At 40.8% G+C, this 116673-nt stretch overlaps 3 protein-coding genes across 4 annotated transcripts in view; 2 read left to right on the top strand and 1 right to left on the bottom strand.

The window, feature by feature from the left end:
* Positions 1-12263: 12263 nt before the first annotated feature.
* TRMT2B (tRNA methyltransferase 2 homolog B) lies at positions 12264-100219 on the top strand. 2 transcript variants are annotated; one of them, XM_061177814.1, is made up of 14 exons: positions 12264-12530; positions 13995-14157; positions 16931-17077; positions 17778-17832; positions 19163-19297; positions 20110-20209; positions 21804-21874; positions 36494-36588; positions 36853-37067; positions 37238-37339; positions 38692-38811; positions 39038-39137; positions 97290-97395; positions 99744-100219. In XM_061177814.1, exons 2-13 carry the CDS (start codon positions 14075-14077, stop codon positions 97387-97389), a joined length of 1323 nt encoding a protein of 440 aa, XP_061033797.1. In that variant the 5' UTR covers positions 12264-12530; positions 13995-14074; the 3' UTR covers positions 97390-97395; positions 99744-100219. The 2 variants fall into 2 exon arrangements, with proteins under 2 accessions (XP_061033797.1, XP_061033798.1); XM_061177815.1 differs by lacking the exon at positions 97290-97395.
* ARL13A (ADP ribosylation factor like GTPase 13A) lies at positions 63471-73555 on the bottom strand. The gene is made up of 7 exons (XM_061179201.1): positions 73497-73555; positions 73051-73121; positions 67695-67944; positions 66698-66803; positions 65990-66180; positions 65283-65373; positions 63471-63497 (listed from the first exon to the last, which is right to left on the bottom strand). Exons 1-7 carry the CDS (start codon positions 73553-73555, stop codon positions 63471-63473), a joined length of 795 nt encoding a protein of 264 aa, XP_061035184.1.
* Positions 100220-107141: 6922 nt separating the features above from the next.
* XKRX (XK related X-linked) overlaps positions 107142-116673 on the top strand; it is a 12259-nt gene continuing 2727 nt past the window's right edge. The window contains exons 1-2 of the mRNA XM_061177813.1: positions 107142-107577; positions 111863-112131. Of these exons, the coding sequence (XP_061033796.1) occupies positions 107243-107577; positions 111863-112131 (604 nt within the window). The 5' untranslated portion in view covers positions 107142-107242. The remainder of the gene's footprint in view (positions 107578-111862; positions 112132-116673) is intronic.

Below are 116673 nucleotides of genomic sequence, written 5' to 3'. Positions count from 1 at the left end.
AGATTTAGCAATCATTTATATCTTATAGTGGAAGCATTTCAGACTCTTATTATGATTCGACCTATAAATTAGTGAGTGACTACAACGTGCACACAAGTGAATTAGGCACTGTAGGAATACACAGATAAATGAGGCATAGACCCTGCTCCCAATGGGCTTGTTGCATAGTAGAGAGTAGGATTTGTTAGAGAGGAGAAAATTTCTTCATACATAAAAGAAAGACTGGAAAGAATAAACCAAAATGAAATGTTTGTCTTTATAATTTGTTTTCCAAATGTCCTACATTGAATATGTCAGCAAAATGAGTACTTAGGGAAGCGCATTCACATACTTAAGCAAATGATCAGAATATATATATGCTATTTTCCTTTCAAATTACATGATAATGGGAATAACACTATTAATTATAAAAATGTATAAAATACTGAATAATAAATATTACAAGGAAAAAATAACTCATGATCCCAGTGTGCAGAGATAAACATTCTTAATATTTTGATGGGTCAATATTTTAATTGACCTTTTTCTTAAATACCTATGTACAAAATATATATAAATTATTTTTCGAAATTTAATCCTACTATAGAGTCAGTTTTATGCCCTGCTTTTTTTTCAGTTGTTAGCAATTTTTCTGTATCATTAGACTGTCTTCAAAAACACAATCTTTTAAAAATGATTGTGTAATGCTCCAGCATCATTTGAATATACTATAATTCATTTAACTATTCTCCTATTGCTAGATATTGATGTTGTTTCCATGGTTTTTCCTTCTGCATATCCTTGTATATCAGTCTTTTCTGAATTCCTGAATTTTTCCTTAAGATAAATTCCTAGAAGGTGAATAGGTCAAAATTATGAATTTTTCATATATACATATGCATATGTATACAAATTTAATAACAGCTAACATTTACTCATCACTTAGAGGATGCCAGATACTATGCTAAGTGACTTGCATGTATTGTGAGATTAGTACTACTAATTCTCTCCATTTCGTGAATGAGGAAACTGAGCCAGCAGGGAAGCAGCTCCCCAAGTCCAGAGCAGGGCTGCCGCCTGTTGGGGTACTCAACTTAAACCTGCGTTGTTCCTCAGTTTCCTGCTGCTGCTCCTTTAATTCATTTAGAAGATATGAATATTTAAAAGACTCGATACGTATTACTAAAGGGCTTTCCAGGAAAAAGTTTACCCTCTGATCAGCAGCAGAGAAATATATATGCATCACCACATCAGATCTGCATTGAGAGTATCAGTGCGTTTTTCATCTTCACTAATTTCATTATTTAGAATTTTGTATTTTGTGGATTATTTGTGTGTTAGTACATTTTTTCATATATTTATTAGTCGTATGTATATCTTCTGTTTATGTCCTTTGCCATTTCTATTTTGAGTGTTAGTGGTTTTTGATTGATCCGTAAGAGATCTGTATGACATCGATCATGTTTTAAATATTTTTCCAGTTTGTGTTTGTCAATAAATTTGATGGAGTCAAATCTAACAATACTTTTATGATTTTTTTCATTGCTTTTATGCTTAGAAAATTCTTCCCAACCTGAAGATTAAACATTTGCCTATATTTTCTTAAAGCAGTTCTATTCTTTCATCTTTTCTTACATTTAATATTGTTGACTAACTCTATCCTCATTGGTCTGTGATGCTTCTTTTATTGTATATCAGGTCCTTGTCTTTTTCTAGGTGAGTCTCAAGGCTTTCTGTTCAGTCCTACTGATTTGTTTGTTGATTCTTGTGACAGTACTACGTTTTAAATATTATAACTTATGTATACATGTTAATATCTTATAAGCCAAGTCTCCCATCACTATTATTCTTTTTCTAAAATTTCTTTGCCATTCTCCCCTATTTATTGTTTTAGGTGAACTTTAGAATCACTTTATCAAGGTAAAATAACTTCGAATTTTGACTGGATTGAATTAAACATGTAATTAATTTTAAAAGTTGATATCTTACAAAATTTAGCCTTCCCATCCAGAAATATGGCATCAGTTTCCATTTATTCAAATCCCAGTTGCTGAGAGATGTACAAATATCCTTGTTTTCTTTGTGTGGAGCCTATACATTTTTTTAAAGTTATTCCTATGGATTTTATGCTATTTTTTTGTCATCATGAATGGATTTTTTTTCTCCATTATATCTTCTAACTGGTTGTTGCTGACTTACAGGAAAACTATTGATTGGTATTCAACCACTCTGCTGAACTCTTTTCTGAACTCTCTTGTTAAATCTATGAGTGTTTCAATTGATTCCCTTGGGTGTTCTCTGGATAGACAACTGGATCAGCTGCAAATAATGATGATTGTTGTCTCCCTTCCAATACTTATGCCTCCTTTCTTTTTCACATCTTACTGTGTTAGATACAGGCCAGCTTCTAACATTTGCCTGGCCCGGGGCAAGAGTACAAATGGAGGCCCACTTACCACATGTCAAGGAACCATAATTTGGAGCACAAAAAGAAACATGAAAGCCAATGCTTGTTACTACTGGGAAACAATCATTGTTATGAAAGAATCTATTGCTATTGAGAGAGGAAGGACTTGACAAGTTAATTTGTCTTTTCTCTTACTAAGCACTTCTGCTGCTCAAATTTTCCCTGTACACCAAAGCAGTATCTGACATCAGCGGCAGCGTAACTCACATCATGGCATTTGGTTGTATTTGCCTTTTGTTTCAAGTTAGTAAAGAGCTATCATTTACTGAGGGCTTACCACGTGTCAAATGACATTCTAGGTGTTTTACATACATAATCTCATTCATTCCTTATAGCAACCCTAAAAAGTAGGAACTATCATCGTTAGGCTTGGATTAAGTAACTTACTCAAAGTCACATGCCTGTATGTCCCTGGGCTGGCATTTAAAACCCAGGTAGGAGGACTTCCCTGGTGGTCCAGTGGTTAAGACTTTGCTTTCCTAATGCAGGGGGTGCAGGTTCGATCTCTGGTTGTGAGCTAAGATCCCACATGCCTCGCGGCCAAAATATCAAAACATAAAACAGAAGCGGTACTGTAACAAATTCAATAAAGACTTTAAATATGGTCCACATCAAAAAAAAATCTTTAAAAGAATAAAATAAAACCCAGGTAGGTCTGAAACCAAAAGTTCATTTTGTTAACAACTACATTATGCTAACTTCTATTTTATCATTTATCATGATGTTGGCTATTGGTTGAGATGGATATTCTTTATCTGGCTCTGGAGGCGAAATAGAATACTGGATTTTTCAACTTGAACTTGAAACTGAGCTGAGACCCTATACCTGGTTCCTACAAAGAGGTGGCCCTCTTTGTTGTCTCTTAGGGCCTGAGAAATTCTGTTCTTGATCCATCTCATTCCTTACATCCTACCACTTAAATATCTGTAGGTTTTTGCTTCAACTGTAGAGGTCTCTGGATGGTGACTGCCCAAGGGTTCACAAACTCACATGCCTGCAGAGAGTGAAGAGTTAACATAAATGTGTAAATTAGTGAGACACTAGGCAACAGAACTGGGTTTTTTTTTTGTACTGTGACCCCTGAATGCTCTGGAAATTCTGGGGTAACTGCTAATGAGGCGACCAGTTATAGCACAGATCATCCCGCATTCTTTTGGTGGTTCTCGAAGTATGGTCTGAGAACCCCAAGTGGTCTATTATTCCCTTGAGGTATTTTGTGGGCTGCTCTGGAAATTCTGGGGTAACTGCTAATGAGGCGACCAGTTATAGCACAGATCATCCCGCATTCTTTTGGTGGTTCTCGAAGTATGGTCTGAGAACCCCAAGTGGTCTATTATTCCCTTGAGGTATTTTGTGGGCTGCTCTCTTAGACTATTAATGTTACTTTGTTTCTGGTTTGCATTTACTTGTGTCTTATTCAAATAAGCATCATTTCCTCAGTTTGTTATGGGAGAGGTTTGCTGTAATGTACAGTAGATGTTCTGCAGAGTCATTTGCCTTGTAATAGCAGTCCTGATTGAAAGACTGTGAGATCCACCCAGGAGTGGGTACAACACCCACATCTCCCATAGCGTCACAATCTGAGGACTTGCTCTGTAGACTGAAGTGGGATGTCTTAATTTTATTACTGGCTACCATCTAGAGAGAGATCGCTCTGTGCTAGGCACTGTATCATTATAGTGCATTACATACACCAGCCCATTTAATCCTCCAGACAGCCCTATGAAACAAGTCCAATGGGTTCAATTATTATGCGAGTTTTTACAGACGGAAGAAATCGAGGCTCAGAGAGGTTAGGCCATATTTTCCTAAGTGGCAGAGCTAGAAATGGAGCCTGCCCCATAGCAGAGCCTATATTTTTGGATCATTATTGGTCCTTAAACTTGGCTAGCATTAGAATCACCTGGAAATGTGTTTTTAATGCATATTAGTGGGGCCCATCTGCAGAGACTCTGATTTAATTGGTCTGGGGTGGGGTCCCCAGCACTGGTATTTTTACAAAGCTGTCCAAGCGATGCTAGTGTGCAGCTACACTAATGAACACCTCAGTCTGCTGCCTTGAAACTCAGCGGCCTCAGCTGTATCTCAGGAAACTACAAGGCACACAGTGGAAAAAGTGAAAAGAGAAATAACGTTATGGTGGGGTAAGTGTTATGTTCAACATGTGCCTCTCTCTGTCTACTGTAGGCAACATGTGTTCTTTATAAGGTAGGTGTGAACAACCAGCTCTGAGGAGAGCTTGCAAGGTAATGGCTCTTTCCTCAGCTTCACAAGTGGTGCTAATCGAGCCCCTCCGCAGCCTCAGACTGAATGTGTGAGTTATATCCAAATCCCAACTGACAGGTAGCTATACTCAGCAAATACCGAGCTTCAATTTTAACTCTTCAGGTTACTTCCAAAGGAGAACCAAGATCACATGGTACATGCAGCAGGTTTTTATAGCTGTCAGGACTAAGTTAGAAACTGAGCCTAACTCAGGATATGTCCAGCTCTTTCCAGAAATATTGTATTCTATGAAGGCAGCCTATGCACTGTGTACTCCCCCAGGGTGGAGTCTCTAGTCAGTTGTCTGGTCTTCCTGGAGAGGCAGAGGTAGTGACTGAAACCTGCAGATCAGAACATCCCCAGGATCCCTGAGCACTGAGCCATGAGGAGAGCACAAGCCCCCTGTGCTTCATTTCAGAAGGTCAAGGCTCTTCTGCTCTTGACTGGAGGCAGTAGAGTACAGAGTGCAGGTCCTATGCTCCAACAGCATCAGCATCAGCATCACTTGGGCACTTGTTAGAAATGCAAATTATCAGGCCCTGCCCCAGACCTACTGAATCAGAATCTCTGGAGATGGGACCCAGCAATCTGTGTTTTAAGGAGCCCTCCAGGGAATTTTGATGCATGCTGGCATCAAAATTTGAGAACCGCTGGCCAAAAGTTAAAAGATTAAGAGTGGAGATGTGGTACCAGATAGCTGAATTCAAGTTCTGGTTCCATCACTTACTGTGTGGCCTAGGTCAAGTTATTGATCCTTCTCTAAGTCTCAGTTATCGCATCTATAAAATACAGCCGCCAATTTTCTTATCTGTAAAATAGGTACTTACATGGAATAATGCACATAGAACACAGAGCACAGTGGGAGGCACAAAGTAAGGATTCAATAAATGTTGGATACTCATTATCTTTTTAAATTAATTAATTAATTAATTTTTGGTTGCGTTGGGTCTTCGTTGCTGCGAGTGGGCTTTCTCTAGTTGTGGCGAGTGGGGGCTGCTCTTCGTTGCGGTGCGCGGGCTTCTCATTGCGGTGGCTTCTCTTATTGCGGAGCATGGGCTCTAGGCGCATGGACTTCAGTAGTTGTGACACGTGGGCTCAGTAGTTGTGGCTCACAGGCGCTAGAGCGCAGGCTCAGTAGTTGTGGCGCGCGGGCTTAGTTGCTCTGCGGCATGTGGGATCTCCCCGGACCAGGGCTCGAACCCGTGTTCCCTGCATTGGCAGGCGGATTCTTAACCACTGCACCACCAGGGAAGCCCTGGATACTCATTATTATTATTATATTGGCTGTTCTGGATAATCAACTTTCATTTCCAATGTGATTGGGTTCCTCTGGAAAAGATCCTAATTATAAGATCAGAAACCAAATAGTGTATCTTAAACAACTCAATGGGAATGGGGCAGAAAGTATTTCATCTACCAGTTTCTTCACAGAATCATGGAACATAAAAGTGGGGGCATGCCTAAAAGCAGTCTAGTTCTACCATTCCATTCAGCCTAATAATGGCTCTTAAAAGAAATCCAGGTGCATAGCATCAGGAAAGAAAGTAGAGATGAGTCTCTTTATTATTGAGCATTTGCTGAGGATGGTGATTTGGAAAGGACTGACATTTTAGCCTCTAAGTAATTTGTAGAATTTGTGCCCTCGGTGCTGAGTCCCAAGCATGAAGCCAAGGTTCATGTACTGATGGCATTCCAGTGTAGAGCAGGACATGGGATAGATGTCCCCATGTTATTTCTCTACATCTAGATCTAAGGGATGACTGTCAGTGCTGGGATGCTACTGACATTGAATTGCAAATTTCAACACTATGAAAAGCAAAGGGTTGAGACCTTATTAAGTCAGAAAATGAACATTAGCACCAGCCATGTAAATGTGAGGTAGTAAATATCTGCGTTACCCTAGAAACCAGAACATAAAGGTAGCTAGGTAGTTTGGTGACAGTTTCCAAGGTAATTCCTCCCACCTCCAACATAAGAGCTTTCCTATTATGTTAACTCTTTCTCTACATGGCCACTGGACCTTCACTCGATGTTGCACTATCATCTCCCTCTCCCAAAAGATTCCCTGATTTCCCTAAGTAAGTGCCAGTGCCATTCTCCTAAGTACTATTGTCAAAAACCCTTAACGTTTATCAGGGAACTGAAGGGCCCCAAAAGTAATGTGTATCTCCAAACCTAAGAGGTAGAGTTTAGAAAAAATTAGACACATAAATCAGAAAATGATAGACTCTTCAACTGAAAATTAAAAAAAAAAAAAAAGCTCACAGTGGATGAACCTAGCCATCTGTGACTCTTCCCCGAAGTGGCTTCTTGTAAATATAATTTGTAGATATACTGCAGATGAGATTAAGATGCTTCCCAATATCTCACCTGGGAGCTACCAACCTGGAATGTAATTCATGTAAGATGAGCTGTTACCTTGGCAACTGTGACATGTAATGAGGCTAGGAGGCAGTTAATATTGTAATGACAGAAGATTCTGGCAACTAGTTAGAGCTGGTGGAAAAAGAACATTGGAGCGTCAGTGTTTATCCAGCATTGTTCAAGTAACAGGAACACTGATCTGGTAAAATGTGTTACAAATAACCCAGCCAAAGAGCTCCCTCAAAACCATTCAGCTCCATATATTCAAATTACAAATGATCGTTAGTTTGGTTTCTCAGGTACATTAATAGTTGGTAGGTATAACCTTGTACAGGAGATAAGAATATGTCAGTCACTAGATACTGTATTCCTCACTGGCATTTGGCTTGTAAGCCAGTCTCCTATTAATCTGCTTAGTGTAAGTTAGTCCCTCAGAGTCTAAATCACTTCCACAGGAACTGATGAAATCTAGTTCTCAGTTCCACATACTGGACTATGGGAGCTTCACCAAGATTCATCAAGTCACTTTTTTTCTCTGATATTTTAGGTGTTTTTCTCTCCCCGCTAATTTTCAATGTAATGACTGTCTATTGTATAAAAAATTAGAAAGTACAGAAATGGAAAAAAAATTTTGCAAATGATCACCCCAAGCCCACTCTCTAGAAGCAACCACTGTAAACAGCTGGCATATTGCCTTCCAATGCATTTTTTTCTTTACAAATTTAAAATCATACTGAATGCACAATTCTTTATCCTGCCCTTTTCACTTAAGGTTGCCTTCTACACATATTTCTATGTCATTATAAACTTTTCAAAGACACAATTTTAAGTTAAAAATTTTTTTAAATTAATTAATTATTTTTTAAATTTTTGGCTGCATTGTGTCTTTGTTGCCGCACGGGCTTTTCTCTAGTTGCAGCGAGCGGGGGGTACTCAGTTGCGGTGCGTGGGCTTCTCATTGGGTGGTTTCTCTTGTTGCAGAGCACGGGCTCTAGGTGCGTGGGCTTCAGTGGTTGTGGCACTCAGGCTCAGTAGTTGTGGCTCGCGGGCTCTAGAGTGCAGGCTCAGTAGTTGCGGAGCACGGGCTTAGTTGCTCCGCTGCATGTGGGAGCAGGGCTTGAACTCGTGTCCCCTGCATTGGCAGGCGGATTCTTAACCACTGCGCCACCAGGGAAGCCCTAAGTTAAATTTTTTATTGAAGTATAACACATACAGAAAAGCACACATATGAAGAGTATAACAGTGAATTTTCACAAAGTGAATACATCTTTATAACCAGCACCCAGATGAAGAAATAGAATACTACCAGCACCTCAGAAGCCTCCTCATACCCCCTGCCAGCCACTCCCTGCACCAGAAAGGTAATGCCATCCTGACTTCTAACACCATACTACGAGCATAATTTTTAGTGTCTCTCTAATAGTCTATGGACAGACCATATTTTACGTAACCATTCCCTATTTTTCTAATGTTGGACCTTGAAGATGGTTTCTTATTTTTAACTTTGAGAGCCTCTGGGCATATATCTTTGTTCACATCTCTATTTCTTTAGAATAGATGCCTAGAGGTGGAATTTCTGGGGCAAATAGTATAAAATTTTTAAAGGCTCTGGATTCTAATTGCTTTCCAGGAAGTTTGTATCAATTTACAATCCCACCAGCAATGCATTAGAGCATCTGCCTCACTGTCCATGGTCTACGTTGAGGAATATCAGTTCTTTTTTAAATCTTCATCAATTTTATAGATAAAATAGTATTATCTACTTGATATATAGTTTGCATGTTCTGTCATTATTAGTGAGGTAGAACAAAGCATTTTTTGACCAGTTATATTTCTTTTCCTGCGAATTACCTCTCCATGCCTTTGCCAAGGTCTCTATTGTGGTCATCGGGTTTTTCTTATCAGTTTATATAGCTCTTTATACAATAAAGAAAATGACCTTTTGCCATAGTCGTACATATTTTTCTGTTTATGATTGAATTTAATTATATTTTTATCATATAGAAGTTTTTCAGATTTATGTAGTAAAATCTACGTATGTGGTGGTTTTTTCCCACTGCTAAAGTTCTCCTGCCTCCAAATTTCAGATGTATAATCATCTATATTTTATTTTAGGGCTTTTATGATTTGATTTTTTTTTGACCTTCAACTAATTCATCTGGAATTTGAGTTGATGCCTGGTAGTAGGGCTCAAATTTTCACAGGCATCACTGGGGTGCTTGTTAAAAACCCAGATATTCTTGGGCCCTACCCACCTCGGATTTTGATTCTGTAAGTGTGGGGTGGGGCTCAGGAACCTGCATGTGTTACAATCACCCCAGATGATTACGTTGCACACGGGCCCCTGTGCACATTTTGAGAAACTCTTGCAAAGTGCAGTGTAGCCTGCCTTAGTACAGAGACTCAGCACCTCCCATCTGGATGACTATAGCAGTCTCCCTCAGCTTCCAAGTCACTACACCCTAAAATCCATCCTACACACAGCTGCTAAAGTTCACTTCCAGAAACATTTCATGAAAAACTCTTCACTAGCTGCCTGTTGTTAAGGGAACTAGATCAAACCCCTCATCCCAGCACTACAACTCCAGGCCCTTCTTTTTTTTTTTTTCTATTTAATAAAAATGTTTAATGCTGCCAAAAAGTATAAAAATACAGCAGGAATGGCTCCAGGCCCTTTATCTTCCTGGACCTATTGATCTCCACTGACTTCGGCACCACAGTCCCTTCCAGCCGGACCTGCCTCCTCCTGGGCCTCGGACATATATTTTGCTCATTCCTCTTTTCATGCTGCAGCCCCCACCTCCTCTCAGGTGATTAAAATTCTATGCATTAATTCAATTCTCATTCTCTTCCTTCCTTGACTACCAAGAAGATCCTCTGCTTTTCTAGAATTACCAAAGCCCATGGTTATGTATTCTGACTTTGTGAGCCTTGTCTTTCCATCAGGTCACATACTCTCGAGGGCGCGGGCTATGTCTATCCCTCATGGCCTCTAACACAGGCCTAGAGGCCTGGGAAGCACACCTGAAGAACATGGCTAATGGAACCAAATCAGCCCTAACTGCCAAGTGATTTTATTTGTTTATTTATTTTTCCAAGTTATTTTAATACATGTTATTTCTGAGAGCTAATGCTGTAGCCTCTCAGAAATCCTTTCTTTGGTCCGAAATGAGAATATTTGACAAATTTCTAGAGATTTCACTTTGTGGTGATTTGGTTTGCTGGTAACAAAGTTAAGCAAAGGTTATCTTGGTTTCGGCTCTTATTTAATTCAACAATATTTCTTATCACCTATGACATGTTCATTTATTGACTTTCCTGTTGAAGAGTCTAACCTTTTCTATAATATGGGATATTTTTCCCCTGTTACAAATGTAATGATTTCACTTGTAGAGAAGGACATGGTTTATCAGATTAAACATATACAGAAGTGTTAAGGTTAAATAATTACATTATAGCTTCCTTAATCTCTTTTCTCTCGTCACCCCTCAGGGTCTGCCTTCTCAAATGACAGACCTGCTTTAAATGAGTTCGCTTGGATGCTCAGAGCAGGTGAGGGTGGGGGTGAGAGAAGATATGCCCTTTTCCTTTCAGTAGACAAGGTGGGATTCAATTCAATTCATCAAATATTTATCGAGCTCCTGTTAGGCACCTGGCTCTGGGCTAGGCACAACAAAAGATGCCAAGATGAGAAATGATAAAGGAGCAGAAGGGCATGGGAAGGAGAAGAAAGGGGAAGAAGAGGTGAGGAAAGGAGTAGAGCTGGCTTTCTGAATAAGAGGGGATTAAGAGGAGAGAAAGGGAGAAGAGACCCAAAAGCACACTCTCTGGCCTGGTTTCACTTGCTAGCCCAGTGCAGGCCTAGAAACCTGAAGCAGTGGTTTGCACTCCAATTTTGCTCAAGAGCCATTAGAGCAGTTAGGAAGGCCACAATTTGAGTCAAGCACTTACCTGCTCAAGTCTTTAGAATGGGAAGCAAAGATCTCTCTTCTTTTCTTTTTTTTAGTGGATTAAAACATTTTTTTTTCATTAGGGTATAGTTGATGTATAATACTCTATTAGTTTCAGGTGTACAACATAGTGATTCAAAACGCTTATAGATTATACTCCATTTAAAGTTATTATAAAATATTGGGTGTATTCCCTGTGTTGTACAATATATCCTTGTAGCTTATTTATTTTACACATCGTATAAAGATCTCTTTTTTAAAAAAAAGGTATATATGCACATGTGTGTGTATATACACACACAGTATATACAATTATTTTTGAATGATAATAGCTAACATTTATTGAGTGTGTGCTTACTCTGTTCTAAGCACTTTGCATGCATTAACTTCTTTAATCTTTATCAAAACGCAGTGAGGTAGGTACAATTGTTACGGACATTTTTTCAGATGAGAAAAATGAGGCACTGAGCAATTAAGTAACTGGCCCAAATTCACACAGCTTATAAGTGGCAGATCTGTGCTTTGAACCTTGGTCAGGCTGACAATGTTTGCTGTTATGTGAGTTACTGGTCCTTGTTTAACTTACTGCTGTACTCACTAGGGTTAATGCATTGCCTTGCACATAATAGGCATATTATGCTTTGAATAAATAACTGAAATGTTGACTGTAAAGTGCTTTCCATTTAAGCCCAATTACTATTAAGCATACAAATCGAGCGTCATAAAATGTAGATTCACTTTGCTGTAAATTTTATTCTGTTAAAGTAAGTTTTTTACAGCACATACGTGTGCATCTTTCAACACTGCGATTTGAGGAAGCCACCCCGCTCTTCATCTCCCAATCTTCCAATCCATTATGGATCTGATGCCTGCAATTCTACCATTAGAAAACTATTGGTTTTTTTTTAACATCTTTATTGGAGTATAATTGCTTTATAATGGTGTGTTAGTTTCTGCTTTATAACAAAGTAAATCAGTTATACATATACATATGTTCCCATATCTCTTCCCTCTTGCATCTCCCTCCCTCCCACCCTCCCTATCCCACCCCTCTAGGGTGACCACCCAGAAAACTATTCTTTTGGTTGTAGGCTACCCCTCTAGAGGTAGCGCTGTTTACGATACAGTATTGCGAATTTCTAAGTGATTTAGGAGATTTATCCAGATCCACCAATGGGAGGGTGAGGAGAGCAGGCAGGGGGCGGGGTCGCGCGGAGGGGTCGCGGGGGTGGGGAAGACGCCGGGCCTTAGCGCAACGAGTGCTTTGGCTGAAGATTTCTAGAGAAGCGCCCGGACAAAGTCGGGGGAAGGGCTCCCGAGACCAGCTGCCCGGTGTCAGGCCAGCCAGCGCCCGGGGGGAGCGCAGCGTCCCGCCACGTCTGTCCCGGGAGTAGAGGCGCTGGACGCACCAGGAAGTGACTCTCCCCAGCGGCTGCGATGAGGACCCTTAGCTGATTTTTTCGTTAACCGCCTCCGGTTTGTAAGAAGATTTATAGGTTACGAAGGTAAGAGGGGTACGTGGAGTGTCCGAAAACCCGATTTATCCTCTGCAGTAGAGAAAACTGCTTACTGCGCCAAGCTGCTCCCTGGGCGGGGAGTTGGGAAGGCAGGCGAGGTGGGGGAGGGGACGACCGGACGCTGGCTGCACGTGGTCGCATCCAGCTCTGCGTCCGCCTGTGTTCTGACCTCCCCCTGCTTCCCCTTGCCGGCTCTTCTGGCCCTGCAGTCCGCCCAAGTTCAGTGGTAGCCTTTCCTAATGTCTCTTCCTCGTTACCCTTCTTACAGACACGGTGGGCAGAACTTGCCCAAAGAAGAGAGGGATGGAAGGGCTGGTGAAGGGGGTCTGGTGGGGGAAGGAAGGACCTGACTGCACGTGGGCTGCAGTCAGGACGCAGCAGTACCCATCTGTCCGTCTGGTTTAGCCAGGAACCATATCTGGGGCCAGGCCAGCTGCAAGAAGGGTAAACGGAGAGTGTAAGCAGGATCCTTTTCCGTAGGTGAACATTTGCTCCAAGGAGATCCTTGGCTCTGTGAGGATTAAACCTACTACATAGTCTCTGCTTTGAACCTCTCTGAGCATTTCAGGCTGGTTAGCTATTCAGCCCTAGAGAGTTAGTATACCTTCCTCTCTGGCAGCTCTGGACCTTGGGTCTGTTTCTGATCAATTCCTGAGGCAGAAATAGAGCAGTTGTCACATTCTTTTTTTTTTTTTAAAACCCAAGCATTTATTTAAAACAGGAAACACTATAAAAACAAAATATAACTCACTTTGACTGGTATTACTGTACTGCCTTGAAAACTATATTTCACTTGAGAAATTACTAAGTATGATGAGAGGCTCTTTACCAGGAGAGATGTCTGGTTGGCACCCTGAAATAGTAGAGTCCTATTGTAGACTATATCTGACCATTTGGAGAAACGTAGAAGGACAAGGGGTACAGGGCAAGTGGAGCACAGTCATGGTGGCAGTCACCAGGGAGAGGGCCCACACTCACAAAAAGTCTAAATGTCATGGGATAGAGATAGCTGTCCTCAAATTCCTCAGCTCCCCTGTCCCTCTGCCAACCCCGAGTGGGCCTGCAGTTTCCTTCTTCCTTCCCTGCCAGCTGGAGGGACAGGGCCCCTTTCCTGGAAGAGTACCACTCTCTCCCCCTGTAGTGTGGGCCTCCTCAGTGCCCAGTCTCCATACCATTCTTTATTCTTTGTCTCCTGCCCCTTCGCTCACTTCCTTTCTCTGGTTTTGCTTTTCCTTATATCAAATATACACATTTGTCTCACCTTGGAAAAAGGTCTACCACAGGTCACATGTTTGGTAGTATTAACAGGTGGTCCTGAGTGGGCCTTAAGTTCACCACACTCCAGCAGGCACTGAGGTTAGGAGAGTTTGCATGTGTGTGTTGTTTGTTTTAAGTTTCCACATAATTGTTCTTACCCTCACAGCACTCGCATGCATTATTATATCTCACCAGGTTTACAGGTTGGACACATTGAGGCGCAAAGAAGTCAAGTGACACACTTCAAATCAGAGCCTGAGGCAGGGCAGTGACACATGTTGAACAGCTGCTGTGTTAGGCACAGACCTGAGTGCTTCCTGTATATGAGCTCATTTAATTCTTACCACAACCCTGAAAGGTAGGTGTTACCAGTCCTATTTTTATAGATGGTGACACTGAGATTCATAACACTTAGGTAACTTGCCCAGAGTCACAGAGCTAGTGAGAAGAAGAGCTGGGATTAGAACGTGGCCCCAGAGCCCACATTCTTAATGACTTGTCCCTTCCTGGGAGCTGGGTGGACTGTGTTATTGTTAACACCTGAACTCTGGGCCAGCTTAAATTTATTCTGTTAGAAATTTGAAATCCTCAAAACGCTTCCAAGCTATGACAGTTACTTTCTTTAGTACTTTGTAAACATACAAAATACTGTATGGGCTAAATATTACAGCACCCATGTCAGCATCCTCTAAATTAGGTAGTGATCACGCATACTAATTTCACAGTAATAGAGGGAGCCATGGAAGAATCTTTTTAATTTTTAAATTTTTTAAATTTTTAAAATAAATTTATTTATTTTTGGTTGCATTGAGTCTGTGGAAGAATCTTTTTTTTTTTTTTTAATAAATTTATTTATTTATTTTTATTTTTGGCTGTGTTGGGTCTTCGTTTCTGTGCTAGGGCTTTCTCTAGTTGCGGCGAGCGGGGGCCACTCTTCATTGCGATGCACGGGCCTCTCACTGTCGTGGCCTCTCTTGTGGAGCACAGGCTCCAGACGCGCAGGCTCAGTAGTTGTGGCTCACGGGCTCAGTTGCTCCGCGGCATGTGGGATCTTCCCAGACCAGGGCTCGAACCAGTGTCCCCTGCACTGGCAGGCAGATTCTCAACCACTGCGCCACCAGGGAAGCCCCCATGGAAGAATCTTTGTTAATAAACGTATTCCATACATTGGACTTGAAATGTATTTCATTCTGAATTAAGGTATGACTTAACATTGGGGTGAAATCCAAGGTAGAGGGCAAGGGCAAAAAGGTGATTTCATGGCAGATCGGTGAGGTGTCTGGCCAAGTCCATTCATGTGTCCTTGGTACTCAAAATAGTTAAACATCAATGATCAGGCACCATTAGGTAAATAGGCGACAACAGAGAGTCCTGTGTTGGAGGAAGAGGGGTTCCTTCCTCTTTCCAAAGTGAGGCCCTTCACCTGTTCTAACTCTTCCAGCTTTTGACTCATAGTTACTCCCACTATTCCCTCCCCCTGCTCCCTTCCTTTAATATTGCCACCCCCACTCAGTCCCATACTGTCTTTAAACATCATGACAGTTGTAATTAACACGTACTGAGTTTTTCCCAGGCATTGGACACTGCTCAGAGCTTTACAAACATCATGTCTATTTAATCTTCTGCTAAGTGCTTTTTTTTTTTTAACATCTTTATTGGAGTATAATTGCTTCACAATGTTGTGTTAGTTTCTGCTTTATAACAAAGTGAATCAGCTATACATATACATATATCCCCATTTCTCCTCCCTCTTTCGTCTCCCTCCCACCCTCCCTATCCCACCCCTCTAGGTGGTCACAAAGCACGGAGCTGATCTCCCTGTGCTATGCGGCTGCTTCCCACTAGCTATCTATTTTACGTTTGGTAGTGTATATATGTCCATGCCACTCTCTCACTTTGTCACAGCTTACCCTTCCCCCTCCCCATATCCTCAAGTCGATTCTCTAGTAGGTCTGCATCTTTATTCCCATCTTGCCCCTAGGTTTTTCTGACCATTTTTTTTCTTTTTCTTTTTTTTTAGATTCCATATATATGTGTTAGCATACGGTATTTGTTTTTCTCTTTCTGACTTACTTCACTCTGTATGACAGTCTCTAGGTCCATCCACCTCACTACAAATAACTCAGTTTCGTTCCTTTTTATGGCTGAGTAATATTCCATTGTGTATATGTGCCAGATCTTCTTTATCCATTCATCTGTTGATGGACACTTAGGTGGCTTCCATGTCCTGGCTATTGTAAACAGAGCTGCAATGAACATTTTGGTACATGACTCTTTTTGAATTATGGTTTTCTCAGGGTATATGCCCAGTAGTGGGATTGCTGGGTCATATGGTAGTTCTATTTTTAGTTTTTTAAGGAACCTCCATACTGTTCTCCATAGTGGCTGTATCAATTTACATTCCCACCAACAGTGCAAGAGTGTTCCCTTTTCTCCACACCCTCTCCAGCATTTATTGTTTCTAGATTTTTTGATGATGGCCATTCTGACCGGTGTGAGGTGATACCTCATTGTAGTTTTGATTTGCGTTTCTCTAAGGATTAGTGCTGTTGAGCATTCTTTCATGTGTCTGTTGGCAATCTGTATATCTTCTTTGGAGAAATGTCTATTTAGGTCTTCTGCCCATTTTTGGATTGGGTTGTTTGTTTTTTTGGTATTGAGCTGCATGAGCTGCTTGTATATTTTGGAGATTAATCCTCTGTCAGTTGCTTCGTTTGCAAATATTTTCTCCCATTCTGAGGGTTGTCTTTTCATCTTGTTTATGGTTTCCTTTGCTATGCAAAAGCTTTTAAGTTTCATTAGGTAGCATTTGTTTATTTTTGTTTTTTGTTTTTTATTTCCATTTCTCTAGGAGGTGGGTCAAAAGGGATCTTGCTGTGATTTATGTCATAGAGTGTTCTGCCTATGTTTTCCTCTAAGAGTTTTAGTGTCTGGCCTTACATTTAAGTCTTTAATCCATTTTGAGTTTATTTTTGTGTATGGTGTTAGGGAGTGTTCTAATTTCATTCTTTCACATGTAGCTGTCCAGTTTTCCCAGCACCATGCTAAGTGCTTTTTATTATCCTTTATTTAACTCTTGCAACCACTCTATAAGGTAGATGCTATTATTATTTGCTCTCCTGGTGTGCCAGAAAACCTCCAGGTTGGTCACAACTCTTTTTGGGCTCAGCATGTAAGGGAAACTTCACCCACATGATAGCCAAGAAGTGTCAAAGAAGACAGAAAAGTCAGAAGAAACCAAGACATCTTGGACCACTAGATGATTCCTGGCAGGAAAGGTAAGGCCCTGGGTGATATCCCTTCCCCTTAACAAATCTGAATCTCTGGGCCTACTGAAATTCTGTATGCCTGACGTACAATGTGGCATATGCAGGGATTCAGGGGGGCCCCTCAGGTAGGATACCCAGGGCAAACTTAAGACATCTAAGGAATGTTGGTGGAAATGCTTTGTGATTGCAGAAAATGTTCTCCTTGCCTTTATGTGTGTTTTTGGCAGAAAGAGAATATTAAACTGGGACCTTGTGTCTCAGAAGGTCCAGGACAGGTATACTGAAAGCCAGGGACTTAGAGATGAGATGAATTAGAAATGAATAGTCCCACAGCAACCATGCAAACACAAATATACCTCATTTTATGCAACAACTGTATTTTCTAAATCAAATTATATTTTAAAAGTGTTAGGGAGGTGAGCTATTTAAAGGAACCCAACAGTGAAGCCTTTTTGTAATATGATTAATTACCTCCTGATAAATCTGGATTTTTCTTATATTAGGTTTGCCCATCTGTTCGGCTTTGTTAAGTAGACAGCACCAGAATGGGCTCTTCTCCCAGACTCCATCTCCTCAGGGGCCTGAGAGTTAGGTCTTCTGAATGATAAGTAAAATGCCAGAGCAAATGGTGGCAGGAAGTACTTATGCATAGTAGGTGCTCAGTACATATTTAGATAATGAATGAGGTGCCTGGATGATTTTATTCAAGGCTGGCTGATGTTGTGACGCCACTCTGGAGGCTGAGCTATGAAGAACAGCTCAAGGTAGGTACCCAGCTTAAGTCTTCACTCCTCCATTCTATCAGGTGGTAGACTTGTAGGAAGCTTGGCTGGACAGGTTTACCCAGATGCCCCAACGTGTCCTTAAAGTCAATATGCTAATGACTCTGAAATTTTCACTTTAGGCCAGTTGTGTCTTCCAAACTCTAGAGCCTTATATCCGAATGCCTGTTTCCTTTCTTCCTTGCTTTTTTTTTGGGTTATTCTTATAGCTCTGTGTGTGTGAGTAGCAAGTGCTCTTGCTGCTTCATATATAGCTGCACTTTCCAACATGGTAGCCACTAGCTACATGTGGCTATTTAAATTTAAATACAGTCAATTCTGCTCTAATGCTTGTTTTGAAAATGAAAATTTGTTCCAACAGATTGATGTATTAGGGAACAATCTGAACAAAATGCAGATTTCATGTTTGCTTAGGAGTGATTTTGTCCACAAGAAACATGAGATGAAAGGGGATCTGTACCCGGCCGAACTGAGCTGGGTAAGAATTTGTAAAATGAACACCCACACACACCTCACACATCTCCCAGCTCCCTCAGATCACTGAGTGTGGTATGAGCCACACCCATTCACATCTGCTGTGAGAACTTTCTGTTCCACCCCCATAACCCTCCTTTCACCACCTCACGATAACTCATAAGTGGACAGCCACTTCCACAAGCAAGTTTCAGGTCTTTGTCAGGGTAATGAGCCATCCTTATTGTAGTGTTTATACATTGCTTAACCATTTAACATGTGCAAAACTTTGCTATTTTTATTAATTTCCTACCTTTTTTTGTGTGTGTTACTGATAAATTTTTGGAATGTGTGTGCCCAACCCCATTTTCCTATGAGCCCTGTGATTTCTTTTGAGTAATTTTGCATAGTATGGTGTAGGAATGCTTGTGTCACGTGATAGCAGACCCAACTGTTAATTAAAATGAAATAAAATTAAAAATTCGTTTCCTCAGTCACAAGTCACATTTCAAGTGCTCAGTAGCCACCTGTAGCTAGTGTAGGCTGCCTTATTACACAGAACATAACACCAATAGAGAACATTTCCATTATCACAGCAAGTTCTACTGGACAGCACTAACATATAGCTGGAATGTTCAGTCTGAAAGGTCAGATGAAATGGTGAGCTTACACAAGAGCTCACTTGACCTTTTCCAGGTACCTCATTAGGTCTGTTGCTGTTCCATCATTCTGAGTTCCTTATCTGCTGAGACCGTGACCCAAGAATCCGTGGGACAACCTTCTCTTATCCTGTTTGTTTTCTATACTTTGAGGTGATACTGCAGAAGTCTTTTGTTTCACTGCTTGTATTCTTTTGCAGGTGAAATTTGAAGCTCAGAAGAAAATTTTACAGAGACTAGGATCTTACCTACAGATGCTCAATGGAGTCAATGTGACAACAGCTGCACCCAGATCTGAGGGGCTCTGTTGTTTTCTCCATCCTATTATACCTTCTGTAAGCCCCTACTTCCCTATCCTTTATCTGCCAAGTCTCCTTAATAGCTAATACTATCAGCCAATACTTAACCAGGCACTTGCTGGGGACCAGGCCCTATGCCAAGTGAGTAACATGTGTCATTGTCTTGTTTACTATTTACAGTCACACTGAGGGATAGACAGTGTCATTTTACAGATGAATACTTGAGGCTCAGTGAGATTAAATGATTCGACCAAGGACACACATCTAGAAAGTGCCAGAGCTAAGGTTTACACTCAAGTTGATCTGATGCAGAGCCCACTTTCTCAACCAGTACGCTACTGCCTCCTTAGAAAGATTCCAGACTTTGGAAAACTTCTAATGAGGCCTCAGAAAGGCAGAATTTAATCTGTGGCAGAGGTTGGCAAACTATGGCCCTGAGGCCACATCTGCTCTGCTGCTCGACTTTGTAAATAAAGTTTTATTGGAACACAGCTGAGCTCACTTGTTTATGGATTGTCTATGGCTACTTTTGCACTACAGTGGCAGAGTTGAATAGTTGTGACAGGGACCGTATGGCCTGCAAAGCCTAAAATGATTTACTGTCTGGCCCTTTATTGAAAAAGTTTTCTGACTCCTGCTTTATGGCAAGATTGGAACTCCTTTCTCCTATGGAGTGTCTATGGAGTGTCTTGATCTTCTCAGTCATGGAATTTCACCTATGCCATACCTTCCAAGCAAGCATCATTTATTTTTTCTCATCCAGAGAACATTCTTTCATTCTTTGTATTGTTGTCCTCCTTGGTTTTATTTGACCTGTTGTCCCTCTCCTGTCCTTCTGCCTTCTCCAGCCTGTCATCAATGGCTACCGAAATAAGTCCACCTTCTCTGTGAACCGAGGTCCAGATGGCAATCCAAAGACTGTGGGGTACTACCTGGGAACTTGGGGAGGTCAGTCGAAGGCTGTGACTAGTAGAAATAACAAAGCAAAAACTGAGAGGAAAGGGGAGGGTGCAGAGAACAGTGTCTGTGGGAGTGGAGAGGAGTGGGAAATATGGTGGCTTTAAAGGAGAAAGTTGAATTGGAAGCCTTTGATGCAGAGCATGATCACAAGGTTAATTGGAGATGTGGTATATATATGCACAATGGAATATTACTCAGCTACAAAAAATGAAATAATGCCATTTGCAGCAATGTGGACCTAGGGATTATCATATTAAGTGAGGTAAGCCAGACAGAGAAAAACAAATATCGTATCGTTTATATGTGGAATCAAAAAAAAATGATACAAATGAACTTACTTGCAAACCAGAAATAGACCCACAGACAAAGAAAACAAACTTATGGTTACCAAAGGGGAAAGTGGGGGAGGGATAAATTAGGAGTTTGGGATTAACATATACACACTACTATATATAAAATAGATGACCAACAAGGGCCTACTGTATAGCGCAGGGAACTATACTCAATATTTTGTAATAACCTATAAAGGAAAAGAATCTAAAAAAGAATATATATATATATATATATATATATATATATATATATATATATATAAAACTGAATCACTGTGCTGTACACCTGAAAGTAACACAACATTGTAAATCAACTATACTTCAATTTAAAAAAAGGCATTAAAAAATAAGGTTAATTGGGGATACTTTTTGGTGAGTAGTCATTGTATTATAGGGCTAGGAATCAACCTCCCCGCCCCCCAGCTTTCTTCCTCTAAAAGCCATGTGCCTGAGACCTAGTAAGCACTTCATAAATATTGATGCTGGTGCTGCTGCTCTCTCATTATCATCATTGTTGTCAACATCGTCATCATCATCATCGTTATCATTTTATGTTGCTTTCTGTACTGGGAGCAGTCTCCTGCTTATTAGAGACATGCCCTTTCTATTTCACATCCCCATATCCCTGAAAATTCAGAGCTTTCTGTGATAAATCTGCCTTAAAAGAACTGGTAGGGGAGGTGAGTGCTGGTGAGAGAAATCACAGTGGCATATTTCTGAGACTTAATTCCAGGATCCATTCCCAGATTCCATTCCTGAACTTACCATTTGCCCATTTTCAATAAATCCACTTGAAACACCATCATTTTATATTAGTCACACTGTTTAATATCCATATGCCTTAAACTACAGTTCATTAGGGTAGGCACTTGGCTTTCTTTTTTTCCCCTGTGTGCTGAATTAAATGAGTATATGACGTCAGTGTTCTGTTATTCACTAACAGAAAAACAAAACCCATTACATTTTACTTCCCTCTTAAAATCTGAACAGAAAGCAGACATTATCATATCGCACATTTGTGGCATGAGAGAAAATATTGGGGACTAGCTCCATTAAGAATAAGCTTTTTAATGGCCAGACCAGGAAACAGGTTTTCTCTGAAAAATGGCCTTGAGCATGAATTAGGTACTTTGCTTCTTCGTATTTACATATGCCTCTTTGGATTAGGGGATTTGAGTTGCTAGACATTTTATTCTAAATAATCTTTTAGGAAGAAAACCATGTAAATCAAATTCTTTTTCTTTCCATAGACAGGAACATGGTCTGTGTGCGGTCTAACCATCTGAAACATATCCCCAAGAAACACAGTCAAGTGGCACAGGTAATAAGGAACAAAGGCTGGTTGAAGATGACCCTGGGCATTGCAGTCTATAACGGCAGCATGCCTGATATGTTAATAATAGAGCTCTTCTAGTGCTACAGGGGAGGAGGGGTTCTGTTCTGAAAGTGTACTTCTTAACGGTGGAGAGAACATTGCTAGTGTTTCATTTCGGAGAGGGTGGAGAGGAGGAGAGAGAACTGCATCCATTATTGCAAATGTCAAGCATCCAAGGAATTTAATACAAGGGAAATTTAGGACAGAGAGATACTGATGAGGGCAGGATAGCAAGTGGCAGGTGTCTGGATTTGGAAGGCTAGTGTTTTCAGCAGAACAAGGTTGAAACATATCATGAGAGATGTGGGAGTGGGCGTAAGGCATCTGCATCATTAGATTGGCCTCTGAGACATTTTAGTATCCCTCTATTTCATGCACCCACTATTTACTGAGTACCTACTATGTGCCAGGCACTGGACTAGGTGCTGGGGATCCAGTGGTGACTCAAACAAACATGGTGCCTGCCCTCCTGGAACTTAAAAGAAAAAGGCAAAAGAAACAGGACTTCCAACTGACATGCTTTTTCCCTGTTTAAACTTACAGCACCCATCCTCCTAATGATTCAGCTTTCTGACACTTGGGTGGTGCCTTCTCATAGGACACATCTTGACCTCAAAGATTTCCTGGCTAGAACACAGCTCCCATCATAGGATCATTCTCCAGAAATCTTCCTACGTGACCCTTGTCAGCTTCTTCTCCCATTGTCTTCAGTGACTATTCTAAACTCTTACCTCTCCTCGAATTTCCTATCCCATCACCTTTACCCTTGCTCTTGACAGATGGCTGTGCCTGGTTCTTCACTGGAAAATTAAGACCAACAGATGAGAATTCCCTTAGCTGCTTCCCCTACCATCTACCAATTTCGCTGAAATCTTACCCCTCCTTTCCCTCCTACCTCAGTGAAATGCTGTTAGTCTTCTACCTGTCCAAGGCTATTCTTCTTCCTTGAAACACCATCTTGGACTCATCTCCTCTCTCCCCAAGTCCCTTACTCCTTTGTTACATTCCCTCTTTCTCCCGTTTCTTTACCTATTTTTCTCCACCTCTATTGGCTCTTTTCTTTCAGTTCATAAACATATTCAATAAAAAAAATCTGATGGTTCTTGCTTCTGCCCCCAACAATTCCTAGAAATTAACCTTGCCAAAGTCATCAGTGAGCTCCGTTTTGCCAAATTAAATGGAAACTTTCTGCCCCTAACTTACTCAACTTTTCTCTGCCTTTGGCACCGATTATTATTCTTATTTTCCTCCTTGGGAACACTGTCTTTGGTTTCTGTGCTACCATTCTCTGATGGTTTTCCTCCTATTTCGCTGGCCACTTCTTAGTCGTTCTCATGGGATCTTTTTCTCCCTTTCCCACGATAAGTGTTGGTGTCCTCCAGGACTCTGTCCTTGGCCTTCTTTTTGAATATATTCATGGGAGATTGCACACCACTATAGCTGATGATTGGAATGAGCACCTGTAAAGTGACAACTCCTAAACTTATATTTGCATACCAGCTCCATCTTGAGCTTCAGGAGGTGGGATTCCAAAGGCTACTGAACATCCTCACCTAGTTTTCCTGTGGAGCTCTTCAAATCAGCATTGGCCCAGATCCAGATTTCTCAACCTTCGCACTATTAACATTTTGGGTTGCATGATTATTTATTGTGTGGGGCTATTAGGTGCACTGGAGGATGTTTAGCAGCATCCGTGGCCTCTGCCCCTAGAGGCCATGAGTTGTGACAACCAAAAATGCCTCCAGATATCTCTTGTGGGGCACAATCGCCTCCGGTTGAGAACCATTGCCCTAAGCTAAATTTACCCTCTTCCCTTTCCAAATGTGCCCTTTTTTTCTCACGTTAGTAAATGGTAGCAACATGTACTAGAAACATATGTCCTCTTAGACTCCTCTGTCTTAATCCTACCACTTCCTCCTCAGCCACATATAATTAATCTCCATGTCCTTTCAGTTTTCCTTGCTTTTTTTTTTGTTTTCTTATTTATTTCGTTCCGTTTTCCTTTCTAAAAATACTTTGACTCTACCCTCTTTCTGTTTCCACCACCATCATCACCACTCCAGTCCAAGCAACTGGTCTCACTGATATTTAGCATCTGTATTGTTATGACTGTAGATATTCACTCCTGAGCCAAGTAGATGTACTAAGATTTTGTTTCCTTTATTGTACTGGTTTTTTTCTTTCATTTTATGTTGTGGAAAATTACAAACGTATAAAAGTATAGAATGGTATAACAAACCCCATGTACCCATTACCCAGCTTCAGTAACTATCAACACATGGCCCATCTTGCTTTCACTGTACTCTCACCCACTTTCCACCAGCCCCTTTGGATTTATTTGAGGCAAATTCCAGACATTATATAAGATATAAATACCACAGCATGAGTTTTAACAGAAAGGACTTAATTTTTTAACATAGTTTCATACCATTGTCACACCTGCAAATAAACATTTATCCCATAATATCAACTACCTAGTAGATGTTCAGATTTGGCACTGTTTTATCTCATAAAAAGCTTGATTGATATAGTTGGCTTGTTCAAATCAGGATTCAAACAAGGTATATACATTGCATTTGATTAACATGTCTCTTCAGCCTCTTAATTTGTAAGTACCCCTCCCTATTAATTTTTTTGTCCCTGCAATTTACTTTTTGAAGAAACTGGTTTGTTTTCCTCTGGAGAGTCTCCCATTCTGGATTTTGCTGATTGAATCCCCTTGATATCATTGAATGTTCTTCCTCTATCCCCTGTATTTCCTCTAAGCTGGTAGATCTAGAGTGTTGATCAGATTCAGGTTTGATTTTTGGCAAGAATGTTTTTATATGTAGATGTCTAATGGGCTCTCTTTTTTGGTGATGTTAACATTGAACAGTGGATTCAGGTGTCATCAGTCTGATCCACTCATTGAAAAGTTCCCTGTCAGCTTTTCGCTTAATGGTTTAGCTGTCATTAGTGATCAGTGCCTAGATCTCTTATTTCAGGGGGGGGTTGCAATGCAGTTATGTTCTAAATCTATCATTTATTAGCTGGAATTCTTCTAGAAATAACTTTTCCCTATCAACCCTTTGGTTACTCTAAGGTACTCTTACAGGAAAGGCAGGATAAATCCTTGGTTCTTTCACCTTCCTCAAAAGATGATCAGTTAAATGTGTTTGTTTTGGTATCATTAGGAACTCATAGATTTTTAACATACTTGATATGTTTCAATCTACTGCAGATACTAGGGGTTTTTTGGTACTCCAATTGCTCCATTTTTGGCCAGTTGGAACCTCTTTAAATTGGCTGTGAGACCTAGATGGCCGTGATAGTTCTGGAATGATAAGATATTTCTAGCACATCTAGTCCATTTTATGCCTGGGAGCTGGAATCAGCCGTTTCTTTAAGGAATCCTTGTCTCTTTTAGTGGGAAATGGCAGGGTGCTAGGAGCGTGCTTATTTATACTGAGTTGGTCATATTTCAAGGCCTTTTTAGTGGACAGAGCTAGGAAGTATTTTTAAAAGAAAATATGAGTTCACAGTAATATGTCCAAATCAAATTAAAAATTGTAGAGTTTTTACTTAAATCCTTTGATTTTATATTTTTATCTCTTGTCTCTTACAATTAAAACTTTAGTCCTGACAACATTAGCATACCTACAGTTGACCCTTGAACAAGGCCATGGTTAAGGGCGCCAACCCCCGTGCAGTCGAAAATCCACTTCGTATCTGTGGTTCCACATCTGTGGATTCAATCAGCCATGTGTCGTGTAGTACTGTAGTACACGTTTAGTGAAAAAAATCTTCATATAAGTGGACCTGTGCAGTTCAAACCCGTGTTGTTCAAGGGTCAGCTGTACTTATTTATTCTATCCTACTCTTTACATATAATTTCAGAACAACAATACTAGTATTATTACTAACAAATGATTACTGAAAAGAGCTCAAGATTTCTGTCCAGTTCTTTTTGTCCAATTATTGTGGCTCTGAAGGAATTCATCTCTTTGTAGTTACACCACCAACTTGACATGATACATGGATTCTTTTTTTTTTCTTCTTTCTTCTTGCTTTCAAATTTTAGGGATTGATTTTTTTCTTTTTCCTTTTGATTAAATTTTTGTTTTATAATTTTGTAAGATATTTACATGGTTTCAAAGTCATATCTACAAAATAAAGGTGTATTTTCTTTTTGTTTTGTTTTTTGGCTGTGCCGCATGCAGGATCTTAGTTCCCTCACCAGGGATTGAACCCACCCCCCCTGCAGTGGAAGTGCAGAGTCTTAACCACTGGACCTCCAGGGAAGTCCCATAAAGGTGTATTTAAAGAGGTCTAGCTTTCACTTCTGTCCCCTCTTCCCAGTTCCCTTCCTCCTTCTATTTGTAACATTTTTATTCACTTTTATTTATTTTAAAAAATGGAAACATATTTGTATCTCCCCTTTTCTTAGCTAAAAGGTAGCTTAATATGGACACAGTTCTGTACCTTTTTTTCCACATAATAATGTGCTTCATTTTTTTTTAATATTTACAGTTGTTATATCTTCTTGGATTGATCCCTTGATCATTTTTTTAACATCTTTATTGGAGTATAATTGCTTTACAATAGTGTGTTAGTTTCTGCTATATGCTTCATTTTTTAAAAAATAACTGCTTAGTCCTATGTAATATGATGGATTTTACAACTTTTAGTTTTCATTGGCTTGAATAATTACCTCATTTTCTCATTGGCTTAGTTTTCTATGAACCTATTGCTAATTTTTTTTCTGAGTGCTCTAAGAGCTCTGTCAAACATTCATCAATATTCTCCATATAGTCAAAAACTTGAGTTTAGTATTTTCCCTGAAGACCTTTTTTCTGGAGTCTCCATCCTAGGCTCCTGAGGCCTTCTGCCTAGCTGTTATCTTGGGACTCCTTTTGCTGTTCTTCTGTCTTTCCCCCTGTTTCTCAGATCCCCTGTCTTCCTTTTTCTGGTTTACATCCTCATTTAGCTGGAATACAACCTCCATTAGCTTCCTGAGGAAGGGTGCCTAGGAGTAAACTTTGAGTCTTTGCATGTCTATAAATGTCTTAGTTCTTTCCTGACATATGACTGAGAGTATTTCTAGATTTCAAATTCTAGGTTTGAATCATTGCCTTTATAAATTTGAAGACATGGTTTCATTGTCATCTGGCCACTAATATTGTGTAAGTCTGGATGCTACTTTAAGTCCTATTCCTTTGTAGATAATCTCTCCCCTCTTTTTTTCTCTAGAAGCTTTTAGGGAATCTCTGTCCGTGAAACTTCATGACCATGTGGCCCTTCTTTCATTCGTTGTGATGGGCACTTTCTAGTCCTTGTCAAGCTGGAAACTAATACTTTCAGACATGGGAAATTTTCCTGTATTATTATTTATTTATTTATTTTTAAATTAATTAATTAATTAATTTATTTTTGGCTGTGTTGGGTCTTCGTTTCTGTGCGAGGGCTTTCTCTAGTTGTGGCGAGCGGGGGCCACTCTTCATCGCGGTGCGTGGGCCTCTCACTGTCGCGGCCTCTCTTGTTGCAGAGCACAAGCTCCAGATGCGCAGGCTCAGTAGTTGTGGCTCACGGGCCTAGTTGCTCCGCGGCATGGGGGATCTTCCCAGACCAGGGCTCGAACCCGTGTCCCCTGCATCGGCAGGCAGATTCTCAACCACTGCACCACCAGGGAAGCCCTTTATTTTTTATTTTTATATTTTTGGCCATGCCACGTGGCTTGTGGGATCTTAGTTCCCCAACCAGGGACTGAACCCGGACCCCTGCAGTGAAAGCGCCAAGTCCTTACCACTGGACCACCAGGGAATTCCCTATTTTTATTTTTTTATTGAAGTATAGTTGAATTACAATGTTGTGTTAGTTTCAGGTGTACGACAAACTGATTCAGTTATATATATATATTCTTTATCAGATTCTTTCCCATTATAGGTTATTATAAGATGTTGAATATACTTCCCAGTGCCATACAGTAGATCCTTGTTGTTTCTCTATTTTATATATAGTAGTGTGTATATGTTAATCCCAAAATCCTAATTTATCCCTCCCCTGCCCCTTCCCCTTTGGTAACCATAAGTTTGTTTCTATATCTGTGAGTCTGTTTCTGTTTTATTTATGTATGTATGTATGGCTGACTGCGTTGGGTCTTCTTTGCTGTGCGCGGGCTCTCGCTAGTTGCGGTGAGTGGGGGCTACTCTTCGTTGCGGTGTGCGGGCTTCTCATTGTTGTGGCTTCTCTTGTTGTGGAGCATGCAGGCTTCAGTAGTTGTGGCATATGGGCTCAGTAATTGTGGTTTGTGGGCTCTAGAGCTCAGGCTCAGTAGTTGTGGTGCACGGGCTTAGTTGCTCCGCGGGATGTGGGATCTTCCCAGTCCAGAGCTCGAACCCATGTCCCCTTGCATTGGCAGGCAGATTCTTAACCACTGCGCCACCAGGGAAGTCCTCTGTTTTGTAAATAAGTTCATTTGTATCATTTTTTTAGATTCCACATATAAGTGATATCATATGATATTTATCTTTCTCTGTCTGACTTACTTCACTTAGTATGATAATCTCTAGGCCCATCTATGGGTTACTGCAAATGGCATTATTTCATTCTTTTTATGGCTGAGTAGTATTCCATTGTATATATGTACCACATCATCTTTATCCATTCCTCTGTCGATGGACATTTAGGTTGCTTCCATGTCTTGGCTATTGTAAATAGTGCTCCTATGAATATTGGGGTGCATGTATCTTTTCGAATTAGAGTTTTCTCCAGATATCTGCCCAGGAGTGGGATTGCTGGATCATATGGCAACTCTATTTTTAGTCTTTTAAGGAACCTCCATACTGTTCTCCATAGTGGCTGCACCAATTTACATTCCCACTGACACTGTAGGAGGGTTCCCTTTTCTCCACACCCTCTCTGCCATTTATTATTTGTAGACTTTTTTAAAAATTGGAGTATAGTTGCTTTACAATGTTGTATTAGTTTTTGCTCTACAGCAAAGTGATTCAGTTATACATATATATATAGCCACTCTTTTTTAGATTTCCTTCCCGTTTAGGTCACCACAGAGCATTGAGTAAAGTTCCCTGTGCTATACAGTACATTCTCATTAGTTATCTATTTTATATATAGTATTTGTAGACTTTTTGATGATGGCCATTCTGACTGGTGTGATATATTATTTCTTTAATTACTTCCTCTCATTTTCTATGTTCTCTCTATACCTCCTATTATTTGGATTTTGGACTTCATGAATTGATTCTGTAATCTGCTACTCATTCCTCTTCTATTTTCCATCTCTTTTCCCTTTTGTTCTTCTTTTTGTGAAATTTTCTTGAAATAAATGCCAACATTTTTATTGACTTTTTTTCTACCACCTTTTAATTTTCAAAAGCTTTTGCTTGTTCTCTGATTGTTCCTTTTGTACAGCATCTTCTTTTTTTTAAGTAATGTAATATATATATATATATATATATATACACACATATATATATATCTCATATATATTTTTTTTTAAATCTTGCTTTTGCCTTTTTTTTTCCTGTTTTTTGAATTGTCTGCTTCCTTCAGGGATTTTTTTTTTCCTGTTTGTTTTGGGTATTGTCTTTTGCAATGAAAGCTTTAATCAAATAGCTGGTGGTAGTTGCCTGACTGTTCATGTTTAAGCATGAGGCTTTAAATTGATTGGCAATTCAGCTTGAGTGGTTTGTTGATTCTTGGCTTCACTGCTGGTGCTTGTGGGTGGGGTCCCATGTCTCTCTCTTGGGAGATCATTACTCTGGGACTATTCGGTTTCTTGAGAGAATTTACATTGAATCTTCCTGTTTCCACCCCTCTGCCACCACTCCGCCTGGTATTACCTGGTATTTGTGTATTCATTTTCTCCTAAGGAAAAAAAAAAATCCCCAACCTCCTGCTACAGAAGGATAGAGGTTTTTTGTAGGATGAGGTTGTTTACCAGTTTTATGTCCAGACTTTCAACCAAACCCTGTTTTTAGCCCTGTACCTTATCCCATCTCTGCCTCCTTGCACTTCAAGTTTGAGCCTTTCCAGGCTTGTGTGGAGCAGATAAGCCTTACCTCTCATCAGATCCCCCTTTGTAGGCAATCCGGATGTAGCTTCCTTCATCTTGCTAAGTCAGTTGCCATTCCAGTCTTTTATCTGGTTTACTCTTGTTGTCTTCTCTCCCATTATCTCTGTTCTTTCTTTCATTTATTCATTCAACAAGTACAATTGAGTACCTACAAGTGCCAGGCACTATTCTAGGTGCTTAGGATACAATAATGAAGAAAATATCCCTTCCCTTGTGGAACTTATAGTTTAGTGGGGGGAGACAGATTTTTTAAAAAAACATAATAAAGTAAATTATATAATATGTTAGAAGGTGATAAGTGCAGTGCTGGTCCGAATGTTTCTGTCCCTCCAAATTTCATATGTTGAAATCCTAACCCCCAAGGTAATAGTATTAAGAGGTTGGGGCCTTTGGGCGGTGCTTAGGTCATGAGAGTGGAGCCCTCATGATTAGGATTAGTGCCCTTATAAAAGAGGCCCCAGAGAACTAGCTTGTCCATTCTTTTTATTTATTTGTTTGTTTGTTTTTTTAAATTTTTTTGGCTGGGTTGGGTTGTCGTTGCTGTGTGCGGGCTTCTCATTGTGGTGGCTTCTCTTGTTGCAGAGCACGGGCTCTAGGCACGCAGGCTTCAGTAGTTGTGGCACGTGGGCTCAGTAGTTGTGGCTCATGGGCTCTTGAGCACAGGCTCAGTAGTTGTGGCGCACGGGCTTAGTTGCTCCGCGGCATGTGGGATCTTCCCGGACCGGGGCTCAAACACGTCTCCCCTGCATTGGCAGGCAGATTCTTAACCACTGCACCACCGGGGAAGCCTCTAGCTTGTCCATTCTGCCGTGTGAGGTTCCAGTGAAAAGACGGTAGCTGTCATTGAGGAAGCTGTCACCAGACACTGAATCTGCCGGAACCTTGATTTTGGATTTCCCAGTCTCCGGAACTGAGGAATTTTTGTTGTTTATAAGTCACCCAGTTTATCATATTTTTGTTTTAGCAGTGCAAACAGACTAAGACAAATGCCATGGGAAAAATACAGCAGGATAAGGAGGATGAGAAGTCATAAGTTTGGGGGAAATGCGGGTTGTAATTTTAAATGGGATCAAGTTAGGCTTCATTGAGAAGGTGATATTTGAATAAAGCAGTAGTTCTCAACTGGGATTAGTTTTGCCCTACAGGGGACATTTAGCAATGTTGGAGACATTTTTGGTTGTCACCACTGGGGGATGGTTGGACGGTGCTACTGGTATCTGTCTAGTGAGTAGAGGCCAAGGATGCTGTTAAACATCCTGCAGTGCACAGGACAGCCCCCCACAACACAGAATTGACAATAGTGCCAAGGTTGAGAAACTTTGGAATTAAGACTTAAAGGAAATGAGGGTGTCAGCCATGTGGAGGTCTGAGGGAAGAGCATTCTAGGCAAAGAGAACAGCCATGGCAAAGGCCCTAAGGAAGGAGTATGGCATGCTTTCTGGAGGAACTGAAGGTAGACCCAGAAGAGTAATAGGAGAAGAGGTAGGATAGTTAATGGGGACCAGATCGTGTAGTGCCTCAGAGGTCAGTGTTGGGACTTTGGCTTTTATTCTGAGCTATTGGAGGTTTTGATTGGGGGGGCATCTCATGATATGATTTAGGTTTTAAACAGGATCACTCTGGCTATTGTATTGTGTATGGATTGTTGTAGGGAAAGGTAGAAGCAGGGAGAGACTAGTTAGGAGGCTCATGTGGTAATCCAGATGTGAGATGATATAGCCCAGTGGGAGCAGCAGTGGAGGTGGATATATCTTGAAGACAGAACTGCAGGGTTTCTTGATTGATTGAGTGAAAGGTATAAGAGAAAGAGAGGAGTGAAAAATGGCTCTAGGTTTTTGGGAGGGGAAAGTGGAACAATGGAGTTACTATCTACGGAAATGGAAAAAGCTGTGGCAGAGCAGATTTGAGCAGGGGGAGGTTAGTAGCTCAATTTTGGACATGTCGCATTGAGATACCTGTTAGGCATCTGAGTGGATACGTTAAATAGGTAGTTGGATCTGTTAGGATGAGGTTCAAGAATTAGAAACCTTGGAGTTGTTAACATGTAGATGTTATTTAAAATCATGAGACTGGAAGAGATGACCAAGGGAGTGAGAGTAGATAGAAAGAGAACAGGAACATGGACTGAGCCCAGGGGCATTCCCATTTTAAGAGGTCTGGGAGGAGAAGAGGAACCAGTAAAGGTGACTGAGAAGGGGCAGCCAGTGAGGTCAGAGGAAACCGGGAGAGTGTGGGATCCTGAAAGCCTAGTGAAGACAGTGAACTGAGGAGGAGGGGCTCATCAGCTGTGCCAGTGCTGCTGGTAGGTTAAGTAAGATGAGGAGTGTGAATTGACCTTTGAACTGCATGACATGGAGGTCGTTGGTGACCATAATGGGAGCTGTTTAGGTGGAGTGGTGGGGACCTGATTTGAGTGGGTGAATAGAAGGAGAGGAATGGGGGGCAGTGAATATAGACAGTTCTTTTGAGGAGCTTTGCTACAAAGAGGAGCGGAGAAATGGAACAGTGGCTGGAGGGGAAAGTGGGTTCGAGAAGGTTACTTTTCTTTTTAAAGGTGGGAGAGTTAGAAGAACATGCTTGTGTATTGATGGGAATGATCCAGTAATGAGGGAGGAAATGATGCAAGAGAGAGAGAAGGGAGAATTGGTGGATCGATGAGTTTAAATACGTTTATGTCTTTTTTATTCCTTTATTTCATTTTAGTAGGATTTTTAAGAGGAATAGTCTGTTATTTTAGCCAGAAGTCCCTTTCACTCTTTTTAAAAATTTTATTTTATTGAGGTATAATTGACATGCAACATTGTGTAAGTTTAGGGTGTACAGTGTGTTGATTTGATACATTTATACAGTTGACCCTTTAACAACACGGGGGTTGGGGCACTGACCCTCTGCACAGTTGAAAATGCACCTATAACTCTGTAGTTGGCCCTCCATATCCTTGGTTTTCGCATATCTGCGGTTCCATGTCTCGAGTTCAACCAACCCCAGATTCAACCAACCGCAGATTGTGTAGTAACGTAGTACGTATTTATTGAAAAAAATCCGCATGTAAGTGGACCCACACAGTTCAAACCCATGTTGTTCAAGGGTAAACTGTATATTGCAATATGATGCTTAGGCATTCCCATGTAAGAACAGGAGTTTCAGGCTCTATTTTATAAATGAAGAAACCAAAGCCTTGGATCATACAGTGGAGAAGCTGTATTTCATATTTACTTACCCATTATCTTGCAGGTCAGACTCAGTTTTTCAGTTCCTATCCTTCTAGGACCTCAAAGACATTTGAATCTTCTTCCAGAAAACATTCCTTTCCAACCAGCAAGTAAACAACAGTTGAACCAGTCTTTCTTTAAATCACCAACTTCAAAATTTGGAAAAGAAAAAAAAAATTTGGAAAAAAAAATTTGGAAAAATATGTTCAGTATAGTTAAGCATCTTATGTTGTATTTATATGAAATTATAGCAGAAGTGGTCAAGTGCACCCTTAATTGATTTTTACCCTCTCAAGTGGCACTGATTTTTGGTGTAACTCTCCCTTCCGTGCACTATTTTGGGTTTGTGTGAAAATACAGTGGATCCAGAACCCATGCATTATGAAAACAAGAGGACCTAGTAAATCAGATAGTGTGTCCTGTTGTGGCAGCAACTGGCTTGTGTTTGAAGTTTGGCTTTAAGGATTTTTGATGTCTCAACACTGAATCAGGATTGCTTTTGACCTGTATTTACAGGGGAAGATGAAGGATCCAACTAAGGTAGTTGGCACCTGGTTATATGAAGAAATATAGAAACAATGGGCTTACATCAGGAAGTTATAAGTAAGAATGGAATTATAGCAGCTTAGTAGTATATTAGGAATTGCTGCCAGGAGGAATTCACAGAAATGGATGATTATTGTATTCCACATTGTGTACACAATAAGCTGAGATTCTTCATACAGATACCTTTGCTGTTCTTTCATACCTTCTTTCAGTAATAATTATTGAGCACTGGTTATGTGCTAGACTCAGGATACAACTCTGAGCCTTCATGGAGCATACTTTTTGGGCTATCATGGATAGGATCCCTCAGTAAGGTTGCAGGGCAGTGATCATGTTTCTTATATCACTGCATTAGTTTGCTAGGACTGCTATAACAAAATCCCACAGACTGGGTGGCTTAAACAACATAAACTTATTTTCTCACAGTCCCGGAGGCTGGAAGTCCAAGATCAGGGTGTCAGCAGGTTTGGTTTCTTCGGAGGCCTCTCTCCTTGGCTTGCAGATGGCTGCCTTTCTGCTGTGTCCTCATGTGGGCTTTCCTCTGTGCATGTGTGCATCCCTGATGTTTCTGTGTATCCAAATTTCCTCTTCTTATAAGGACAACAGTCAGATTGGATTAGAGCCCACCTTAACTGCCTCATTTTTAACTAATCACCTATTTAAAGGCCCTATTTCCAAACACAGTCACATTTTGAGGTACTAGGGGTTAGGACTTCAATGTATGAATCCTAAGGGGACGCAGTTCAGCCCATAACACTCTTCTCTGGACCCCCAAAATTCATGTTCTTCTCACATGCAAAATACATTCACCCCCATTCCAACAGCCCAAAATTCTTAACACATTTCAGCATCAACTCTAAGTCCTAAATCTCATCTAAATGAAGTGTGGATGAGAGGTATCAGTCAAGGTATAATTCATCCTAAGACAGAATTAGTTGTGAACGAGCGAAGCTGGACAAATTATCTGCTTCCCAAATACAGTCGTAGGACAGGCATAGGATAGACATTCCCATTCCAAAAGGAACAAATCAGAAAGAAGAAAGGGGTCATGGGTCCCAAGCAAATCTGAAACCTAGCAGGGCAAATTCCACTAAATTTTAAGGCTCGAGAATAATCCTCTATGGGTTGATACTGTCCTCCAGGCCCACTGGTGTGGTGGGCCCACTGGGGTGGCAGCCTGGCCGACTGAAACCACAGCATTCGGACCCACCCTAATGGCCTCATTTTAACTTAAACACATCTTTAAAGACCTCATCTCCGAATCTGGTCACATTCTGAGGTACTGAGGGTTCAACATATGAATTTGTGTGTGGGGGGGATACACTTCAGCCCATAACAGTTGCTCAGCATGAATAATGAGTTGTCAAACTTTGTTAGTTTTGCCTGTGTAATAGTACTGTTTTCTTCCTAGTACTACGAAGTATTCCTTCGACAGTCCCCATTGGAGCCCTGCCTTCTGTTTCATGAAGGTGGGTACTGGCGTGAGCTCATAGCCCACACCAGTAGCCAAGGGCACACAATGGCCATCATCACTTTCCATCCCCAGGAATTAAGGCAGGTGAGACTCAAAGGATGATAAGGAGCAGCTTCTATAGCAACCCTTACTATCAATATGCTGCAGTTGGTATTTGGAGGTTTCGGGGCAGATAGCAGAAGCAACGCATCCATGGAACGTATGGGTTGGAAAGAAGGGTTGGGGATGATGAGGAGGAGATGGCAAGAATCCTGTTAACCATGCTGCTGGCATAATGAAACCAAAGAGACTGAGGCTAGGTTACCAAGTTAATTATCATGTGAGGACTCCTGAGGATTTTCACAAGAACTTTCCTCACGGAACTTATTAGGTGTTCTGCTAATTCCAGAAGCCAATTTAATAGAGACTAGAATATGGTCAGAATTTCATAATCCACATAATACTTTTACATTTGTAATACACTTAGAGCTTTCAAACATGCCTGTATCAAAATATTCTAATACTTATGTGATCATCTCAAGCAACTTGTGAAGTAGGCTGGAGAGGGAGAGGTATTGTTCCCTTCATTTCACAGCTGAGCAAATGGAGGCATAGAGGTACCCAAGGTTAAAGAGCTAGTAAATAGCAAAGCTAGGGCTTGAACCCAGGTCATTGATTCCTGGCCTTTTAACTCTATAGCTCCAACATAGTTTATTGTCATATGTCTTTGTGTCAAGCTAATGGATAGGGCTCTCTGTAGTGACGTAAGAATTTTAAAACATTCAGAACTCGAAGAAATGATTTAGTTACCATGCTCATTCTGTTCCGTGCCCTTTCTTTCCTTTCTCTTAGGACGCGTGTCTTCTGAGGTGGTATTTGGATGGGTGGATGGGATATTTGAAGTAGAGAAGTATGAAAGGAATTGAAAGGTTATTGCTTGTTCGTGATGGAACAAAAGCTTAGTTTAGCTCCTAGGTTACAACAAGAATATCTCTCACGCTTTCTTTAGAGAACTATCAAAGAGGCTCAAACCAGAGAAAGTGCCATGTCTATTGTGTAGCATTTGTCAAAAGCCAATAAGCAAAGCAGTGCTTCTGCTGAGATGTGAAAATAGCTTTCTTTTTGGTCCTACAGAACATTGCTTTAAGTGTTATCTATAATAGGATTTGAGTAATGTGCCTTCTTGTCTGACTACTGCAGGGCTGATTACCATAGAGCTTGGAGAGAAAATTTGTCAGAGATGGATTTTTGCTTGACTCCTGATTTTGTGGTCTGGGCAGGAGGAGCTCTGTGTTCAGAAGGAGACTGTAAAGAAGTTTTTCACCAAAGGGCCAGGAGCAGTCTGTGACTTGACATCACTTTACTTCCAGGAAAGGTAAACCTGGGACAGCCCAACAGCAAGCCGGAGTCTGATGGCTTGCCATAGTCTGGGTTATGGATTACTGAGGCAGCGCTGCTGATGGCCAAGTGTTTGCATGTACCTCCATCCCCTGAGAGGGGAACTCCTCCAGAGCTCTCAGGGCCATGCCATGGAGGCTTTGTCTCCTAGCTGAGATGCCAGGGCCTCCCTCTCCAACCAACCACTAGAGATAGGTTGGCCTGCCATTCCAAGGTGCTTTCTTCTTTTATTCTTTTCTAGCGCTATGACCCGTTGCAGCCATCAGCAGTCCCCCTACCAGCTCCTATTTGGGGAACCCCACATCTTTGAAGATCTCCTGGGGTTGAAGATCCGCATCTCTCCAGATGCCTTTTTCCAGGTTAACACTGCTGGTGCGGAGATGCTGTATCGGACTGTGGGGGAGCTGAGTGGAGTGAACTCTGACACCATCCTCCTTGACATCTGCTGTGTAACTGGCAAGTGGCAGCCCAGGGCAGAATCAACATGCAGCTTATCTCCCCAACACCATCCACGCAGCACCCAGGGCCCTTGCAGCCGAGGTGGGGAGGTGGTGGTAGTGGTGCAGGCGTAACCTCATTGGTAATACCCTAAAATACCCTCCTCTTATTCTCTCCTACTTCCCCAGGTGTGATCAGCCTCTCTCTGGCTCAGTATACCTCCCAGGTCCTTGGGATTGAGTTGGTGGAGCAGGCGGTAGAAGATGCCAGGTGGACTGCAGCCTTCAGTGGTACCCTGCTCACATTCTGGGGAGAAATTAAGAGCTGTAGTTGTCCTGTACTGTGGGAACGGTTGTGTGAGAAAGGACATCTACTGTATCCACGACTGGGGAGGAAGGGAAGGTGTTCTGGAGTGCTCAGAGTTGGATCCTGATGACTTTCTAAAAGAGGTCCCCCTTTTTTTTTTCTTTTTTTTTAAAAAAATTGAAGTATAGTTCATTTCAATGTTGTGTTAGTTTCAGGTATACAGCAAAGTGATTCAGTTATATGCATATATATATATGTATATATACTTTTTCAAATTATTTTCCCTGGGCTTCCCTGGTGGCGCAGTGGTTGAGAATCCTCCTGCCAATGCAGGGGTCACGGGTTCAGGCCCTGGTCCAGGAGGATCCCACATGCCGCGGAGCAGCTGGGCCCATGCGCCACAACTGCTGAGCCTGCGCTCTAGAGCCCGCAAGCCACAACTACTGAAGCCTGTGCTCCGCAATGGGAGAGGCCACAGCAATGAGAGGCCCGCGCACCGTGGCGAGGAGTGGCTCCCGCTCACCACAGCTAGAGGGGGCCTGTGCACAGCAGCGGGGACCCAACACAGCCAAAAATAAATAAATAAATTCATAAAAAAAATTATTTTCCCTTATAGGTTATTACAAAATATTGAGTAGAGTTCCCTGTGTTATACAGTAGGTCCTTGTTGGTTACCTATTTTATATATAGTAGTGTGTATATGCTAATCCCAAACTCCTAATTAATCCCTCCCTAATCTTTTTTTTTCTATCTGGAAAAAGCCTAAGGGAAGGAATAAGCCTAGCTGATAGGAAGGGAACTTGGCAAAACTTTGAATAATATAGAAGAGCCTTCTTGACATTAGACTCATGAGGCATCATAACAATACAATAGGTTTCAAACTACTTTTAGCAAAAGGACCTTTTCTTTGAACAAAGTCTTAGGCCAAACTGCAACATAGAAAAAAGATTTTCTTTCCCCTCTACCTCACCTCTAGACAGCTCCTGAGGCTCCATGTGAAAGCCTCCAATATAGCAGAAGGAGCACTTGAGTTATAGTCAAGGTTCTCTTCTTGGTGTAGGTCCTTATGTGCTGTGTGAGTCACTAAGTTGTAAAATAACACACCTAGTCTCTCAAGCTGAAAGGCCTACAGAGATATTGCAAGGGAAAGCGCATTGGAAAAAATGAAGCAGGTCCAAAAGCATTTCTTTCATTGTTATGCAGAAGTATGTTAGATCCAAAGGGAAGATGGCAGAGCCCTCCCTGCTTTCTGTACGTTTCTATAAAGCTGAAGCTCCCCACCCCCAACTGCTTGGCTTGCATTTTGAGTTATAGCATGTGGGCCTCTCTTTTGCAGGCATCACCAACTGTGAATTCCACACCGGTCGAGCAGAGAAGATTTTGCCACAGCTACTAAAGTCAAAGGAAGATGGGCAGTTAATTGTTGCTGTAGTGAACCCAGCCCAGGCGGGACTGTGTAAGGATGACTAGCTTTCCTGCTACAGAGCTAGTTAGGTATTCCCATGATGTCCACCAGCTTTGGTCTCTCATTTCTACACCATGTTAAGGCTGCTCTCAGTGAGCTGGCTCTGAACCTCCTTCTCTATTCCTAACGAGTCCTATGTGCCAGCCAGTTGCAAATTTGTGATAACCTGGACCATGATAGTTTAATTATATTAATAGCAATGTGTTTCTTCCTTTAGATTACCAGGTGGTTCAAGCCACTCGAAACTGCGGGGCCATCCGCATACTAGTTTTTGTTTCCTGCAAGCCCCATGGTGAAACCACAAGGAACATCATTGAGTGAGTCTTGACTTTGTTTTTAAATTATTTTTTCCTGATGGTCAAAGTAATCCTTATTGTTATGCTTACTGTGCAGAATTCGGAAAGTGTACAGAAGTGTAAAGAAAGAAAAAAGTCATTATACTGTCATCAAGAGTCAATTATAGGGCCAGGTCTTGGATGAAGCAAATAAAGCAACCCACATCAGGTACAAAATTTAAGAGGATGCCCCAAATCTTAGTAATAAAGATGCATTTTTAATGCAGTATTTTCAAAAATTAAATTGTCCAGAATATCTGTGAACAAAATATTAAGTTTTTTAAAAAAGTGAGATCCACTCCTGTACTTGCTAAGCCACGCCTCAGTCACCTTACTCTAGTCCTGGCCCTAGTTCCAATAAAACTGTATTTATAAAAGCAGGCAGCCAGCCTGCCGGCCATAATTTTACAATTTGATTTTCCAAATTATTGCATCAAGACATCATTTGTCTTGATTACTGAGTTTTTGGCACCCTCTTAAATTGTGCACCCATGGGGAATGCCTACTGCTTCACTCCCAGTTCTAGCCCTGGCCAATTATTTTGATTTTTGAAATGTTTTCTTCTTGTAATCTCTCTCTGTTTTTTACATAAGTAACACAATTTCTTTGTAATATTCAAACAACATAGGTATAAAGTACAGATGAGGGAATTCCCTGGCGGTCCAGTGGTTAGGACTCTGCACTTTCACTGCCGAGGGCCTGGGTTCAAGCCCTGGTCCGGGAATTAAGATCCCACAAGCTGCGTGGCACAGCCAAAATAAATTAATTAATAAATAAAGTACAGATGAAATACCTAGTTGAAACAAGTGAGAATTAGAAGGAAATAAATTGAGCTTTCAAGTCAGTGAGCTAGAAGAACAATAAAGCTAACGAAAACTGAAGGAAGAAATCAATAACATTTTAAAAATCCAGAAATTAATGAACTACAAAGGCAAGGCAGAAATAGAGACACAGAGATAGAGAACAAACGTATGGACACCAATGGGTGGAAGTGGGTGGGGGGATGAATTGGGAGATTGGGATTGACATATATACACTAATATGTATAAAATAGATAACTAATAAGAACCTGCTGTATAGCACAGGGAACTCCACTTTGCTGTACAGTAGAAACTAAGACAACATTGTAAAACAACTACACCCCAATTAAAAAAAAAAAAAAAACCGAAAAACCTATAGACTCAACAAATAAACCAGAAGGTGTTATTGGAAGAAGAAAATAAAATGGATAAGTAAACCTAATCAAGAATATAAAGTCTTAAATGAGAAAAAGGAGCATAACTATAGATATGAAGAAATTTTTTAAAATATAAGAAAGTACTTTGTATAACTCCTTCCTAATACGTTTGAAAACCTAGATGAAATGGGAGATTTCCCGGAAGAATGCAAATGGCTAATATTAACTCTAGAAGCTACAGTAAACCTAAACACACCAGTACCCATGGGAAAAAATTGAGAAAGTTGTCAAAGAGCTTCTTCTACCCAAAATAAAATCATGAGGCCCATATATTTTCACACTTACTTCCTTATCTTTTCCTGCATACTCTTCCAGTTGTCCTTTATTTTTATTTTCATTTTACAGTTTAAAAATGTTTCTGTATACATATCATGAAGGTGGCGCCTCAAATCAATGGGGAACAAATGAACTATTTAATAGATGGTGGTGGACAACTGGGTAGCTAAGGCAAAAAAAAAAAAAAAAGGTTGGATCTATATCTCATGCTGCAGACCAGGATAAATTACAGAAGAGTTAACAGATTTAAGTGTAAACGGGGGAAATCATAAATGTACCCTAGGAAATCAGAGAATTTTTTTTATAATCTTGGAGTGCAGAAGCCCTTTCTAACTATGAAAATTCAGAAGACATATAATAAAAGGTTGTTAAATTTGGCTACATAAAACAAAACTTCCTTCGTTACACCATACACAGAAATGAATTCAAAATGGATTATAGAAGTAAATGTAAGAGCTTGAAACATGGGAGTAAATCTTTGTGAACTTGGGTTAGGCAAAGCCTTCTTACATATAACATCAAAGACCCAAGGAACAGCTACAAGAAAGTGTTTGTGTGTGTGTAATTGAACATCATCAAAGTTAAAAAAAACTTTTTGTGCTGCAAATGATACCATCAAGAAAGTGAAAAGATGAAAAGACAACCCACAGAATGGAAGAAAATATTTGAAAATCATTTACCTGATAAGGGACTGGTATCCAGAAGCCAGACACAAAAGGCCACTTATTCCGTTTATAGGAAAATGTCCAGACTAGGCAAATCTCTAGAGACAGACAGTAGATTTATGGTTGTCTAGGGCTTAGGGTGGGGGGTTTCGGGAGAAATGGGGAGTAACTGCTAAGGAGTTAATGAAAATATTCCAAAATTGATTGTTGTGATAGATGCATAACCCTGTGAATATACTAAAAACCACTGAACTGAATAAGTGGTTGAACTGTGTGAATGATATTGCAATAAAACAGTTTTAAAAATCAATAACTTGCATGATAAAAAGCACCAAAAGCAAAGAGAGGAAACAACGTACAAACTGGAAAAAAATTTGCAGTTCATATTACAAAGACTTTTTTCCTTAATTTATAACGAACTCCTGGAAATCAGTAAGAAAAACAACAACAGCCCAAAAGAAGAATGAATGCAAGATATAAAAAGAAAACATAAATGTGTTTATGAACCATGAAAGGATGCTCAGTCTCTTCCATTATAGTGGAAATGCAGATTAAAAGTACCCTGAGATACCACTTTTTGTATCTCAGATAGGCAAAAGTTCCAAAGTTTGATAATGCACTGTTGGCAATACTATGGGGAAACATGAATTCTAAAAAATTACTGGTCAGAGTGTAAATTGGCACTATCCCATGGAGGGAAATTTAGCAATATAGATTAAGATTATAAATGTATATATACCTTTTGACCCAGTAATTCCATTCCTGAGGCTTTATCCTACAAATATACTGACACACATGTAAAATGACATGCATTGATTGATTGATTGATTGCAATATTGTAACAGCAAATGATGAGATATCCTAAAAGTCCATCAGTGAGGAACTAGTTAAATCAAATATGCTACATCCATACAATGGAATACCATGCTGCTATAAAAAAGAATGAAGGTGTTCTCTGTTTACTGATATGGAAAGATCTCTAAGGTACGTTATTTTCTGTTAACAACTTTATTGAGATATAACTCACATATCATAAAATTCAACCTTAATTAAAATGTACAATTCAAAGGTTTTTGGTACATTCTCAGACTTGTGCAGCCATCACTACTGTCTAATTGTGAACATTTTCATCACTCCAAAAGAAACCCTGCACCTCTCACCTGTCACTTCCCATTTTTCCCCAACCCCCTGGCCCTAGGCAACCACTAATCTACTTTATGTCTGTATGGATTTGCCTATTCTTCACAATTCATACAAGTGAAGTTCTTTGCAAATGTGGTCCTTCGCATCTGGCTTCTTTCTCTTAGCATGATGTTTGTAAGGTTCATCTGTGTTGTAGCATGTAGCAGTACTTCATTCCTTTTTATGGCTGAATAATATTCCATTCTATGGATATATACCACATTTTATTCACTCATCAGTTGATGGACACTTAGGTTGTTTCCACCTTTTAGCTATTATGAATAATGTTGCTATGAACATTCATGTGCTAGTTTTTGTGGGGACATATGTTTTCATTTCTCTTGGGTATAGTGGGTTTTCCGTTTATAGGAAAAAAAAAAAACACTATTCTGCACCATGCTTCTCTTGGGTAGATACCTAGTAGTGTAATTGCTGGGTCGTATGGTACCTATTTTAACCTTTTGATGAACTGCCAGACTATTTCCAAAGCAGCCTCCCATCTTACATTCCCACCAGCGGTATATGAGTGTTCCAATTTCTCTACGTCCTTGTTAACTCTACTGTCTGTCTTTTTTATTATACACATCCTAATGGGTGAGAAGTGGTACCTCCTTGTGGTTTTGATTGCATTTCCCCATGGTTAATGATGTTGAACATTTTTTCATATGTTTATTGGCCATTTATATATATATCTTCTTTGGAGACCTGTCTATTTAGATCTTTTGCCCATTTTTCAGTTGGGTCATCTTTTTATTAATTGAGTTTTAAGAATTCTTTTAAAATTCTAGATATAAGTTCCTTATCAGATATATGATTTGCAAAAATTTTCTGTTCTGTGGGTTGTCTGTTCACTTTCTTGACATTATCCTTTGAAGCACAAGATTATTTAATTGTGATGATGTCCAGTCTGTTTTTTCTTTTGTGGCTTGTGATTTTGGTTCTGAATGGAAATAGCAAGGTATGCAGAATTGTTGATATAATGATAACTATCTTTGTAAAAACGGACAAAAGGTGAAGAGAATATTGATTTGTATTTGCTGTATATGCATACAGAAACTGGTAAGTTTTATAAGAAACTGATTAATAGAAAAAAAATTAAGAAAAAAAAAGGATTTCCCTGGTGGTTCAGTGGTTAAGTCTCCGTGCTTCCACTGCAGAGGGCACCAGTTCTATTCCTGGTCGGGGAACTAAGATCCCACATACTGCGATGTGCGGCCCAAAAAAACAAAAACAAGAACAAAAAACTGATAATAGTAGTTATCTATGGTGGGGGAAGACTGCAGGGATGGGAGTCAGAGGTGTGGAGAAACTTCACTATATACCTTTATATGTTTCACTTTTGAATAAAATGAAAATATTTATTTTGCAAAACAATAGATTAAAAAATGCAATGATTAAGAGTAAGCCTAGGATTCTGCTAACACTCAGACTGAGTAAAACAATAAACATGGCCTCAGAAAGGCAAGAACAATTTATTTTGAAAAGACAGTATGTGCATATGGTAGAAAAAAAAACAGTACATAAGAGTGCATGTGCATGCAGTGAGTAATGAGTCTTCTTCTTATTCCTGGCTCCTAGTCCTTCAGATGTCACCACTCTTCCTAGTTTCTTGTGTAGCCTACCAGATATATTCTGTGTGTGTGTGTACATCGCTCTTTCTCTCTTTTTTAAACAGATAGAAACAGACTATAAACACTGTTCTGATGGACCTAGAGATTATCATATTAAGTGAAATAAGTCAGACAAAGACAAAAAAATCATATGATACCACTTATATGTAGAACCTAAAAAAGTGATATATAAACAACTTATTTACAAAACAGAAATAGACTCACAGACATAGAAAACAAACTTATGGTTACCAAAGGGGATAGCGGTGGTGGTGGGGGAGATAAATTAGGAGTTTGGGATTAACGTATACACACTACTGTGTATAAAATAGGTAAACAACAAGGACCTACTGAATAGCACAGGGAACTATACTCAGTATCTTGTAATAACCTATAATGGAAAAGAATTTAAAAAAGAATATATATATATGTATAACTAAATCACTTTGCTGTACACCTGAAACTAACACAACATTGTAAATGAACTATACTTCAATTAAAAAAATTTTTAAAAACCCACTATTCTGCACCATACTTGTCACTTAACAATAGATTTTGGAGATTGTTCTACAATGATGTAGAATCTGCATCAGTACTTAAAGGTCTACTTAATTTTTAAAATAGGCTGTATAGTTTTAACTTACATAAATATATCATTTAACTTGTCCCTTTGAAGGGATATTCATCCTAATGAATTTTGAGGTTGTTTCTACTCTATTGTTACCACAGTGTTGCAGTGAATGTCCTTGTACATATATCTTTGCATATTTGTGCAATGACTATGTATATGTGATGAGTAAGTGTATGTGATAGTATATTTGTTAGATAAATCCCTGATGTGGAATTGCTGGGTTAAAGGATATATGCTCTTAACGTTTTCATGTATTTTCTAACAGAGCTCTAGAATCAACTTATCAAAAATATTCTTTTGGGCTTGTGATTGGAATTTATTGATTCCAATTAATTAATTTAAGGAGAATTGAAATCTTTACAGTATTTTTTCTATACAGGTATGTGACCTATCTCTTCAATTACTCTAGGCTTATGGAATTCTCTAAAAATAAACATGTATTTTTTTCCCAATACAGGTCTTTTTTCTTAAGATTAATACAAGATATTGTAAAGTTTTTATTGCTTTTATGAAAGGGACCTTTTTCATGATATTTTCTAACTGGTTATTGCTGATTTTGTGTCAAGCTACCTATTCTTTTATTTGTTTTACAGGTTTTCCAGTTGATTCTCTTGCATTTTCTTGGTAGCTGGCCGTATGATCACCATATAAAAGCAGTTTTGTCTCTCTCCTTCCAATACTTTTTTTTTCTTATTACATTGGATAAGAAGATGTTCCAGTGTAGGAGTGATAGTGAATATCTTGTCTTGTTCCTTATTTTAATAGGACAGTGCTATTGAAATGACTGAGTGTTAGCCAGGGAAACAAGAACTCACCTGGTTTGTTAGTTTGAGTGTAAATTAGTAGAACCTTTTTAAACAAGGTTTAAAAAGGTTTAGTCGTACATATCTTAGGGCCTTAAAAACATACAGGCCCTTCAACTCAGCAGTTCCGCTAAATAACTAAAAATGTAAGCAAAGATATAACTATAAGAATATTCATGAAGGGACTTTTTGAAATAGCAAAAGGTTAGAAACAGCTTACATTTCCAATAGCAAGGAATTAGATAAATAAGCTACATTACATTTATTTAATGAAATACCATATAGCCAATAAAAGTGAGGTAACTACATATAGTGGAGAGATGCTTATGATGCGTTATTATGTGAAGCTGTTGTAAAACAGTGTGTATAGTATGTACAGTGTGACTCCACTTTAAGAAACCAATTTAAATGTACATATTTGGAAAGATATATCCTGAAAAGTTAGCAACAGGTATTCTTCTCTGAATGGTGAGTTTATAGGTGAACTTTTGTTCTCATTTTTACTTGACTTCCTGTAATAAGGGAAAAAGTAATTTGCTTAGAAAGTTTTCAGTAGAATAATTCAGTAATATATATATATTAATTACCTGTTGTGTGCAAATCATACAGAAAAGTGTATGACTCAGGCCCCTTGCTCCATTCACCATTGAACCCCTACTCTGTGTCACACACTGAGAACACAGAGATGAATAATAAGCAGTTTTTGCCTCGTTTCTAGCCTGAAAAAGATTATATACTCCCATGAGGAAGATGGTTTAAAAAACTCAGGTAGTTACATTAAATGTGATAAATGCTGTTACAGAGAGAAACACAGGGGGCTGTGGGAACACAGAGGAAGGGCTTAAAGTTTAAGGAATTGTGTTCCTGTAGTTTCTCCTTGGTTTATCAAACTGAATTTTTTTTTTCTTTGAATTTTTGAATTTTATTTTATTTATTTTTTTATACAGCAGGTTCTTATTAGTTATCATTTGCCTTATGTATTGAGGTGCCCCTATGTTGGGTGCATATATATTTATAATTGTTATATCTTCTTCTTGGATTGATCCCTTGATCATTATGTAATGTCCTTCCTTGTCTCTTGTAACATTCTTTATTTTAAAGCCTATTTTATCTGATATGAGTATTGCTACTCCAGCTTTCTTTTGATTTCCATTTGCATGGAATATCTTTTTTCCATCCCCTCACTTTCAGTCTGTATGTATCCCTAGGTCTGAAGTGGGTCTCTTGTAGACAGCATATATATGGGTCTTGTTTTTGTATCCATTCAGCGAGCCTGTGTCTTTTTGTTGGAGCATTTAATCCATTCACATTTAAGATAATTATCAATATGTATGTTCCTATTACCATTTTCTTAATTGTTTTGTGTTTGTTTTTGTAGGTCCTTTTCTTCTCTTGTGTTTCCTGCCTAGGGAAGTTCCTTTAGCATTTGTTGTAGAGCTGGTTTGGTGGTGCTGAATTCTCTTAGCTTTTGCTTGTCTGTAAAGCTTTTGATTTCTCCATCAAATCTGAATGAGATCCTTGCCGTGTAGAGTAATCTTGGTTGTAGGTTCTTCCCTTTCATCACTTTAAATATGTCATACCACTCCCTTCTGGCTTGTAGAGTTTCTGCTGAGAAATCAGCTGTTAACCTTATGGGAGTTCCCTTGTATGTTATTTGTCATTTTTCCCTTGTTGCTTTCAATAATTTCTTTGTCTTTAATTTTTGCCAATTTGATTACTATGTGTCTCAGTGTGTTTCTCCTTGGGTTTATCCTGTATGGGACTCTCTGCACTTCCTGGACTTGGGTGGCTATTTCCTTTCCCATATTAGGGAAGTTTTTGACTGTAATCTCTTCAAATATTTTCTCGGGTCCTGTCTCTCTCTCTTCTCCTTCTGGGACCTGTATAGTGCGAATGTTGTTGTGTTTAATGTTGTCCCAGAGGTCTCTTAGGCTGTCTTCATTTCTTTTCATTCTTTATTCTTTGTTCTGTTCCACAGCAGTGAATTCCACCATTCTGTCTTCCAGGTCACTTATCCATTCTTCTGCCTCAGTTATTCTGCTATTGATTCCTTCTAGTGTATTTTTCATTTCAGTTATTGTATTGTTCATCTCTGTTTAGGTGTTTGTTCTTTAATTCTTCTAGGTCTTTGTTAAACATTTCTTGCATCTTCTCGATCTTTGCCTTCATTCTTTTTCCAAGGTCCTGGGTCATCTTCACTATCATTATTCTGAATTCCTTTTCTGGAAGGTTGCCTATCTCCACTTCATTTAGTTGTTTTTCTGAGGTTTTATTTTGTTCCTTCATCTGGTCCATAGCCCTCTGCCTTTTCATCTTGTCTATCTTTCTGTGAATGTGGTTTTTGTTCCACAGGCTGCAGGATTGTAGTTCTTCTTGCTTCTGCTGTCTGCCCTCTGGTGGATTAGGCTATCTCAAACTGATATTATGACTTGTTTCTACAGGTTGTGCTCTCCTCCAAACTCTGCTAAGAAGCTCCTTGGCGAGCCTTTCATCCTAAGGCAAGCTGTGCCTGTGGATCTGTTCCCCCACACCCCGCACTGTGAGCTGGTGCTTCTCTTCACTCGATAAGCAGCCTCCTACAAGCCTGCAGGTTCTTTGTTAAGGCTGAAGTGTCAGTAACTTCCAGGTCTGGCATATTGCTACATCGCTGACCCTGAGAGCATTACCAGGGAAACCAATCTTTGGATCCTGAGCAGGAAGAATATAGTGGACCTCCTACCTGAGGTAGATTTATAATCTTAGTTTTCACATTTGCTGCCTCTCTTTCGTGTTTGCCTGGTTGTGACCACTCCTTGGCCCTGGATCCGGACTGTTCCTTCTTTTTGCTGTCAGCCTATCATAGCTCCCTTGATCCTAGTTTACAGTCTGTCTCCTCTGTCTAGCTCTGCCTGTGGTGGGGTGACAACTGAGCTTTTCTCCGCATCTGGTCATAATTTCACATTGACTGGGGTTTCTGTATTTGCCTGGAGATTTTACTAGATGTGTTCTGCATTCATGAGGTAGCCAAGGATTAGAACTAGAAACAAGTCTAGCTTTTTTAAAAAGCAGAGTAAGCTATGAAATGATTGCAGAGTGACTGTGTGATCTCAGTAGAGATTCATTCCTTTGGGTTTTCTAGGCTTTGAGGCTTCCAGAACAGCTTTTAAAAATGTGGTTACCCTTAGGAGCAATACCACCAATTAGCTCTCACCTGTGGAGGGAGAAGTGGTTGTAGTAGAGACCCTATGGGAAAGGAGAGCTTCAAAGGAGAAACTGAATACCTATAATTGGGCTGTGTAGTGTGGGTATTGAAACTGACATTCTCTAGTCATGATTTCTTCAACTCTGGAGTTGTTCTTGGATACGTGCCCAACAATTAAATTATGTTTTGAATCTTAACAGACTAAGGACGTGTAACTTAGTGAGCACTGTCTGATTTACAAACTGATATCAGGTCAGCTAGTGTTTTTAATTTTTCTCAATCCTAAATACCTCTAGAGAAGCCACTGTCTCAGAAAAATATGGCTCTTAAAGCTACTATATAAATATCCATATAAAAAATATTAGAAGGAAATAATCTAAAATGACAAAAAAATGTTGATTAATGGTAGTCAGATAAGTTTTATTCCCATTTCCCTATTTTTTCATTTTATGTAAATAATATTATATATTTGTATATTATATACATTATGTTTCCATTTCCCTATTTTTTATTTTATATAAATAATATTATATTATTTTTATAACTGAAAAACCTTAATGTAAAGCGACTTTTATGTTCTCCTCCTTTGTTGCCTATATCTGTAAATGGCAATCCCATCTATTAGTTATGTAAACCGGAAGCCGGAGTTATCTTTCTCATTCTCATATCTAACTGCCTACAAGGTGGATTCCACCTGGATATCTTCTAGGTACTCTGAACTCAACATATCTAATGTTGCATGCTTCACATCTTTCCCCCAAACCTGTTCTTGCTCCTATATTTCCAATCTTGATGAATATACCCATCTACTTGGTCACTCAAGCCAGAAACCTGGGAATTATATCTGAGTCCTTCTTTTCCTATACCCTCTGCCCACATGCAGTGTATCACCAAGTCTCCATCCCATCATCTCTCACCAGATTATTACTGAAAGGGCCATGTTCTTAACTTGTGCTGCTGTCTTCATTCTTACCCCCATCCATTCTGTTCTCTACAGCCAGAGTGAGTTTTCTAAAATGCCAGTCTCATTGTGTTTCTCTGGTGCTTGAAATCTGTCTGTTACGGGCTCCTTCTTCCTTTTAAAATTAAGTCTCAGATTCTTCATGAAGCCTCAAAGCCCCTTCATAATCTGGGTAGCCTCATTTTTCTATACACATTGAGTTCCTTTCCTTGAAAAAGATAAATTTTTTCCATTCTGGTCCTTTCTACATTCTGTTTCCTCAGCTGGGAATGTGCTTTTTTCTTTTGTCTAACTCAACTCATTTTTCTATTTTTAACTTAGCTATCCCCTAAGGAATAGCTAATGAATAAATATAGGATTAGCTGTAGGTAATCAGCTTCCTGGTAATTCTGTTAGTGTTACACCTTATAAGTAAGATGATCTTAGTATTATGCTTTTGTCATTTTTATAATGAAAAGTTTTAAGCATACAAGAAAGTTGAAAGAATAATACAATGAACACCAGTATATCCACCGCCAGGATTCAACAAATGTTAACATTTCGCCATATTTGCTTTATCTGTGTGTGTATCTGTTCTTTGATAAACCATTTGAAAGTAAGTGGTAGACACCGTGACACTTCACCTTTAAACGTCTCAGCATACATCTTCTAAGTGTAAGGACATGTTTCTACATAACCATAATACCGTAAGCCGAGCTAAAAAAGAAATTACCAGTACCTCACTGATCTTTACTAGTTTATCCAGTATCTAGTACAGTGCTTCCCAATGTGTGGTCTGCAGACTGCTTGATGGTTCAGAGGGAGATAAGGAGCTTGTACCAGAGTGTGTATCAGTGCACCACATCCTTCACTGAGGAAGTTTTGTTACCAAAAATATGTCAGCCAGATTAAATAGTGTGCTTAATGACCTGGTTCATTTACATCTTTGGGCTGGCTGAGTAGTACTGCTCTATATTCAGATTTCCCCAGCTGTCCCCTGAAGTCTTTTATGGCCAGTTCACATGTTGCATTTGAGTGTGGTCTCTCTTTAGTGTCTTTTAATCTAGAACAGTCTCCCCACTTTTTATTAATAGCACTGACTTTTAGAGACCAGGTCTGCCCCACTTATGAATCTTTCTGACTGTTGTGTGTGTGCCCAACCATCCTAGTTTTCCTGGGACTCTCCTGGTTTAACACTGATCCTGCATCCTGGACAGTCCTCAGTCCTGGGCAAACCAGGATGGTTTGTTTTCTTATGATAGTGTTTAGCTTTCCCTTCCAGCACCTGAGTTTCCTGTAAACTGGAATTTGTTGGGTCTAGAGGCTTGATTAGATTCAGTTTTGATAAGAATGCTTCATAAATAATGCTGTGTACTTCATGTAGCATCCCATCCAGTGGAACATAATGGCAGTTGTCCACTCTTAGTAAAGGTGATGGTTAAGGTGGTGGCCCTCAGAACTCTCCATGTAATTTTAATTTTCTCTTCCTAATTAGCAAGAAATCTGGGGTGTTAACTTTGGTACCATGTGACTGTCCTGTTCCCCAATAACCTCTCACCTAAAATTTCAGCATCCATCAATTCCTGTTTCCTCACTCAGTAATTTGTTTTTCTAATTTTTAAAATGTATTTCCTGACTTTGTGATTTACTCAGGGGTTGCAAGATGGTGATTTCCTAATTCTGTCATCCAGTCTATGTTTCTTAGCTGGCATTCTTCCGTAAAGGTGAGCTTTTTCTCATCTATAGGATATGAACCAAAAAGATCATGTAAAGGCCTAATTCTTTCCCCTCGAATACCAATTTTCAAAGCAAGTTGATGTAATAGTTACTTCCAATAGTAGAGAAGTAGTTTTACTTATTGTTTTGAAAGTCACTTAATTCAATGATTTTTTTAATGTAAATTCAGTGCTTTACATTCAGTTCAGCATTTTCTTTGTAATGCTCAAATTTTCTCCAGTTTAGCCAGTGGGAGTCCCTTTAGTCCTTTTGACATGCTTCCATGAGTCTTTGAGCACTTCCTTGGATTCTGACAGAAAATTCCTAGGCTCACCATACATTTCTCTGCCCTAGTCCTGGAATAAGCTATTTCCAAGGAGCCCTGGTTCCTTTTAGTGGAGGATGGATTCTGGATGTTAGAAGCAAAATCTAATAGTACTGTATTCCAATCTGTGAGCTGTAAAACATTACCACAGTGACCAACTTTCCCGATTTACTCTGAATCTGGAACTTTCGGTGCTAAAACCAGGAGCGTCCTAAGCAAACCAGGACAACAAGTTGATCACCCTAAATTGGTCACATTGTTTTTTTAATTATTATTATTTTTAATTTTATTGAAGTATAGTTGATTTACAATTCCCATTGTTAATACATAGTAATGATTAAGGAAGAATAGTGGAAATTGGGATTGGGACACGTGGACCAGTAGTAGCTAAAGTAGCTATAAATTCTTAGGAAATTTAAGGGTTTATACTAAATGATCTCTTCCAGCTGTAAAATATCTAGGTCTAGGGCAGTGGATCACAAGCCTCAGTGCACATTTGTATCACCTTTAAAAATGCTGATCCCTGGGCCTCAGACATTACAATTTAATTGGTTTAGGGAGGGGCTCAGACATCAGTATTTTTTAAATGCCCACCAGTGATTCTCATGTGCAGCCAAGGCTGAGAACCAGTGGTCCACGGGGGGCTCTGCCTTTCAAAGTGTGGTCCTGGACCAACAGCATTGGCATCACCTAGGAGCTTGTTAGAAATGCAGACTTTCAGGTTCCACCCTAACTGGATCAGAACCTCTGAGGGTGAGGCCCAGCTATGTGTGTTTTATTTAATGTGCCCTCCAGGTGATTTCTGATGCACACTCAAGTTTGAGAACCACTGGTTTAGAGTGACAGTTCTCAGCCTTGGTTGTGTCAACTGAAATAAAAACACATAACATGAGAGCTGTGAGTTCAGTTTTATTTGGGGACTTAACTGAGGACTAAAGCCCGGGAGACAGCCTATCAGAGAGCTCTGAGGAACTACTCCAAAGAGGTAAGGGAAGGGGGGAGGTCAGCATGTATGTGATTTTGGCGAAGGGGTATGTGCAACCAAGCACACATCCTGGTAGAAGGTTGCTGCTAGTCACGAGGAACAGACATCTTAGCTAATGATTTTAGTGCTTTTCTAAGTATGGGAAGATGCAAGAATCTGGGTTCATAAAAATTTTTCCTGAAAATATGTAACTGAGGGCCTGTTCTGCCTGTTTTCCCAGAGCAGAGTGCTTCATTCTTGATCTTCGCTCTGCATTCCTTTCAGGGTGTACTGTAGGTAGAACTGGATGGTGGGCAACATTCTTTGTTTTACAGTTGCAACATTAGAATCACCTGGGGACCTTTTTTTTTTTTAGCATTTTTAAGCGATTTTTATTTTTAAAAGTATTTTTATTTAAGATATGTATTTTTTAAAATGTTTATTTTATATTGGAGTATAGTTGATTTACAGTGTTGTGTTAGTTTCAGGTGTACAGAAAAGTGACTTAGTTATACATATACATATATCCATTCTTTTTCAGATTCTTTTCCCATATAGGTTATTACAGAATATTGAGTAGAGTTCCCTGTGCTATACAGTAGGTCCTTGTTGATTATCTAGTTTATATATAGTGGTGTGTATATGTTAATCCCAACCTCCTAGTTTATCCCTCTCCCTCACCTTTTCACCTGGGGACCTTTTAAAACAGAGATTCCTGGATGTCATCCCCTCAGAGATTCTGATTTAATTCACTTTGGGTGTGGCCCTAGCATCATTATTTTAAAAGCTCCCTAGATGTCTCTAATGTGTAGGTAAGGATGAGAATCATGGTCTAGGGCTTTTTTCCTCCAAGCCCAGAGTTTGGCTTGGTGAGTAAAAATGCACATGAAGTTGCAGGTAAAAACTAACTAGTTGGATAATACGTAGGTCAAATAGCTTGCTTTTCTGCTTCCTCCTTGTCTACATCCATGCAGGGTCTCTGAGCAGTGGTTTGCAGCCCTTTGCAAAGGTTTTCATCCCTTTAAAGTACTTTATTTCCCATTCTTTCTGCAGTTATTTTGGTGGGTGTGGTAGGGAGTGGGGCTTAGATACCATCAGTTACTAGTGATCCTAGACAAGCCTTAAAAGTTGACCCTCATACATGGCAAGAGAAAAGTGAGCTCATTTTAATATTAAAGTAGGACAGTTGTTCTAAGGGTTTGTCCTCAGCCTGCTTCCCACCTGGCTTCTAGAACTGGCTTCTTCACATTAGGCTCATCTTAGAGTTGCTGAACGTCTGAGTGCAAATTTTGCCATTGCCCTTATTGCAGGTGTGGAGTTGCACCTACGGCCGTGCTTCCCAGTCTTGGCTGCACATTGAACTCCTCTAGGAGTTCAAAAAATCCTGGTTTTTTGAAAAATCCTTTTCAAAAAATCCTGGTTCCTGGGACTTGAGCACTACCCCCACATCTTCTAACTTAATTGGTCTGGGATGTGGCCCAAGCATCTGGACTTTTAAAAGATGCCCCGAAGATGATTCTAACGTGCAGCCAGGGTTATGATCCTCCGATTAGGGCTGTGGTTCCCAAACTTGTCTGCACATTAAAATCCCCTGGGGTTCTTTTAAAACTTCCAAAACCCAGGCCACACCCCAGATCAATTAAGTCATCACAGTCTCTGGGGGTGGGACACAGGCATGGGTAATTTTGAAGTTTCCCCAGTGATTCCCATATGCAGCCAGCCTCGAAAACCACAGGGTTAGGGTATTTGATTGTTTGGAGGCTGGGAGAGAGAAGAGAATGATTGTCATTTGCTGAGATTTAAGTCTTCCAGCCCTTCACTTTTAAAATCACGTTGCCAGTTTATAATTTACAGGGTCATCATTGTCATTTTTCTAAGAAATATATTTCAAAATGGAATGCCATATAGTCATGAACCAGTTGAAGCTCCCTTAGAGCTCACCAATTAATGCAAGTGTGAAAAGATAGTTGAAATGGAATATAATTATTGTGTCCCAGACTTTAAAAATTTCCATCAGCTGATTTGATTTCATCATTATATGTGTCTGCACATTATAGTTCCCATTGTTTCTCATCAAAGGAGACAAAGTGGCGGCGGGGGGTGGGGGCAATGCTGACATCTAGCCCAGAGCCACAAAATGGAGGAACATGTCAATATCCTCAAGTCCATTCCTAACTGTTAGGGATCCTCAGGGTACACAGAGGGGAGAGGACTTTTCTCTGAGGACCTAAAAAAGGAATTTAAATATATAAAGGTGTTGGGATTCACTGATTGCATTTACTGATCACCTTTACTTGTAACCAATCCAAGGAATACCTAAGGAGAAGAGAGGGCTGTTACTTAGCTCTTTAATGGTCTCTCTCCAACTAGACTGTAAGATTTGAGGGACTAAGGGCTGTTCAGTGTTGTATCTCTGTCTAGCACCCAGCGCAGTGACTGAAATGTAGCAGGTGCTCAGAGCGGCAATATAGCATACTGGCCAAGACAACCAGCTTTGGAATCAGGCTGACCCAGCCTTGAATTCTGGCTCCATCACTCTATGCTGTGTGACTTTGGGTGAGTTACTTAACCTCTTAAATCCTCTGTTCCCTGCCCCTCTACCTGTAAAAGAAGGGTAATAATAGTACTTACTTCATGAGATTGTGGTGACCTATTCAACAAAACAATATTTGTAAAGCACTTTGCAAATTGCCTGGCACATAGTTGGCATGGATTAAGGGGGAAGTTATTCTTGATTATCCGATTATTTGTTGAAGGAATAAATGGATGTTATAGCCTGCTTTCCCTTTCTTCTCAAGATTAACGAGTCAAAATACCCTAATCAATTTGGTTTTTGTAAGATTTCAATACTTAATTTTAGGCAAACAAAACCAAACACACATTGGAAAGAGTACCTTCCCTGTTGGTGTGGGTGTTTCTCAGCATTTATGTTACACTCAAATATTACAGCTTCTAGTAAAAAGTTTCAATACAGTTTGAAGAAAAATGACACATAGGAAACAGATAAGGCCATCCTGCTCATTTTGTCACCCCCATAATATTGGTTGCTAAAATAACCCACTTGTCAAATCCGTTTGTACTACTGTGAGAAGTGCTGATGTAAGACATGTTTTCTGAAAATAACCATGATGAGGTGTTCTGAATTAAGGGCTTTGGTACAGAAGTGATAGAGTTCCCTTCTGGGTAGAATAGCTCAGGATCATAAATTGCCCAGACACCTACTGGCTTACCTGTTCCACCTCCTAAAAGGAAACTTGTTTCTAGGGGTGTTTTTTTTTTTAACTAAACATTCTATATATAATCACTGCATGGGATCCTGGATTGGATCCTGCACAGAAGAAGGACATTAGTGGAAAAACTGGTGAAATCTGAATGAAGTCTGTAGTTTAGTAAATAGTATTGTGCTAACGTTAATGTCATAGTTTTGATCAATGTACCAGAGTTATATGAGGTGTTAACCTTAGGGGAAGCTGGGTGAAGGGTATATGGGAACTCTTTGTACTATATTTACAACTCTTCTGTAAATCTAAAATTATTTCAAAATACAAAGTTTAAAAAAAAAACCTACACATAGTCTTTTAAAAACTAAACATACTGATTGGAAGCTAATTCTAGAAAAACCAAGTCTGGGCAGGTGTTGAAGCCAGGACCCCAGAAAGAGAATAGTGCTCACCCAGACACCCAAATATGTGCTAGATGTTTGGCTAACTGTAAGCACTACCAGTGACAAGGTGACAGGGGGTGGGGCTGGGGGAGAGAATTTAGCAATTCTTTTTCAATAAGGAATTTCTGGCAGCCTATCAAAAAACAGTTCCTTTCTCTCCATATAAGCTAGCTAAGTTCAAAACACAGCAGTCCAACTTCAGAGAGGTCCAAATACATGTTTCCTTAAACTCCCATCTTAGAGTTTGGTGGGCTAGGTGTTTTGAAGGAATTTCTCATTGGAGTGCTAAACCTGAAATGATAACGTGCCCTGATCTTGAGAAGGGGAGTGGGAAGAGGAAGAATCCAGTCATTTTAAAGCACCAGTCCCCTTAGCATTCAGTTCTTCTTTATTCCCTGAATTAAATGATCTGCAGAGTTAACTCCTGTGTCACTTAAAAGGCAGGTGCCTCAGTAACCTAGCATGACCAGCACGACAGTTTTAGAAAAGTGTATTATAATAAAAGGTGTTGTGTGTGGGGGGTGGGGGTGGAAACTCAAAGGACTGTGGTGCTCTTCATTCTCTTTGGTTCTTTAGGGATGAACTCTTCGATGTGTGTTTTCCATAGTTCTGATCGGCATGTGTACCTATTTCCTATTTTGCTGTTTTCATGTAACATTATTTCACATTCTGGTTCCCACCTGCACAGTGTGCATAATTGGTATCTTTAATGGCCGTATAACATTCCATTGTATCGAATAGCAGGATAGTTCTTAGGGCTGGGCTCATTTTTCTGAGCAGATATAAAAGGCCTGCTGTCTCTTAGCATCAGAGGTCTATTTTAGCTCCTGGAAGTGGCGACTGGCAGGAGCGTGGGATTGCGTGGGATTCTTGAGTCATCATCGAACAGCGCAGTTTGAGCGCTTTGTTAACATCGCTCTGCCCGACACCTGACAGCAGAGCCTCCCGGGCTCCCTGAACCTGAGCCGGGCACTTCAGGGGCACCGGAGTGGAAGTACAAGCCCCCCGACTCCCACGACCCTCAGCTGATACTATCTCCCTGCCAACAGCAGGAAGTTCCTGCTGCTTTCTCTCTTGCCTGGGGATAACAACTCCACCTGTGTTTCCCACAGAACTTGATATGGAAGAAAAGGCAAGGAGGAGTGGGAGGATGGATTATTATAGCTAAAGGAATAAGGCATAGGTCAGGGGCGCCATGGCTGCAGTTCTTTTAGGCACACCTGTGAAAATAAAGTGGGATGGGGGGATGGTTTCAAGTTCTGGAAAACTGGGCGATAGAGCTCCTGTTCTCTATACCCCTTCCTGTCAGAAATCCAAGTTTGGCCCATCCAATAAAGGGTTTACAGGGGTGAGTGACAAAGCAGTGAGTCCAGGCATGAGCCCTACTCCACCCATAGCCAATGGTGTTTTATAGTTAAGGATGCTAATTGGCAAAATTCTCCTGAGTGGTGTTGTGTTCAGTGTATTTGGGTAGGTCTTGCCAGTTGCAACTGCCTTGAAAACAAGTGATTTTTTTTTAAATTTATTTATTTATAGCTGTGTTGGGTCTTCGTTTCTGTGCGAGGGCTTTCTCCAGTTGCGGTGAGTGGGGGCCACTCTTCATCACGGTGCGCGGGCCTCACAATGTCGTGGCCTCTCCCGTTGCGGAGCAGAGGCTCCAGACGCGCAGGCTCAGTAGTTGTGGCTCACGGGCTTAGTTGCTCCGCGGCATGTGGGATCTTCCCAGACCAGGGCTCGAACCCGTGTCCCCTGCATTGGCAGGCAGATTCTCAACCACTGCGCCACCAGGGAAGCCCAAGTGATTTTTAATAGGATACTGGGAGGGAAGAGTGATATTATAAACACCACTGGGATGGCCCAAACACTCAAATCTCCATGGGATTTGTGACTAGGTTAGCTATTCTTGGTTTCCATCTCCAACCCTAAATTACCACAGTTCTTCCTTAACCCTTATGGTGTACTGAATCTCTGACCCATGTTCTGCAGATCATACTGGATACCAGCCTTACTGATTGGGCAATACAGGGTGGGTAGAAACAGTATATGAAGAGTAGTAACAAGATTTCAGGAGTAAAAACCATTCAGAGCAGAGGGACCCCTCTACCTATACGTATGGAATTCTCTAGTCCGAAAGCCCAGGCCTGTCTTGCAAGACAAAATGGACAAGTACCTGGAGCCACATGGGGCTTGTTGAACGATGGGCCAGGGTCATATGTTCGAAGTGTCTCTGACAGGAGCTAGACTTTAAAAATCCTGGAGGAGGGAGGCCAAGACCTTGACAATGAGAGAAACTCCAAGGCAACCACTTGCCTGAAAGAAAATTTACCCTCAAGGCTCAAGAAACTCTCGCTGATCTTGGTCCCTGGGCTGCCACGCTAAGACAGATTTGTAAGACCTTTTTGGCAGGTTTAGGATTCTCAAACCTGGGAATCATTGGTTGGCAGTGGTTATACTTACCCTAGCTCCCTATACTATTTGTATTTTAGAATCTAAGACATCTCTCTTTGGGTTGTTCTTTGCAGAAAAGAGGATACTTCTCCCAGAAAGGACGTATAGCTATCTAATGATCTAAGATCCTCCCCTAATCATAATAATAGTAGCTAACATTTCATGAGCTACTTATTACGTGCCAGGCACTCTGCTAAGCATTTTGCTCTGGATTGTCCCCTTTGATTCTCCCAACAAGCCCGTGAGGTACGTACTCTTATTCCTGTCTTCACTGGGGGAAATTGCTCGGTCTCCCAGCTTGATAAGGGGTTTGGAGTATGGTAACACCCTGCAGCAACAAAATTATTCACTCAAAAATAAATAAGAATACACTAATGATGAAAAATCTGAAAGAGAAATTAAAGAAACACTCCCATTTACCATTGCAACAAAAAGAATAAAATACATAGGAATAGACCTACCTAAGGAGAGAAAAGACCTGTATGCAGAAAACTATAAGACACTGATGAAAGAAATTAAAGATGATACAAACAGATGGAGAGATATACCATGTTCTTGGATTGGAAGAATCAACATTGTGAAAATGACTATAGGTTCAATGCAATCCCCATCAAACCACCAATGGCATTTTTCACAGAACTAGAACAAAAAATTTCACAATTTGTATGGAAACACAAAAGACCCCGAATAGCCAAAGCAATCTTGAGAAAGAAAAACGGAGCTGGAGGAATCAGGCTCCTGGACTTTATACTACAAAGCTACAGTAATCAAGACAGTATGGTACTGGCACAAAAACAGAAATATAGATCAATGGAACAGGATAGAAAGCCCAGAGATAAACCCATGCACATTTGGTCACCTTGTCTTTGATAAAGGAGGTAAGAATACACAGTGGAGAAAAGACAGCCTCTTCAATAAGTGGTGCTGGGAAAACTGGACAGCTACATGTAAAAGAATGAAATTAGAACACTCCCTAACACCATATACAAAAATAAACTCAAAATGGATTAAAGACCTAAATGTAAGGCTAGACACTATAAAACTCTCAGAGGAAAACCTAGGCAGAACACTCTGTGACATAAATCACAGGAAGATCCTTTTGACCCACCTTCTAGAGAAATGGAAATAAAAACAAAAATAAACAAATGGGACCTAATGAAACTTAAAAGCTTTTGCACAGCAAAGGAAACCGTAAACAAGATGAAAAGACAACCCTCAGAATGGGAGAATATATTTACAAATGAAGCAGCTGACAAGGGATTAATCTCCAAAATATATAAATAGCTCATGCAGCTCAATATCAAAAAAAACAACCCAATCCAAAAATGGGCTGAAGACCTAAATAGACATTCTCCAAAGAAGATAGATTACCAACAAACACATGAAAGGATGCTCAACATCACTAATCGTTAGAGAAATGCAAATCAAAACTACAATCAGGTATCACCTCACACTGGTCCGAATGGCCATCATCAAAAAATCTACAAACAGTAAATGCTGGAGAGGGTGTGGAGAAAAGGGAACCCTCTTGCACTGTTGGTGGAAATGTAAACTGATACAGCCACAATGGAGAACAGTATGGAGGTTCCTTAAAAAACTAAAAATAGAACTACCATATGACCCAGCCATCCCACTACTGGGCATATACCCTGAGAAACCACAATTCAAAAAGAGTCATGTACCACAGTGTTCATGCAGCACTGTTTACAATAGCCAGGACATGGAAGCAACCTAAGTGTCCATCAACAGATAAATGAATAAAGAAGATGTGGCACATTGTACAGTGGAATATTACTCAGCCATAAAAAGAAACGAAATTGAGTTATTTGTAGTGAGGTGGATGGACCTAGAGTCTGTCATACAGAGTGAAGTAAGTCAGGAAGAGAAAAACAAATACTGTATGCTAACACATATATATGGAATCTAAGGGGAAAAAATGGTTCTGAAGAACCTAGGGGCAGAATAGGAATAAAGACACAGATGTAGAGAATGGACTTGAGGACACGGGAAGGGGGAAGGGTAAGCTGGGACGAAGTGAGAGAATAGCGTTGACATATATTCTCTACCAAATGTAAAATAGATAGCTAGTGGGAAGCAGCCGCATAGCACAGGGAGATCAGCTCGGTGCTTTGTGACCACCTAGAGGGGTGGGATAGGGAAGGTGGGAGGGAGACAGAAGAGGGAGGGGATATGGGGATATATGTATACATATAGCTGATTCACTTTGTTATACAGCAGCGACTAAACATTGTAAAGCAATTATACTTAAGTAAAGATGTTAAATAAGCGTATGCTGGCTGTATTGGGGGATATTCTTTAAAATTTTATTTATTATTCATTTTATTATTTATTCATTTTATTATGATTGGTTGGTTGATTGATTGCTGCGTTGGGTCTTCGTTGCTCCCTGCAGGCTTTCTTTAGTTGTGGCGCGCGGGGGCTACTCTTCGTTGAGGTGCGTGGGCTTCTCATTGCAGTGGCTTCTCTTGTTACAGAGCGTGGGCTCTAGGCGTGTGGGCTTCAGTAGTTGTAGCACGCAGGCTTCAGTAATTGTGGCTCACGGGCTCTAGAGTGCAGGCTCAGTAGTTGTGGTACGCAGGCTTAGTTGCTCCGCAGCATGTGGGATCTTCCCGGACCAGGGCTGGAACTTGTGTCCCCTGCATTGGCAGGCGGATTCTTAACCACTCTGCCACCAGGGAAGCCCTCTTTAAATATTTTTGGTTGATAGATTTTATGTAGGAAAATTTGGTTGACACCCAGGAACACATATATTGTACAAAGGGAAGTATGCCGATATACTGAAATTCAGTTTTGTCAGAGGTCGTTTCAACCTAAATTCTCCACCCTGCCCATATTCATAGATAGCATTCTCACACCCTTTTAGCCATACTTTTCCTTCTCTCTTGGCTGAGAAAGTATGCCTGCCTCATAGACATACATGCCATAAAGAGAAATGTGGGTGGTCCAATTTTCTGAAGAACCTTGGTTTGTTGAATTATAGTCTACTGCCTGATAAAACTGTTCTTCAGTAGAGATATTTGCTGCGTCCCTGGGTGAGAATGATTGTCAGCAGAATTCTCCAGTGATATTTATTGGGCAATTTGGAGGAAAGTAGGTGGGTCAAGAGTGGCCAGAGAAGCCCCAGAGAGGGTGTAGTACATTGGGGCAGGGAAGATAGCACACTGGCTTGGGCATGCAGGAGATCTGGATTTTAGGAGCATGTCTGTCAGTGATCAGCTCCACAGTCACGGGCAAGTCACTTAACCTCTCTGTACCAAATTCCTAATCTGTATAACAGCTGGGGTTGGACTAGAGGTTCTGTAAGGTTCCTTCCAGCTCCATGACTAATAAGCTGAGCCTTAGTCAGAATCCTGTCAAAGACCCACAAAGTGCCTGGGGTGATCCTCTTGGACATGAGGCCATATGCAATGCATAATAGCAAATGCTGCAGTCTTTGACAGTGTCAGGCCCTCCAGATGGGGTTGTGAGACTGATCCTTATGTGCCAGGTTTCTCTCTCTCAGAAGCAATTATAGGCTAGTTGGTTTATACTGCCTGGTGAGACCATATAGGGTAGGAGTTAAGAACATGAGTTATGGAGTTGGAGCTTAGTTTGAAAACCGGTTCTGCCATTTCCTAATGGGTGCCCTGGGACAAATGATTTGACTTCTCTGAACATCAGTTTCTGCCTCTGTAAGATGATGATAATAGAACCGACCTCATAGGCTTGTGACGATGCAAGGCAGTAATGTATGTAAACCACTTAGCCCAGCGTCCTGCAGAATGGAAGTGCTCACTCACCCGTGTCTGCCACTACCATGGGTGTGCTTATTGCTGTCAATGTAGTTCTCCTGACATGGGCGTGGTGAAGCTTCAGCATTTTTCCTGGGTATAGCTTTCTCTTTCTGGGTAGAGTGTGAGAAAAGCATAAGCAGATCTTTCTGGCCTAAAGTAGCTCTAGAGTCAGATCTGGATTTGGTTCCCTGCTCTGCATCTTACAGGCTGTGGGACCTTGGATAAGTTATTTAACTTCCCTACCCCTTAGTTTCTTCATCTGTAAAATGCAGGCAGGTATACTGCCTACCCCCAAGGTTTTTGTGAATAAGATAATGAACGTGAAGAGCTTAGTGCTGCGTCTGACATCCAGAAGGCACTCAGTAAATGGGGGCTGTGGTATTGATGGTGAAAGTAACAGCTGAACTAATAGTGAAGAATGATTACCACCACTACCACTGCCCTCCTTGGGATGGAGAGTTGAATGTGTTTAAGCTCGTATGGTTTTTGCATACCTAACCTAAGTGTTAGGAGAGACAGCAATTGCTATTCCTGAAGGGACAGCAAAAGAATTGTTGCCAGGCTTCTCAGACAGTGGTAGGGAATTTAAAACTGAGTTGTTTTCAGAGGCGTGATTGAAAATGATTCAGCAGAGCATAATTCTCAGCAGAACAGTTTTATTTATTTATGCCAGTCCCCTTCCACCCAAGAACATAGGGGGAAAATGTAATTCTAAACTGACCCTGTACTTCTAAGGCTCAACTGCAGTTGGTCACCCACAACATGTTGTTCACAAACTTCATCGGGAACATCTGGGTACAAAGACGTCAAGGCTCTGATCTTCTTTGCCAACGTCGTCTTCACTCTCAAACGGATGCCCCCTAACTGTTCTTGAGCCTCTCAGTGGGGATAAGATTCATTTGATGGCTCGAATGTCAATGTACAGGCACAATGGGAGTTCTCAGGGATATTATGTTAGAGTAGGTGGAGTTGTAGGGGGACTGTAGAGGTACTAACAAGCAGAAATTGAAAAACTGAATAATCCTAATGGTTCTGTAGATGAACCCATTTACTAAAGGAGGGATATGAGATGTTTCTTTTGACTCCTTCCTTTTCCTCTTCAGCGCTCTGTTAAAAGTCTAAAAAGAGAAAGAAAATAGGTAGTCACCGCAAGCAAAGCTAAGCACCAGGCTTCCTGTCCATCCAGGTGAGGAGGGTGTTAGCTACTTTCCAAGGTCCCCGGTGTCTTCTCTCTTTTTTGCCCTTGGTTCTGAGGTTATAGAAATGAAAAATGGATTTCAATTTTGGACAGAGATTTAAGCGTAGATTCTGACATCTAGAAAGACACTTCCTCCGCTCTTCTGCCAGATTCCCTCCACTCACCTGTCATCCTCCTTCCCAGAGCAGTACCTCTCTCCTCCTCAATGTTCCTATCTAGGGCCCTCTGTGTAGGTGTAACAACCCAAGGCTCTGGGGTAGCCTGAAGGGCCAGATCCTTTGGAGAGCAGAAGTGACATTATAATATTAACAGTTTACCGTCGTGGAGACTGGGGCCAAGGAACACTGAGATGGAGGAGACATTAACAACAATGGGCCTTTAAGTCCTCACAGATTTTTTTAGTGCCTTTAGTATATTGGGAGAAATCATATATGATTATTTAAAAAATGTCCAATAATACACAAATCCAAAGAAAGGTACCTCAGCTCTTCTCAAAATCACTTAGAATCTTACCCCTAGAGTAAACCACTGCTTGTGTTTGGTGATTCCCCTCCAGATATTCTATGCATGTATACACATCATGCTATATGTGCTGTGCTCTCAGTTGCCATTTTCTCTAACAAAACTTTGGGTTGTGGAAAACTTTCCATGTCAGTAAATATAAGTCAACATTAGCCCTTTTAAGGTCTGCATAGTATTCCATTGTGTGGGTGCACCATAATTGACTTAGCCATTCACTATTGTTAGGCATTTAGCTTGTTTCCAATTTTTAGCTGTTATACACAATGCTATGATTAAGCAACCATGAGCATCCTTTTTGTGTACTTGTGTAATTATCTTTGGCTTCAGTTTAAGACATGAGATGATTGGCTCGTAGGGTTTCCACAGTTTTAAAGTTCTCGATATGTATCTATTGAGAGAGAGAGGGAGAGTAGGAGGGAGACATACAACCAAACTACTCTCCCTAAAGGTTGTACCAATTTGTACTTCCACCACTGGAAATCACAACCTTTAAGATAACCCTATAGACATCCAAACAAAGATCTTGGGGCATCATACTGGACGGCCAGATGGTGATCCCCAAGCACTTCATCTACATTTCTTTCTTCTGACCACCAACCATAGTATGAGAAAAGAGTTTTGGACTCAAAATAGGAATACTGTTTTATAAATTGTGAGGAAAGGCCTTTATATCTTTTCTTCTCTGACTAACCACTGATCCAGGATTACCTTCAGAAAGATTTCCTCGGCATATGGAGCTGGGGGCTCTGATTGTAGCGAAGCTCAGTGGTGTTACGAGCTCCATTTTCCCCGTAACACTCACCCTGCTCCTTGGGTTCGTCTAAAGCAAATGTTACTGATGTGTTCTTTTTAGGTCTTATTCTTACATCTTCTTTCTGTATAGCAGGAAGATGAAGGGAAAAAAAAGTCAGTTGGTGCCCGAGAGCTCAGGGATTGGTCCCTGGGGCAATAACATTTAACGAGCCACTTACCTGTAGGATTGGCTTTAGAGGCTTAGGTTCCATTGAATGTTGTCCTAGGCGCTGTCTTTTTTCTTTGGACTTTCCCATCCTGGTAGTGAAGCTGGGGAAGATAGAAAGGACAAAGCCATAGTGAAAACAGATGCAAGCTCCTTAATCAAATCCAGCTATCCCCCCAGCCCTGCCATATGTCTTTGGAACAATTAAAGGGACAACAGAACAAGAGGACATTTAGTCCTTTTATTCCTCAAAACCTTGATCACCCCGTTTTCTTTTCTTCTTCTTCTTTTCCATATTCCTGTTCCCTCCCATCTTTCCTTATCATTGGGATGATCAGAGAACAGGAAGCGGAGAATGTGGGGCACCTCCAGGGCATTTAGCCATAGAATATTGCCAATAAGCTCCTTAAGGGCCTCGTGCTCCTTTTCTCCTCTCTGTGACAAACCAGGGAATTGAAACCCTCTTTTGGAGACGATCTAATACTGATGACTTAACTCATCCCACTGACATGACCACTTAAATTGTGCCGAGGGGAGGGTGTACCTAACAATGTTGGTATGTTTGTGGTCACTGCCCTCGCCCCATTTGGGCCAACTGATCTTGAGAGACTTGCTCAGCACCGCACAGAATCCATGCCCCTCCCAGAACTCACTGCTTATGTTGAAGACTGACTTTTGCATCTATTCTTATCAGTACACCTAACAGAGACAGCTCGGTACCTGTCTGATGAGCATATTTCCCCAAAGCCTCTGGTGGTGCCCTTGGAGGCTGGGATGCTCGATGGGAGTGGCTGTTGGCGAGCACACAGCTCTTCGTATTTATCCCCAATGGCAGATAACAGCCAGCGCAGGCCTCCAATTATAGGCTCATGGTTCCTTCTTTGGAGGTTTCTGATGGCTGAACAGGGCTCCTGTGACAAAAAGAGAAGAGAAGGCTCCAGCCCAGCAGCCTGGGACCCCTGGGGCTCACAGTCCCAGTCACCCTCAGCCAAAGAGCACACGTGCACATAAGCTCTGCTGTGCCTAGAGAGGCTCTTAAGACTTCCTAGGAGATACTCAGCATTCACTCCTGAGAAGGTATATGAAAGGTACAAAAGCTAAGATCCTTTAATCAAGTGTAATGTCTTGGCTGTGTGACCTCAGACAAGTCACTCAGAGTCTCTGAGCCTTAACTTTCTTAACCATAAAATGAGGCTATTGAAACTTCCAACTTTAAAGAGCTATTTTGCAGGCCTAATGAGAAAACAGATGTGAAAGTGTTGTAAGAGTGTGATATTTATTATCACCGTTGAGTCAGAAATCATCACTGTAGTTGTTGCCTGGCAAAGAGAGGCTTTGCCTAAGACCCGGCACGGGAGGCTGATTATGGGCCAAGGGAGGCATCGGCCTTGCTTGAGAGAACAAGGGAGGGGAGGGCTGGACACTTACGATTCGGCACAGGGACTGGTTCTTCTTTGTTAGCCTTTCCAGCAGCAGATATTCAGTAATATCACGAAGTAGCAAGGCGTCCTTCTTGTCTTGCTTGTTGGCCAGGCTAAAGCCGGGCATTGGAGAGAGGGAGGGAAGAAGAGAGGAAGAGTAAAACTGAGATAGAGGCCAAGGGAAAGAAAAGAAGGGAAAGAGGGGGACAACCAATTCTGGTACAGCTGCTACATATCCAGGGACTAGCTTTTAAGCCATACCCAGTGAGGTGAGCCCGACATTTTTCTAGCCAACTCTCAGTGGAGGAAAGAATAGCACAAGTAATTTGAATCCGAGATAATCCCCAGGCCTCATTTCTCACTTCCTCTACACTGCACCATCAAACTTTAATTAGAATTGCTAACTGGGATACAAACGAATTTGGCGCTTCTACATCCTCCCCCAAACTCTGTCCACGCTTGAGTTGGGGGTCCTAATGAGGAACAAAAAAGGGTAAAAGGGAGTGGGGGAGGGGTGAGGATTGACGGGCCACCTGAATCATCATCCTGGGGTAAGAGTTACGTAACTCTCGGGCAGTTTACCAAGGGAGGAGGCCATTGGCATTGAATATACAAAATAGGGGTTTTCTGCCATCATCTCAGGGTCAAAGACCGAAGCCAGAAAAAAGAAGCAAATTTAGGAAGGCAGTCTTCAGGAAGAGTCGAGGGATAGGTTGGGGCAGGGGGTGCAGTGGAAGATCCAGATATTACTCTCCATTTCCCTCTGATGCTTGCCTTCAAAGTTACCTTTGCACAGTTAGGTAACAGGTTCCCCCATGGCAGCGCCTGGTAGAAAGTGGCTCTTGAAAACAGCCCCCAGAGGACTGGGCCACTCCCCTTCAGCCAAAGAGGAGAGGAGGTCTAACTGGATGTGACACAGGGACCACTTAACCCTTCCGCTGTCTACTTCTCTTCTAAAGGCACAAAATGGGAAGGGGAAATTGGACACAAAGGCAGACTCTTACAGTAGGATGGGTTTCCCGGCCACTCTTTCATCAGACAGCAGGCGTGGTAAGATGACCTTCACTTCCTGCATGCGCGTTAAGTCACTGGAATCCAGGACAAAAACAAGTCCATGTGCCTGCGCGTAGTAGTTTGGCCAGATTTCTCGGCCCTTACTGTCTCCATTCAGGTCGTAGATGGAAACTTCATAATCATCCAGCAGGAGTGTGGTCAGTTCAGGTTTCATACAACCGCCCATCCTACTGGGGAGCACTATGCATGGGGAAGAGAGGAGAAGCAACAACAAAACGGGGCTATAGTTAGATGAAAGAATTTGTTAAACGATGATCTGAACTTTGACTAGAGCCTGCCCTGAGGAATCCTACGAATGTATCCTGCCATCCGGCTCATGCTCGCCAATCCATCCTCCTAAACCGCACTTTGCTCATGCTACCCTCTCCTGGCTCAGTAACCTTCCGTGAGTACCCACTGCTCCGAAGATAGAATACAGACTCCTTTACCTCCTAACCTGCCAGATCCATCTCTTCCCTGACTGGTGTCCAGGGTCCCTGGTACCCAGTCTCTTCCTCCCTATGCTTCCTGACTCATGTGCCTCTCTACCCACCACTCCACATGAATGTCATGCTCTTTCTTGCCCTGGGCCTTCACAAGATGCTATTCCTGCTGGTTAGAACACTCTTCCACTACTCTCTGCTTGGTTAACACCTATTTTGTTTTTTAAATATCAATTTAGATCTTGTTCCTTCTAGAAAGTCTTCTCTCACACCACCATCCCCCAGTCCGGATAAGGTGCCTTTCTTCTGGGCTTACCACTATCACAGCGCATATTACAGTGTTATAAATTCTGTGATTTATTTATCTGGGTTATAAACTGCAACAGGATAGGAACCCCTTCAGTTTTACTTACTGTTATATACATAATGCCAAGCACAGAGGTTGGCCCACAGGTGCTCAATAAATATTTGTTGAGTGAATTTGATGAGTGAATCAATGAATGAATGAATGAACTAACAGGACGCTCTTCTCTCGCATCCTTTCTTCAAGGCCCAACTCAAGTACCACTTACTTTAGGAAGTTTCTCTGACCAGTCCAGCTCTCACTTCTCTCTCTCTTGTTGAACACGTGATCTGTTAAACTGGTCCTTCACCTCATTCTGTGTGTGTCCTGTCTCCCCAGCTAAAATCTAAGCTCTGTGAGGGAGGGGCTCTGCATTCCCTTATGCACAGTAGGTGTTCAGTAAACGTTTATGGTGCCTGTTACTGTGGATGAGCGTATGAAGTCCTCTTCCTCCTATCTCCTCCGAGAAACCATGCCAAACTCAGGTACCTTTGCCCTTTCAAGGCTATGGCCAGACCATACAATTCCACAGGGCATTCCACCCCTCACTCAGCCCCCAGAGAAATGTGGTTCAGCGTGACAGTCTGCAGACCCATTCCAGTCTGTTCAGCTGACAGTTCTGGCCCAGCTCTCTGCCCATATTAGTAATAAAATGATTTTATAGATTCTCTACACTCACACCTGGGAGTTCTAAGACCAGAATCAGTAGCTTCTTATTTATAGTTTCAAATCTACCTGGAACATTTTCCATAGGATTGCCAGAATAAGTCGTTTAGCTGAGAAGTTAATAGGATGCTTTCAGGTCTTCGGAAATTTATGATTATACACACATTTACATGTATACATGTGTGTATATGTACATATTATTACATTTTAATGTCATCTCATAATGTCCTCTTCTGTTTTCAAGTTAGTCAATGATTTATTTTTAATTATAGCTTTCACAGAACATATAATTTTCAGTCACAGCTTTTTTTTTTAAATTAAATTTATTTAATTTATTTATTTTTGGCTGCGTTGGGTCTTCGTTGCTGCGCGTGGGCTTTTCTCTAGTTGCGGTGAGCAAGGGCTACTCTTTGTTGCAGCGCGCAGGCTTCTCATTGCTGTGGCTTCTCTTGTTGCAGAGCACGGGCTCTAGGCGTGCGGACTTCAGTAGTTGTGGCACGTGGGCTCAGTAGTTGTGGCTCATGGGCTCTAGAGCGCAGGCTCAGTAGTTGTGGTGCAGGAGCTTAGTTGCTCTGCGGTATGTGGGATCTTCCTGGACCAGGGCTCGAACCCGTGTCCCCTGCATTGGCAGGCGGATTCTTAACCACTGCACCGCCAAGGAAGCCCTCAGTCACAGCTTTGATGTGTTATTTGTTATGTCTGTATTAGACTACTTAAAAATAGTAAGTGAATAGGTGAAAACTCTAAAGGTAATTTTAAAATCTTGTTTTTTGTATCAGTGCAAGCTTTATGTTATCTTCCCCGTTTTTTTTTTTTTACTTGAAACCTTACCAATTCTTCAATAATTCAATGTGTTGTTGGCAAACCCTAGATGCCACCAGAAGTTGTCCCCTGAAAATTTACATTTCTCTTATTTCCTCTATTAATTTATAAACACTCTGAGGACAGGTACTGAGATGAATCCATCTCTATATCCCTAGCAGAGTGTTGCATAAAGCATAGTTTGGGGACTGTCTGCTTTAGAGTTACATGTGGGTGATTGTTAAGTCCTACCCTGCACCAAATGAATCAGAATCCCTAGGCTTGGGACCCAAGCATCTGTATGTTTAGCAAACTCCGACATTTAACAAAATCCCCAGGTGATTCTTCTGCACCTTACATTTTGAGACCCACTGCCTTAAAGAGCAGTAAAATTCATGCCTGTTGTGTCTCAGCATCATCTGGTGCGCTTGTTAAGGTTTTGATTCCCTGGGCCTTCTCCGGGCCAAAATATCTGAACCTTCAGGTCCCAGATCAGTTGGTGTGAAAGCTCTTCAGGTGATTCTGATTTTTGGCTCTCAGTACTGACTATGCTCCAGGATCACCTGTGGAGCTTTTAAAACCTATGACATTAGGCCTCACTCTCTGAGAGTTTGATGCCACAGATCTGGGGCGGGGCTCAGGCAGCATTTTCTTTTAAAGCTCCCCAGATGATTGAAATGTATAGCTGGGTTTGAGAGAAACTGCTTTAAACGCCCTCATTTAGGGCACCTGCTTGTGCTCATGCTTGGGTTCCTTGCCCCATATGACCATGCCAGACAAAACAGTTATAGTGAATGATGTTGTTAATGATAATGGCTTATGTCCCAAAAGATTTTATAGCTGGTGTCTTCAGATATTCACACAAGTTACTACTTGTAGATTGGAACTTCCTCCCTAGGCTATTATCTGTTTTTGGCAATCATGAACATTTGCAGGAGCTGGTGGGGGGGCAAGCTGTTGCATTTTGGGTACAGAGGAACCTACTAGATTGACTCTGGCAGTCCTGCACGGACAGAGGTGGCCTGAGATGTTCTTTAGAATGTGACATCAGTGGCACTTTGCTTCTTAGCCATTAAAAACTTCTCCGTGAATGAAGTCACAACCATAAACCTATTGGTTTATGTATCAGCCCCAAGTTATTCACCAAGCACAAGGCAAGTTATACAGTAACAAATTAAACAGACTCCAGGCTCTGTCCTCTAGGAATTAGAATGGAAAGCAGATGCTATTCTCCTAGGCAAAATAGCATAGGGCTAATTACAGATGAGTGCTTCTCAAAGCTGACTGGCCAACTGAAAGGCCTGGGGAGTTCTTAAAATATAGATTCCCAGGCCCCACCCAGACTGGATGGGAATCTAGGGGTGAGGCTGAGTTGGGCTCTAAAAATTATCCCCACTTTTATCAGTAATCTTGTGATTTACCCTGGCTCCTTGATTTTCTTGCTGCTGCTTACCTTTTTACCATTTCTGCCAATCAGAGAATTGGGAGAGGCAGAGTCAAGTCTGCTGCCCATAAGGTGGGATACCAGGCTGAACCATTGGCTAAAATGTGCTTGGGGCTGCCACTCCGAGGGTGGGGGGAGGGGAAGAGAGGGAAAAGTTGGAATGAGGCAACACGTAGCCTGAGGAGAATGGTGGAATGAGGGAGAACATTCATTCCACAAGTGAATGAGTACCTACCTGAACGTACTAAAAGTACAGAGACTGAAGATACAGAGCTGAAAAAATCCATTGTTTTTCCTCAGGGGCTCGCAGTGTAGGGGATGGACTTGCAGTTGTGCAATGATGTTGTGATAAGTGCATGATCGAGGGAGGCACAGAATAGAGTAGGAGCTGAAGAAGGAGGCGCTGGGCGTTAGGGATGGCTTTCCTGAGGTCAAGCTTAGGCTGTGTCTTGAGGCATCTGATTAAGCAGGTAGATGATGGAGGGGATGAAATACTAGGTAGCAGGAGAGCAGGTACAGAAAGCGTGGGCATGTGAACTAGAATGGTATAGTGGCAGATGAATGGCAAGTCATTTGTTTTGGCTCCATCAGGGGGCCTATGTGCAAAGCATGGGAAGTGAAGCTGGAGAAATCAGGGACCAAATCGTGGAGGGCCTTCCTTGTGTGCAGCTGAGAAACTTAAGTTTTATTTTGATGACAACAGGGAGGCATTGAGTGGTTTCATGCAGGGTTGGGTCATGATCAGATGTTTGCATTAAGTCCTTCGGGCAGCTGTGTGGACTGAATACTGGGGAGACAGCTACAGACGGCAAGATCAGCCAGCAGGCTGTTGCTGTATTTCAACGAAATTGATGCTGGCTTCAAGTAGGCCAGAGGCAGAGGAGTCAAGTTAGCCCTTTCCTCTACTTTGTAGATTGCTGCCAGCCTATATAAAACAACCACCTCATCATAACCCTTCTTTTATTTAATAAAAATCAGTGGAGGGCATCCTATGCCAACCACTGTGCTGGGCTCTTTGATTGGCTAGCAGTTAGCTTCACAACCGGAAAAGTAGCTCCCTGAAATTCTGTGTAATGGCTTCTTGAAATGTCAAGGTATTAAACTGGAGATTTGGTATTAAACTTGCACGTCTCTGAACTGACACCATTTCTCAAGCTCCAACCCTCTATATGAACTGTCACAAAGAGTTTCACGTTATTGAACTTCTTCATTATCCCCCACTTGTCTCTCTTATCTAGACCAAATTCCACTTTAATTGAGCTCTGAAACTAGACACTTTCAAACATGCTATCCTTCCTAATCGACTGCAGTGCTTTACATAGTCTGAGTTCATTCATACTGACATTATGAGAAGACCTTCAATTAGGATATCTTATAAAGGGAGCAGGTGACAGACATTACATAAACAGGCTGATAACACCCGAGGAGAGGAGAGAGAGAGAGAGAGAGAGAGAGAGAGAGTGTGTGTGTGTGTGTGTGTTAGGAAGTGTTTACCTTCAAAAGAGGAAACTCAAGGGTCATGAAGTAAGGCTAGGAAGGAATGATTGTTTCATTGGTCGCTGGGACCCATGGGAGACCTAAACCAGGATCTAATACTCTCAATTCCTTACGTCTCTGGAACACCTCCACAAGAACAGTTTTGCCTGAGTTGTCCAGTCCAATGATAATGATGGTCACATTCCTAGAAATGGAAAAGGAAAATGAGCCAAAGCCTTAAAAGTACTGTTAGTTCTTAAGCTAAAGAAAGAATTATACTCTTCCTTGGTGTTTGGGGCTCTGCCTGCAGTGGTCCCAATGCAGTCATAAAAGGCACAGCCAGGTGGTAGAAGGTGGTGTGGGGACCCCTCCCCAAAGCCTCCAAGGATGCTTTTCTTCCCTGATTCACTTGCCTTGTAGAATTGGCCATCCTCCCCCAACCCTGTCCCTAATCTTGTAGACACTACTTAGTCACTTCCCCTAATAATATATATCATAAAGATTTGTCCTTTGAAGGACTGTGGGCAGGTACATTGGAGGAAATGGTGGAACAGGTCTAGAGAAATAATTACAGTATTACCTTCGTGTCTCTTCAGTTGCCTTTACGCGAGGCCAGCAGGAGGTCAGTATCCGGAACATGATGCAGCTTAGTTCTTTAATATTAAGGGAAACAAGTAAACAAGAAATCAGCCCCATTATTAACTCTGAACCTAAATCAGCTTATGAGTACACAGGTACTGATAAACAGGAAGCCTGGGACTGTCAGAAGTCCATTACTTCATTCTATCCAACCTTGTCTATGTCATAGAGGGAGGGACTGGTTATAGTCAACTCTAGTGGCAAAATGGGGTGATTTCTTATTAAAGCAACCCACATAGGCATGATGGCATCAGGTGTGACCTATCCCTTCAGCCATAGTTCATTCCTGTTATGAATATCTTCATGCAACCTTGGGGGTGCGGGTGGGGTGGAGAGATGCCTTGGAGAAGAACCAGCTTAGAGTTCAATTGGAAGACCTGTTCTAATTAACAACTATTCATTGGGCTTGGTTCTCTTACTGCCTCTGCTTCAAAAATGTGGGTGTTGGTGACCCACTATCATAGATTTCATACAATTCCTAATGCTATAAGGGATTTTAGAGATCATCTACTCTAATTGATTTCAAACATCAGTCCAGGTACCCTACTCTCAAAGATTCTCAGGGAGCAGCATAAGCTCCCCAGGTGATATCAAAGTACAGCTGTATTTGGAAGTGATTGCCTAAGTAGAAAGGGTAATTTAGACAGTCACTTCACAGTTAATCCATGTTGTAGCATGTATTAGTATTTCATTACTTTTTATGGCTGAATAATATTCCATTGTATGGATATACCACCTTTTGTTTATCCATTCATCAGTTGATGGACATTTGGATTGTATTTACTTTTTGACTCTTATGAATAATCCTGCTATATACATGTGTGTACAAGTTTTGTGAGGACATATGTTTTCAGTTCTCTTGGGTATATACCTAGGAGTGTAATTGCTGGGTCATATGATAACTCTATGTTTAACCTTTTTAGGAAGTGTCAGATTGTTTCTACATTTTACATTCCTACCAGCAAGGCAGGATGGTTCGAATTTCTCCACATCCTCGCCAACTCTCATTGCTGTATTTTTTTATAGCCATACTAGTGGATGTGAAGTGGTATCTAATTGTGGTTTTGATTTATATTTTCCTAATGACTAATTACATTGGGGCCCAGAGCTGGGGGAAGCTCTGGTTGGGTTAACAAAGTACTTAGGCTGATACTCAGATGGGCTTTTCTTAGCTATCTGATGAGCACAGTGTATGTGCCAGCTTATCAATGAATAACTTAGCAGGGTTCTGCAGAGTCACCCACTGTTTTAGAGAATTGCCGTCCCCAAATAGGGACTCACATTTCATAGCATGTCTTAGAGCATAGTTCATTCCCTAGAAAATCATTTGGATTCCCATAAGGACCTCCTGGAGAATAGCTCTGGCTTATGCCAGATGAAAGGGAAACCTTATATGTGGCCTGTGATCAAAACCAGCCTTACTCCAGCTTTGCTCATGAAGCTGATAAGACCTGGAGCCTGAAACACTAGAGTCTGATTGTCTGGGTTCCATGATAGCCATCTCCCTTTGAGACAAGAAGTAGCAGCTTCATGTCTACTTCCTGATAATTAGCAGAGCTTCCTAACTTGATCTCAGGCAGTCTGTATTTGTTAGTACCACTAAAAAAGGTCAAACTGGCATCACACAAATTCTTCATTAAGAACATATCTTAAAGAAGGATCATGTACCACAATGTTCATTGCAGCTCTATTTAGCCAGGACATGGAAGCCACCTAAGTGTCCATCCACAGATGAATGGATAAAGAAGATGTGGCACATATACACAATGGAATATTACTCAGCCATAAAAAGGAATGAAACTGAGTTGTTTGTAGTGAGGTGGATGGACCTAGAGACTGTCATACAGAGTGAAGTAAGTCAGAAAGAGAAAAACAAATACCGTATGCTAACACATATATATGGAATCTAAGAAAAAAAAATGGTCATGAAGAACCTAGGGGCAAGATGGGAATAAAGATGCAGACCTACTAGAGAATGGACTTGAGGATACGGGGAGGGGGAAGGGTAAGCTGGGACGAAGTGAGAGAGTGGCATGGACATATATACACTACCAAATGTAAAATAGCTAGCTAGTGGGAAGCAGCCACATGGCACAGGGAGATCAGCTCGGTGCTTTGTGACCACCTAGAGGGGTGGGATAGGGAGGGTGGGAGGGAGATGCAAGAGGGAGGAGATATGGGGATATATGTATATGTATAGCTGATTCACTTTGTTATAAAGCAGAAACTAACACACCATTGTAAAGCAATTATACTCCAATTAAGATGTGTTAAAAAAAAAAAAGGATAAGTTGGATAACCAAGAAGGAAAATAATTGGACTAGGGATTGCTGGGTCCTTTCATTTCTAGCACCTCTCCTGGGTACTCTGGAATGAAATCACCTAAATTAAACCTACCATTTTCAGATTTCTTATCTACAGAATGGAGATAATGATATATTTTGCATACCTTGGGGTGGTTAATTATGTATCTGATTAGAAGTTGGTTCTTTTTGGGTGAAAGACATAAGATGGGTAGAGTAATAGGAAGGTGTACTGAGCTTTCTAGCCTTCTTGCCAGAGTAACACAGCTTAGTTGCCCCCTTATGAAGAGTAAGTCCATGTCCTAACAGTGGCTGTTAAGGTTCTGGCATATCCATGGTAACCACTGCCTGGTTTATAGCAGCCAAACTCACATCTCCCTACCTTGTCTGACTAAAGCTAATTACTAAATGAACTTTTTTTTTTTTTTTTTGGCTGTGTTGGGTCTTCACTGCTGCGCACGGGCTTTCTCTAGTTGCGGTGATCGGGGGCTACTCTTCGTTGCGGTGCGCGGGCTTCTCATTGCGGTGGCTTCTCTTGTTGCGGAGCATGGGCTGTAGGCGTGCGGGCTTCAGTAGTTGTGGCTCACAGGCTCTAGAGTGCAGGCTCAATAGTTGTGGCACACGGGCTTAGTTGCTCTGCGGCATGTGGGATCTTCCTGGACCAGGGCTCGAACCCGTGTCACCTGCATTGGCAGGCGGATTCTTAACCACTGCGCCACCAGGGAAGTCCTGGAGGCGTCTTTTCCAGTAGATGAAATCTCCAGGCTGCGAGGGTGCTTAAGGTCTTTGTCTCCTGAGAGCGCACTGTGAAAACATTGCTCTACTAAAACATGGTTATTTTTAATAGAAGCGATTAGGCCTTTGCAGTATTGGAGTATTTCTCGTTTTGTCAGTTGTGGGGCAAAAGAGGTAGGAACCGAGTGCATTGAGTGACCTGTGACTATCTCAGAGGGTGAGCGTTTGAGTTCCAAAAGGGATGGATATAAGATTTAGAAGGATCAATGGCAGTGCTTTTGGCCAACGTATTTAGAGGGCCCATACAAATTTTGCCAATTGAGTTGTTTTTTTTTAAATTTTTATTTATTTATTTATGGCTGTGTTGGGTCTTCGTTTCTGTGCGAGGGCTTTCTCTAGTTGTGGCAAGCGGGGGCCACTCTTCATCGCGGTGCACGGGCCTCTCACTATCGCGGCCTCTCTTGTTGCGGAGCACAGGCTCCAGACGCGCAGGCTCAGTAATTGTGGCTCACGGGCCCAGCCGCTCCGTGGCATGTGGGATCTTCCCAGACCAGGGCTCGAACCCGTGTCCCCTGCATTGGCAGGCAGATTCTCAACCACTGCGCCACCAGGGAAGCCCCCCAATTGAGTTTTAATAATGCCGTTAGTGCATTTGACTAAACCAGAGGATTGAAGGTGCTAATTGCAGTGAAACTGTTGTAAAACTGGCCAAACAGCACAGACGTCAAAATACCTGACCAGTAAAATGGGTCCCCTGATCATTATGAAGTTTGAGAGGATTTCCCCAGGTAGGTATATTTTCCAAAAGGACTTTAGCCACAGAAGAGGCAGTAGCCTCTCTGCAAGGGAAGGCTTCAGTCCAGTGTGAAAACATTCAGGCTATGACCAAAACGTATTTATTTACATCCCTGAGATGGAGGAAGTTGTATGAAATCCAATTGCCAGACCTTGAATGGTCTATAAGGCAGTTTAAAATGCTTGGGAGCAGTAAGAACAGGCTTCCCTGGGTTGTACTTTGGACCAGTGGGACAAGTGAGGTAGGCATTTTTTGCAGCTTTGTTAATGTTTCCCCACGAATATTGATTCATGAAAGTTGTAATTTTGTCAGTAGACCAATGGTTTAATGCATATACAATGATTAGGAGTAGGAATTTTAGAGTCTTCAGTCAGACTGAATTGTTATTTGATCTGAACCAGAGCTTTCGCTTTTTATCAAACCAAGAGTTGTTGAATTTCCAATCTTGTGTTTTCTTTTCTGAGGCCAGTTGTTGGGCTTCTCCAGCCAGTTTTTCTGAGTTATCATTTGGGGAAATATCCCTTTGGACCGTGACAGAAGTTTGACTGCTTTTGGTTCCTTTAAGGGCAGCATTCCCTGTGGAACTGTCAGCAAGGTAATTTCCCTTAGCTTCCAGGGAGTCAAGTTTAGAATGCCCTGGAATTTTAATAATAGCTTAAGTGGCAGGTAAAAGTATTACATTCAATAATTCCTGAACATAGGGGCCATTTTAAATTTTATTTCTACTGGAAGTTAGGAAGCCATGTTGCTTCCACAACATTCCAAAATCATGAGCTTCTCCAAAAGCATGTCTACTATCAGTATAAATATTGGCAGTTTTGTACTTGGCTGAAGTACAGCCCTGTTGGGCTGAAGTAGCCATAGGTAAAGATGCTGTCTCAGCAACATCAAAAGGAGTTCCAATAGCATACCCAGCACAATATTTACCATGATCACCTTTTAAAAAAGAACCATCAGCAAGCCATGAGAAGTCAACATTACCCAAATGACTCTCCTGCAGATCATCACGAGGCATCAGGAGGTGATCCATCAGTGTTAAGTAGTTGTGAGGGACTTTGCTGATGATGGAGGAGAGAGGAGTCACAGGGTTAAGGTTATTACAACCTAAAAGAGTTATGTGAGGAAGTTAACAAAAGGACTTCTTAGGAGTTGGGGTTGGCTGACTGAGAAATGCTGAGTGTGAGGAGAATTCAGAAGGGCTTCTACTGCATGAGGTACAAAAATGGTTAAAAGGGATCCCACCACGATCTTTTTGATGGCCTTAACCAAAAAGGCAGTGGCAGTAATGGCTTTAAGGCAAGGTGTGGGCTGGGGGTGTCTCTGTGCCACAGGGTCCAGTTGCTGGCTATAATACCCTGTGGATCAATGGTGGTCCCCATGTTTCTGGGTGAGTACCCCAAAGGCATTACCTTCCTTTTCATATATAAAAATGGAAAAGGGAATCTGATCATTGGATGCCCAAGGGTGTGTGGGTTCATCAAACTCTCCTTTAAGGCCTTAAAGGCTATTTTGTCTGGTTCTTCCCATAAAATTGTGTTGGGGTTGCTCTTTAGTAAAATATACAGAGATTTGGCTGTAAGAGAGAAATTTGGAATCCAGTTTCAGCAATATCCACCTAGCCCGAGAGAACCTTGTAGTTGGCGCTTAGTTTTGGATTTTCAGAAACTTAGGACATCATGAAGCCTTCTGGATCCAGGTATAGCCCTTTTTCTGGTATCAGATGCCCTAAATATCGAACCTGGGTTTGGGAAAACTGCAATTTTTCCTTGGCAACCTTATGTCACTTTAAGGCTAAAAGCTTTAGCAAGTGGATGCTGTTTTCCTGTGAGAAGGCTTGAGAAGGAGGGCAAAGAAGCAAATCATCCACATATTGCAACAAAGTAGAACCCCAAAGGAACTTTATACCATCCAGATCAGCCTTCAGGATTTGTGAGAAATAATGACTCTCAGTAAAACCCTGAGGCATTACTGTGCAGGTGAATTGTTTCTCTTCCCAAATGAAGGCAAAAAGGTATTGGTTAGAATGCGCTGCATAAATCAATCATAGTAAAGAGTAAAACGTATGTTAGTAGCATATGAAAGTTAGGAATAACAGGGTGTCGAAGGATAACAGTCTTGATTATTGCTCAGAGGTCCTGGACAAACTTCCACCCTCAGCCCTTAGGTTTTCTTGCTGGTAAAATCAGAGGACTACAGGGATTAGTACAAGGGATAATGAGGCCTTGAGCCTTGTTATCTTCTATTAAGGGCTTTTTACCTTGAATGCCTTCTTTACTTACAGGGTGTTGATTAATTCTGGGGAGAAGTTTGGGGGGGGTATTTGGATCTTGATGGGATGTACACTGTGAATTACCAATATCAGTTGGAGATTTTGCCCACAAGGAGGGTAGTAGCTGATCCAATAGGGACAAATGATCAATGTTTGCAGAATCAGCTGTAGTACCATCAGAGACAGAGCAAATAAAAGATGTCAAAGGGTCATTTAATTCACCTGATTGACTGCTTTGATGACTACTGTCAAATTGTAGAATTATTTCTTCCTTTTGGGAGAGAAAAATTCTGGCATGATGCTGTACTTCTCTAAGAAGACTCAGTGAAATAAATGGATAGGGGTGGAGGAACTAAAGAGAAAAGGGTGTGTTATCTCTCAAAGGGCCTAAACAAAAGAGAATAGGTTCAGAGACTGGAACCTCTTGAGGTTCATTAGGGATCCCTACTATTTGAACTGTCTTAGTGCTCCAAGGTAGAGACCATTTTATTGTAGTGGGGTTGAGCACCAAGAGTGTGGCTCTGGTGTCAGGACTGGAAAAGATTTATCCTTAATCTGGAGAAATGTTCTTCAAGATAATTAAGAGGGAGGAATTGGGAATAGCCCTTATAGTTCCTTTGAATCCTGTCATTGAGAATTGGGAGGATGTTGGATAGACAAATTAGAAGGCTGAAGGCACCTGAAGTGCTTAAATTGGTAACAATCTCTCTTCTGATATCCTGGCTCTTTGCAATAATAGCAGAAACTAGGAGGGTTTTGGTTTTGTTTAGGGGCCTCCACTTGCTGGAGTTGAAGATTAAGAATTTTAGCAGTTTTCCTTTTATGTGACTCATCTAGAGTGTAAGAGAGCTGGTTTGCCAGATTAACTAAATCTGGAGTGGACAAAGTTTCCCATTCCATCCTGGTCCTTTTTACTAGAAGAGAAAAATCCTGGTTCAGTCCACTAATAAAAATAGAGTTGAAAGCTACCCAGGAAGAACAGCATCTGAAGGAAGATTAGAATTTTCCTTAAACACATTCTGAAGTTGATCATAATAGTCATGAACAGGTTCATTAGGTTTTTGTGTGCAAGCCTGAATTCTGTTCCAATCAACAGGCTTTGGAAGAGCACTATGAATTGCTCTATGAACTCACTTAGCAATTGCCTGAGCTTGATTGGTAAATGGGCTGGTCTCCCAGTTGTAATTCTAGAGACCTTTCAGGATTTCCCCAGTTGGTGATTTTCATCCAAAGCTGGGCCTGGCCTTCACTGACAAGCATATGAACTAGCTGATTTAAGTCAGAGTTGATAAGTCTGAATGACTATATTAAATTCCTCAGCATATCTGTAAGGATTTCAGTTACTTTGGGAAAATCTTTGACTATGGCTTTGCAGTTCCACTTTAGTCCAGGGGATATAAAAAAAATTAAGAGTTTAGTCTCTGGATCCTCACAAGGCTTAATGTTAGAGAGACAGGTTCTGGTAAGTTCCGAGGAAATGGCAGTGGGGAGAGTTTCAGAGAAAAGGGAAAGTTTGGTGAGAGAATTAGTATGGGGGAACTGAGGGTTACAGAGGAGGTATAGGTGGCATAAAAGGGAAGAAGGAGGATGGCACTGGAGGCAGAGCCAGGGGAAAGGAATAAGATGACACTGGAGGCGGTATCTGTGATGCAGAAGCCAGGGAAGAGGAACATGAGGCTTTTGCAGCCATTCTATCTTTCTTTGTTTGCCTCAGAGGATCTTAAAATCTTATTCTGCAGAGATGCAATTTTAGGCTCCTGATAATGTTTGGAAGCCTCAAAATAATTGAAATAGGCATTCCATTCAGTTTTGGAAATATTACAGGTGTGGTTGTCAATTTGGTCTTAAGAAAAGTAAGTTTGGGATTTCAATAGTTCTCCATAATGACCATTCATGTTCTAAATTGCCTTTGGTTAGGTTGGTCCATTTACTTAGAAATGTACATGAGGAAGGACTGTGGTTTTTAAACATAAAATCAGCCAGGGTCCCGGTAGGTAAGGGTGCCCTCAAAGTATTTAGATAATTGGGATCCCATTTCTCAGAGGTTTTTCTTTAGAGTAAAATAGTAATTTTCAAACAGCCTAAACAGCTTAAACAGGCTCAAACAGCCTGCAGGCCTGCTACCAGCCAGTTCTAAGGGAGCAGTCTAGTCTCAAAGGAGCCAGGCCAAAGGCTGCTCAGCACAGCTCTAATGGAGCAACCTAATCCTGAAGGAATCAGGCTGAAGGCTGAATAGCATAGTTCCAATGAAACAGTTCCTGTTCCAAAAGAAATCAAGCTGAAGGCTACCACAGTTCCAGCTGGAATAGCCTGATTTCAAAAAAAAAAAAAAAAAAAAACCAGGCCGCAGTGCCAAAGAAGTACTCACAGACAGAATAAGGCCTTAATCAGAAAGAATAAACCGTTAAAATAGATCCCAAATTAAACCTGGAGAGCTTCAAAACACAAAGAGGGCAGAAGCTTGGATTCAGGAGAAAAACTTACCCTTAAACCTCGGGGTCAGCAATAAAAAACCGTTCAGTGGGATTTTTAGTTACCATACCTGTCTGCGCACCAGCCTCAGAGTCGTTGAGGGTCTCCTCTGGATCCCTGTATGGGCCCGCAAAATGTTGACCTTCAACAAACAGACTGCCAGTTACTTCTGAGGTAAAAGTGGACTTACTCAGAATCAGCAGAGAATTGTTAATTCCCGGTCTGCAATGGTGGCGAGCCACGGGCAACTCCCTCCGCCTCAACGTGAGGAGAGCTCTTAGCGAGAGTTCAAAGAGGAAGCCGGGAAGGCTAGTAAGCAGAGAGCCCATTGGAGGAATTGAGAGTTCGAAGTATAGTGGCTTTTCATTGGCTGAGTTGTGGCAGTCTCTCATTGGCTGAGCTCTTGCCAGGGAAAAAGAGGAGGTTTTTCTTTTTTTTGTTGGGGGCTGCTGTTGTCGTAGGTTGTGCGAGCTCCCGCCTTCTGGCTCCTTGACTCTATTTTGTTTGAGATTTCTGTTTGTTAATTTTTATAATACCTCACACTAGTATTTGTTAAAATTAAAGAACCAGTATTGATACATTATTATTAACTAAAGTACATACCTCATTCACATTTCCTTAGTGCAGTCTCTTTTGCCTTTAGTGTTACAGACTCCACTTATTTCCGAAGTCAGTTGGGTCACCACACTTACCCTGCCTCCTTCAATGAAGTTGTTTCATACATTTGTAATACACATACTGTAATAAGTTAATTTTGTGTGTCAACTTGACTGGGCCATGGGGTGCCCAGATATTTGGCCAAACATTATTCTGGGTGTTTCTGTGAGGGTGTTTATGGGTGAGATTAACATTTAAATAGACTGAGTAAAGCAAATTGCTCTCCCTAATTTGACCTCATTCAATCAGTTGGAGGCAGGACTAAGAACAAAACGGCTGGGGCTTCCCTGGTGGCGCAGTGGTTGAGAATCTGCCTGCCAATGCAGGCGACACGGGTTCAAGCCCTGATCTGGGAAGATCCCACATGCCGCGGAGCAACTAGGCCCGTGAGCCACGATTACTGAGCCTGCGCGGCTGGAGCCTGTGCTCCGCAACAAGAGAGGCCGCGATAGTGAGAGGCCCGTGACCCACGATTACTGAGCCTGCGCATCTGGAGCTTGTGCTCCGCAACAGGAGAGGCCGCGATAGTGAGAGGCCCGTGCACCGCGATGAAGAGTGGCCCCCACTTGCCGCAACTAGAGAAAGCCCTCGCACAGAAACGAAGACCCAACACAGCCATTAATTAATTAATTAATTTTTTTAAAAAACTTTGTTCTTAAAAAAAAAAAAAGAACAAAAAGGCTGACCCTCCCCCAAGTAAGAGAGGAAGGAGTCAGACAGAAGTCTGACTGCCTTTGAGTTGGGACATTGACTTCTTTCCTGCCTTCAGACTCAAACTGAAACAACGGCTCTTCCTGGGTCTTGAGTCCCCTGGCCTTTGGACTGGAACTACAACCATCCACTCTTCTGGTTTTCAGGCCTTAGGACTCGTACTGGAACTAAACAATCGGCTCTCCTGAATCTCTAGCTTGCCAGTTCACTCTGCAGGTCTTGGGACTTGCCAGACTATATAAATGCATGAGCCAGTACCTTATAATAAATCTACACACACACACACCTCCTGTTGCTGGGATGGATGTGAACAGCTACATGTTCTTGCATCAGGACCTCCTTCTATCCTACCCCTTCTCTCCTGCCTCCAGTTCTCTGCCTCAAATACTCTCCTCCCACCCTTCACTTTCATGGTTCGTTCTCATCTCTCAATTCTCTCATCTTCCTGTCACCTCCTCAAAAGAAGCCTTCCCTGACCCAGGTTATTTCCATTTCCCCTTTCATCCCTGTTATTTTTATTTTAAACAACTTTTTAGTTAAAATAAAGATACAGAAAACTACACAAAACAAAACTTAGCTTAAAGTTACTATAAAGTGAACACCCTAGTAACCATCATCTTATTTAATCTACATGTTTATCCTCTATTCCTTTCTCTTTTCTTTTCAACATTATCATACCTTAAAGTAGACTTTAAAAACCCACATCTATACAGTTTTAAGACACATAGATTCATGTATCCACCACCACAATCTATATACAGAACAGTTCCATGACCCCAAAAAGCTCTCTGTTGCTGTCCCTTTATAGTTTCACCTCTTCCCCAACCTCCCCCACCCCACTAACCTCTGGCAACTAATAATCTGTTCTCTATTATCATAGTTTTGTCATTTCGAGAATGTTATATATATGGAATCATACATTTATGATTAAAACTGGCTTTTTTACATCAGCCTCATGCCATTGAAATTCATCCAAATAGTTGTGTCTATAAATAGTCGGTTTCTCTTTATTGCTAAATAGTATTCCATTGTGTGGATGTACCACAGTGTATTTATTCTATCTTCTGAGGAACATTTGGATTATTTCCAATTTTTGGCAGTTGTGAATGGAGCTAGAATAAACATTCATGTTCAGGATTTTTTTTTAACAAGATGAATGTTTATATTTTTTTAATTGAGGTATAGTTGATTTATAATATATTAATTTCAGGTGTACAAGATAATGATTCAGAATTTTTCTAGATTATACTCCATTTATAGTTATTATAAAATATTGACTATTTTCCCTGTGCTGTACAATATATCCTTGTAGCTTATTTATTTTATACATAGTAGTTTGTACCTCTTAATCCCCTACCCATATCTTGCCCTTCCCCCTTCCCTGTCCCCACTGGTAACCACTAGTTTGTTCTCTATATCTGTGAGCCTGTTTCTTTTTTGTTATATTCACTAGTTTTATTTTTTAGATTCCACATATAAGTGATAATACAGTATTTGTCTTTCTCTGTCTGATTTATTTCACTAAGCATAATGCCCTCCAGGTCCATCCATGTTGTTGCAAATGGCAAATTTTCATTTTTTTATGGCTGAGTAATATCCCAGTGTGTGTGTGTGTGTGTGTGTGTGTGTGTGTAACTTCTTTATCCATTTGTCTGTTGATGGTATATTCAGGATTTTTACTTTTTATTTTGAAATAACTACAGATTCACAGTACAAGGAGGTCCTATGTACATTTCACCTGGCTTCCCCTATTATTAACGATAATAGCTTGTATAACTATAGTACAATATTAGAACTATGAAACTGACACTGATAAAAATGTACAAACCTTACTCAGATTTCACCAGTTTTACATGCACTCATTTATGTGTGTGTATAGTTCTATGCATTTTAAAAAATAACAGCTTTATTGAGACATAATTCAGAAACCATACAATTCTTCCATTTAAAATGTGCAATTCAGTGGTTTTTAGTATATTCAAAGAGTTGTGCATCTATCACTGCAATCAATATTAGAACATTTTTGCTGTATTCTGTAAGTTTTCGTATGTTGTATTTCCATTTTTATTTGTCTCAAGATATTTTTTGATTTCTCTTTTGATTTCTTCTTTGACTCATTGGTTGTTCAGTAGCATTTTGCTTAACCTCCACCTATTTGTGAATTTTCTGGTTTTCTTCTTGTAATTGATTTCTAATTTCATACCATTGTGTTTAGAAAAGATGTTTGATATGATTTCAGTCTTCTTAAATTTATTAAGACTTATGGCCTAACATATGATCTGTCCTGGAGAATGTTCCATGTGTGCTTGAGGAGAATGTTTATTCTGTTGCTTTTGGATGGAATGTACTATACATGTCTGTTAAACCCATCTGGTCTAATGTGTTGTTTAAGGCCAATGTTTTCTTATTGATTTTCTGTCTGGATAATCTAACCATTGGTGAAACTGCATTATTAAAGTCCCCTACAATTGTTGTATTATTGTCTGTTTCTCACTTTAGGTCTGTTAATATTTGCTTATCTGCTTAGATGCTCTTATGTTGGGTGCATAAATAGTTACAAATGTTATATCCTCTTGTTGGATTGACCCTTTTATCATTATGTAATGACTTTCGTTGTCTCTTATTACAGTCTTTATCTTAAAGTCTATATTGTCTGATGTAAGTATAGCTGTTCCAGCTTTCTTTTGGTTTTCATTTGCATGGAATATATTTTTCCATCCCTTCATCTTCAGTATGTTGTAGGCAGCATATATATGGGTCTTGGCTTTTTTTTTTTAATACATTCAGCTACTTTATGTCTTTTGATTGGAGACTTTAGTGCACTTACATTTAAAGTAATTTTTGATAGGTGTGTACTTATTGCAATTTTGTTCGTTGTTTTTTGGCTGATTTGTAGTTCCTCTGTTTCTTCTTCTCTTGCTCTCTTCCTTTGTGATTTGATGATTTTCTGTAGTCCTTTATCTTTTGTGTATAAGGTTCTGCTTTGTGGTTACCATGAGGCTTACATATAACAACTTATGACAGTCTATTTAATGTGACAACAATTTAAGTGTGAATGCATTCCAGATCTCTGTATTTTTACTCCCCTCCTCATGATTTATGTTTTTGATGTCACAATTTACAACTTTTTATCTTGTGTATCTATTAACAAATTATTGTGGTTATAGTTATTTTTACTACTTTTGTTTTTAACCTTCATACTGGCTTTATAAGTGATTAATCCAGCACCTTTACAGCATTAGATTTTCTGAATTTTACTATATATTTACCTTTACTAGTGAGATTTTACTTTCATATATTTTCCTGTTACTAATTAGCACCCTTTTGTTTTGGCTTAAAGAAGTCCCTTTAACATTTCTTATAAGGCTGATCTAGTGCTGATGAGCTCCTTTATCTTTTGCTTGTGTGGAAAGTTTTACATCTCTCCTTCAATTCTGAATGATAACTTTGCTGTGTAGGGTATTCCTTGTTGGAAGTAACTCACCTTTTCTTCCCACCCCCAGCCTTAGGCAACCAGTAATTTATTTTCTGTCTCTATTGATTGCCTATTCTGTACATTTCATGTAAATGGAATGATACAATATGTAATCCTTTGTAACAGGTTTCTTTCACTTAGCATAATAGTTTAAAGATTCATCCATGTTGTAGCATGTATCAGTACTTTATTTCTTTTTATTGCTAAATAATATTCGATTGTATTGGATATACCACATTTTGTTTATCCAGTCATCAGTTGATGCACATTTTGGGTTTTTATTTTTTGGCTCTTAGGAATAATGCTGTGATGGCATTGTGTACAAAATTTTGTATGGGCATATCTTTTCATTTCTCTTGATGATATGTCTAGGAGTGGAATTGCTAAGTCATATGGGAACAACTTTTTGAGGAAGTGCCAGACTGTTTTTCAAAGGAGCTGCACCATTTTACAATTCCAGCATCAGTGTGAAGGTTCCAATTTTGCCACATCTTTGACAATACTTTTTATTATCTGTCCTTCTGATTATAACCATCCTGGTGTGTGTCATGGTATCTCATTGTGGTTTTGATTTACATTTTTCTGATGTCTCATGATGTTGGGCATCTTTTCATGTGCTTATTGGCCATTTGTATATCTTCTTTGGAGAAATATCTATTCAATCTTTTGTCCATTTAAAAAGTTTGGTTGTTTGTCTTTTTATTGTTGAGTGGTAAGAGTTATTTATATAGTCTGGATTCAAGAACTTTATCAGATATATGATTTTCAAAATTTTCTCCCATCATGTGGGTCGTGTTTTTACTTTCTTGACAGTCCTTTGCGGCAAAATTTTTAAAATTTGATGAAGTCCAATTTATCTGTTATTCCTTTTATTATTTGTGCTTTTGGTATCATATCTAAGAAACCACTGCCTAATCCAAGTTCATGGAGATTTATGGCTGTTTTCTTCTAAGAGTTGTATAATTTTACGCTTTACACTAATGTTTTTCATCCATTTAAAGTTAATTTTTATAAATGGTATGAAGAAGTGGTCCAACTTCATTCTTTTGCAGGTGGATATCCAGTTGTCCTGAAATTCTGGGCAATTTTAACACATGAATAGATTTTTATAACCACCACCATAATAAAAATACAGAACTGTTCCTTGACCACAAAGATCCTTCTTGCTACCCCTTTATAGTCACAATCATCTTTCTTTCCATGCCTCTGAGTCTTGGAAACCACTTACCTGTTCTTCATCTCTATAATTTCATTATTGAGAATGTTATATAAATGGAATCATACAGTATGTAACCTTTTGAGATTAGATTTTTCACTCAACATAATTCCCTTTGGATCCATCCAGTTTGTTGTGTGTAGTATCAGTAGTGTGTGTGTGTGTGTGTGTATACGTGTGTGTGTGTGAATTTCTATGAAGACAATCATGTCATCCATAAATGGGTGGTTTTATTTCTTCCTTTCTAATCTTTTTTCCTTTAATTTCATTTTTCTTACCTTATAGTGCTGATTACAATATCTAGTACTACGTTGAATAGCAGTGGTGAGAACAGACATTCTTGCCTTGTTTCCGAAAGCATTCAGTCTTTCAGCCTTAAGGAAAATGCTAGCTCTGGTTTTTTGTGGTTGTTCCTTACTAGGTTAATGAAGTTATCTTGTATTCCTTATTTGCTGAGAGCTATTATCATGAATGGGTGTTGAATTTAGTCAAACACTTTTTCTACATCATTTGACATGACCAATATGGTTTTCCTTTTTTAGCCTGTTGATAGTTGGATTACACTGATTTTCAAATATTGAGCCAGCCTTGTATCCCTGGAATAAACCTCACGTAGTTGTGGTACATAATTATTTTTATATGTTGCTGAATTCTATTTGTTCATATTTTGTTGAGGATTTTTGAATCTTTGTTCATGAGTGATAATGGACTGTGGTTTTCTTTTTTTCTACTGGCATTATCTGATTTTTATCTCAAGATAATATTGGCCTCATAAGTGACTTGGAATTCCCTCCTCTTTTCTGAAAGAGATTGTGTAGAATTAATGTTAATTCTTTAAGTGGTTTGATAGGATTCTCTAGTAAAATCATTTGGGCTTGGAGATCTCTCTTTCAGCAGCTTTTGAACTATGAGTTCAATTTTCTTAATAGTTATGGAACTATTCAAATTATTTATTTCATATTGGGTGAGTTGTGGTAATTTATGCTTTTGAAGGAATTGATCCATTTCATCTAAACTGTCAGATCTATTTGTGTAAAGTTGTTCATAGTATTCCCTTATCCTGTTGATGTATACAAGTTCTGTGGCAATATTTCATCTTTTATTCCTGATATTGGTAAATTGCATCTTATTTTTTTGGTCAGTCTTTCTAGAAGTTTATTAGTTTTGTTGATTTTTTTCAAAGAACCAGCTGTTTGTTTCATTCATTTTCTGTATGGTTTTTCTGTTTTCAATTTTATTGATTGCTGTTCTTATCATTATGATTTCCTTCCTTCTTTGCTTTGAGTTTATTTTACTGTTGTTTTTATAGTTTCTTAAAGTAGAATGGGAGCTTAGATTTTTTTTTGAGAGTTTTCCTCTTTTCTAATGTAGGGATTTAGTGCTATAAATTTCCTTCTTGGCACTGCTTTTGGCTGCATCCTGCAAATTTTGATACTATATTGTATTTTCATTTTTACTCAGTTCAGTGTATTTTTAAAATTTCCCTTGAGATTTCTTCTTTGATCCATGATATGTTTATATGTGAGTTGCTTAATTTCCAAATGTTTGGAGATTTTCCTGTTGTTTTTCTGTTATTGATTCCTAGTTTGGTTTCACAGTGGTCAGAGAACACTTTTTTAAAGTTTTGGTTTTTTTAAATTTGTTCAAATTTATTTTATGGTCTAGGAGATGGTCTGTCTTGGTGAATGTTACATGGGCTCTTGAGAAGAATGTGTTCTTCTGTTGGGTTGAATGTTTTGCAAATGTCGGCTGATGGTGTTGTTTAGTTCTTCTATATCCTTGCTGATTTTCTAATAGTTCTATCAGTTGTTGAGAGAGGGATATTGAACTTTCTAAGTGTATTTGTCTTTTCATTTCTATTAGTTTTTGCCTTATGTATTTTGCATCTCTGTTGTTTGGTGCATCCACACTTAGATCTGCTACGTCTTCTTGTGGAATTTACCCTTTTATCATTATGTAATATCCTTCTCTGTCTCTTGTAATTTTCTTTGTTCCAAAGTCTATTTTATCTTTTGACACTATGCATGGTATATCTTTTTACATCCTTTTCTTTTCAACCTACCTATGTCATTATGTTTGAATTGGATTTCTTGTAGACAGCATGTTTGGGTCATGTTTTTTTAAGCCACTCTACCAAACTCGTTTTTTAATTGGTTTATTTAGGCCATTTACATTTAATGTAATTGTTGATATGTTAAGGCTTATGTTTGCTGCTTTATTTTTGTTTCTTGTTTGTTCCCTCTGTTTTTTGTTCCTCTTCTCAATTTTTTCTGCCTTGCTGTGTGTTACTTGAACTTTTTTTTAATTTTTAATTTTTCTAGAAAGATATTTATTTATGTATGTATGTATGTGTGTATTTATTTATTTATTTTTGGCTGCGTTGGGTCTTCATTGCTGCAAGCAGGCTTTCTCTAGTTGCGTCGAGCGGGGGCTACTCTTCATTGCGGTGTGCGGGCTTCTCATTGCGGTGGCTTCTCTTGTTGCAGAGCATGGGCTCTAGGCACGCGGGCTTCAGTAGTTGTGGCGCACGGGCTCTAGAGTGCAAGCTCGGTAGTTGTGGCGCACGGGCTTAGTTGCTCCGCAGCATGTGGGATCTTCCCAGACCAGGGCTCGAACCCGTGTCCCCTGCATTGGCAGACGGTTTCTTAACCACTGTGCCACCAGGGAAGTCCCTTGAACCTTTTTAAAGAATTCCATTTTGGTTTATCTCTACACGTTTTGAACATATTTTTAAATAGATTTTTTAGTGGTTACTCTAATTATTACATTATACATAAGTAACTTATCACAGTCTACTAATATCCACATTTTCATCTTTGGGAAGCTTTCAGCCAGTTATTTCTTCAAATACTTTTTCAGCCCTATAGTCTTTTTTCTCTTTTTCTGAGACTCCAATGATATAAATTCTGTCCTTTTTTCATTTTCCCACAGCCCCCCTGAGGCTCTTTACTTCCTGAAGGGTGTGGAAGTTCAGCTCCCTGCTAGATCCCCTCAACACCAGATGGAAAAATGGGGAATGGAGGGTTGACTCTCACTACCTCACTGCTGCCAGGTGGGGATGGCCCCACTAACATTACTCCAGTGGGCAAATGGAGTGCCAGCTAGCACCACCTTGCATTGCCTTGTTCCACTTCTTTGCTACCAGGGAGGTGGGGTGGAAGTTCTGTTCTCTGTTTGGTCCCACTGATATCACACTTGTGGGGGAAACAGAGGGCCAACTCTCCCTGTCTAACTGCTGCCATGAGGGGCCAGACATGGGTGGCTCTATTTGGCACCACTGACACCACAGGGAATGGGGCAGTTTTTCCTTTGATGTTTGGTTAGAGTAGGTTGGGTATTATCAAAAATATTTTCTGTTCTGCTAGGCAGCCATTTCCCTGATTATTTAACTAAAGGGAACGATCTTCTCTTGGGGCTTTTCTTGGTCTGGGCCTTTTGGCAATTTCAGGTTGTAGTCTTCTCTGGTGCCTTATCTGCAATATATGGGAAGCAAAAAGAAATCCCAGGCAACTCACCACTGTAGTGTTCCTCACATCCTAAAGTCTCCAGGCAGTCCACTTTCTTCTTTCCACTTTTCAGAGTCTTCCTACACTTGATTGTTATTTTGTCCAGGTTTTTTTTGTTGTTGTAAGAAGGAAGACTAGAGAGAAATGGGCCATTAATTTTGAAAAAATATTTAATTATTTCTTTCTTTGGGTATATTTTATTGTTATTTATGTGTATTCTTGAGTTGACTTTAATTCACTTTTTGTCAGTGAAAATCATGTATTATCAGTTGAAATATATTTGAATAAATAAATGAATTTAATGCTACAACCTTCTTATGAGTACCACTTTAGCTGCATATCATGGGTTTTGATTTCCTTGCTGATCATTTCTAAAAAGTTTGTAATTTCTGTTTTGATTCTCTATTTAACCCAAGGGTTACTTAGAAGAGTGTTTTAAAAATGCCAAGTGGATAGATGAGAACAGAGCTGTCCTTTGTGCCTGCATATTTCTATGTAAGGCCAGGCAGTTCTTCAGAGAGCCTTTTTCTGAGAAGCTCTCATAGAAAAATGAGATTAAAAATTTGAATCCTGCTATTCTTTCCCTATTCTTCATTCTTTAGGTGTTTATCATGTACATATATTCAGTAAGTCTCAAGATGCTTGGTCTTGACAAGGAGAAAAAAATAAAGTTAAGACATAGTTCCTGCCTTCAAGAAGTATACTATTTAGTTGGGGCAATGGTATATATACCCCAAACTAGTTAAATAACAATACCTGACACTAGTGACTAAATTACTGGCAATGAGGGTCCAGAGAAAAGGGAAATCACTGTAGGCTAAAATAGCTGGGGGAAGACCTTTTGAAGGAAGGAGAAGTGTTTGAGTTAGAACTTAAAGGTAGGTAGGTAAGATTTAAATATACAAGGAGGAAAGGGAAGAATGTTTCAGGCTGAGAGACTAACATATCAAAGGCCACCTTTGATGGAAATGGGAAAGTTGAGTTATGGTGATAGAGGAAGATGATTTCAGTTGTAGCTGTGTTGAGTTTTGGATGATTATAGGACATCTGATGGGGAGATACCCTGGAAGTTATTGATCCTCATTTGGTGATAAACTAGTTGAGTTTAGCTTTGTCTAAAATAGTAGTCTGTTCTATTTTGGCTTGGTCAGAATAGTGTTCTGTTTTGGATAGAATTTTGGTTGAGTATATGTGTCATGGATGATGTACCAGATGTCTTTTGCTTACCCTTCCTGATCCACCCTCTGCCCTTTTATACCCTGCTCTGTGCCCCAGGAGGCTAACCTATATGGATTACATCAGTGAGTTCCCTTTCCTTCTTGGCCTCTGGTAGGGTTTGGGCAGTGGAGATCCCTGGCAGGACATCAAAGGGAGAAAAGAAACTGAGGTCAGGTTGTTTATTCCTGGCTTACTTCTTATAGGATTGCCTCTGGTTGGCTGCTATCCCTTAACTAAAGGTCATAGCACCTTTCAAGGGGACCCTCTCTACACCACATTCTCCTTTTTCTGGTATCTGTTCCCTCCCCTCATACTTTTGGGTGTAGGGGTGGTGACAGCACCAAGTTACTGCACTATCTATCCCTCTTTGTTTTCCTATATCTGCTCACACTTTTGTGGATAGTCCTTTTCGTAAACTTTCCACTAGTTATGCTAATGCAAGTGCACCATCTGTTCCCTGCTGGGACCCTGACTGAAACAGATGAAGTCTCAATTTTCAAAGACTTAGAATACAATAAAGTAAGCCTAACATAAAATATGACTAAATATGATTCAACATAAAATATGACTAAATATGATTCAATCTGTCTCTCTCTGATTAATCTAGGCTCTTGCAGTGCTTCCAGATAATCATTCTGAAGCACAGTCTTCAGAGTATCATAATGTGTAGGAGTGCCAGTTCGTGGAATATTAACAATAGCTGGCATTTATCAATTACTTACTCTTTCCATGCACTGGGCTATACATGTTTTATATGCATTATTTTACTTAACCTTCACAGCAAACCTATGAAGTAGGTAATTTTTATCTTTTTATAGGCGAGGAAACTAAGGCTCAGAGAGATTAAATAGCTTACCAGAGATTTCACAGCTAAGAAAGCAGAGCTGGGATTTAAACTCAGGTCTGTCTGACTCCATAGCTCATGTTATAAGCACAAAGTGTGGTCCTGGATCAGCAGCATCCAGGAGCTTGTTAGAAGCACAGAATCTCAGGTGTCACCTCATATTTCCTGAATCAGAATCTGCATTGTAACAGATCTCCAGGGGATTCACACATACACGAAGGTTTGAGATGCAGTGATCTAAACCATGTTACTTTACAGTCTATTACCGAATACCATAGAAAGTTCTGTTTGATTGGTACTAGGTAAAAAGAACATTTTTTTTTAAAAAAAAGGTAACTATGTGAGGTGATAGATATGTTAATTAGCTTGATTGTAGTAATCATTTCACAATGTATAAATGTATCAAAACATCATGTTGTACACCTTAAATATTTACAATTTTATTTTGTCAATCATACTTCAGTAAAGCTGGAAGGGAAGAATATTTACCATTCTGTGCTCTTTAACATTGGTATCATGTGACCTTGTAAGTGGAATCCACAAAGCCAGAGCTGTCATTTTTTGAGATGAGGGCATTGAGAGCCCGTTCGGAACTCGACTTGGTGAAAGGTGCCAGGAAGCAGCCAGAGCTGCTGCTGTTGTGGAAAAGAGAACTTGGCCTTTGGTCGCTGCCAGATTTTTATGATTTACTTCAAACATGCTTAACATACACTTTTACATGCACCTTTATAGCACCTTTAGCTGCTGAATTTAAGAGACTCCTAAATCTGTGTACACTTAGCTAGCCCTCAGAAAAACTGGTCTGCTTAGAAAGTGTGATTTAATGCCCTTAGGCTCCCCTTTCTACAGTGTTATCATCCCACCCCCATCCCTTAGTCACTACCTCCCCGCCATATCCTTCCTCTCACCTCTTTCTCATTCTTGTCCATATCTCCTTTAAGAAAGCATATCAGATGATAAACCTATGAAATGTGCTCCATCTCACTAGTCATCATAGGAATTAAACTTAAACCACAATGAGATCCCACTACACATCCATCAGAGTGGTTAAAATGAAAAAAGACCTACAATACCATGTACTGATGAAAATGTAGGTCAGTTGGAACTTTCTTCCACTATTGGTGGTAGTGTAAATTGGTACAACTACTTTGGAAAAGTATTTGCCAGTGTCTACTAAAGCTGAACTTATGCATACCCTATGACCAAGTAATTCCACTCATGGATTTTTTTAAATTGTACATTTTATTTATTTATTTATTGCTTGATTGATTGATTGATGATTGACTGAAGTATAGTTGATTTACAATGTCGTGTTAGTTTCAGGTGTACAGCACTCATGGATTTTTAATCAAGAGAAACTCTCCCACATGTGAATAAGGATACATATGCATGTACAGATGTCCACTGAAGGATTTAGTTTGTGATAGTCATTTAGGTTGTTTTCCATTTTTTTACTATCAACAGAATGAATACATAAATTATAGTATGGTGAATTCGTCTGATGATATTCCATAAAGCAGTTGAAATGAGTTATAACTACATGTAGCAACATAGAACTAGAGCAAAATGTAACAAAACCATACTGTTGAGAAAAAAACTTGCATAAAATTCTGTATAATTACGCTTATGTAAAATATAAGAACACAAAACAATACCCTATAATATTTATGGTACATGAATGGATAGTAAAAGGAAAAAAGTTCTCACTAAATATTTGTACACACACACACACACACACACACACACACACACACACACACACACACACACATGCATAGCCAGTTAGTGGCAGAGCTAGGAAGAGAAGCCACTATTCCTTATTTTTCTTTTTTTTATTAAGACTTTATTGCTTTAATTAATTTTATTGACGTATAGTTGATTTACAATGTTGTGTTAATTTCTGCTGTACAGCAAAGTGACTCAGTTATACATATATACATTCTTTTTTTAAAAAAATTAATTAATTATTTACTTATTTATTCATGGCTGTGTTGGGTCTTCGTTTCTGTGCGAGGGCTTTCTCTACTTGCGGCAAGTGGGGGCCACTCTTCATCGCGGTGCGTGGGCCTCTCACTATCGCGGCCTCTCTTGTTGCGGAGCACAGGCTCCATACGCGCAGGCTCAGTAATTGTGGCTCACGGGCCTAGTTGCTCCGGGGCATGTGGGATCTTCCCAGACCAGGGCTCGAACCCATGTCCCCTGCATTGGCAGGCAGATTCTCAACCACTGCGCCACCAGGGAAGCCCAATATATACATTCTTTTTCATATTCTTTTCCATTATGGTTTATCAAGGATATTGAATACAGTTCCCTGTGCTATACAGTAGGACCTTGTTGTTTATCCATCCTCTGTATACTAGTTTGCATCTGCTAATCCCAAACTCCCAATCCATCCCTCCCCCCAGGCCTTGGCAACCACAGAGACTTTTTTAGAGCAGTTTAATGTTCACAGCAAAATTGAGGGGAAGGTACAGAGATTTTCCATACTCCTTATTCTTTTTTAACCTAAGTAATGGAGGCTTCAAACCCTAAAGGGTCTGCACAGTCATTAACGTAGCTCCCTGTCTCGAGTAACTATGCCTTATGTAGCTCAGAACACATTATGGGAGCCTGGTGAGTTCAGGGGATCAACAGGTTGTCTCTTTTACATGAAGTCAGGGCTCAGAGTTGCTATAAACTTTTTTTTCCTATATCCTCACCCTCGGTGTACTGGCCACGAATGCTTAAGTTTGACCTGCTTAAGGGTATCAGTAAACAGGGTAATGTGAAACACTAGTAAGCACGTGACTGTTCCAACCTAAAGCCAGACTCCTCCAGCATTTCTGTCATGTTTGACTAGCTCTAGTAGTAGCTGCTGGACACAAAGTCTAGCCCAGAGAACAGAAAAGCTATAAACAGTCTCCAGTGTAATTAAAATGGACTATTGGCAGAGTGCTTGAATCGAAATTCCAAGTCCTGAACAACACAAGTTTTAATGTTAAGGGCCTACAGGGTATTTAGGAAAAAACAGAATTCCTGAAAATGAAAGGCAATATATGGTCCCTGCTCTCCCTGACCTACTATGGTTACTTTTTCTCAAGTACTTATTAATTGGGTTTAAATTCCCCAGGCTGTTAAGACCTTGAAAATCTATCAGAGAGCTATATGAGATAGAATAAAAGAGAGTTTTAGAAGGGCAGGGAAGAAAAAGGGAGAAAAGAAAAGAAGAGATTCCCTTCGATGGGTTGTTTCCTTTCTTTGATGTTGTCATTGATGGTCTGCCTTGCCTATTTTAGGCATTTGATCTAGTAATGACCCTTGAGAAAAACCTTAAGAGAGGTTTAGGTTTCTAGTCCCAGCACCGCCACTTATTAGCTCTGTGACCTTGAGCAAATCAATTAACCTCTTTGAACTTTAGATGCCTCATCTATAAAATGGTGATAATAATAGTATTTACCTAATATGGTTGATGAGGTATGTAAAATGCTTAGCACAGTGCCTGGCACACAGTAAGAGCTCAGTATATTAATGGTGATCATTCTTGTTGTTACAGCGTCATGGAAGCAAAGGAGGAGAGCATTTTGAGTAGACAAGGGAAATCTGCTCTACATAATGCCACATACAGCCGAGGGGTCAAGGAGGATGAGAGCTGAGAAAAGGCAAGGGTTTTGAGACTTGATTAGAAACGCTGAGTGATATTTACATTCGAAACTTATCTTCTGAGCTCCTTATTTTTACTGGAAATAGGAATCAGAGTTTAAAAAGAAAATCCATCACTATTTTGTGGTCAGGATACATATGTACTTAACTTCACAGCAAGCAATGTTTATAGGGAGTGTATATAAGAAGGTAGCTGTGGCTGTGACAGCCATAGCAGACTCCTGCCGCGCTGTCCATTAGAACTTTCTGTGACGTGGAAATGTTCTCTCTCTGTGCGGACCAATACACATGTGGCTGTTAAGCACTTGAAATGTGGCTAGTGTGACTGAGGAATGGAAATTTTAATTTTATTTAATCGTAATTAGCTTAAATTTAAATAGCCACATGTGGGTAGTGGCAGCCATCAATCTAATTGGGGAAGCAAGGCATATACTCTTGAAACCAGTTAAATACCAAAAGGATTGAGGTCAGAAAGTAGAGACTTAATTGTTCAACCCTTCTGGTCTGGGGAGTTTAAGGATTTTAAGTCTTGTAGAGCAGGTGAAACTTGGGCTTCACCTTGAAGGATGTATAGTGTTTGGATAGGAGGAAAGAAGGCAGGAGGTCATTCCAGATGGGTAGGAGGGTGTGGGCAAAGGTTTAGAGTTAGAAACGCTTCCTATATGAGATGTTAGAGGACAATGGCCTTTCTAGAATGAGTATTCATATCAGGAGTTAGATGGGTTGGGGCCAGGTCATGGACAGCCTTGAATGCTAGAACAAAGCGTTTGGGCTTTGTCCACATAGGCCAGTGTTTTGCAAAGCTTGTTTAAAACACAGATTCCCAGGCCCCACCCTAACCTACCAAATCAACTTTTCTGGGTCACAGCTTAGGAAATCAGTATTATAAGTAAGCTCCACAGGTGTGTATGATGCACATTCAAGTTTGAGATCTATCAGATAGGCAGAAAGGAGCCCTTGGAAGCTTTTTGATCAAAGGAGTGACATGTTGATAGAGGAATCATAGGAAGCTTGATAAGGACAGAAGGTGTAGGATATAGAAACTAGCTAAGGAAACCATTTAGGTGACTGTTCAGATACGGACTTCACAAATCCTGATCTTTCTGGCTGGTGTCCTTGGAATTGTTCAGTCGATTCCTAATATTTCCCTGCAGGCCCTATTTGAATTTTCCACACAATTTGTTTGTTGTTTTAAATGACTAGGGCCCAGGCACCACAGCCTGACTGCCTAGGCTCAAATCCCAGCCGTACTATCTAAGCTGTTTTAGCTCAGACAAGCCACTTAACTTTTCTGCGCTTCAATGTCCTTATCTGTCAGCTGGAAATGATCATAGCCCCATCCCATAAGGGCACTGTGAGTATTAAATGATATCATAAACGACTTACAACAGTACCTGCCACATAATAAGCACTCAATTAATGCTGGTATTAATATTATTTAAACTAAAGAGCTCTTGGGACTTCCCTGGTGGTCCAGTGGTAAAGAATCCGCCTTCCAATGCAGGGGACGTGGGTTCGATCCCTGGTCGGGGAACTAAGATCCCACATGCCGCGGGGCAACTAAGCCCGTGTGCCACAACCACTGAGCTCGTATGCCTCAATGAGAGAGCCCGCGTGCCACAAATTACAGAGCCCACGCACTCTGGAGCCCGTGCACCACAACTAGAGAGAGAAAACCCGCACACCACAACTAGAGAGAAGCCCGCGCACCGCAACAAAGGATCCCACGCACCGCAACAAAAGATCCCACATGCCGCAATTAAGACCCGACGCAGCCAAAAAAAAAGAAAGAAAGAAAATTAATAATAATAAAAGAAAACTAAAGAGCTGTTTCATTTATTCCAAGTTATATAATAGTTAAAGCTAATCTTCACCAACAAAGTGTTAAATTTGCCCATCCAGAATATTAAACCCAAGCCCTAGACTTTTTGCTTAATGAGTTGTATTTCAAAGCATAATTCTTCACTAAACTTAACATATGATTATCCTTCATAAAATAAGTCTAAATAGAGGACAAATTGTTCTTCCCACTGAATGTTTTAATCTATGGTTAGTTCTTGGCTATGAATTATATATCTTTTAAAACTTTGTACTTTTTATATTGCTACTAGCTTTCAGTGAATGCTCTTTATGATATTCATTGCAGAAAAAAAGAATGAACTCTTTTTTGTTCTTGTAGGGGACTGATAATGGACTGATAATGCAAAGATATATATCTTGTCTGGTGTCAGTGAGCTCACGATGTACTGTGGGTGCAGTGACAGCTTTTTCAAGGAATGAGAAATTCTCTTTAGATGCCTACTTGGTAGTTTGTGAACTTTTGGCTTCTGCTTCACTTTTCTTCCAGGCCTCACCCGAATAGAAGCTTCTCCTAGTCTCTCCAGTTTCTGTTGACAGTCAGCTGCCTGAAGCAACTCTCAAGATGCACCTTCAGGTCTTGAAGGCAGAGAGAGAAGGAAACAGCTGAAGACCCATCATAGCTACCTACACACTTCTGAGACAGGCTGAGCCAAGAAATTGCCTTAGACTCTTCTTTCTGCTTTCAGAAACAAAGTCTCTCCCAACTTTGTTCACTTACGTTCTGCTAGATGGTTGAAAAAGATGGGTTTGTGACATGGCTGGTTAAGGTTCTTTTTTTATGTTTTGAACAGATGAATATCTATTTTCCCTACTACCATCTCCCTCATTGTCCATTTCCCTTCGCTGGAGTCAGTCACTGTTACCAGTTTCTTGTGTATCCTTCCTGAGATATTCTATGCATATTTGTATATGTATACCCCTAATTTTTATACAATTGTAGCATACCATAAATGCTATTCTGCACCCTACTTTTTTTCACTTTTTACATAGAAGGCTGTTTCATATCAGTACATAAAGAGCTTCTTTATGGCTACATGGCTGCACAGCGTTCCATAATTATTATAGATATACCAGAATTTATTTAAGCAGTTCTTTGTTGGTGGACGTTTAGGTAGTGTCCAACCTTTGGCTATTATAAACATGTTTATACATATTATATTTCACATGTGAGAGTATATCTCTAGGAGAAATTGATTAGGACACTTGGGTCATTGGCTTGTTCAGTTGCTTGGTGGCGATAAAACCACAGTACTACGTGTGGAGTCAAAGATTCTAGGAGGCCTAGCCATGCCTAACTACACAGATGTCATGGGATGTTAAGCTAGACAGAATCTTGGAGATCCCAGAGAGAACCAAGATCACACAAAGATTTAGAAGCAGATCCAGGATTAAAACCCACAGTGTTTTACTCCAGTCTATAATGTAGCTCTTTTTACTACACCACACTGCTGTGGGTCAGAGAGATTTGGCGTGGCCTGATTTCTGTCCTGCCAGGCAGGACTGTGCATTATCTGGCCCACTGTGATCTCACTACCCTGTCTCTACATGATTTCTCTTCCCGGGATCTGACTTTGCCAACCTAATTTATCCTACTTTTCCCTGCTGTTTTGACTTCTCCCACTAATAATAACTCCATCTTTTTTAAAAGTTAGAACTGAAGTCCTTGACAATTGGGGGACCCTTTAGTAGTAAAGCCAAGTAAGAGAGGCAGGAGTACTGGGAAGGATGTCTGGTAATGGCGTAAGATTTATGATCTTACACAAGCTTTCTACTCTTAGTTCATCCACTGAGTCATCGTATAGTCTAGGGGGAGTCCCTTTCTCCTCTTGGCACGGCTGGAATATCTCCTTTCCTTGGCCATAAGGTCGAACACCTTAAGGTCCAACAAGCATATAATGTGCCCAATAGGAAAGAATATGAAAGTGTGTGCGGATAGTTTAATTCTTACTGAATTGTGCTAGGGAGCAAACTATAGGTGATATTCTTCGTGGGCAGCCCAAGGAAATCAAGGACCCATGTGTGGACTGACCCTTAAGTCTATCTTCACTTTGGCTCAGGCCACAGAGGGGTCAACTGCTGCCAGTATTTATGAAATGCGCACTATGATGATGGATAAAATTGTTTTAGGAACAGATTATAGAGCTATCCCTGGGACAGTTTTTCTCAAGTTATGATCCTCTGAGCACTTGGATTACTCGAAGGATGGGGCCCTGGTATCTGCAAGTAGTCTTCTTTCCCAAATAATTCTTATGTGAATGTAACTATGAGAACTACTTCCTAAGGAATGGTAAATTGAGAAGATGGTTGTGAGCCTTTGAATTTGGGGTGGCCTGTAAAATTAGTGAGAAGAGCTGACCAGCAATTCCAGGTAGCATATGGATATTTCATTTGAGAGGATATAAAGACTGGGTTAGGTGCCTCCTATGTGCTTCCACAGATTCTGTGCTTCTATCATAACCCTTGTCACACTGTATTGTAGTTGAATGTTTTTGTCCCTTCCCCTATAATCCAGAGGGTTCTTAGTTGTGAGCAACAGAAATTGATTGGCTAATTTAAGCAGAAAATGCTTGTCTTAAAAGCATATTGAATAGCTCCCAGAATCACAAGTTGGACTGGAGAACCAGACTCAGGGCTACACAGCCAACATCACAGCTGTCACCATTACTACCACCGTGCTAGCACCATTAGTGGGTTGGCTTAGGTCCTCAGAGATGCAGAAACCAAGCTGGGATTAGACATGCAGGAGATTTATTGGGGAAAATGTCAGTGAGAGAACATAGGGAGGGAGCCAGAGGAAGCTGGGAGAGGTGTTAAACTGCAGTGTAAATCTGCCCTTTATGGATGAGAGAAGGAAAGAAGGTTAGGTAGGAAGTGTCGTAGACTGAAGTGCAGTGCTAATAAAGTTCGACCAGGCTGACGGGGAGTTCTGTTGCCAAAGTCACAGGCCACATAGTCCTGTGTCTCCCAGAAATGGGCCTGACTTAGTATCCCTGCTGTGCTCAGTCACTGGCTGGGAGCAGTGTGGCTTCAGAACAAAGCAGCAAATATTGGGGTGAATTTAAAGCACAGCAGCTGGGGCAAAGGTCAGTGACACTTCCCACATTGGAAGAACCAAGAGGCGCATTTTCATGACTGTCTGAATTGGAGAAGATTGTCCACTTCTTTGGGTCACTGGCTCCCAATTCAAGGGATGGATCCTTGGACTGAGGGAGCCTAAGTCACATGTCTGTGCCCCAGCTACAAGGGGGCCCTGCTTCTTAGCAAGAGTCCTGTGTCCTCTCCCCCAGATAAAGGGGTTCAAATGCTGTACAGCAACACCCCTAAAAGGACAAATGTCTATTATACCATTACACTCTGTGAACCTCTTGAGAGCAGAGATCTTTGTCTTACTGCTATTACAAATAAATGTTTATTGAAATAACTGAATGAGTGTGGCCAGCTAGTGTTCAAACGACCTTGTACACACACACACACACACACACACACACACACACACACACAAAATCAATCAATTTAGCCATCAGGGAAATGCAAATCAAAAGCCACTAGGATGGTTATAATGAAAAAAGATAAGTGCTGTTGAGGATGGGGAGAAACACAGTGCTGATAGAAATGTAAAATGGTGCAGCCACTTTGGAAAATGGATGGTGAGGGAGTGGCTTGGAAAAGGATAATCAAAAGTCTTTGTCCTTAGGGAGCTTAGAGCAAAAAGAGAAGGCCCAGAGGATACCTGACTGATTTTGCATTACATATCTTTTAAGGATTCTAACAGTCTAAACCGAGCATTCTACAGATGGAAGCCATTCTTCCATCCTAACTACTGATTCTCCAGGCCTTGTCCATCACCTCTCACCAGACAGTGTTCTGTGACTGGACTATCAGCCACTTGCAGCACATCTCTCTCCTTCCTCTCCTTTTCCCTCGTGGATGCCAGCTACCTCTTTTTTTTTTTTTTTTAATGCTATTCTTGTCTGCTTACATTCTTTTTATTTATGTATGTATGTATGGCTGTGTTGGGTCTTCGTTTCTGTGCGAGGGCTTTCTCTAGTTGTGGCAAGCGAGGGCCACTCTTCATCGCGGTGCGGGGGCCACTCTTCATCGCGGTGCGCGGGCCTCTCACTATCGCGGCCTCTCGTTGCCGAGCACAGGCTCCAGACGCGCAGGCTCAGTAATTGTGGCTCACGGGCCGAGTTGCTCCGCGGCATGTGGGATCTTCCCAGACCAGGGCTCGAACCCGTGTCCCCTGCATTGGCAGGCAGATTCTCAACCACTGCGCCACCAGGGAAGCCCCCAGCTACCTCTTATGAATCAGCTCTGGCTGCAGGGGCTTTGTAAGCTCAAACCTATCTCCGAACCTTATGTAGTTCAGAGGGGTTCTGAAAGCTGATAAATACGCCAAGAGCTTTTCGATCAAACTGCTTTTAGACCCGTTCTCTGTTCCTGCTGAGTCGGGGGCTGGAGGTAGGGGGAGTGGGGAGTCAAATCTTGGGTCTCCCTTTCTTGCAGAACCAAACCCCTGAACACGGCCTAGCATTCATGGGGAAGCACGGGGTTATCACCACAGATGATCAGTCCTTGGGAGAACAGTGCTCTTAATGGGGAAGGGGTTCCCAGGTCCTCAGCAGTCTCATGAGTATCAACATTTCCAGGTCTGTAGTCTTAAGAAGAGTAAAGGGCTGGAGTCTAGAGATTGTCTAAAAGAGGAAGGAGAGTTGGACAGAAACAGGGCAAATTCTCAGTCAGTTTCTCCCAGCAGGGCAAAAGGAACAAGGAAATAAGAGACCAGAGGATTTAGTGACCTAAAGCGCCAGAGAGTCCTAGGGCTGAAAACAGAGAAGCTAGTGGGCGAGGAGGATCAAGTGGCAGGAGATTTACGCATATATACCAACCTTGGGGAAATCCAAAAAAAATGTAACAGTAGGGTCTCTGCCTTCAAGGAGCTTATGGTAATTTAGTGGTGAAATAAAAATTAATATACTTGAAATAATTTGTAATTTGGTGCTAAACTGTGGGATTGACCCAAAAAAGTGCTGTAGGAGCTCTGAGAAGGGAGAGATCATGTGGGCTGACATCCTCTGTGAGCTGAATGGCTGACTGAGGCAGTAGGTGCCCCACAGGACTTTATGCTCCAGCTACAATGGCTACAGCTTTTAGAGATGAGTGTGCCTGAGTCTTGTATGTTTTCCTGGAGGAAACACAGGGGAGGAAGCTTCATCATCATCACTATTTGTTAATCACTATCATCAACGAGAACCACAACAAACATTAATTGAGCATCCCTCCCTGAGTCTACACTTCTGTTTAGGAGGCAGGGCAAACACAGAAAGAGTTGAAGGACTAGAGCAAGAGAGTACATGCCAGTAGCACAAAGACAGAGGGAAAAGTGAGAGCTGGGGAGGTGAGGGAAGGCTTCCTGGAGGAGGTAATACTTGAACTGACCCTTGACAGAAGATTAGGCTTTGGGCTAATGGAGAAAAGAGTGAAGGGGGTTGTAAACGGCCTCAACAAGGCACTGAGAGAGCAAGGCAAGTGTGATTAAGTGAGAAAACCTGCTGGACTGGAGCAAAGGGTGTGGCAGGGTAGCGTGGGCGATGAAGTTGGAGAGGAAAATAGTCTGATGATTATAGAGAGCCTTAAATGTCAGACAGAAGGAGTCATATTGGAACAAAGTAGGAAGGCAGTGTAGATTTGTGTATTTGGGGAATGACAAGGGCGCAAGGAAGAAGGAGGAGAGGCTAAAAGAAAGACATGGAGATTCTACAGTCTTCCTAGCTTCAGTCTCCCATGTCAGGGTGGCCAATTCATCCCAACTCAGCAAACAGATGAGTTTCTCACCCTACTTGTGATCCATCTTGGGAATAGGTCCTGAAGAAGCCCACAAGAAGTTCTGCACCGTATACTGTTGGCAGAGAACTTTGTGCCTTTTGGAAAGGCCCAAGCCATCAACACTATGTATGAAGTGTTCTCAGATAGCATTGCCCCGCCTTGTGAAACAGAAAGGAGGAAGGGTCAGCCTCCTAACCCAGCTGCTAACACAGGTACAGACTAAGATGGGACATCTGCTTCAAAAGCAACAACCTTTTGAAGCTGATTTGTTCTTGAATCAGCCCTCGGGAAAGGAGACAGCAATTGCAGGAATCTTAAAAAACCAATACAACAGCAAGACTAAGCCTTTCTTGAAGCCATCATTTTGGTGGCTGCTACTTGGCCACTCCTCACATAGATCCTTTTTACTGACTTCCTGCAGCAAAAGGAGATTGGCACAGGCTCGGCTACATTTATATTATTACCAGGAGGCAGATGTTTTCTCTTTTCCCCCCGGGGTTTAGAATTATGCAGATGAAGGCACAAAAACAAAAGCTCAGCAAGGTGGGGGAAGATTGCTCTTAAGAATCTAGGCAAATTTCAGAGCTCTTTAAGACACCCCTCTCAATTTTTACTAACAGCTCTCCTGGCTCCTCTCCAGTCTATTTAGAATTTGGCACCTCTTCAGAACCTTACAGCCAAAGACCTGAAAGTTCATTCTAAAGTTCCCATCCTGGCCTCATTTTGCAAGTGGAGAAATCAAGGCATATAATATGGGTCTGTGGGCTGACCTTGAGTCTTTCTTTGACATTCCCTCTTTCTCTTTCTTCCTTCTGCTACATACACTCTCGCTTGGAAAGGAAACTCTACGGCCCAATTGCCCCCCAGGTCTCTCCCCAACCCCACCGTGATAAAATCTGTAGGGCAATAGGACCTAGGGAAATTCAACCCTGAGGCCGAGAGAGACACTCCTGCTTAACCGCCTGGCTTGAGCGAGTGTGGGAGCGAGCTAGTTAGGGCGGGGTAGAACTGGGTGTCTGCTGCTGTTGGCTAAGAGGAAAGCTGTGGCTCCCTCCAGGGTCCGGGGGTCGTGATGAGAAGTGCTTCTGAAGGTTGGCCCAAGCCCCTTTTTGTCGCGCCTCTATGCACCGAGCATCCTTCATCTGGCCGCCCTGGAACTCGCAGGCTGGTTTTGTTTGGCCCCAGCTGTCTCTCCCATTTCGTGCAGCCCCGCCATCGGTGCCTTCGTTCCTGAAGCCACCGACCTCTCACAGCTGGAACTGCGAGCCAGGCAGGACCCCGGCAGCAGACGGCGCCCGAGAGTTTGCCGACATCCGTCGGGCCGGGTTGGCGCCCCGCACGTCGTGTTTTTCGCTAGCAAAGTTTCTCTGTGGAAAAGAAGCCCCTCCAGCTTTCTCTTGATCCTGTAGCGGGCGCGCGCTCTGCTTCTCTCCCCGGTGACTGCGCTCGGGGCCAGGGTTGTGGCTTTGCTCCTGCCCCTGGCCTGGCTGCCTTGGGGGCGGAGCTTGGGGAATTGGAGGAGCCGCCGTGAGAACGCTTGACTAAGCGCGGGTGCGGAGAGACCGCCGGCGAGCAGGCGAGCTAATAGCCGCAGCCTAGCATTAGCTAGGGTACCTGGGCAGTGAACTGGATCCCCGAAGGGACGCTCAGGCTGCGCCCACTCTTCTGCCCTGGCTCAGTTCTCGGCTGATTTGAGAGAGCACACTGGTCAGGGCTCCTCAAGAGGAGCTGCTGAGTGTCGGTGCCCCAGAGAGAGTGGCTACCCGCCCTGACTGGGGGGCTGCGAAAGGCGGAGCCGCCACGGAAACAGCTGTTCCCATGGCTCTTGACGCGCCTGGAACTGGACTCCGGACTGGGCGCTAAGATGCTTGCTTTTGCCTTGCCCAACTTCCACAGCACGTAGTTGACGGTTGGAATCCTGGGCCAATCAAGAGTCTAGTTTCAAAGTGGTACTCCTGGCCTCTTCATCCCAGACTCCAGCAAGTCTAGTTTGAGACGAGAAGAGAGCGGTCTCCTGCTCTAATTAGTAGATCTTCGTTCTGGAATTGGACTTGACAGCTCTCCTCACCAATACTTGCACTGCAGTGGCTACAGGGTTCTCTTGGGAGGTGGGGATGGGAGTGCTCTGAAGACCAGACCACAACACTCAGAACCTCGACAATGGACCGAGTTTTTGAAATTCCTGAGGAGCCAAACGTGGAGCCGATATCCTCTCTGGAGGAAGATGTCATCCGTGGGACCAACCCCCGATTTACCTTTCCATTTGACATCCTCTTCTCCACGTTTTTGTACTGTGGGGAGGCAGCATCTGCCTTGTACATGGTTAGAATCTATCGGAAGAATAGTGAAACCTACTGGATGACATACACCTTTTCCTTCTTTATGTTTTCATCCATTATGGTCCAGTTGACCCTCATTTTTGTCCACAGAGATCTGGCCAAAGACAAGCCACTATCACTGTTTATGCATCTAATCCTCTTGGGACCTGTTATCAGGTGAGCAACTTTTAAATCTTTTCCCTCCTCCCCTGCCCCCTAACTGTGCAGAGAAAGATGAATTTAATATTTTTAAGACTGTTACTGTGCCTCGAATCGAATCGATTCTCCCATTCCCTCCCACTCTTGGTTTCCCTGCCTACCATCCAAAAAGTCTTATCTGCAGTCTTAAGTGCCACCACAGTGAACATATGGCATGTACCTGTGTTCCGAAACCATGTATGGTACCATTAATAAGACTTCATTTGACAATGTTTGCTATCTGGATTTGGGTTGTGGAAACTGGTATGAGACCAACTGATGTGGTCACCTTGTAAACACAGGCTATAGCTTCAGAGTGTGTTATTTTGACTCTGCCTTTTGGATGCTCTTTAAATTGGATGGAAGTTCCTTACCCCCTCCATCCCATCTCACATTCAGTTTCTTTACCCTGAGTTGCTTGGGCTGCTGCTACTGATATTTTCAAATTTTCTGGAGTTATTTGACATCTGGAAAGTATTTTAAGCCATTTGTGCTCATCTGGTACCCGAACCCATTGTAGTTTATTTTTCTCTGTCAGTTTATTGGTCTCCTATTTATCTCTGTATCTTTCTGCAATAAAGGTACACGGTTAGAAGGGGGCAAAGGAAGATAGCCTATCTCTCCATCTGGATGCTGTAGCACAATGTAATAGTATTGAGTCTTTCCATTCAGATTGCTTTGAAGGGACAAGAATGTGCCTTCAGGGAGATCAGCTCTGTGCTTTGTGACCACCTAGAGGGGTGGGATAGGGAGGGTGGGAGGGAGGGAGACGCAAGAGGGAGGAGATATGGGGATATATGTATATGTATAGCTGATTCACTTTGTTATAAAGCAGAAACTAACACACCATTGTAAAGCAACTATACTCCAATAAAGATGTTTAAAAAAAAAAAAGAAAGAATGTGCCTTATCCTAGGGATACAGGCATCTGTGTCAGAAGTCTCATCTGGATGCTATGTGATTTTCAAGGTAGAGAGATGTTGCAAAACTTCTGAGGTCAGTAGGAAAGAATGGACCAAGTTTATCTTGATTGCAAGAGAGGCAGAAACTTGCAGTCAGCTGAGGAATATGGGTCAGAGTGTTGATGTTGTAATTGCAATGGGAAGATATTTCATCCTTAGAAATAAACACAGTCTGAAACTGACTAAGGATGGAACTGCCCCCTTTAAAAAATTTTTTTATCAATATGTTTAAATGGGGAGGAATTGATTACACTCCATCAGCGAAAATATGAGACATCGACAGAAACAGTGGCCTGGAATTCAGGAGACCTGGAATCTAGTTTGCCCTCTGTCACTGACTAGTTACATGGCCTTGGTGAAATCCCTGAAGATGCCTTGAGCCTCAGTTCCTTCATCTGTAAAATAAATGGGTTGGGCTAGATCATGGGTCTCAAACTCAAATACTTACAGGGGACAGCCAGGCAGGTATCATAAATGAGTGAAGCAAGCCAAGGATGAGAAAAAACAGTAGTTTCATGTGTGATGATAAGTAAAAATGAAGTCTCGGTGTTAGAGAAATGATGGAGCGTTAGTGAGTACTGTGGCGATCTGGAGTCCGCAAGATCTGCCTAAAGGAGGCCAGCCGCTCTACAGCTCCAGCCCATTGTTTCCCTGTTGGAATTCAGACCCAGTATCGCCAAGGCCCCAACTTTTCAGGACAAGCTCCCAAGACAGGATTTTATGTGAAATAGAATGATTGAACATGTTGACAGCTGATTTTGGTAATTAAATAAAAGCACTGTCTGGGCCAAACACACCACAGCTGTTCGTCAGATGTGACTCAGCTGGCCTATGCAACCTCTGGACTAGGTAATCTAAAGGGCCTTTCCAGTTCTAAATCTTTGAAGTTAAGCTGTGAAAGGAAGACCTCATCTCGAACTTGGAACCAAGATGTCATTTAGAGATGTCATTAGAGGAGCAAGGAAACCATTCTTCTTGCCCTTTTCAAATGCAATATATTGAGTTAACGGATCAATCACTCTTAAGATGCAAATTTCAGGATCAATCACTCTTAAGATGCAAATTTCAGTAAGTTCTGCCCCAGCTCCCCGTTTCAACTTCTCTCTTTGCTTTGTGGCCTCCCAAGCCATCTTTGATTTGGACCGTCCATATGGAGTGTTGAGTACTATGTTTCATTTTTGTCATTTAGCTCCCACTAGAAATGATCGGAAAGCATTTATAATCTCAGTCAGCTACCCCACAGCAGGGGAAAAAAAATAATTAAAAGCTCATAAATCATATCCTTGATAATGCTTATTTTCAAGGCAAATTACTTTTTAGGTAGGCAGCAACTTGATGAATGCTATTAGGCACATGAAGGTGTTTGGAGGGCCTGGCTCCCTTGTATGAAATGCAAAGATAGTTCTGGAAATGAAAATGTACTCTCATTTGCTGCCACTTATAAGCAAGGCAAACACGCTTACTTAAACCAGTAAATGGCCTTAAGAATAGAAGCATAAACAGAATTCTTCATGCCACCACCTCCCCCAATGTTTTATTCAGCAATAACATTGATGGGCTTGGGTTAAAATCTGAACTCTCTTGTTGGAAATGCACTTATGCATTTTTCCTGAATAAGAAGAGAAAGTTGCTTTTTTTCCTTTTCTGTTCTCTCCTTCCATCTTTTTCTCTCCTGGATTTTAGAGTTTTCCCTACAACATGGATGTTTCAAACTACATGCTTTAGGCTGGTACACATGCACCAATCTCAAAGGGATCCTGTGGAAAAATGATACAAATGAACTTATTTACAAAACAGACTCAAAGACTGAGAAAACAAACTTACGGTTACCAAAGGGGAAAGGTGGTGGGGGGAGGGATAAATTGGGAGTTTGGGATTGACATATGCACACTACTATGTTTAAAATAGATAACCAACAAGGACCTACTGTATAGCACAGGGAACTCTGCTCAATATTATGTAACAACTTAAATGGGAAAAGAATTTGAAAAAGAATAGATATATGTATATGTATAACTAACTGAATCACTTTGCTGTACACCTGAAGCTAACACAACATTGTAAATCAACTATAGTCCAATAGAAAATAATTTTTTTTAAAAAAGGGATCCTGTGGAGAATGGCAGCCAGCACTGTTCCAAGCTTTTCTATTGGGAGCCAAAGGCCTAGAGAGCATATAAATCTGAGCTCGTCTTTGGTCTGTTTTTTTTTGTTAAATTACATTGCCATTATTAATTATTATCTTCTCCTTCCATCACTTCTCACCCTGTATTCTTTTTTTCCTTCTTACTCTTTCATTTACTCAGCAAATATTTATCAAATGCCCACTATGTGATAAGGGCAGTGGGTAAGATAAATGCAACCCGTGCCCTCAGCCTATCAGGAAAGACTGCTTAATTTTTGACACAACTGTTCTTACTTAGAAGAAATAGTCCACAGTTTCCATTTATTTCAGTGTGAGTGGGGGAAGTGGTAACTCAGGTGTTCCAAAACAATATGTTCTAGTTGCTTCTCTTTTCACCACATCAGAACTGCTAAAGACTTCTGATTTATATGGGGGATATGGGACAGGTACAGCAGGAAATGTGGTCTTAATATTATTTCAAGGATGATAGGATCTCATAAGGATGTTTTACTCTTTGTAGAGAAAGAATGAAGTTTAAAAGGCTATTGTTCTCAAACAGGTCAAGAGGCACCCAGAACAACCTTTAAAGAGATCTTTTGAGGTTCCCTAGGTATATAGTACACTCGGTTCTGAGTTGTCAAGCCTTTTAAGTACCCTTGTTGCTAAATGGCTTTCCTGTGTATTTGAGAGGTTTTTCCAGATCCCCTCCAAGACTTTTAGGCTGAGACAGTTATAGTTGTGGGCTTTGTCTTGAAAAAGCAGAGCTCAAAAGCTCTGATTATGGAGCTGAAAGCTTTGAATAAGGAATGCTTTACCTCAGGAACCTGAGGTGTTATGAAAACCAGAGCCTTTTGGAACCTTCATCATTTTCTCTCAACACATTTTTAATGTCTTTGTGTTCAAGCCATTTTTCTGTCACAGGCTTATTCTTAAGTCCTCAAACACTTCTGAATTGGTGTTCTTAGGTTGGTCGATTGCCAACCCAACACAAAGGATTTAGACTGAAGTGACACGTGGAAGGCATGACCAACTCCTTGCCTCATGAGAAATGAGTAGAACAGGAGAGAAGGAATGGCAAAAAGTAGCACAGCCCTGCTGAGTTATTGTTCCCCCCTCACTACAACGTTCCTTCCTAGGACAGCTTTAGTTAAGTACTCATGATGCTTTACTTCTGCAGATGTTTGGAAGCCATGATTAAGTACCTCACACTGTGGAAGAAAGGAGGGCAGGAGGAGCCCTATGTCAGCCTCACCCGAAAGAAGATGCTAATAAATGGCGAGGAGGTGCTGACAGAATGGGAGGTGGGCCACTCCATCCGGACCCTGGCTAGGCACCGCAGTGCCTACAAACGTATGTCACAGATCCAAGCCTTCCTGGGCTCAGTGCCCCAGCTGACCTGTCAGCTCTATGTGACCCTGATCTCTGCAGAGGTCCCCCTGGGTAGAGGTGAGTGGGGTCAGGAGAGGGGAGGGCTCCACTGAAATCAAGGGTCTTAGAAATCTACACCTGAGCTGTCCAATATGCTGGCCACCAGCTTCATGTGGCTATTTAAATTAAAATGAAAAATGAAAAATTTATTTCCTCAGTCATACTAGCCACATTTCAAGTGCTCAGTAGCTACGTGTGCCTAGTGATTACTCTATTGGTATTATAGAACTAGTTCTATTGGACAGCACCGAGAGTCAACTTGGGGAGCCAGACATCTCAGGCCTGCCAGATTTCTTAAACTGGGGTAAGGTATTTAGACTAAAAATGCCACAGATAAACCCTCTCTGGACCCAGAAGAAGCGAGTAATACCAGCAGCCCGTAGGACATTTTCCCTACCCACAGTGTTTAAATTGTACTGAGTGTGTTTGGTTGGTTGGTTGGTTGGTTGGTTGGTTGGTTTAGGGATGGCTGCCTTTAAGTAAGAGGTTCCCAAATATTACGGATCATGAGAAAATATAATTACTGGATGAAAGCTTCCTTTAAAACTTACATCCCATACTCAGACCTGAATCAATCTGAGTGTGGGAGGCCAAGAATCTGCATTTTTTTTTAACGTACCCCAGTTGATTCTGATCAGCCACTTTTGGGAATCACTGATTTAATCACTCCTTCCAACTCCAGTGGGGAGAAAGAAAAAGGGGTGTGGAATGAATACTGATGCGAGTCTGGCCTGGTCCCAGTCCTGACCTTCTCTGTAATCTTTAGAGGAAGTTACCAAAGAGGTCACTGTCTTAATTTCCCACTTGTAAAAGAGGGATCCCGAGATGAGTAAGCCTGTAGCTTGGGCTGGAGCTGGTACAGCTGTGGGTACAGCTTTGGACCATTTCCTTATTATTAGGTGCTGACCCTGCTTGGCAAAGCCCTATGTTTCAAATAAAGGAGGAAATGTGCCCTCTTTTTTTCTCTACTAAGAATTGTTCATGAAGTTCTACTGGTCTTGAAGCTTTTTACCTACCTAGAATTGACAGTAGTATGGGGAGAAAAATCTGGAAATGATGATGCTCTTCCTCCTGAGAATTTTGAGGGTAATTAAATCATCTAATTAAAATATGTATGCATTATAAAAGTAATACATGCGCAAACCGGATGGCCTGCAGGTAATTGTATATGCACAGACTATTTCTAGAAAGATATGCAAGGAACCATTTACCTCTAGCGAGTGAAAATGAGAAGTCAGCTGACTTTTATTAGCTTTTACTTTATACCCTTTTATATGGTTTGGATTTCTTTTTACCATGATCATGTATTACTATTTTTGGTCCTTATTTTTTTTAAATATAAAAATCAGACATGGTTATGGTAAAGATTCAAAGCTGTACAGAATATATATAAAATAGGAGATGTAATCTCACTTCCCAAAGGTAATCTGTTTACCATTTAGTGTATATCCTTCCAGACTCTTTCCTTTCTCCCTCCCTCCCTCCCTCCCTCTCTCTCTCTTTCTCTCTTTCTCTTTCTTTCTTTCTTTCTCTCTCTCTCTCTCTCTCTTTCTTTCTTTCCTGTGCTATACAGCAGGTTCTCATTAGTTATCTATTTTATACACAGTAGTGCAGACTTCTTTTTATTATGTAAATATAAACATACATACAACATATATATGTGTATATATATATATTTGCCAAAAAAAGCAAATTAAACATTCTATTCAGCAGCATGTTTTTTTCAAAAGTATGCCAAATTTCTTCAACAGTTATTTATATATATAATAATAATAATGATAAATATACTATATATTTCCTTTATATGAATTGGACCATTCTTTCTTATTTCCCTAATCTTCTGTTGGTAGGATTAAAATTTGTTTATAATTTTTCCATCCATGCAAAAAAGTTTTTCTCTGATTACAGACTATGCTCCTGTGAACATCTTTATAAGCATCTGTGTACTGGAATGAGACTTTGTAGAATAACTTCTTAGCAGTAGAATTGCTGGGAGAAAAGATATGCATATTTAGAATTTTAGCAGTACTGCCAAAAGGTTGTATGAATTTGTATTCCCACCAGCAGTGTATGAAGATGCCTGTTTCTTTATATCTTAAACTAAATATTTATATAATTATAAAATAACTGTTTTAATAATTTACTTTCTTTATGAGTGAAGCTGAGCATCATTTGGTCATTCTGTTCTTTAAATATCTTATTTATATGTTACTCACTCTTTCTAGTGGGTTGTTTATCTTTTCCTTATTAATTTGGAGGATCTATTTACTTATTCTGGCTATTAATCTTTTCTCTGCTGTGGATAAGTGTGTATGTATACATTTGTATAATGTTCTGTATGTGTGTACACACACACATTTTAAATGTGCATATACATGTCATACATGTAACAGATGTGCAACACACTATATGTAAGAGACAATATACTTGTAGTATTTTCTGGCATTTTGAAGTACTAAATTTTTATGTATTCAAATTCTTTATTGCTTTTAGGTCTTGTGCCTTTCAAAGACCTTTCACAGCTCATATCTAGTAGAGCAATTTAGCCTGATCTTCCAAACAGAATGAATTTTCACAATCAATTTGTCAATTCCCCCACCAGAAAACAAAACAAAGCAAAACAATAACAACAAAAGAAAAAACATTTTATTGAGACTGTGATTGGGATTGCATTCAATTGTTTAGGTTATTTTAGAGGGAGTTTACATCTTTACAGGATCAATCAATTTCATATTAGAAGATAATTTAACTCTCCATTTCGTTAAATATTTAAAAATCACTTCATCGAGGTACAATTGACAAACAAAAACCTCTACCTATTTAATGTGTACAACTTGATGAGTTTGGAGATAAATATACATCAGTGCAGCATCACTACACTCTGTGCCATAAATATGTAAGACCCGTAGCAAGAAAACTATAGTTGACCCTGGGTATCTGCAGCAGGGGATTGTTTCCAGGACCCCCTGCGGATACCAAAATCCATAGATTTTCAAATCCCTTATATAAAATGGTGTAGTATTTGTGTATAACCTGTGTACATCCTCCCATATAGTTTACATCATCTCTAGGTTACTTATAATACCTAATACAATGTAAATGCTCTGTAAATAGTTATGAATATGATGTAAATGCTAAGTAAATAGTTGCCAGTGCATGGCAAATTCAAGTTTTGCTTTTTGGAACTTACTGGAATTTTTTCCCGAGTATTTTCTATCCATGGTTTTGGTTGAATCTGTGGATGCAGAGGGCCAACTATATACAAGTTTACCGAAGTACATGTCATTAAATATTTTTAAATATACTTCAGTAAAGTTGTATCATTTTCTTATTATAGGTTTTTCACATTCTTGTAAGGCTTATGTCTATCTATCAGTTTTGAAATCACCTGATTTCCTAAGTGTCAGGGTAGCACCTAAGCAAAGTAAATGCATCTCCTGCACTTTTGGAAATAGAGAATGGTGATGATGATGATGATGATGATGATGATTATAGGAGCTAACAGATAGCATTTACTATGTTCCAGGCATTTCTCTATTTCATTTAAATCTTCACAACAACACTATGAGATACTTGTTATTATCCACATTTTACAAATGAGAAAACAGAGGCACCGAGAGGTTAAGCAAATTCCCCCACAAGGTTCCATAAGTAATAGATGGCAAAGAGGTTTGGAATGCAGGACATCTACCTTTAGGATCCGTGTTTCTAACTATAGGTCACTCTACAAAGGATGTAAGGGAAACTTTCTACAAGGCCTTGTTTTCAATTCTTCAGTGATTTCTCCTATTAAAAACTTTCTGACAACACCCTCTCTTTTAAGGTTTTGTGAACTACTTTTTGGTTTTAGTTTTCCTCATTTTCACCCACCCTCCTGTCTCCTCTTTGCTACCCCTTTTCTTATTCCTTTTTCTCTGGAAGGCCATCCAGATCAGCATAGATGAGCAAATTTCACTAGTAGCATTATGACCTCTTATGGCATGTGTCTTTTTGTAGGGAGACAGATGGAAGGTGTTTTTACATTTATTGGAAGCATCAGGCTTTCTGCTTTTTATTACACTACTATCAATAAACGAGTTCTAAATTTAAGGGAAAGCATCACCACACTTGGCTGGCTGTACATATGCCCTGATGTTCCAAACTCCACAAGGAGCATCAACTCTTGAGGATGGGACTGAGAGTGGTTTATAAAGCTAAGAGTATATCAAATCATTATGCTGTACACCTTAAACTAATACAATGTTATATGTTGATTATATCTCAATAAAGCTGGAAAAAATAATACGTAATAAAAATAAAGGTAAGAGTAGACACTTTAAGAGAGTCTTCCAGTCTTAGAGACTGCAACCCTCTACTTAGAGCTGGAAAAGATCTCGGAAACAACGCTGTGCTTCTTTTGGGGTTTCTATCAGAAGGTCTTTACTTTGCTTGCAGATTAAATTGACATTTCAATGGCTCTAGTTCCCTGGATCCAGTGTTTTATGGGAACAGAAAGCTCCAGCTTTTCTTTTGGATGAGTACACTCTGGCGTCTCACTCTCCTTGAGAGCACTAGATTTTT

This window comes from Eubalaena glacialis, chromosome X, assembly GCF_028564815.1.
Source record: "Eubalaena glacialis isolate mEubGla1 chromosome X, mEubGla1.1.hap2.+ XY, whole genome shotgun sequence".
Taxonomy (NCBI): Eukaryota; Metazoa; Chordata; class Mammalia; order Artiodactyla; family Balaenidae; genus Eubalaena; species Eubalaena glacialis.
Note: the sequence above shows the minus strand (reverse complement) of the source record. Positions and strands in the feature narration are given on the sequence as shown.

Excerpts from the sequence above, each read along its gene's own strand:
- TRMT2B (XM_061177814.1), top strand. The coding sequence starts at position 14,075 with ATGTTGAACAGCTGCTGTGTTAGGCACAGACCTGAGTGCTTCCTGTAT. Across the intron at positions 19,298-20,109 it reads TCCATCCTATTATACCTTCT|CCTGTCATCAATGGCTACCG; the intron begins GTAAGCCCCTAC and ends TGCCTTCTCCAG. Across the intron at positions 37,068-37,237 it reads TGACATCTGCTGTGTAACTG|GTGTGATCAGCCTCTCTCTG; the intron begins GCAAGTGGCAGC and ends CTACTTCCCCAG.
- ARL13A (XM_061179201.1), bottom strand. The coding sequence starts at position 73,555 with ATGTTCCGGATACTGACCTCCTGCTGGCCTCGCGTAAAGGCAACTGAA. Across the intron at positions 73,122-73,496 it reads GCAACTGAAGAGACACGAAG|GAATGTGACCATCATTATCA; the intron begins GTAATACTGTAA and ends TTCCATTTCTAG. Across the intron at positions 66,804-67,694 it reads GCCGGGAAACCCATCCTACT|CCTGGCCAACAAGCAAGACA; the intron begins GTAAGAGTCTGC and ends GCCCGGCTTTAG.